The 144179-nt window shown below is 37.0% G+C and overlaps 6 protein-coding genes and 1 pseudogene across 13 annotated transcripts; 2 read left to right on the forward strand and 5 right to left on the reverse strand.

The window, feature by feature from the left end:
* The first annotated feature begins 250 nt into the window (after positions 1-250).
* LOC121323887 (G-protein coupled receptor 151-like) lies at positions 251-1694 on the forward strand. Its single transcript, XM_041265207.1, has one exon. The coding sequence runs from the start codon at positions 273-275 to the stop codon at positions 1536-1538; it is 1266 nt and encodes a 421-aa protein (XP_041121141.1). The 5' UTR covers positions 251-272; the 3' UTR covers positions 1539-1694.
* Positions 1695-2847: 1153 nt separating this feature from the next.
* On the reverse strand, positions 2848-19078 carry LOC121324413 (transcription elongation regulator 1-like). 2 transcript variants are annotated; one of them, XM_041266254.1, is made up of 21 exons: positions 18974-19078; positions 17690-17918; positions 17246-17398; positions 16792-17041; positions 15185-15469; positions 14135-14197; positions 12464-12664; positions 12220-12341; positions 11381-11469; positions 11041-11201; positions 10660-10729; positions 9903-10038; positions 8600-8689; positions 8397-8515; positions 8127-8277; positions 5576-5740; positions 5136-5318; positions 4444-4623; positions 4148-4231; positions 3768-3868; positions 2848-3521 (listed from the first exon to the last, which is right to left on the reverse strand). In XM_041266254.1, exons 1-21 carry the CDS (start codon positions 19021-19023, stop codon positions 3320-3322), a joined length of 3084 nt encoding a protein of 1027 aa, XP_041122188.1. In that variant the 5' UTR covers positions 19024-19078; the 3' UTR covers positions 2848-3319. The 2 variants fall into 2 exon arrangements, with proteins under 2 accessions (XP_041122188.1, XP_041122189.1); XM_041266255.1 differs by lacking the exon at positions 14135-14197.
* Positions 19079-20045: 967 nt separating this feature from the next.
* Positions 20046-49405, reverse strand: LOC121323963 (disintegrin and metalloproteinase domain-containing protein 19-like). Of its 2 annotated transcripts, XM_041265313.1 has the most exons (22): positions 49094-49405; positions 48075-48190; positions 47183-47253; positions 34839-34917; positions 34174-34250; positions 32543-32735; positions 31796-31861; positions 31564-31635; positions 31264-31430; positions 31048-31132; positions 30105-30244; positions 29562-29739; positions 28745-28834; positions 28096-28291; positions 27885-27993; positions 25424-25625; positions 25163-25240; positions 24394-24502; positions 24132-24270; positions 23671-23764; positions 22659-22901; positions 20046-21771 (listed from the first exon to the last, which is right to left on the reverse strand). In XM_041265313.1, exons 1-22 carry the CDS (start codon positions 49215-49217, stop codon positions 21763-21765), a joined length of 2637 nt encoding a protein of 878 aa, XP_041121247.1. In that variant the 5' UTR covers positions 49218-49405; the 3' UTR covers positions 20046-21762. The 2 variants fall into 2 exon arrangements, with proteins under 2 accessions (XP_041121247.1, XP_041121248.1); XM_041265314.1 differs by lacking the exon at positions 20046-21771 and having other exon boundaries at positions 22715-22896.
* Positions 49406-50715: 1310 nt separating this feature from the next.
* LOC121324867 (transcription factor SOX-30-like) lies at positions 50716-54906 on the reverse strand. The gene is made up of 5 exons (XM_041267075.1): positions 53887-54906; positions 53290-53529; positions 52357-52539; positions 51623-52124; positions 50716-51097 (listed from the first exon to the last, which is right to left on the reverse strand). The coding sequence occupies exons 1-5, from the start codon at positions 54662-54664 to the stop codon at positions 50716-50718; spliced, it is 2085 nt and encodes a 694-aa protein (XP_041123009.1). The 5' UTR covers positions 54665-54906.
* Positions 54907-55217: 311 nt separating this feature from the next.
* thg1l (tRNA-histidine guanylyltransferase 1-like) lies at positions 55218-59049 on the reverse strand. 5 transcript variants are annotated; one of them, XM_041265096.1, is made up of 7 exons: positions 58852-59049; positions 57873-58039; positions 57386-57562; positions 56954-57123; positions 56635-56723; positions 56126-56233; positions 55219-55881 (listed from the first exon to the last, which is right to left on the reverse strand). In XM_041265096.1, the coding sequence occupies exons 3-7, from the start codon at positions 57505-57507 to the stop codon at positions 55720-55722; spliced, it is 651 nt and encodes a 216-aa protein (XP_041121030.1). In that variant the 5' UTR covers positions 57508-57562; positions 57873-58039; positions 58852-59049; the 3' UTR covers positions 55219-55719. The 5 variants fall into 5 exon arrangements, with proteins under 5 accessions (XP_041121029.1, XP_041121030.1, XP_041121031.1 ...); XM_041265093.1 differs by having other exon boundaries at positions 55220-55881; positions 57808-58039; positions 58915-59049; XM_041265092.1 differs by having other exon boundaries at positions 55220-55881; positions 57808-58039.
* A 438-nt stretch (positions 59050-59487) lies between these two features.
* LOC121323829 lies at positions 59488-61564 on the forward strand (annotated as a pseudogene).
* Positions 61565-66874: 5310 nt separating this feature from the next.
* Positions 66875-93465, reverse strand: LOC121324119 (clathrin interactor 1-like). 2 transcript variants are annotated; one of them, XM_041265609.1, is made up of 12 exons: positions 93272-93465; positions 82228-82332; positions 81787-81883; positions 80089-80197; positions 79068-79232; positions 76032-76212; positions 75308-75533; positions 74916-75006; positions 74204-74281; positions 72782-73056; positions 71963-72158; positions 66875-69235 (listed from the first exon to the last, which is right to left on the reverse strand). In XM_041265609.1, the coding sequence occupies exons 1-12, from the start codon at positions 93310-93312 to the stop codon at positions 68859-68861; spliced, it is 1941 nt and encodes a 646-aa protein (XP_041121543.1). In that variant the 5' UTR covers positions 93313-93465; the 3' UTR covers positions 66875-68858. The 2 variants fall into 2 exon arrangements, with proteins under 2 accessions (XP_041121543.1, XP_041121544.1); XM_041265610.1 differs by lacking the exons at positions 80089-80197; positions 81787-81883; positions 82228-82332; positions 93272-93465 and adding an exon at positions 79868-79939.
* Positions 93466-144179: the final 50714 nt, after the last annotated feature.

Here is a 144179-nt window from a genome sequence, read left to right on the forward strand (position 1 = left end):
ATTTATTTATTACGCGCCCTCTTTTAATGTTTTAATTGGCCTCGCGAGGCAGCTGTGATAGTTGTTAATATTATATTTGCTAATGAAAGGCGACCAGCCTGCTGGATCAAATATCTGTCAATCAAATCCCTTTATAAATCCGACCTTAAACTGGGGTTGAAGAATAAATCAACTCGCCATTCCGATATGCCCAGGATTGCGAACAGGCTGAAGTCGAACTGTTAAGCCATTTTCAGTTTCTCATCTTTGGAAGAAACCCGTGCAGCGTGATCATGGAGAAGTTAGCCAGCAGAGTATTTAACTTCAGCACCACGAACAGCTCCGTTGACAAACAGCACTACATTGCAGGTGGGCATCAGCACCTCGATTCGAAGGAGTGGAAAGTTCTGTTACCAGCAATACTGACAGTTATCTGCGTTCTGGGTTCTGCTGGCAACCTCACAGTGATCGGCGTTTTGATCAGCAACGCACGAAAAAGCAAGCCTTCTCTGATCAATTCCTTAATATTAAATCTAAGTATGGCTGATCTTGTGATTCTGGCGTTTGCAGTTCCGTTGAAGGCTGCCGCGTACTCGAAGGCGAGCTGGACTCTTGGGTGGTTCGTATGTAAGACCAGTGACTGGTTCATCCAGTCTTGCATGGCAGCTAAAAGTTTCACCATTACAATCCTGGCTAAAGCCTGTTTCATGTATGTGAGTAACCCAACCAAACAAATCAATATAAAAAACAAAACGATCCTGGCGGTCCTGTTGACTTCGTGGATACTGGCTTGCATTTTACCTCTACCTGCTTTGCTTTTTGCAACACTAAAACACGAAGGAGGTGGATTTGTTTGTATCCAAGCCATTCGTTTATCAGCACAAGACTTCATGTGGGTTTACGTGAAGCTCTACCCTTTTGTTATCTTCTGGGCTCCCTTAAGCTTTGCATTTATTAATATCTGGCGTTCTTATGAAAGATGCCAGAGGAGAGGGACAAAAACACTAAACCTGAGAAATCAGATACGCTCCAGGAAGCTGACTGTAATGCTGTTGAGTACTGCGGTGACTTTTACTTTAATGTGGCTGCCCGAATGGGTGTCTTGGGTTTGGGTGAACCACATCATGGAGGATGGTCCTGCCCCACCGCTGTTTTTTGTAATTTCAGCCCAGGTAATCATGTTTGCCATCTCCTTGCTGAACCCGCTCATCATCTTGGCCATGTCTGAAGAGTTTAGAGAGGGATATAAAGGCTTGTGGACAAGGATGATCTTGAAGAAACAAAAGCCCGATTCGATACCACAGGAAACTCAAGTCGAAAACAGTCCAGCAGAGGCACCCCCCAACTCGGACCATTTCCAGGAACAGACCAAATTTAACCAAAATCAAGAACAAGAACCGTCCTCCAGCAAGGAAAACCCAGACAGTCCAATAAACAAGGACATTATCCTGCCTGATGTAGAGCAGTTTTGGCATGAGCGAGAAGCTGAATCCACAACTCAAGAAAACGACCCTATTCCATGGGAAAACCAAGACCCCAAGATACAACAGCCACAGTAGCAATTCACCTTTGAATCCTGACCTAAACATATGTATATTTTGTAAAATATTTAATGTTGAGTAACGTTTACATTCTATTGCCAGTTTTTTGATTGTAACATTACTGTTTTCTGTACTTTCCCTGGTCCTTAACTATATGTACCTGTGTGTGTGTAGAAAGACGTGCCGTTCGTGGCGGTTTTACATGATAAATGAAGTGTCTTCTCTGCTATTGTATTTTTCAATATATACTTGTATTAGTCTTTCTAGCAGCTTGGGTTTTTACTATCAGATGGAGAAGTTGGAGATTGGAGTAGTTTTGGCTTCTCTAAAATAAATAAATGTATGACAATTTATTTATAGTAACACAGTAAAGCAAAACCTTAATTAATAGATAAAAGCCTTGTACATTTGCAGCAGCTAAAGCTAAATCCTGTCTGGGGTTTTAAGGTACTTAAATCAATAATTCTGTTTTGTAACATAAATCCAAACACTATCACATTGTACCGTCTGGCAGCCCTCTGTAAATTCATGCAAAGGATTTATAATGTAATAATCTGCTTCATACGTTGGTAAATGCAGTGTTAATTAAAAGTGAAATGTTTGGCATTGGTTTAATTTTCCAGTTACAGCATCAATATAATGTTTTGCTTTATATACATTACTTAAAACAGCAGGTCATTGTATTTTGTATGTTAAGGCCATAACTCATGTATGGAATAAAATAAATTATGATTAAAATTGCTGATGGCAAAATTAATTGTAAATGCAAACTCAGTGGAACGGTTCCCAAAGGTGCCTCAGCCAATCATCAATGCAAGTACCACATTCCAGACAAAAATGTATGGAAAAGTAGAACCTTTTCATCCAGTTTCATCTCAATTTTGGTAAGTGGCTTTATAGCTAAAATGAGACACATTTATAAAACCCATTGGGGGAGGTGGTTTTTGAACAGGCATTGAATGCAACCCAAAATACAAGAATGTGTTAAAATATTGATCTCCACCACATACTCTGTTTTCATGCTGGGGTTTGTTAGAAGGCACAGGTATGCAGGTGGACTGGTTGACATTAAAAAGTAGTGTGCTAATTGGCACCATGGCTAAAGTGAAGTCCTGTTGCTAACAGTTAAAAACTACACAACACACTGAGGTTATCAGCTGTGACTATACTGCTGTGAATGCTATTCTTAACATCATTTCTCGCTGAAGTAAACCACCAATCTCGTTTAAAAGGAAAAGTTTGCATTTAAAATGTACAAACAACAATCTTACCACACTAGGGGAAGAGAGGGGGGGGGGAGAAAAAAAAAAAAAAAAAAAAAAAAAAAAAAAGAGGGGTTGCCTTTATTTGAGTAAACTCACCATGTACAGAAACATAGCAACATAACCAAATTAAATTGAACTGTAGAAACACTTAAACATTCAAACTGTATCCTGTATTCTACAATGATGCCCTTTTAAAAAGGCTGGTCACTTGTACAGCCATCCCAGTCATATGAATAACCACCAAATATATTTTCATTATCTAAAAATGTTACAAACAGATTGCAGAACCTTCTTTTTAACCACAGATGTAACAGCATTTGCACTTAATAGATCCCTTTTTAAAATAATCTTAAAAGCTCCACTTAACCCAGAAAGACACTCTATTGGTGATGATGACCACTTTTCTTAAATACAGGGATATTGCATGTTATAACACAACATACAGGTAATACTGTGCATTTAGACGTCTGCTAGAAGGCTCATGCATTGGTTTCCGGTAGATGTACTGTAGTAAGCCTTTGCGATGGCGATGGATTATTTTGTAGACCGCCGCGTGGGCTCTGAAGCAGTGGGAGGAGGTGGAGGACCTCTGCGATCCAGGTCCTCAATGTAAGCCATGATGAGCTTCCGTCTCTCTTCCGGGACGCAGTCCAGTACCAGGTAACGCTTGTCATTCTGAAGAATCTTTTCTACATCTTTCAGGTGCTGGTCAGACTCGTGTATCAATTTTCGGGATCTGTGAGCACATCCAAAAAAAAAAAAAGTATTTGCTGATAAACAAGTTTCTTTATAAACATTAAATAGTACATTTTTCCTTCAAAAGAAAAAAAAAAAGTTGTAAAATGGTGCATTTGCATTATGTACTTAATTTTATTCAGACCTCTAAATAAATGGCAATACAATACAGGTTTATTTAACCCTGTAAACACTATTACACATTTTAGCGATTTCAGCAAGACAAAAAAAATATATATATACAAACCTGTATGTAATAAACTTTGTTTCTTTGAGCAAAGTTCTGAAGTCTGCTTTTGCAGTTATGTATTTGTCTCGGATGTATTCTTCAAACTCCCTCTGCTTTTTCTAACAAAAACAGCAAAAAGAAACAAGTATTCATAAAGCTTAAATCGCATTGATTACTGCTTACAGTGTATATACATTTGAAAATTGTGTATTTATGCAACTCTGCTGTGGTACAAAAAAAAATAATAATAATAATTAAGCCAGCAGTCGCATACTCTTGCAAGTCAGCAAAACCAAGGACAACATATTAAGTAATTATAGTGCTCTGTACAAAAAAACCCCCCCAAAAAAACCAAAAAAAAAAAAAAAAACACATTGGCGTATTCTGCAGACACTGACCCGGTCACTTGATGAAAACTTGATACAACGAGGATCTTCCTTAATAATCTTTTTAACTTCTTTCCACGTCGTCGTTAGAGTAATCTAAAAATGAAAAAAATATATATTAAAATGATTCATGATGAATCAACCTTTCACCTTTTTCCAGCAAACTGAATAGATTTTCTTGACATCAAAAATGTTCAGTTGCTACCAAGTCCTTTCACATAAAGCACGTTCAATTATATGTCAAACGTAACAGCCTCTGGTGTCTCAGATCAGCATTGCACTGAAAGTTAAGGGAATGGCATGCTTACAGAAGACGTCTCATCTAGAAGCTGCCTAAAATGCTCTTTCTTCTTCTTGGTAAGTGCCTCAATGTGGTCATTAAAAAGTTTCTCCTTCTCTTCTCGCTCCAAGAGAGATGCAGATTCCCAGCGATGATCTTTGCGGAGTGTCCTTCTTGTATCTGACCACGAAACGTCAGAGGAACGGACCTGCAGAAAAATTCATTCCGAAATTATAATTGTAGGAAGACTTCTCCTAATACCCGCCATCATGTTAACTGCAGATATTGGAGAAAGCGCTTGAAAATTCACCCTTTACTGAAAAAAAAAAAAAAAAAAAAAAATTAACAAAAGTGTCTGAAGTATGCAAATGAATAGGTTTTTGCACCAACTAGGTAAAACAAATACTCATTAGCAGGGTTAAAATCTTGACACTCGGGGGACAAGAGTCACAGCAAAGCTGTTATGGATCATTTCCACTCCAGCAGCCACATAATGATAGAAATGCTTTAAAACAAAACAGTATTGAGCTACAGAAGCTTCGTCATAGAGCTAAGTGGCTTAATGGACCAATTTATAACCAGGCTGCCAGATGTATATATACACCGCACTTAATAAAACATATTCTACAATCTGTAATCACTGTATTCTAATACTGTCATCCCAATAATACTGGGCTGGTTGACAGGTTCCTTTTGCAAGTTAAAAATAACTGCATTCACCATGTCAGAGAGTAGAGCTTTAAAATGCTGCATCGCCTCCTCCCGCTTGTGCTGCTCCCTTTCCCTGTCGATTTCCTTGGTTTGCTCAGAGCGTGCTTTCTGCACTTCTCTCTCACGCTCACGGAGGCTTGCCTCTATACGGGCCTGCCTTTCAAGCTCCTTCTCCTTGTCCGAATCAAAATTCTAGAGGAAAAGGGGGGGGGGTTCAATTAGGGGTATGGTTAAAAATTCAATAATCATTTTCAAGGAATTTTAGAAGCACAGTAAAGACTAGCTTATATGTTGAATTAAAAATCTTTAAATCATGTAATTCCTAACCATCTTTCTCAGACTGACTCTACTTGTAGTCTGTGTTAAAGTTTCTAATTTAAAAAAATAAGTAAAATAGTTGATTTTTAGTAGAGAAACTAACCACTTTAAAGACTTATGCAAATACAAACCTTTGCCTGTTTGTCTATATACTGCTTGTACAGTTCTTCCCTTGTGGATGAGCCCTCCACAGCTTTGTAACGATGGTCACTTTCTATTTTATCTTTCACTTTGCTCCAGCGGGACTGACCATCAATATGATGGTCAGACAGCAACTCGTAAAAGTCATGTTTTACCTAAAGGTTGATACAGGGCAAGGAAATTGAGGGAGAAAACAAACAAAAAACACAAAGGACCTGTTAGTAACAAATAACACTGCAAGAGGTTTGCTGGAAAAGCAAAAAGCACTAAAATTTGCCTTACTGTAGAAGTGCTTTAAAAAGGGTATTTACAGTCTACTTTAACTAACAGGATCTACTCTTGTACTGTATAATTCAGATAGGAATATGTAAAACACGTCATTCACTACTTGTGGTTTTAAATACATAGACACATATATGTTAAGGCCTACAAGACTACGTAGCCTTAAGTTTGTAAAGCAAAAATGCACCCACAATTAGATTGGCATTGTTAAAAAAAATAGCTTTTGCAGCTGTTAATTCTATGAATATAAATTGTACCCATTGTATAAATTATGCCAAAAGCTACCTTACCTAATCTATACTCATACAATATGTAAATATCAGAATTACAGTAAAGGAAATTAACATGAAGGTAGTACAATTACTCATCTTTAAAGCTTTCTAAAGCATACAAGTATGTTTTCTAGAAACTTTACTTGAGAACCCAGACTAAAATCCACTAAAAGTACCATTTAAGTAATGTGCTTAAATGAAGTTTAATTGTGCAATTTAGATGGCCTGTAGCAAGGACTGGCAGTAAAGTAAAAGCTTGCTTGGGTGGCTCAGCACCACCCCGACATTCTGAAAGAATGAATCACTTTCCCTAAATCAGCTTACACAAAGCCTTCCAATGATGACTAATGACTTAGAGCTTCACATCGCATTTGTACCTTTTTTGTTTTGTTTTGTTTTAAATGCAATGTCCGAGACAGTGATTGCCAGTTAACCAACTAGGTTATCAGAATTTTCAAGATACATACATTTTACAATTTTTTGGGCACAACTCAAATCGCTTCACAATGAATAAATAAATAAATAAAATTATACCGGACCTGTGGGAGGCTAAAGTCACCACACAGATAGAGATACCAATTCTGTTCCTCAATAGGGAATCCCATAATACTTTGTATGTCAGTGATTGACAGCTGATAGTTTGAATAGATTGACAGGCGGCACAGCACAATACTGTAAAGTCTATCCACTTGTTATAAAACAGAATACATGAAATGGTTACAAAAGGGTAAAACATAACATTAGGATGGACAAAAATAAAACATACATGTCACACTCTTTACAAATTGAATTAATGCCACAAACTAAATCTTTTCTAAAAACGATATTGTATATACACTGATTTTGTTAGAGATGAAAGTGAGGGTTAGGGTTACACAGAGGTGCGCAGTGTGCACTTAGGAAAGGAGGGAAACAGTTTAGCAATAACACATTTACATACATCTGAAGTCTCTAATGAGTGGAACACATTCATTCCTGTAGTCTTAAGGTTATATTTAAATCTAAAAAAATAACTTTGTATACATTGTATTTATAAAATAATGCATCCTTGGTAAAGCTTTAGCACTTCGACAATGCATTTACACATGGGTATTATATTACATTAGAAATAAACTAAAGCATGGCGCACACATTAATACTACACTTGTGTATGCCTTTAGTTAGTTCAACTAGTTTTCCAATCAAATAAGTTTCAAACCTTTTGAAATTAGTATTATAATAGTTATACAAATGCCATGAATGATTATGTTTCTGGCCAGTTTTTCACCATTCTTGTTGCACAGGGACATGTGGAAGGATCACAGGCTCATCTCTCTGGTAATGAAGTCTGGATGAACTATCCTGCTAGCCCACTCTCCAGGAGGGAGCCCTTCCACATCATTTCCCATCTCCATCAGGCGACATTTAAAACTCATTAATCTTTAATATACGACCTTTCCTTCTGATGAGTACTCATTTTAAACATCAGAACTGTTTATTTAAAGATAAAAAACACAGGCTTAAATCTAGCCTTTACAGTGATAAAAGGTACTTTTTTATAAATATGTACCTTTTTTGTCGTTTAAAATAAAGAAAGGCAAGTAGCTTCCGTGATGGTTAAGAGTCGGGTTTATAACAAAAAGCTATTTGTGTTAACCTTTTTCTTGTCACTTTAAAATAAAAAAAGATAAACAAATCTATACAAAAAGAATAGAAAGCTATTTGCAAACATTTTGAATGCTGCAATATCTGGTTAGCTGTAGAGAGAAGAAAAAATATATATACTTTCAAAAGGTTGTACACAGGCATAAAAACAATTTAAAAAAACCCATCAAATTTAGAAGAAATCGTGACAGCTATATGTACTGTAAAATGCAATACAGCAGGTTTTATAAGAAACATGAACTATAACGCAAGTCTGTTCTGATTGACTTGGAAACACAGCCTTGACCTTGCCCCATTCCAGTCATGCTTCCACACTCTCTCGAAGCCCACTGAGACTCCTAACCTTTTCTCCCCGGTTCTTGGAGTCCTCCTTTTCCTTCTTGCGCAATGCAGTCATAAACTCTGTATACATGGCTTCTCTGTCCTTCATCTTCTCGATTAATTTAAAACGCAAGTCCTTAGCATGTTTGGATGCAAACTCACTGAAGGTGGTCCTGTGGAAAAACAAAAAAAGTTTCTCAGTACAAACAGAAGTTCCAAACAAACTACCACTGCATCAAATTCAAAGCCAGCCAAGCCTCTACCAATTCAGCAACAAAGAGCTATTCCCCACCTTGTATTTAATTTTGCCTCTTCCATCATTTTTCTGAAATCCTCCTTGGCTTGCATTGTTTTATTCTTTTTTTCCTTCCTCTCCTCTTCTGCCCTTGTCTTCACATATTGGTCGAAAACCTGAAGAGTTAATTTCAGTAGTTCAGTTCTATTGAAATTATTTACAGCAGTAGAATAAAACAAAAGTTATTTATTAGACTTTACCAGTTTGCGTTCCTTTGGATTAAGCAGTAGGTATCGAGGATCAAACACAATCTTATGAAGCTCTTTTTCCCATGTTGAAAAGGCAGAAACCTAAAGGGTAACAAAAAAACAAAACAAAAATAAAACCCAAAAGGATTAATTTTCCAAGTCAATTAAAAACAACTACTTTTTGCAGCAGGTAACCTCCTTTTACTTGTAGTCTGCGGGATACTAGAGTGAATTTATGTCATGTCTATTTCCCCAACTGAAGTTTCCATCTAATAAATGACAAGCAGTGGGAGGTGGAATGGTGAATTTCTCTGACTAATTAGTATGGACTGTTGCTACATAACTAAGCGATTTCTCCCTAATAACCTATCAAAATACCTGCCGCAGAGCGCCATTCAAAAAAGTAAGAAATAGTTGTCTACAAGAGGTTAAGCCTTGAAGCTTGGGCTTTTGATATTTTAAAAACCTTTTCCTTTTATTTGTTTAGAAAAATAACAGCCTTTTAAATATGAAGAGTTTAAGAGTGCATTGACTTCAAATCAAAAGACACCAACATTAAATCAAAGTCCTCCATAGCAGACTGCAAAGACAGCTCTGCCAATAATAATTCTGTTTAACACCACAAAGCCACAGCCTGTGTGGTTTGTGGACACAAAAACACAAAATAAAAACAAAAAAAAATTCATTAAAACAGGATAGATTACAGTTTAACTAACTTATAGAACTAATAACCATAAAGTATTATCCATTTTCAATTCTTGTAAAAATGTCTCTCATTTAGATTTTTATTTATTTATTATTTAAACAAGTCTAATTCTCTCTCAAGTATTTGACTAACACCTTACAAAAAACACCTTATACAATGTTTACATCTACCAAAACACTGAACAAGGTAAATGCTTATTTAAAAAACTAACCTTGGTAATTTAAAATGTGACATATCCTACAAAAGCTTCAGTAGTAAAATATTTTTTCTTCATTTTTACAAACTGAATAAGGGAAAACCAAGTATGGTTCTCAGCTTGTTTCAAATAATCTGTCTGTGTGCAGGACACATCTCTATTACGACTTAGAATCAAATTAGATAAAGCAGAATATTAATTGGACAGCATTTATAACACTTTCAAACCTTGAACTGAGATGTAAAATTGCAACTTGCACAAAAAAAAGAAAATAAATTCTGACAAGATTACAAAATACCAAAGGTTATAAATTGTAACTGAAGATTGTACCTTAAATGGCTTCCATTTAGTTTTATGTTTCTATAACATTACAGAGCTGGTTACACAATTGCGGTTGGATTGAAGTATTTTACCCCTCTCTCCAGCAGCATGTCCTTGAACTGTTTCATACGGGCTTCCAGAGGGACGATGGCCCTCTCCCGGGCAGCCCTGATCTCTGCCTCCATGGCTGCTTCTTTCTCAGAATCCACATCTTTCAAGTCGTCCTTCCTGCAACAAAGACACTTCAGGGCTTGCTTTAACAGTCACCACACCACCCTTTACACGCGATGACTTATAATAAGCTGTAGAGACTTTAATGTTCAAACTCAATCCTGCCTACTTTGAGGTTACCATGTCTTCAATGGTTTCCCTTTATTTAGATCTATAATAAAACATGTGTGGAACAGCACAAGTCCTTAAACATAATCTCAGAATGACAGTAAAAAGAAAACTAAAGCTGTTTTAATAAAAAAAAAAAAAAAAAAAATCTGCAAATATATGTATTATAATATATAAAACACTAAAAAGTCAGACAGATTCTTGTAACAAAAAAAAAAAAAACTAACTGTAGTACTTATCTGTCTTATGAATGAGTGTTTCATCGATAGGTTTACTACGACCAAGTACGACTTAACCTACACACAGGTGCATGGTTTAATGTTGCATTCTGATGTTTTACCTTAAAATCCTGTGGACGCTGAATCACAGAAGGCACATAATTAGAAAGCATCACTGTGTTCTTCATTAAATATATTGATTTTATTTAAAATCAAGTTATAATGCATTGTAGAACGAAATTAACCAAAATGAGTACCAAAGTAATTAAGGAAGACGGCTCTATTAACGTACTTTCTTTTCTTTGCCTTGATAGGTTCATCATCAATCGCATCTTCTGTTGATGTTTCCAGTTCTTCTTTGCCTATAGCGAATTAAAGTAAAACCATCTTAAGCATTCTGTCTGCACAAGAGAGAAAATAAGGGGGTAACTGAATAGCATTCAAAGATAAAAATGGAACTTATGGGGATGTCAGCCAAAGTACAAGTAACTGCCAGCTATCAGAATGCATATTACTTCTAAAATGTCAACAGCAGCCTTTGGAGACAGCCCAGAAGTACAGGTGAAACGGTATCCATCAGGTCTCTCCAGAGATGGGCAAGCTTCGTCTAAATTCAGTTGTTTCAGCATGGCAATGCATCATCTGAAAAATGAAAAAAGAAATATATTCTCACCCATTTTCTTCCCGTCCTCCGTGGCCTTCTTGTGAGGAGGCTCCTGGATGGTTTTGTCGACATCAGCTCTGCCAATCAGTTCTTCTGGGCGATCCCACATGGAAAGTCGAGTCGTGGGGTTATAAAAGAACACTCTGTCATCACCCGTCCACACCACACACCTGCAAACAAAACACACCTTTAACTGAAGACAAGATGAAGAATTTAACAGTTCTGTTTTAGGGTTTATTTAAGAGAGGTGGTTATTATAAGGGAAATAAGCTTAAGCAACCTTTTATGAATAGACTAAAAGTATGACTAGCCTGTGATTCAATAAAAAAAAAAATTATTATAATCATACCATGGAGTTCCTGGGATAGGGGATGTAGCCACAGGCTTCGCTTTTTGTGCAGCTTTTTCCTCTTCAGTCATTTCCTCCTCCTTCAGCTCCTAAAAAGACTGATCTGTCACATCATTCTGCATATTTTAAACTAAACTTGCAGTATTAGACACTTTTTTACTGCATTACATGAAGGTGTAAGTGTTTGAAGTTACCTAAAGTCATTCATAAAGGACTTACATTTTAAGTAGGACAGCAATAGAAGAATACTGTTATTTACTAACTAGGTGAACCACCTTAAATTGCCATTCTGATCTGACCGCACAATGCATTTAGGTCACACAATAAAAGAAAGAGGTAGACAGATCTGGCGTGTCATCATTTGTGCTTGTAACTGATTAATTTCAAGTTTGGTGAATTTATAAAACAGGAACAGCATTTATTCCTGGTCAGCAAAACTAGCATCCAACAAGCCAACTGGATGAAAGGGAATTTAAAAAACAGTTAGTTGTAGACAGCTATGAAGTAAGTAGTTATACATTAACTTGAATATATACACCTCACAAATACATAAATATAATGTACTAATCGTGTCTAGGTTCAGATTTGGTTGCACACAGGTTTTTCAATAAACAAACCTCATAATTAAGTTGTATGTACACTAAAACTACCACTATCAACCTTACCACAAAAAACCTAGGCAACTAAATATTCTACGCCTTTCTTATCGCAAGACTGGGTTACACACTGTCTAACAACAAGGTAATGGCTATGAAGAAAATTGAAATTAGTATCTTCAGGCTCCCAGTACTAACCCTTTACAGCTTAACCGAAAGGCAGCGTCAACAAGAGTGATTTACCTCTTTGATCTCCTTTGGTGGTTCCATTTTAGGCTCCTCCTCTTCCATTTCCATTGGCTCTGCCTCTTCAAAATTATCTTTGCTTGCCTCTTTAGGTTTTTCCATTTCCTTTAAAAACATATCTGTGCAAAAATATAGCATTAATACATTTATGTGCATTTTTTTTTACATTGGCCATGGGTCACGGGACCGGGCACTGTGAATGTATAACTTCTTCTGTGGTATAAATATTTATTTTCTTTACCTTTCTCCTTTAACTCGTACGGCTTCTCCCACGTGGACTCCAGTGTCCTGTTGTTATAGTAGTATGTCTTTCCATCCATAGTCTTGTACTCGGACCACTCTGAGAATGGCATTGCCCCTACTAGGGCAGCAGGGGAAGCTGCAATTGCAACCTGTGGGTGCATCATTGGCACAAGAGGAGGACCCATTCCTGACAGCATACCTGGGAAAGGTAAAATGTTCACAAGTGTTCCTATTACATAGCCTAAACCATCTAGTGTTCACTATGTATAGCATCTTCAAGTGCCCTCCCTCCCCTCTCTATCATTAGCAAGAATGGGAAATTACAACATTTACAAAATAAAAATAAAATACACCCTTCAGGCATTTTAATTGAAAGTTCTGAGATTTTTCCAAACTTCTAATCTGATTAATGATCTTAAGTCTCATATGCCCCCTAGTATAATGTTTTTTTTTTTTTTTATATCATGTCTTAAGGATTTAACTTGGATATAGCAGATTGATTTCTAGCCATTAGTGTTTAGTATATTTGGGTAGAATGAACTACTGCTGTGGCATTTGAGAAAGATTTTACTGTAATACTTTCATTCCAAAAGTCCAAAATGCAACGGCATCAGTTCTCTCTCCAAAACAAAGATAGTCCAAGTCAGGCTTTGATGACAGCTAACGTGACATGTAGTTAGTATTGCAAGCAAATTGACAGAGCAAGCTAAGAATGATAAATTACGGACAGTTTTATCTCTCTGTATGTGAATTAGATATTGACTAACATCTAACATTACAGCCTTTGGTTCTTTATTACATTTTTTTTTTGTAATTTAAAAAAGACAAGAAAGCTGAAACATGTTAACAAAAGTGTCAGTATCCATGCTAATAAAATGCCTCACAACACATGAATGATGCTACAGTTATTATTATAAACAAAAAAGCCAAATACTGCACTGCATGACACTTTAGACAAACATATTGCTCTGAAACACACGACAATAGTAAAATGAAATGAAAATAGCCAGTTCATTATAAATGATACAGACAAAAACTACCTGCCTTATAGCAATTAAAAAAAAAGCAAGAATTGGATCTAATCCCTCTAGCTGAAATGCTAACTTGTACATTTACAAAATAGCTGTAATAAATGAAGCTTAGAAATGGTGTAGGGAAACACTGAATTCTACATTAACTATATATGTATAGCGCAGTGCGTTTGGAATGTAAAGATTCAGGGCAATTTTAAAAAATGGTGAAATGTGTTTGTAACTGAACCTAAAGCAGACTGCTCTAAACAACTGGGGTTATGCATTTATCTGCTCTCAAACATATTTATTTTATTAATTACCTTGATACATCTGGCTAGACGTTTGCAGCGTTTAACTTCAGGCTACTAATTTATTAATGGAAACTTAAAATAAATGTTCATATTTGTCATTAAATACTGGGTAAGCTGTAATAATACCAAACACTAAAATATAAAGTACATATTTATTATAACCACAGCTCTGAGAACAGAAATGTTTTTGGTCAGATATGCAGCATGTTAAAGTATTTAAACAACAAAGACTGGATCGACTTAATACTTTAACTGAGGTATGGTGTTTTTCTAATCAGAGTTTACAACATTCACTAACATGCCAACTAACAAAGAATACTGACTTGATATTTGTTAAAGAATTACCGTTCTTGTTGGGAGCGATTGTCTTTATATACGGGCAGCTGACTATCTGCATCATTGCTACACCTGCAAGAACGGATAAGCAAGCATATTGGACACAGAAAAACGTCAGCTGCCAAAAACCAAGAACAAAAACACATCTATTTGGGAATCTCTTGATCTGGCTAATAAGCAGGCATGCAATCTGTGCGAAAGTTACACACAGCATCTCAGGGAAAAACATTTTAGTCGACTAACCACACGCGGGTTTGGTTTCACAGGGAATTGACAGCTGTATCAATTTGAAATAGAATTACGGTAAAAAAAACAAATTCGAATATAAAAGTTTTAACATCAAAAACTACAGCACAGAAAGTGAATATCAATATTGACATTGGCTTTTTAATATCAGCCAGGATAATATTTTAAACAATGACAACATCCCAGCTATTTTGGAACACACACAGAAAATGAAAAACAAAAAATACTGTTTATTGATAGCACTGTCCACTGGTTTTTAGGTTTTGGTCTTGAACACTGACAAAATGAACACAGGAGGAATTTTCAATGCGGATTTCTACTGTTACTAAACTCACATATGTTAGCTGCCACCTGCTGGTCACTTCAGATTCATCATCCTACCAAATCCTCAATAACATTTGGCTAAAATCAACTTAATTTCCTTTCCTTACAATATCGTGATTAACATTTTCCATAGTGATGGAAATTCCTTACTTAAGGTGAAAGCATTAACAAAAAGATTACTGCTATATCAAGCTGGCAATAAAGATTGCAAATGGTGAAATCTGTCACAAAATATTTATCTTATGTACTAACCAATCTAGTGTTCAGTCATAAAAGGAGTAAACTAGGAGAATCCTAAATTATCACATTTTGAAGATATGAAATGAAGGATGATGTGGCTAACTGGTGAAAGAATCTGGGAGCCACTGTTCTGATCAGTGCCTGTGGTTCTGAAGTGGATGGGGGTTTTAGAAAGAAAAGAACACTGAAATAAAGTGAACAGATGGACAGGTGAAACAGCAGACACCACTAATATTCAGACAAACCTACCAGGTAAAGGAATGGGCATGCCAGGCATGCCAGGCAAAGGCACTCGGAAAGGTGGCACCATAACCGAAGGGAAGGCAGGGATTGTGGCGGTAGGTTGGGGCACAGCGTGTGGTAACTGCTGCGGCACAGCGTGTGGCAACTGCTGTGGTACAGCTGCGGGCAGGCTCTGTGGTATGGGCTGTTGTACAGCCTGCACCGGGGTCACTGTCGCTGTGACCGTTGATGCACTGACTGACTGGGGGCTTGATGAGGTAACTGTTGACGTCAGGTCTTGATTGGAGGATGCTGGGAAGGGGGAAGAAGCTATAGGTTAACTTTTTTTTTTGAAACAGAAACTAATAAATGTCCCATTGACAGTTCAAATAATTATTGACTAAAGTAGGGTTGGGACAGTATTAAATACCTTTAATGATAACTGAAGGATTGGTGTTTGCACATTTAGATTCCACTGGCAATACAAATATAAAATACAGCAGTCCCTCGCTAAACCGAGGACAGGTTACCTGGGATAATTAAGTGTCTGGCTTAAAAAAAACAAAACAAAAAAAAACACACATGTACATTGATACTGCTCGATTTATTTTGAATGTATTTTCCTTTTTGCTAAAATACAATTTCTGTAATGTGTTCTTTGTACATATTACATTACGAATGAATGTACAGTATTTATATACAGCATACAAATAGTAAAATCAAATGAATATCCAGTGCACTTGTTTTACTTTAGCCTATAGGCTACTGTAAATAACAGTAATACACCCAATAAATCATGCCTTCTCTGTATACACTACTGTAGAAATTGGAATAAAATATGATTTTAAGTTGAAACTAAAGGAATTTAGAGCACTTTCTTTTTACCCAAATACTTAATACTACACAAAACAACAAAATAGTTCATGCTGCCACATTACAAGCTATGGCCAAGTACCTTACACATGCTGCACACAATAAAGAAATAAATCCATTCTTGGCTGCAAGAAAAACACAGTCCACCTGCTATTTTCTAAAATAGTCCACAATTGTTTTCTGTTGGTATGGTAACCATATGTGGCATATTTTGCAGACAGGGTACCTACACTTTCTCCAAGAATACCAAAATAGATACTGAGCTTGTAGCGTTTCTTTTTTGTTAAGCTGTTTTGAAAGAGTGCTCACTGCTACTTTCACTTGCTGCCTTTTCGCAACGAAATCTCACACAAGCCTCAACCACTGGGTCTTCGTTAGGGTGGTAGTGGCGGCTGCGTTAATACACTGCAAGACGTACTAATTAAATATTACTAGAACAGATGGAATAATTAGAATTACTTGTGGAATAATTAAACAAAAAATAGCAAAAGAAATTCATCTGTCATTAAAACTCACCATAATGAATACACTATTGTAAATTCCCGATAACTAATTATTTTTATAATGTAATCTTTTTATTGTGACTTCTGTTCGAAACAATATTACTGAGTTATCAGAATTCATCCTAACCTGAGACTAAAGTAAACCTGCAATGGGTCAAACTTTAATACAAGGGCAAAAGTTGAAAAATCTGAATATGCAATATAGAGCTTGTACAGACTGTTAGCGTTTTGCTTACTATAGCAAGCAGCATTACTTACAGGATACCGTCTGCGAGACGGCAGCAGCAGCTGTAAGCGTGGCCGTGGAAGAAGGGCTGGTCGAGTGTGCAGTAGAAGCTGCCTGCGTCGAGACTGGAGTAGCTGTCGTGCTGACCACAGGGGAGCTGGCAGAGGATACGGCTGCAGCCTGCGTCGCCATGACAGGGTTAAGCTCAGACTGCTGGATTACCTTCACCCCATCTGGTTTGGTCCAAGCAGACTCACGGGTTCGAGCATTGTAATAGTACACCTAATAGAAGAGCAACACAATCGAGTCACTAATAGATTCTGAGCATGAGGTTTACTTCTTGAAAGATATCTAACTACACAATGCAAACAAGTATGTAGAGTACATTCCTTACATACATTAAGTGAACATACCTCAACACCATGAAATAAATAAATCCAAGCCAAACTATATAAGCTACTAAAACAGTAATTGGAGAGAGCGTACTTTTCCTTCCGGGGTTTTGTTTTCCACCCAGATCTCCTCGTTGGGGGGCAATGTCGGTGTCCCAGGTGTCGGCACAGGAGGCATCCCCGGAGGAAACATCATTCCAGGAGGAGGGGGCATGCTCCCCATTGGTGGCGGCATAAAGGGTGGTCTCTAGGATATCAAAAGGGCAAACATCCTCAGAGAATTAGGTACCTAATGGTAGCAGACAAACTGTATGCTCAAACATTCTGCTAAATCTTACAGCAATGCTTACATATTCTTGCTGTCACCTGATATGACAGGATTGCTTGTCAGTCATATGCCTAAAGACTGGCCAGTCATCTTTTGGTAAATATCACACACCAGCTTCCAGGCAAATATGAGGATTCCGCAAACATAACTTAAGAGGAGTAAGACAGGAGATTCCTGCCCAAACACATTCCAGTTTGCTCCACTCCTTACCTGCATGTGCGGGGGGCCCATGGGTGGCGGCATTCCCCCAGGGGGAGGCATGGGTGGCATGCTGGGATCAAAAGGAGGGCGCCCAAAGGGTGGTCGTGGAGGAGGGGGAGGGCCCCTCATCATTCCAAAAGGTGGGGGAGGGGGCCTCATCAACGGCGGCGGGCCTCTCATGACAGGGTTGGGAGGTGGAGTCGGACCTCGAAAATGTAATGCTTGCTGTTGTGCCATCCTGGGATAAGAATGTTGCAAAATTATTTATTAGAGCTGGCTGAACGTGAGCTTACTTTTGGGTGATCAACACTGCAAAATATTTCCGTCAGAATACACAACTGAAGGAAAGCCATCCACACTTACAGAACAGTAGCTCAAAAGCGGTGGGACACATAATTCTAACCACATAGGGTCTCTGGCCTAATTGCTCTTGGGTCCCTGCCTAGCAGGATGAATGCCTTATTAAACCCCTCAGCAAACAATGTTTCACATTTTTACTCAGCATATGGGGGTTTGGTTATTCAAATGTTGGTTTATCCTGAGGCACAACTTTAATTTTGAAATCTAAATTAAAAATAAGACATACCGGACCCCAGGTCACAGCAGGCATCCGATGTGCAAAGTGCGGGGAGTAAATAGAACCAACGAAGATACACATTCTAAAGAAAGTTACCGCGACAGCAAGTTTCGTAGATGGCCAGGCAATAAAAAGTGTAATACTAATCCTGCTTCACCGATGACGACACGGTACTCTACCATTAATACATTTCAATGTAATGTATTACCGCAAATTACTTTGTACACCGGTAGTTTATTATTATACAAGCAGCTGAAATGCGATTTTACAGCGGTGTATAAAAATGCATTCTCTAGCTCTTTAAAAACCTGAACTTTTGTTTTCAGTGGCCAACAGAAAACGCACACACTACTGTGGACTGCGCATGTAAACAACGACTCATTCATTCGTCCATAGCGGCTCCCTTGGAAGCAACTATGGATCAAATATCACATATAACAATACATTGTAAACAATAACAACGAAAATATAATGCATGTAATGTATTTAGTTTTATCATCCCACTCCGACAACTGTGTAACAAAACGCTGTCTGCGTGCAGGCGATATGTGTTACATTCAAACATATCTGGGCTCACATTACTGACATTAAAAAGAAACCATAAAGTCAAAGGAACCTATTATGTTTGTTTTTTACACAGATAGACAGAACCCTTTCTTCTGCGCTGGGTATTTTTTCTGTCTAACAGCTGGTTCATTTGTTCGCCAGCCTCTCACCTGTTGTCGTTAAATCTCCCTATTTCTTCTGCCTCTCCGCGATCCGCCATTACAGGAACACAACACACTCTGGCCTGACCTTCCAGTGCACCGACTCAGCCTCTCGTTGATACAACACATTGGTTCTTTCATATGTCGATCAAGTGTATGGGCGGAATGAGGGTTTTCATTGGACAAAGCTTAGATCGTTCTTATCTGTAATTGGTGTAAGTACTTGTCTATCATGTTTCTACAGCGCTCTCTTTGAAAGAGGCGTTGACCTGAAAACAGGAAACAAAGCTCTAGAACGTCATGTGATTGTTTTTTCCAATAGCTTTATTGAAAACTGTTCGAGCAGCACAATGAATGCGGTTTTGTAATGCTGTGTACACGCGTGCTTAGCCTACAATACCTCTTAAATGTGGCACTATTTGTTTTGTCTCAAAATAGCTGTTTAAAGATTATTAAATTCATGTGTTATTCATTATCTCTCAAAACGTTTGAACCTAAATAATATATTATGCACACAAAGGATAATTCAGTTCAGCCACAAGGCCTTGCTTAACTTTATATCTCTAGTAATAGTTGTCTGTTTACAGTGCACTAAAATATAATTATGTGGCGTGTTTACCATATAATTGATATAACGAGAAAGCAGACCTTAATTCCAGACCAGATCCTTTTCCACATGGAGTACAGTAAGCTGCTCATTTAGGATTTGTGTTTAGGTCCAGAACTCCAAGACTTTCATGGCCGTGGATCTTTTTTTTTCCCCCCAATTTATAATCTAGCCTTGACCCATATGTATACCTACATTTGAGTCTTGCATTCATGGTTACAATTCTAAATAAACCTCACTGACCCAGTTGTAGGCCTTACTATTAGAGGAAAGGGCCACAATCCCACAAACCACTTGAGGCATCTTGTGGCGTATATGCAAAGCTGTCATTGAAGAGGGCGAGGTTGTGATCATTTGGCTGGTCAGTGTAAAATTGAATGTCAAGTGAGTAGCCAGGAAAGTAGGAAAACGGTGAAACAAAAAAACAAAACAAAACAAAACATTACGAAAATTGCATTTTATTTGGAAATAAACGGAAGGCACAATGCATTACACAGTTTGTATTTAGATAGTTAAAGAGAATTTGAATAAATCAATAATACCAAAAAATAATCTTCAAATACATGATCATAATGACAAAAATATATACAGTACATTTCCCTGAAGTGTTTTTTATTTGAAACACAAAAGTACAACATCGTGGTGAAATGACTGATGACTAACGTGTCAAGTATTCCATTTTTCTGATACACTTTTTAAAATATCCTCAGCTGCAGATGCCACAACACTTTACTAGTGCTGGATTTGAAAAATGTACCGTTGTGTGAGTTACGACTTTAGACTGCAGCATCTGATTAGGTTAAGATCAGAATGTTTTAAAACATTTAAAAGTTTTGGAACATCTACAGAAGCTCTTATTTGAGCTGTGCCTCAATTCTTTGTATAGAACAGTCCTACAATACTATCACACAGCAAGTTCAGCAGCACAGGTTAGCTAACCTGGCCACATATTACACATGAAGGTGAAAAAGGTGAAATACTTTTCATATTGATGCCAGTAATCACACTTTCTTTAAAAAAAACAAAAAAACAAAAATATAATAATATCATTTGTCTGACACGTGTGTTGACATGAGACCAAAAAAAAAAGAAAAAGTAAAATAGGAAAAAAGTTGGTATTGCAATAAACTTGATACAATTTGCTGTTGGGTAGGGATGGGCATCATTAAGCATTAAGCATGCAAGTAAAAAGATAAGGAACAGACTGATAAACAGTATATTTCTACCCATAACCTGACTGGGCAAGGGCATTTCTCCCTTGTTTGAACAATGAATGGGACTTCACAATATAAACAATTCTTAGGAACGCAGCAGTGCATTGTGAGATAATAAAGCAGCCCAACTTCAGAAATCTGGAAAGCTAACCCTAATTAAATATTTTAACCTGATACTCAGTTTCAAGATTTAAGTTTAGAGATCAAGTTCAGGTCTGACAAAACACTTCATACTATTAATAAAACACATTCCCAACTATCCTAAACAGTAAACAAAGCACTCTTAAATTAGCATTCCCTCCTTCTTTATGTATATTCATTTATGTTCTTCTTTACAGAAATTGAAACTATTAAAATTGTATTTGACTGCTGCACAAATGTACATGGTTTGTCAGACAACCCTGTAAGTCTGATAGAAATATTTAAAGGGTAATTAGCTTCAAACACAATTTAAAAAGTCAGATATTACCTTAAGAGTTTTCAATGGGTGATTTAAAGTTATGGATGTACAGTTATATGTTAATCAGTGCTAGCTTGGCCTTTCCATTCCTGGTCTTTTTTCCAACCCTATTTTAAACTGATAATTCAAGCAATGAAACCTTCATCCAGACCCTGAAGCAGTTCATTATCTAAGCTTACCTGTTAAACCTGGAGTGGAATTGCCCTCCAGGACCATGATTGGACACACCCCTGATTCCCACTCTATATTGCCAGCAATACAAAAGTAGGTCTCGATGTTTATTCGATGCCACAACCTGGCTGGTCTTTGCCACTGGAACTGAAGAATGGCTTCTGAACTCAGACGAATGCAATTTCAACACAGACAAAACTACTTGCAATAAGAAGGAAACATGAAAAATGGGAAGGGGGCAGTAACATAATCTTTCTATTGATTCAAAATATAACTTATTTCACGTCATTTCACAGAATCTTTCAAAGTCTTCCAAAGTATTTTTCCTCATCTTGTGTCAACTTCTTTATGAAATCTGTATTGCAAAAGAAAAAGGACTGTTACCATAAAACAACAAAAAAGTTACATTTCACTTTTTTTCTGTAAAAACAGCTGGTACAACATAGTGTAACTATTAACCAACCTCCTCTGCAACACTGCCTCCAGTGGATTGAGGAATACATCAGATAACAGTGATACCAGGTATCAATTTCATAGAGACGCTTAATTAACTTTTTAAAACTGGAATTATCACGTAATTTGTGTATTAGTGCATATTATTATGCTAAACTATAAGATTAACTTTTACTAGCGTCGATGTTCACAGCCTGCTTGGATGTTACTGGTATTCGCCTATGATTACCTGCTGTTCTGGATCTGACCAGCAGGTAGCATCAATCAATTAGACTTGTTTTCAGCTCTTGAACAGTTGCATATTTCGAGTTAGCTGTAACATTTGATAAGTAACTTGAACTAAATCTGTTCAAGAGCTGAAAACAAGTAAAAAGGTCTAATTAAGTAAATTATTAGTTCAACTAATGGTCTAGTTAAGCAATTGAGAGCTTGGTTGGAGTGAAAACCAGCAGCCACAGGGGGTCTCCAGGACGGAGTTTGAGAACCCTTGCTTTAAGATGATAAGAACTCTCTAGGATCACAGCACACCTATGTATCCCATGTATACAATAAGAAAATACAGTACTTAAAACCAATTTCAGAAACAACATCTGTGTCAATGCTCACATAAATGTGCCAGGTTACTGGATTTTGATATTGGGAGAGCACCCTAAGTGAAGATTAACCCTCAAGTGTTGTTTCTGAATTTCAGATGCTGATCGAATTATCTACCTAATAGTTCCAAAAGGATGTGGCTCAGAATTCAGCATGAGATTTGACCTCACTGTGCTTAGCTGCCACCTCTCTTACCTTGGGAGGTCTAACCACCGGACAGGGAGGCGGCAGTCTGCTGGGCGGAGCCTGTCTCTGTCTTGTGTCTGTCAGGGGCGGGGCTCTGGGAGGCATAAGTGGTTTGACTGCGGATTGCTGGGGCACTGGGTTCTTCAGAGCCGGCTTAGCTAATGAAGAAGGCACTTTTGGGGGACTGCAGGATGGCCTCGAAATGGGCAACCTCCCCTTTGGAGGGAAAGGAGAACTGTAGGGAAGGCTGCACTGTGAAGAATAAGAATAGGGTTTTAGCTTGCATGGGGAAGGACATAATGTCAACCACATGCACTGGTTGTGGAAACAGACTGGGCAGAGTGCCATATTGGAGTATTAAGAGATCTCAAACCAAAAGAAGGGCATGAGAAATCATTTTTCTCACTTGAAAACATTACGATGTAGGAATCACAATTACAACTGTTTAAAGTAAAACACATAGATAAATGGGAGGCAATAGGACATTTCTTTGCAACAGCTTTTATATATAATATCCAGTTTAAAAAAAATGAAACTGAGATTATATGAGGTTTAAAAAAGTGCATTTGTTAAGAACTGTGTCTCTGTGTCTCATTAGAATTCTAAGACTCTTGACTCTTCTGCTTGACAAAAGCACTCTGTACTGCTGGAATAAATGAGGCGGCTCCCATCTCCACTTCCTAAGGCTGACATGACCTATTTTACATGTGATCCTTCACCAACAACAGCTTGTACAGGCCATGTCCTTTCTACAACTTCAGACCACATATGAAAGGTAAAAGGCCAGTGCTTTTCGGACAGCCCGTTAATCAACTAGGCTACTCCACTCCCTCAGATCCGCTGTTCTTTTGAAAAGGATGGTGTTCATCACAGTTTGTGTCAGAGGTTATTTATTTAGGATTTTACTGCGTTATGAATTCTCATTTAGTTGTTGTATTTTTAACCCGCAGTAATAGCAATCGCTGCCCATGTCTACTCTGTGACTGACTGTAGAAGTTGAGTAACTAAGTGGCTTACTTACCCCCTTGTCATTGTCGTCTTGTGTTTTCAGTTTGAAAGTGGGGTTAGAGTGGCCAGTGACAACAGTTTTTGGATCAGACCTGGCAGCAGCATTGCTGGCGGAAGAAAGATAAGGTTTTTTAAGCCTACAACAGTATCGAATGCATTTCAATAACTGCAGTCTTTCACTCACACTTTAATTTGCCATTTAGTTAAAAAAACAGGGGTAGCTAAACCGCAGTAACATAATTACAGCTTAACTGCAGGAGACAGTAAAGCAACTTAGTAAGAGTGTAAAATATCACAGCACTGTATTCTTCCCTTTATGTATACTTTCATTCTTCTTGGGTTTACAAAGTCACCAGGGTGTGACGGTAAGTTTGATATTTCATATCCATAACAAGCTACTCTTCAATGCCATTTAAATGACACAGCATTATTTGCCTTTCTTTTTTTCTAGGATTACTGCTCTTCTTCAGTTACCTTAATTCCTTTGGTTTGGGTAGGGGAGTAGGGGATTTCTTCTGCAGGCTGTCCCTGTGTTTGTAGCAGCAGTACAGGCTGATCCCCAGCACACACAGGCACAGCAGCACAAGAGGTGTGAGTAACAGCAGCAAATCACCTGTGAAAATGAGGAGACAACGACAACAAGTTCCAAAGGCACTTCACTTCCCTGCCCTTTACTGTTAGTAGAATAACTAAATGCCCAGTTTCTATGGGTGAGATAATAGTAAAGAGTGCGTACTTTGTGAAGACATAGGGCCGCTGTCCACACTGCCGCCCAGCCCCGGTTTGTCACAGAACGGAGGGGACCAGTCTGCCTCACAGTGACAGTTGTGATTGTTGTTGCAAGACTAGAAAAATAAAAATAAAACAAGCAATTACCAAACTGCAAATGCACTGAGGTTTAAATACAGTGACATTCATCCCCAGCCTCAGGTAGAAATACAAAAAAAATGAGAGCTATCAGGATCATGGCAAATAGATTACGTAACCATGGGAATAGGTAGACAGAAAGGCATGTTCCTTAAAATGTCCCCTGTTCTAAGCTTGTAGTAAATAATGTCAGAAATTTTAACCCTAACTCACTCAGCTGTCAGTGTCGTGTGCAGCAACGCAACACAGACGCTCACCGTTACAATATCTTGTCTTTAACTCAGGATTTGCATATCACAGGAGAGTAAAAGTGAATAAACTATGTTTCCCTTATATGAGAAGTGGGTAAACGCTATATTGCCCAAATTAAGTGTGTCTAAATGCCGTTGATCTGTGTATACCCTCAAATACACCACTGGTGTTCTGAGAAATGCCGATATGGCGTACCGTAGTATACCGGCCCATTTCAACCACTGTATATATACATATATAAATGTAAGCAAAGACAGAAAAACAGATTCTAAAAAGTCAATAACTTGGTGATTCATTGGTGAAATAAAGTCAGATTTATAAGGATCTCAATGAAATAACAGTTTTGGCTCCAGCCACCAGCTGGGTGAAATAAAAAAACACAGTACCCCGTGCCCGCTGCACTTCTTGTCACATTCACCAGCTTTGAGAAAGGAGGAGTTACGGCATTCCCCTTCGAAGCATATCTGTGAAAAAGACAGGACACCTCTTTAACTGAGTGATTCACTTAGGTCTGTAGCTCAAGCAGAGATGCAACACCATCAGACCTGGCGGATCAAACTAATTATACAGTGTGACTTTGAATCCCTATGAGACAGAGCTATTTAAATTCCCACTTGGTTTAAACATAACTACTCATAAGGCCCTACCTTGTTTTCCCCACACTTTGTTCCAGTCATGACTAGCCCTGGGTCCAGCGTGTCTCCGTCCTGTTCTGATCGGTACACGTGGGTCCCTTTGCACTTGATTCTCTGTCCATTGAGGGTGACCGTGGTATCTATGGAAACGGCATTGGTTTCCACCGGCTTAGTAGCCGAGGTCTGGCACTGGATCTTCCCACATTTTGCATGCCTTAGAAGAGATAAACACATTTTCTTTTGAGTTTGAAGAAACAGACTTCTTCTCTGTTGTAGAGGTACAAAAGCCTGTCCAATGCAACACACAAGCAGTCTAAACATTTCCCCAGAAATTGGAATTATTAGTAAGAGAAGTTCAAATAGATTCTGAAAACCGTTTATACCGGGATGTTTTAAATTGTTTACTTTTGGTCAAATCTACGTTTAATGGAAGAGGGTGATCACACAAGTGTTATGATGTTGCAGCATCACCTGGTAAACCTTTCCATTGATCTAAATTTACTTTTACACACTTGGCTTCCATCCACATAACAGTAAATTATTATATGGTTCATGTAGCTTTATCCTGTATATATATATATATATATATATATATATATATATATATATATATATATATATATATATATATATATACAGCTCTGGAAAAAATTAAGAGACCACTGCAAAATTATCAGTTTCTCTGGTTTTACTATTTATAGGTATGTGTTTGGGTAAAATGAACATTTTTGTTTTATTCTATAAACTACTGACAACATTTCTCCCAAATTCCAAATAAAAATATTGTCATTTAGAGCATTTATTTGCAGAAAATGACAACTAGTCAAAATAACAAAAAAGATGCAGTATTGTCAAACCTCGAATAATGCAAAGAAAATAGGTTCATATTCATTTTTAAACAACACAATACTAATGTTTTAACTTAGGAAGAGTTCAGAAATCAATATTTGGTGGAATAACCCTGATTTTCAATCACAGCTTTCATGCGTCTTGGCATGCTCTCCACCAGTCTTTCACACCGATGTTGGGTGACTTTAAGCCACTCCTGGCACAAAAATTCAAGCAGCTTGGCTTTGTTTGATGGCTTGCGACCATCCATCTTCCTCTTGATCACATTCCAGAGGTTTTCAATGGGGTTCCAGTCTGGAGATTGGGCTGGCCATGACAGGGTCTTGATCTGGTGGTCCTCCATCCACACCTTGATTGACCTGGCTGTGTGGCATGGAGCATTGTCCTGCTGGAAAAACCAATCCTCAGAGTTGGGGAACATTGTCAGAGCAGAAGGAAGCAAGTTTTCTTCCAGGACAACCTTGTACTTGGCTTGATTCATGCGTCTTTCACAAAGACAAATCTGCCCGATTCCAGCCTTGCTGAAGCACCCCCAGATGAGTCCAATTTTCAGCTTTGCTCAACACCTGGTCGTCTATTGGTTAGACGGAGACCTGGAGAGGCCTACAAGCCACAGTGTCTCGCACCCACTGTGAAATGTGGTGGAGGATCGGTGATGATCTGGGGGTGCTTCAGCAAGGCTGGAATCGGACAGCTTTGGCATGAATCAAGCCAAGTACAAGGTTGTCCTGGAAGAAAACTTGCTTCCTTCTGCTCTGACAATGTTCCCCAACTCTGAGGATTGGTTTTTCCAGCAGGACAATGCTCCATGCCACACAGCCAGGTCAATCAATTACTCCACTCGCAGCCACAGAACTCTGTAGCTCCTTCAAAGTGATTGTTGGTCTCTCTGTGGCTTCTCTCACAAGTCTCCTTCTTGTTTGAGCGCTGAGTTTTGAGGGATGGCCTTTTCTTGGCAGTGCCTGGGTGGTGTGATGCAGCTTCCACTTCCTGATTATTGATCCAACTGTGCTCACTGGGATATCCAAACACTTGGATATTATTTTGTACCCTTTCCCTAATCTATGCATTTGTATTACTTTATCTCTAACTTCTGTAGAATGCTCTTTGGTCTTCATTTTCCTTCAGATTCACAGCCTTACCAATGATCCTTCAACAGTGGGGTTTTTATCTAGAAAATGTGACAGCAACTTTAATGGTTCACAGGTGGAGACCAATGGTAAGGTAATTGTGTCCTTGTTTGGGCAATTTCTTTCATCGGTGCAAACTGGGAGCTTCCGCAGCACAGGGGTTGAATACTTATGCAAACAAGATATTTCAGTTTTGTATTTTTCTTAAAAATATTTCCCAACATAAAACCAATGTCACCTTACAATAATTGATTCTGAGTTTCAGTGTTTAAAAATAAAATATCAAACAGAATGAAATTTAAATGTACCATTTGTTCAATTCAGTAATATAAGAGAATTGGTCAGGGGTCTGAATACTTTTGCAAGCCACTGTATATATATATATAATTTTTTATTTTACATATCTCTGTTGTGGTTCATATATTACAAGAGACTTAAACACAATTTCAAATCCCTGTTAGCTTTCCTTCCGAAAGACCTATTTGACCTCTCACCTTGTCTCACACTTCCTGTATTTGCCATACATGTCTTTCCCACAATTCCCGTAGGTGTCACCAGCCTCATTAACACGCTGAAAGCAGGCGTCCGGGGCGGGCTTAGCTCCTGAGTGACACAAAGTGTAAATATTAACACAACATGTCAGTCCAAATGGCAATGCATTGGACCCTTCCTATATGTAAAGAAACACAAGAGTCCTGTTCTTACCGTGGCCCCAGAGCGACAGGCACTGCTGCTCCAAAGTCAGACACATGCCGTTGTAGCAGTAAGCCCCGCCCCCCTGACAGGGATTGCCGTCCATGAGGTAGAAATTGGCAGGACAGGATTCTGACTTCCCATCACAATATTCTGGGAGGTCACATGACCCAGACGGCTTCCTGCACAAGTTTCCTGGGCTCTTCAGCTGAAGGGGCATAAATCAAACGCTACTGTAGCCTGCTATTAATTACAATGGAATTACACACCACAGTCACATAGCTACTTCACTGTAACGCCACACCTGCAACTACAAAAAAAAACATTCGGTTAAACCATCTCTTAATGCAGTAATTGCTTGTTATGGGAATCTGTGGGTTAATATACATTGATAATGATTATTTACATTGCCTGATTATTAGTAATTGTTAATATGTCTGAACACAATTTTTCAGTCTAAAAATGTTTTGCAATGCTTTTTCATTTTGGTCAGACAGTCCCCTTATCATTTTGTAAACATTTCATGGTGGTTTATTTAAACTTATTCTTTAACTATCACAGCGGAAATGTGCAGTGTCTAGTTAGTTATCCATGACCAACTGATTACTGGGTAATTCTTAAAAAGCTGCTGATTACACGGTTTAGGAAGAGAGCAGCACACCTTGCAGTTGTCACAGCATACTCCGTGAGCACACTCTGCTCCCACCTTCAGCGTACAGTTATTGGCATTGCAGCAGGGGCTGGAGCACTCCTGTGAGACAGAGAACACCATTACAATGGTTCAAAGGGAACAGATTCACTAGGAACATTCAACTATCTACAAAAAGCATTGGAATTAATTTCACTGGGCATGGCTTTCTTTTTTTTTTTTGTACCAGTGCAAACACTACTCAGAATGTGCAATCTACTTATTTGCTGGTGTGTTTCAAGACTCAAGTCTTACTGATCAATGTATAAGAATGAATGGATATGTTTTTAAAAGTGTTCTGGATACATATGTTGTGTATAGACTGGTGTACAACTGGTGCAAGAGAATGCTCTTAGGAAAAGCATGTAACAGTTCATGAATATTCAAAAATTGCTCTGTTCTTGAACTCGAGCTGAACTATGGAACTACAGCACTGGAATACCAGTATTTCCTTAGATATACAAGCTTGCTTGTTTCAGAACAGTTCAATACAGAACACATTTTCAAATCAAAATACAATTTCTCCAGGGTACTGTACATACACACTGATATTCCAATAACATTTTACTACTTACACTATAACAGGGAGAGTATTAAGGTCAGAAAGGTAACTAGAAATGTGACTTCTGGTAAGATAGCCTTCTATTTGGAAGTCATGTTAATGCCTTGTACACTCGCCAAGCACTGTGGTTAAACACAACCATTGGAATTATTGTCAAACTGTTTCATTTCATCCTCACTGCTGATGCTATATCTCAGTGCCATTATTCTGTTGAAACATCTCACACACGTTCACTTCTCCACAGTCACACTCCTCGCCCTCCTCCAGGTATCCGTTCCCACACCGCTGCCCTCCGTACATAGCCTTCGTGTCGGGCATGTCGAAGAGGCACTTCCCTCCTCCCGTTCCCAGGTACTTCTGCAGCTCCTTCTCATTGCACCTGTTAAAAACCTTTGGGAATGGATGGCTACAGGCGGAAACAAATACAGAGTTGGTTGGAGATACAATATCTCTGCCTGGGGAAGAAGTCTACAAGTATGTGTGGGTTGGTAGGGACTTGGAGGCAATTAAGAGCCCCCAGAGCGCACATCTGAAATGCTCTATGAAAGGTAAGTGATGAAAGCTGGCCTACTGCACAGGTTAATTCTCTGTGACTTAAAAGAAATGTGTATGGGTGGGGGTCAGTCTTTTACTATATCTTTATAGGATTGATTGTTAAAACCTCTGTTGAGTTTTACTTCCAAGTTTCTTTTTAGGACTACTGTTGACCGCTGTACCCCTGGGTTTTATAATGCTGTCGGACAGGTTCATGAAAGCTGGAAGATGTCTCACCCTATGGCTGCAGCCATGATACAGCCCCCATCCTCAGGGTTTGCTAAGCAGCAGCCGGTAGCATCATGGTTCATTCCGAAGTTGTGCCCCATCTCGTGGGCCATGGTGGCGGCGACTCCAATCGCATTGTCGGAGTGATCCTGGCCAGAAAGAAAACGAACAGGAAAAAAAAGAAAAACTGTTCATAAAAAAGTCTGGCTGTTATTTATAAATATCACGGGCCTGGGATTGTCTAAATTTGATCTAGGCATCAAAGAAGGGTTCTACTGCACTTGTGAATAACCTTGATATGACACTGTGGCAGTGCGATTGCCCTGCACAGTGGTAAATTAGTGTTGGTGTGGTTTATATGTGGGTGTGGTTTATTTATGGGTTTATTTTGTGTCGTTTTGGGACTTGATTAGTTTGATTGTATTATTGTTTACAGATGGGCGCTCGATTGAGACTTGCTGCCTGCTATGTTTGGTTGAGGGAAGGGCAGCAAGTGATTGGCTGTGCTGGTCCTCAATCAGCAAATGGGCAGGTCTCGACCGAGTGTCTGTCAGTTTAAAAGTATCCGCGGGAGATTGCTCGGGGCTGCTGCAAGGCCTGCCATTTTCATGGCACCTTTTGAGTTATAGTTTGGGGTATTGTGTTTTATTTTGCACTTTTTGTACAGTTTGCTGTATTTGTCCTCTGTGCGTTACCATCGCTGGTAATGTCACATGGCCGCCTTTATTTTACTTTCGTTTTATGTTTTTGTTAATAAATCCTGCGCGCCTGTGCCGGCGTTTCAACACCACGTCTGTCTCTCTGTATGCTTGAACAGCGGCGACCCACACGCGTGACTCAAGGAAGACCCTGTCACATACACATTCGAAGAACGCTGTAGCTCCATATTCCATTTGAACAGCTGTTATTAGCAGAAATATTTGTGTATGCTGTATGTATGAGAATGTCTTACTGAGTTGATGCCTCCAGACTGGTACTCTGAACACATGGCCATTAGAGGGGCCAGGCCAATGGTAGTGCCATGGAAAGCAACCCCACTGAAAAACAAACAGGAAGCCCATTAAAATGCCTAGTGACAAAGCCAAAACATTATTTTTTCAAAGTAAATACATTTTTAAACAGTTTCGTGAAAATCACCCTTCAGTATTAATAAATAACAGGCACTGACGTGATGAGCTGTGCATTGTCATTCTTCCTGTGGACGAGCTGCTTCCTTCTCCATGTCAGGAAGGACCCCAGTGTGCTGTAGGGGTTCTCAGAGATGCTGATCTGGTCTCTGTCCGTCCAGATCTCCAGGCCAATCAGGGCTATCCGGATATTGAGAGCTTTGTAAAACTAAATGGAAGAGAAATGGCCGCCGAATCATCTTCCTCATCAGATCATTTTAAACAAAGTGCCTCAGATGGAAGTTTGTGAAACATTCACGATAAAACCAGGAGCAACATGAAGCCCACTCTACTCCCCTCACCTTGTCTACATAGTTAGCAGCTTCCAGAATCTTCATCTTGGTCTTCTCATAATCAGAATTTAGCTTCTGATACTAAAGCAAAAAAAAAAAAAATATTCTGTGGATTTCAATCTCATCTATATATACTTGATAAAGTCATAGGTCTTCTTTCGTAGCTCCCAACTGAATTGATCTAATATGAAACCATTAGATACTATTATATTATTAATATACTTTTTTCTATTACTCTTACCTCAGCATTGTCCGCTACCACTAATAGCTCAACATATTTCATGTTCTTCATAACATCTCTCTTTTCCTGTTTAAAAAAAAAAAACAAAATTTGAAAAATAAAGGTGCAATTAAGATACTGTTGAGGAAAATTAAATATCAACAAAAGGACCTGTTTTGAATGTGAAGGCAAGAAAAAAAAAAACTGAAAATAATATCTTGTGATCTGCTTTACATTTTGAAATATGAAGATCCTGTTATCTTGGGATATTACATTATAATTATGCTGCAGCTTCCCTTCTATGCACTTTAAAGAAGTACCAAGGGACAAAACAAACAAAACACTGATAAAGATCATTTATATTTTTGACAACATTAGTAGTTTCAGTAAACATTACAGCACTTGACCCTATCTTTATCGCTGTGTTAGGTAATTACACTGTAGGCCTACTTCTCTAAATGCTCTGGCCACACAGATAGTGGCAGAATAATTAAGATGTAATTCCAATGACCGAGCCATGCTAATTTATTAATCCGAGAGAATTGTGAACTAACAAAAAAAATAAACAAACAACTTTAACTGATAACAGTGTCCCCTTGACACAGTGTATAGTGTTATCATTAAAGACTGACATCTGGCAAACTGTATTATCATAGCAGACATTTGAAATATAGAGACCTACAGAGATCTATCTTGTGATCTTGATGGACGAAAGGATTTAGTGTGAAAGGATTTAGTGTGCCTGGCAGTCCTGCTGCCTGAACCCACCCTGCGAGGCGAGGTCCTGCGTGTGAATCCAGTGATGTCCCGGGACGGGTCCCCCTCCTGCCCCTCATGCTTGTGTCCGCAGGTCCCCTTTCTCAAGTTCAGGTGCTCGGTGAGGTAGATCAGGTGCTGCTCCTCGCCCTCGTGAAGGGGCTCTATCAAGTAACTCAGGCTGCTGTTCACAGCTATCAGACCCCTGAAACAGCATCAGCAGCCACTGCACATCACCATAGGAGACTGTGGGGTCTATTCAATTGAACGGGTACAGATCAACTTTTAAATCAGTTTAAAACTTTCTAAAAACCTAAACCTCTCCAATACCTTGTTTCATTGTTTATTTCACACTCTGCTCGGATGTGCCAGTGGAAAAGGGGTATAAATGTGTGTGTGTGTCTTTTTTAGTGTCTTTAAAAACAAAATACCATGAGTGGTAATATTTTAGTGTTTAAATAGTGAGGCTATTTATATTCTCCACAGTTTAGATCAACTAAATAGACAGACCACAGTATGCTCGGAAACACTATGAGGGCAGTGTTTTGAACTGCAAACCACGCCAATGTGCGTCTGTAAATAAATGTTTCCATAGATCTATTAATAGCCGGTGTATATATATTTTTTGTGTTCGGGGCGAATGCTGTGTGAACACACAGGATGCTTTTAAAAGTTGGAAATGCTTTTTGTAATTAATCTTGTTGTTAATGGAACTGTCCTGATGATCATAAATACAGCATTTAATAAGTTAGCCATGCTAACTTATTGTACTGAGGGAATAGTGAACTGAAAAAAGATCTAATCAACTTATTGAATTATACTTTTATTTAACTGAAAACAGTGTCATCCCTAGTATAAAAAATAAAGATTGACATCTGACAAATTCAGTTGTCATAGTAGACACTGAAACACCAGTGCATTGCTACTGAAGTTTAACTGATGCTGCAGTCAGAATTTTATAATGTCCAAACCTGACAATGATTGGCTATAATCCCTATGCCAGAACACAGCTCAGAACTGTTTAGATAATTCAGCCAGGTTTTTTATTCTAGCATCTGAGGTAAATGTTTTCCACTATTGTACCAATGCAAACAAATGCTTTTTCTTTTATGTAATACAAGTTCTCCAGACTTTGTACAAATCAAATCCTCAAACACAGTTAACGGGCCCTTTCCTGCATATCTGAAGCATATTTTGAAGCGTTTGAGACCACAGATGTTACTTTTAAAGGTGCATTTTCATTTCCTGCTGTTGCGGCAGTGGACTTCTGGGTACTTAACAGGATAAACCTATATTCCAAACTCTATATGTTTATATTTCATAATTTCCAGTCTCCAGTGACCATACATTACAACATCATTCACAATATTGTCATTACATCTGGCTTTGCTGGCTATTAAGAGCATTTGGGTCCATTTACTAGACTCCAGCGCAAAGAAAGCAGCATGGAGGTAAGGGCTAGTAGGTATAGTAAGGTAATGCACTGCACATGCCTTAAATAAAAGCCACCACTCAGTTTGACCCAGACCACACTAGTACAGCTGAAAGGATATGCATCTGTACTAACATAAACAGTTCTACTGAAAACCATAACAGCAAGAGCTCATAAAAACCAACAGATACTGGGCTTAAATTAACCTTACCGTAAGCCCTTGCAGGTGCTCATTGCCACGCTGGAGTGCTCCATTCCCCTCACACTGCCGTGGTAAAAACAATGCTCCTGTAAAAAACAGAGGGTATTGCCATATAGGGGCTGTTAAAGCACGGCTTGATTCACATGTGGTGTTGCACAGTGAGCATTTTTATGAATGCAAGTTACAAAAAGTTGGAAGATCTATTTTTACTAAGCCCCTTAGTGAATGCTTTGTTGCCCCTTTCAATGTTAAACTTTCTAGATGATCCCAAATTAGCTTATCAACCATTTCTGGCCAAGAAGTCATGGATATTCAGGAGGTAAAATAAGCACAGTAGAGAAATCTGGGGAAACAAAAAAGGGTGCCACTGAACACAACAAACAAGTTGTGATCGCAGCCCTAGAATGCAAGGTGTCAACCAACCTGTCCTATTGTCCATCATCTACGGATTTGAATGCACTGGTCCCAGTATAAAGTATGAGTGCTTCCTGCTTGGAATTCCCAACCACCTCTTTAACAAGTGTCAGCAGCAGTAACAACAATACAGTGAATATGTAAACTACAGAGTAAGAAAGCAGGTTTCAGAGTAAAAACATCCATAAATAGTTTAGACAATATTTATGAACCACTTTGCCAGGAAACAGAACCACAGAATTAAGTGTATAAATACTTACTGTGTTTTGTGGGGAGGATGTTTGTGGTATTCCATTGGGGCTATATCGAGTCTCTGTATAAGCAGGTGCAAAAAGCTGCCTAAAAGAGAAAGAGAAAAAAATGATGACTGCTTTATTTAGAAAGACATAAGGGGAGTAGAGGGACACATAATGGCATGTGTTTGAAGAAAAAAAAAAAGCAAATATATTAAATGATTACTTTTCACAAGTTTTTACAAAGGAAGATACTGACAACATGCCCCACATGTCATCCAGTTCCTATCCAGTTTTAAATAACTTTAGCATAACTGAGTCAGAAGTGTTAAAGGGACTAGGAGCTCTTAAAATAAACAAATCCCCTGGGCCGGATGAGGTCCTCCCAGTAGTACTCAAAGAAATGAAAGAAGTAATTTACAAACCGCTAACCAAGATCATGCAGCAGTCTCTTGACACAGGGGTGGTACCGACAGACTGGAAAATTGAAAACGTAATACCGATCCACAAAAAGGGAAACAAAACTGAACCAGGTAACTACAGACCAGTAAGCCTGACTTCTATTATATGCAAACTTATGGAAACTATAATAAGATCCAAAATGGAAAACTACCTATATGGTAACAGGGTCCTGGGAGACAGTCAACATGGTTTTAGGAAAGGGAGATCGTGTCTAACTAACTTGCTTGATTTTTTTGAGGATGCAACATCGATAATGGATAATTGCAAAGCATATGACATGGTTTATTTAGATTTCCAGAAAGCTTCTGACAAAGTCCCGCACAAAAGATTAATTCTCAAACTGAACGCAGTTGGGATTCAAGGAAACACATGTACATGGATTAGGGAGTGGTTAACATGTAGAAAACAGAAAGTACTTATTAGAGGAAAAACCTCAGAATGGAGTGTGGTAACCAGCGGTGTACCACAGGGATCAGTATTAGGTCCTCTGCTATTCCTAATCTACATTAATGACTTAGATTCTGGTATAGTAAGCAAACTTGTTAAATTTGCAGACGACACAAAAATAGGAGGAGTGGCAAACACTGTTGCAGCAGCAAAGGTCATTCAAAATGATCTAGACAAGATTCAGAACTGGGCAGACACATGGCAAATGACATTTAATAGAGAAAAGTGTAAGGTACTGCACGCAGGAATAAAAATGTACATTACAAATATCATATGGGAGATACTGAAATTGGAGAAGGAATCTATGAAAAAGACCTAGGAGTTTTTGTTGACTCAGAAATGTCTTCATCTAGACAATGTGGGGAAGCTATAAAAAAGGCTAACAAGATGCTCGGATACATTGTGAAAAGTGTTGAATTTAAATCAAGGGAAGTAATGTTAAAACTGTACAATGCACTAGTAAGACCTCATCTTGAATATTTTGTGCAGTTCTGGTCACCTCGCTATAAAAAAGATATTGCTGCTCTAGAAAGAGTGCAAAGAAGAGCGACCAGAATTATTATATAAATTATATAAAAGAATTGAATCTGTTCAGTCTTGAACAAAGGAGACTACGTGGTGACCTAATTCAAGCATTCAAAATTCTAAAAGGTATTGACAGTGTCGACCCAAGGGACTTTTTCAGCCTGAAAAAAGAAACAAGGACCAGGGGTCACAAATGGAGATTAGACAAAGGGGCATTTAGAACAGAAAATAGGAGGCACTTTTTTACACAGAGAATTGATAGTAATGTTGTTGAAGCTGACACCCTGGGATCCTTCAAGAAGCTGCTTGATGAGATTTTGGGATCAATAAGCTACTAACAACCAAACGAGCAAGATGGGCCGAATGGCCTCCTCTCGTTTGTAAACTTTCTTATGTTCTTATGTTCTTATGTTCGACATCATAAAACTATTAGCAGCACGTGGAAAACTAATGTAGGGTACATCTCGTATAAATACTTACAGAGATACATTAAAGATGCAGATAAAATACAAGCCTTATGGCATTTTCTCCATGACTGTGCACTACAAAGTGTTTAGACATTGTGAGTCACTCGTCAGACTTAAACCTTAGATCTATAACAACCCTTATAAAAGTTTACTGTAGTAAAGTAGCAAAGTGTAATACAGCATAGTGAGATTATGGTAAACCATAGGTAAGCATAGTAAAGCCAGATAGGTTTGGTAAAGCATATTACAAAACAGTAAACCATGGTAAACAATTGTAAATGCATAGAATAACCATGGGCAAGGTGTGTTTCTGATGGAAATACAATGTATCTGTATAACATGAACCTCTGTCCTTTTTAATAGACATTTGTCTTCTTCGCTATTTTGTATGTGGACCCCATTTTTTTAACTGAAGGCATCTTGAATCTCTCTTTCCTAGAAGCCAATCGCTTTCTATGCAGGAGATCACATTCCCTCTAATGACCTAGCAGCAATCAAACAATGAAACGCACAGCACAGTAAGTATCTTGATAGAAATAAGCTGCAGTCTAAACATAACATCCTGCTCAGGTACATTTTCTGCACATCTTTTGTTAAACTGTACATGGCTTTTGCTTTGTTTTGAAAATCAATATAAGCAATTGATCATACAAAGAAAATCCTGGCCACACTTGCTTTGGTGATCATTAACCCCATTAAAGTGTGAGACTGCTGTGCCCTGCTCTTCCCAGAAAGTTAACTCTGGCTCTGCCACAGACCAGGTAAACTAGACAATACCCCATCTTTGACATGCTTTATCCAATTGAATTTGCTCCTTTTTATTTTGTGGCTGGAAGGACTGCGCAGAGAGTATAATTCCAGTGCAGCCTCATAAAGAGACCCAAGCAATGAAACATTGTGCACTGCTAGGGTTAATGGCACACAGCACTCCGTGCCATGTAGTTAGAGCTTGCTAGCATTTTTTTTCTAATGGGTTTTAACTGCATAAAATATTTATGGCGATACTACTCTGGGAGAGCTTTTACAGTCCTCAGAAGTATGGATCCTTAGCTGTGTGCCGAAGACTTCCATTTTGTTGCGAGTGTCTGTATACAACAGTGGTCCTCAAAGTTGTGCCAGCTGGAAGGGTTCATGATGGCAATACTATGAAAGTCCATACAATCTACTGCCCTGTGCTCTTAATCTATGCTATTCTGCCATTTCAAAAATCTGCATTTTAATTAATTAAATTAATTAAATTAATTTTTTTATACATTTTGGTACTGTATTTAAAGGTCAAGAGAGAAAAATTAATGCCTTCGACCTTATGAGAAAAGCATAAATGTGGCCAATGTGAGGACTACTGGTATATAGTATATGGAACAAGGGTTATGTTACACTGAAAATAGGATAGCAGTTCATGTTTTATATAGCCTTCTTTCAAAGCCTGGAAGTTTGACATGATTGATATGGTACATGTTCACCATGAGTATCCACATAACCATGCTCACCAGATCACTCCACAGCTTATGCTCTTTTTCAAACTGTAACAGTGGAACAACAATGTATTCCCCCCCCCCCCCCCCCCCCCCCCCGTAGTGATGACACAGCCCATAAGAACCATAACGGAATTAGACACAGGCCTGCCAGCTCTCAAAGGTATTGAGGGAGGCTCAATTTTTTCTGACTGCAAAGTGCTTAATACAACTCAATGTAAGTTTAATAATAAAGGCCTCCCATGCACCTGAATGGTGACTGTAACTGCCAGGCTTTCTCCGATTGTGTACAAAAACTCTTCGGTGATACGTTTATGGATCCACAAATCTAACTGGAGTCCTTAGTCTTTTAAAGAAAGTCGCTGTTTTGGTGTCCAGTGTTTAATAAATAGCCCTTAAGATGAACGGCAGTCTGGCATCACATACCAACTTCAGAACTGCAATAAAAATGATTCTCTGTTTCTTCAGTTTAACATATAGCTTTTAGTCTGAAAAGCATCATGTTTCTGTATATCATTTCTGAATGTTGTGTTCTGAAATTCAAAGAGGTATTGCTTAGTGTAGTAACATTATATTGTGATAACATCAATAATGGCTCCCTTTTGTTACGGTACTTTTTGATCCAAAGGAGGTGTCATACGAGAATGATGTGTGTCTGGATCTCAATACAACACCTGGCATTGCTAGAGATGTTTGAAGCTGAAGTCAGCTGTAACAATGTTATCAGTTAATGTTAAGGCTGTCTGTTTTTACCAGCAGCTTCCCCAGCAGTAAAGTATTTAACCAGGCAGGCTGTTTCATCCTCTTTAACCCCAGGGGCTGTGTTAAGCCAATCTGAGATCACTGCCAAACAAAGGAGAATGCCTGTCTGCCACAACAATCTCCTGGCACTATTAAAGACCCTGTCCAGCTAGTGACGTGCAGTGTCATCAAAATCTGGTCCCTGATTGCGGAACCTGTGAGGATGTGCCTAGGCAGCCTCAATCCATGTTAGATACGCCACTCGGATTTAGAAGAGGAATGTGATTTGTACTAAAGTAGCTGAGTTTAAGCCTCATCATGTATTAATTTAAACTTTCCACACTGGGAAATTTGAAACATCTTGTTTATAAAGTCAACCCAGGGGGCAGCAGGCAAGCAATCTATTTTAGAAAAGTAGATCTAATTAACAACTTTACCAGGACTCAATGGTAAAAAGAAAAACTAAAAGAAAACAGGCACTCAACTCAACACACTTCTCCTTTTAGATTCATAAAAAGATTTAAAAATGCCTCCAATTTCATTTGTGAAATGTTATAAAAGCATTGCACAGATGAATCTGCAGACTGTGCATCACACTCTTACAGAAACTGCCCTAGGATAACAATACATAGGTTTGGGAAATAATATTTTGAGTGAGGTTATCTTTCCAATACTTCTAGATGGTTCAGCAGTTATCATTTGGTAGACAGGTCTGAAGTGTAGATAGAGTTCAACAGTATCAGACCTTGTTCTGTTTTCTTTATTTCCAGATCATTTGAGAAGTCATCAATTAGTAGCATGTGTGAAAATTTACAAAAATACTACTTTTACATAGTACTGTACCATTGTGATGGGGAAACTATTCTGTTTTATGTAGGAAACATTACAAGATTCTCTCATCCTTCAGTGTCAGAGGCTCATTAAGTTGACAAAGACACTACAGGCAGGTGGCACAGTTCATAGAGAATATGCATTACAGCATTCTACTCATATTGCCAACCTTGACTACTGACTTTTCTACATCTGTGACGAGGATTTAAAGAGGTTTGGTTTCGGCTCTGCAGTGCAAACTGAGGGAGCATGTTGTTATTCTCCCCTTGGGCAATCCTGCAATTAGAAAAGGAAAGCAGCCAATCACAACGCATACACACTGTCACTGGAGAAAAAGAATGAAGCTAGAGACAAGGGTTCAGTTAAGCAGGAGAGTTATCCTAATGGTGTTAGTCACAGTATCCTTGGTTTCTCTGCTCTCGTCTCCCTTGAGGCAGTTTCCTGAAAAGCAAGACACCAGGTTCAGTAACAGTCAGAATCTGAGTTCTGTGCAAAAGTTTTAGGCAGGTGTGAAAAAATGCTGTAAAGTAAGAATGCTTTCAAAAATAGACATGTTAATAGATTATATTTATCAATTAGCAAAATGCAAAGTGAGTGAACAGAAGAAAAATCTACATCAAATCAATATTTGGTGTGACCACCCTTTGCCTTCAAAACAGCATCAATTCTTCTAGGTACACTTGGACACAGTTTTTGAAGGAACTTGGCAGGTAGGTTGGCCCAAACATCTTGGAGAACTAAGCACAGTTCTTCTGTGGATTTAGGCATCCTCAGTTGCTTCTCTCTCTTCATGTAATCCCAGACAGACTCGATGATGTTGAGATCAGGGCTCTGTGGGGGCCATACCATCACTTCCAGGACTTATTGTTCTTCTTTAAGCTGAAGATAGTTCTTAATGACTTTCGCTGTATGTTTGGGGTCGTTGTTATGCTGCAGAATATATTTGGGGTCAATCAGATGCCTCCCCCTGATGGTATTGCATGATGGATAAGTATCTTCCTGTACTTCTCAACAGGTTAATTCTGACCAAATCCCCAACTCCATTTGCAGAAATGCAGCCCCAAACTGGCAAGGAACCTCCACCATGCTTCACTGTTGCCTGCAGACACTCATTCGTGTACCGCTCTCCAGCCCTTCAGTGAACAAACTGCCTTCTGCTACAGCCAAATATTTCAAATTTTGACTCATCAGGCCAGAGCACCTGCTGCCATTTTTCTGCACCCCAGTTCCTGTGTTTTTGTGCATAGTTGAGTGGCTTGGCCTTGTTTCCACGTCGGAGGTATGGCTTTTTGGCCGCAAGTCTTCCATGAAGGCCACTTCTGACCAGACTTCTCCGGACAGTAGATGGGTGTACCAGCGTCCCACTGTTTTCTGCCAATTCTGAGCTGATGGCACTGCTGGACATCTTCCGATTGCGAAGGGAAGTAAGCATGATTTGTCTTTCATCTGCTGCAGTAAGTTTCCTTGGCCGATCACTGCGTCTACGGTCCTCAACGTTGCCCGTTTCTTTGTGCTTCTTCAAAAGAGCTTGGACAGCACATCTGGAAACCCCTGTCTGCCTTGAAATTTCTGCCTGGAAGAGACCTTCCTGATGCAGTATAACTACCTTGTGTCTAGTTGCTGTGCTCAGTCTTGCCATGGTGTATGACTTTTGACAGTAAACTGTCTTCAGCAACCTCACCTTGTTAGCTGAGTTTGGCTGTTCCTCACCCAGTTTTATTCCTCCTACACAGCTGTTTCTGTTTCAGTTAATGACTGTGTTTCAACCTACATATTGAATTGATGATCATTAGCACCTGTTTGGTATAATTGTTTAATCATACACCTGACTACATGCCTACAAAATCCCGGACTTTGTGCAAATGTACCTAGAAGAACTGATGCTGTTTTGAAGCCAAAGGGTGGTCACACCAAATATGGATTTGATTTAGATTTTTCTTCTGTTCACTCACTTTGCATTTTGTTAATTGATAAATATAATCTACTAACATGTCTATTTTTGAAAGCAATCTTACTTTACAACATTTTTTCACACCTGCTTAAAACTTTTGCACAGTACTGTGTGTATATATATATCTATATATATATATATATATATATATATATATATATTATAGCTATATATAGATATATATATATATCCCCGCTACCCAGAGAAATGAGGGTCGGGGAATAGGGGAAAAAGCATGAGCACTTATGCATGAGTATGTAACATTTTAACTCAAATATGTAACTCACAAGTCTAAAACTGAAATTAGACAGTATTCACCTGTGACAAATGCCCGCCCCATGTGTATTTTCTGTTATATGTTGCGTCTTCGGTGGGTGGAGAATGGGATTGGAGATGGAGGTAATAGTGATAAATTGTAAGAGTTAAAATATCTGCTCACCCTGTTTTGTGTAGTGTTAGTCAGTTTTTGTTTGTCTATTTATTTTGGCGAATGTGCTGTGTCCTGTGTCTTGTTTTTCTTTGCAACCTTTTATTTTCTGCTTGTATAAATGATTAAATGCTGAGCGAGACCATTCGTGCAGCTCCACCAAACTACACCTCTCTCTTTGTTGTTTATTTCCTGGCTCTGGTTTGATGCCACCCACTCTGGCTGTCTTTGTGACATCACCAAACAGAACTTCAGTCACAATAACTTTTACAGGGGCTCAGGTGGTAAATCTGTTCAGCTACAGGAACAGCAAGCATTCTCATCAGATGATTAGAATCATATACTCTTAGGAAACACAACTCCCAAGGAGGTCTGAACTTTCAAACATGCAATTAGCTTTCAGAAATCCCTACATGCACTTTATTTAAATATTATTTCTGGCTATAAGAAGTGGTAGTAGGCAAGTCTTTGGAATACTGAAGTGGCGGTACAGCACACTGGCAAGTACCGGCCCATTTCAAGAACTGCATGTAATGAAAGTTTAATATCAAACCAAGTGCACTAGAGCTAAGGATTACTATCTATAGACAAGGCATTTCACACTTTCTTTAATACGGTTGCTTGTTCTGGGGCACACAAGAGGGGACAAACTGAGATAAATGCCAGTCTATACATTTTATCCCTTTTCCTTTCCATTGTATCTTAATGTGTCTATAGATTAAAAGATGCAAGTCAAACACCTGCTGAGGTTTCGAAGCAAGGATGGCAAATCTCTCAATGAAGAAATCAATACTGGGCGTACTTGCAAAATAAGATTATATGAACCACTAGGCAGGCAAGACAGCTAGCTTTTGATTATATTTCATCCAATTAGGAGTGAGTCAGACCATGACCTGACCTCAATGGTGAATACACACCCTAGAGAGCTATTTAACTTCAAAGCTAGTAAAGTAGTAAAGGACCAAACCGGTCTTCTGGTTTCAATGCTTCCAATGAAGTGCTTCTGCTGAGATTAAACAGATGACCAATATACAGTATATGTCCCTGTGACAGCTTACTTCCCCATCCACATTTTCCATGTATTCCTCACCTGTTAAATATCCTATTATTTGTATTCTGTATCCATCTCTGTTGTTTTCTTCTTAGATTACAGTATTATTTGTCAAGCTCACTACTTATTCAAAAGTTGTTTCTCAAAACATTCAAGGCCAATATGCTTCCCCACCTTACCTCACAACCAGCCTTGCTTTAACAAGCAATTTTTGTTGGTATAGTTCATAAGAACAGCAAATAATGAGAAAGACCAACTTAAAAAACCATACAGAGCACAAATAATGAGAGTATTAAACAGGCAAGAAAATAAATATTAGAAAAATGTAGATTAATTCATATAGATTTTAGAAAAAACTGACAGACAAGATCAAAATCTGTTTACTTAGGTTAGTACTGCCAAATGATACGATAGTTACTTCTGCTTTTTTTCACTATCATACTTACATGCAATACTTTGTATACCACATTTTGGAAAGCTGCGGTATCATTTATCAGTTAGATATACTAGGGTTTGTTCACACACTGGCTTTGATTTAAAATGCAGGATTTGATTCGTAAATGTCTGGCTGTTCTGAAACAGAGGACCAGTTTAGTGAATGTGACACAAAGCAAAGGGAGCTAATGTATGGAGGTCAGTGGTTCACATTCTGTTAGAGTATTGAATTACTTAACATTTACAGGGAAGTGATGCATCATAATGCATGCGCAAGCCCATTTCCAAATCAGTTTTGTTCTTGTACCACTTTTAATGAAAGCAAATTCTTGTAAACTGGGTTTCAAAAGTACCATGAAACCACTTACATACAGTATGCACAGTAGCACTTAGGGGTCAATATAGGAGGCTGTGTGGTCCAGTGGTTAAAGAAACAGTCTTGTAATCAGAAAAGACACAGAAAATGTATCAGTTTGCTGCTATTTCATTTTGGAAGAAATGTCTATTGGTAGCACATTGGGATAATACTGTACCCCCTGGACCCAAAACTAAGCTGGTGCTTAATTGCTTAATCTATTAAGTTTGACCTTACTGAGTCAGCAAGAGCCCTTGATTTAAACTGATTAATCTGTAGTCGCCCCAGGCCATTTTCATTAGGATGAAAGCACCGGGAAAGGGGAGATCTATTATCAGAGTCTGCATATGAATGTGTGGAGCACTGGAAAGATGGCTAATGTACAGATGTCTTTGAATCTGCATTTCTGATCTAATAAAGATCTCAAAGAGATCAGAATAAATGTACTGTGCTGATGAATGACATCACTGTCCAAAATAAGGCAGCTGTTATTATTTTACCAGCAACCGCAGGAAAATGAAGAACTGCTCACAGCAGAAATCTCATAAAGTACGAAGATACAGGGCCTCTGTCTCACACCAATTCATCAAGAAATTAAACTTACTACATGCATTTAACCCCTCCTCCAGTGTGACCCAGATATAAACCAACTGGATTATTCAAGTCTGGCATGATTTGCAATTCAAGAAACAAGACTTAATGAAGTATGTTGTACATATTTAACAGGTAGATGTTTTTTTTTTTAACACCCAAAATGAAAGATAAAATGATTTGACACAGTAGGAATGGCACAGAAAATGGTTCACAACACTGCTTTACTACATGTAATATCTTTTGGAGTGGCTGGGGTTAATGCAGCTACATAAATATTTGAACAGTATAATCATACCAGTTCAACGGTATTTAGAATGCTCCCGCTGTAAAAGAAGCAGGTTTCAAGCACGCAAATGCTCCCCACTACCAAAAACGAATTCATAAATGCACAGGGTTTAAAATATCGAAGGAACAACAAAATAGAGCATGTTGACCCACAGGTAAAATAATCCTTGGGTTACAGACAAAACTCCTATGCTGTTAGAAACCCTGAAAAATATGACTATTTTAATATCAATTAAAAACAAGAGCCTTAAAAGAGATGTGTTTGATTTATCCAACACAATGCTTTACACTGCTGTGTTTTCCTGTGCACTTTCACATTGACTTCAATGTGATCACCTTTAAGGATGTTAGAAATGCAGGTACTGACCCCTGCACTCCACGCTGTTCGCTGAGATACTCAGACACCAGCCTTCTTGTTGTTCTTGTGGCTAGACAAGCAACATTGCTTGTCTGTCTAACGCACTCCTACTACTTTTTAGAATGTTCTACCCAAGAGATCTATCAAGCAGACGTTGTCATTACTGTTTTCTTTAGCTTTTAATTGATCGTGAACATGCTCTGCAGAAGACATGACCCTGCTATTTGATGGACAATGCCTTTTCCAATGACATATAAAAGATGCTGTTAGGGTTTGGGTTAGTGTTAGGCACATAAACAAAGCTGTGATGAATTGCTGCTAAAGGGGGGGGGTATTTGCCTGAAATCCTTTTTTTGCATTGGATTCTGGGCCAAGCCAACAGTAGTTTTCAAGTGGCTGAGTGCTAAGAATGCAGGCCCTACCTTACCATACTCCTGAAAAAGAGGACAAAGAGACAGAGCTTATTTTGAAACCATCAGATTGTTTGAGATGTAATTCCGTTAAAATTTACAAAAAAAAGGAAAAAGCAAGTAGAGCACAAAAGGACCAACAAATGTGTCTATTTAATGAATCACAAATCTCATTCCCTCTCATGAGAGACATGTCAGTAACTTCCACAGACACACTGAGAAGTGGACACATATGATTCACCAACAAGCTCCAACCTCCTCTGAAGCCCATAAAGACACACAATTAGGCGGTTGTTCCGGTGAGGCTGATGCTCATACATCAATGGATGGGACTACAACTATCATGCCATTTTAAGAACTTGAAAGAGCTTTTCAAAATCCAATATACCTGGATAAAACATACATTCATTTGTAATACAAATCACATGAAACAGATTATTTGTATGTGCCAGTTTTGCTTGTGTTATTCTGTTTGTTTGTTTTTTAATCTAGGAATAATATAGAGAACTTACAAATTACATATAGTTATGTTTTGCAACTTTATATTGAGGACAGGATGCCACCCACAGGAAATGAACAGCAAAGACAATGCTTGCTGCAATGTTGGCTTTCATAAGACTTACAAAGAACTTTACCTTACAAATGTATTGTAAAACAGGATGCCTGGGGTAAAAAAACAAACCAAAAAAACTGATAGGCAGTTTCCTATCCCATCCTCAATCTAAAATTCTCAGTAGTTGTCATATAAACCCATAGAGAATTGCAGATCATTAGGTAACTGCTAACACCCATTTAGAAGGCAGAGTATGACACTTTAATTCAGGGGTCACAATTTATTCAGAGAATCATTTAAAGGTCTGTAAAACTCAACATGCATTTTAATTTCACAGCTTGTCCAAGGAAGCGCCAGTCTATGGGGAGCAGTGATGGCTGATATTCATTGTCATTTGAACTGGATATGAGGAAAGCCAATCCCATTCTGTTATGACAATGTATAGACAGGGGTAATAGAAGCCTGAGGCTGCTGACCTTTTTACAAACTTTGACTTTTTTTAAAGAAGTACTATAATGCATTATTTCATCCTAAATTACACAGAGTAAGTCCACAATAGCACAAAATAAATAAATAAATAAATAAAATTGTCACTAAAATGCTACTAAATGATCTTAATGTAGTTGGAGTGCATAACATGTATGTATTGAAAAAGAAATACAATGAGATGCACAGTATAATGCTGGCTCTCACAAGCTGTAATTATAGGGGGAAGCTCCAGCAGGAAGACAACTGTAATGACATCACACTGTACATCAATCTGCACCTTACAATTCTGTCGATATCCCTTCCCACTGGCCTTTTCAGACACTGCCATCCGGGAGACATCAAAGCATTAACTCATGGCTCAGACCTCCTCATGTTCAGTGCCAAAAAATCAGTCCAATTGCTTTGCTTTCATATATGATTCCATGAGATTCCTGTATCACAATTAACAAAGGGACTATCTTGCAAGCCTAACACATAAACAATGGAAAACGCTGTTATATAAAGATTTTACTTACTCGTTCCTTTCGATCTGTAAAATCAGATCTTTTCCTTGGGCAGTTACTTTGATCTCTGCTGCAGAAGGATACTAATTTAAAAAAAAAAAGAAAAAAATACAATCTGGTTTAAGATGAAATTAAAATCTGTCCATTCCTGTTGAAATGTCTCAAAAATCATTTTAGAAGATTTTGTTTCAAATATGAAAATATGGTGGTGGATACCTTATATTTAACTTTTGTTTGGGGGACATTTAAATATCTAAAAACATTGATTATCCGAACCCTGCTTATCCAAACGCTGCTATTATGCAAATACTGCTATTATGCAAATACTGCTATTATGCAAATACTGCTATTCTCTGAACAGCCCCTTGTTAACCTGTCTGATTGTATGTTGTGCTCTTCTGCCCTGTTTGCAAAAAAAAAAGTGCCATTTAGCACTGATTTGCTGGAATTTACACAACAGTGCAGGCTATATAATTACAGGTAAAGGGGTGAGTTATATATTTTTAGGAGGTTTCTTGATTGGGAAAGTCATGTAAAAATGTCACTGTCATAATTCGATCACCAGAACAATTGAATTCTCCAAACACCAGCTGTTCCCAATTAGTTTGAGTAATAGCAGTGTTGCTGTACGTGTTCCTGAAGCAAAGCAGCAGTGAGGAAGACTTGTTTCTCCACAAAGTCTATTAAAAGTATATAACTGCTTTATATAAATGCTTCTCATTGGTTTTGATAACAAGGTTGATTCTCCTTTTCCACTGAGGGCAAACTGACCACATTTTACATCAATTCTAGAGAAGGCAATTTTCCTGTGATTTGCCCGCAGTGAAAGAAAGCAGCCCACAGACTCTACAAAGGAGTCCTACCTTATGTGTCTGACAATAAAAGTCAATTGAAATGAACAAACCTTATTTGTTAAGACTGATCTCCTTAAGCGTGCAGGAGTCAACCACTGAGGGATGATGGTTTCATATTGCGCTATATGGTCTAGCTTGTGTGTCTGATGGTCCAGCCATCCACTATCTACAAACAGAAATACAGAAACAGAGTTAAGGTTATGAGTAATGATGGACTAAAAAGCTGCCCAAAATGAAAGTGTGAGTTCCACACTGTAAAAGAGAATAGCTGAGTCCTAACTGCTATTCCAGGTGATTACATTTTTAGAAATCTGCTATACAGCTGGCATTTAGATCATTATAACACAACTTTGTTGAAAAGTGCATTAGTATTGTATGATAGATGCAAAGGAGGGCTAGTCAATCGATTTAATTAATTTAGAACCTAGCTTCAAACAATTTAGAACTTAGTTATAACAATGCTGTAGACTGGAAGGGCCAACCCTATGCCAGCCTTAATGCAGCTGATATTTAGAGCCACTAACATAAGTTGAAAAGACTCGGGACTTTAAAATAACAGATTCGCTTTTTAGTGAACACATGGTCCAACATTTTACAGGTATTGCTGTAAGCTCTCAGGTGCTCATTAGAGATGGCCCTAAAAGTGCCCATCCAAGCAAAATATAATCACAACAAGTAATAACGAAAAGATGATTTCATTATGCCTTGTGACTACTTTCACTACTTTCTGTGGAGGGATGGAGATAACTGTCTCTGCTTAATGACATTTTACAAGCCTACCATCTTCAAGTGAGTGCCTCACAGATTTTAATGAATTACAGTTTCAACTGATCTGACTGTATGTGACAGTACATAAAAAATGAAAAACTTGCTTTATTTGGCACAGAATTGGGTGGTTCCATGGATATACTATAATTACAAAACAAACATATTTTGAAGGGTCATTTTTAGCTTTTGGTTGGCAATGAAAATATAAAGACAACATGTGTATGGTATATAAATGTCTCAACAAACCAAAAAGAAAACAGTAGAGTTGTGCCTTTTGAACGGTAAATAAAAGTTTACTCACCTCTAATTGTGGCATACCCAGCTCCAGCATGAATCCAATCGGTGATAGAAATGAAATATATAAAATATTGCAATTTAAACGGCAGTGTATTAAACCAACTGCTTTGTTTTGCCCTTAGATCCATTTTATAAAGTGACACTAGTTCTAAAATAAACAATTACAGTACTGCATATGAATTACAAAAAATATATATTTTCAGCTATGTGAGCGACATGTTGCTTTAACAAAAAAAACGGTATAAAATAGCTCGGGAAAACACGAATGTCTGTGAATAAATTTACAGTATTAAGATCTACCTCCTGCAGCCGTTTAGCTGAAGCTGCACAATTGTGCATCCTACTGTTCTCTCTAGTTTTTTATAGCACCTCCCCCTTCTGACGATCAGAGCAAGAATATTATGGCCAACGTAATACTGACTGGGGGAGTATCTCAGCATCTCGAGAGACTAAAAATCGAGTTATATATTGTAATGGCCCGGGGATTACTCTATTAAATAGAAAAATTAACACACTTTTTAAATACAAGGATCAGTTATTGAGGATGTTATATTTTAACATTATTGTAGTCATCTTATCATGTTCTACACATACATTTATATATTTTTTGCAACTTGTCTTCTTCAAGATAGTTTAGTATAAAATAACTTTAAAGTATTTCCACTATACGTCCAAGATGTAATAGCTGAATTTACTGCCATCATGCCAATCTCAAGTTACTGTAATCATGTGCTTTACATATTTAGTTAAGGGCAGTCTGACTGGAAAATAGTCTTTTTTTTCAGAACTTCAGCATCTTCCTGGTAGAACACAAACACAGCCAGCACCCCCTTTCAACCAGTATATTGTAACTTTTACTGTATAAAAGATTCACATGTAAAATGGGCTTGTAGTTACCATCCCCACAGTATTGTATATCAGTGAGTTTGATCACCAACAATAGCTGCTGATGTGCGATTAAACAAAGCAAGTCACATAGTTCTCAGTAACACACACACTCTTTGAAGCTCGTTTATTAAACCTAATATATTGTTGAGTAAAAGGGTAAGGCAAGTACAAAAAAGGGGTTCTAAAAATGTGTACAAAAATATACCGAGCAACTAAAAAAAAAAAAAAAAACATATTTGTAAGAAAATAAGCAACAAATTCCTAAACAATGTGATGGTGTAACAAAAATAATACATACAGTTCATTTAGTAACAAAATGTTTAATATCACTTTTGAAAAGGTATGTATTAAAACTAAATCACCATTTAGAACTTTTTAAAAATACATATATATATATATATATATATATATATATATATATATATATATATATATATATATATATATATATATATCTGATACCAGATTATCAGTATCCACCTTGTTAAAGCTCCTAAAATAGATTTGGTTATATGATTTTAATGAATATGATATACAGTATTTACAATGGCTTTGGGTTAGAATTGGTGGGGAGCAACAACATGAAAGGGAGCTTTGAAAAGAGTGAATCTGATACATGTAAAATAAACAAAAAGTTTCATTCTTGTTCATTAAAACAACAGATTTTATTAATTTGCAGTAAAGCTATAGTCAATTTAGTTAATTTGTTTGTTTGTTTTTACTTCTTATTATTTTGCTTTATAAATTTCTCATAACTCTGTCTTCCTCCTCCTCCTCCTCCTCGTCAGTGTCAATCACATTGACTCTCTGCAGGCGAGTTGGAGCCATTACAGGCGCTGTGAAGACGTTCTCCAGGGCGCCCACATCCAGCAGCGGCACCTTCAGATACTCCTCTGCTGCGTGGCTGCCTTGGAAAGCCTGCTCATTCATGCCCTCTCTGCTATGAGACTCGTCATTGTGCAGGCCCCCATCTGCGCAGTCCCTGAACAAGTAGTCCCGGTTCAGGGCAGAAAACATAGCCTCGTGCTTCTGGTATCGGTCTTCGTAGTAACCAAGGTAGTCAGACATTGGGTTTGGATATTCGTTGTAGGCATATGGAGGACGACTATAAGGACACGGGCTGTAAAATGAAAAGGAACAAGTTTTAAGGATGCATTTTAAGATAGAAAACACTCAATATGTTGATTAAATGCAAATATAACAAGCATTTGCTTTTCTGTTTAGCATTTATGAGTTAGTAAAAATTTCCAAAAACCATTAAAATGTACCATATAAAGTGGTGTACGGATGTTACATTTATCTTATTATGCAGTTTTATGAACCATATTTTACAGGGGTACACTAATGGGGGTAATATGCTACTTTAAACAATAATATCCAAACAGAGTTCCATATACACATGTACCTCTAATGGGTGTGCAATCACTCCCATTAACCTCTATGTCAAAAGTAATGTATGCTTCAAAGGTTATGGCCAACAAGTTTTTATAAACTGCATGGCATTTTTGATTATTGTATACAGAAATAATCTGCAGTTTGCATCAAACTTCCAAGATAAGTACAACAAGTATGTGATGTACTTGCATTGATTAACTACATTTTTTGTATCTATGATTTAGTTCAAATCAAACAAATTATGTGTCACCTTGATTGGAAGTAGTGTGGTCCTGGTAGAAAATAGGGGGGAGGGAATGGAAATTGTGGTGTCGGTGCAAAGAGATTGGCTGGGTGAGTCATGCTGGGTGGGGGGTAAACATGTGAGTGGGGAAAGGGTGGTGGAGGAAGCTGTGGTCCTCTTGAACAGCTGGCTACACTGGACTGCATTTCCTTGGGTTTCAGCAGCTCAGAGGGGGTGCTGTAGCGGTACTGGGTAATGCCACTGCTCTCAAAGGTTCTGGGCATGGACTGCACTGGAGCACACTGAAATCTAGTCTCAGGGTGGCTTGGGAGTGAGGTTGGCATGGGGATACTGCGGTGCGCATCAGTCTTCACAGACATCACTGAACATGAGGCTGGCCCTGACTGACGAGCCGGCAGGTTGGCTGTTGTAACAATCATCTGGACTGGGCTGGATTGCTGATACATAGTTACCGGGAGTGACTGCTGGACAGTCCTGTTTGTGGCTTGAACAGGAGATTGACTGCTCCCTGTGAATGTGTAATAAAAAAAAAAAAAAAAAAAATACATTGAAATCAAAAAGGAACTTACAGTTGTATTATACAGGAAACTGTAAACATTGTAATACAAGTGTATATAAATATGCAAGTCCATACACCAGTCATTTTCTATGGTTTACTGTTTTTAAATATGACTAGATTTAAAGCTCTTCTGTGACTTATTGATTCAATCAGTTCTACTCTATCACACTTCTACACTCACCTGCAGCTGGAGAGCAGCAGCTACCTGTCTGTATATTAGGGATCACTACAGAATAGGTGGTGGGTCGCATGACTGGAGCTGGAGTTGTACTGAGGACACTTTGGGAAGCACCTGACATTAGAGATGATGAAATGCCTAGTGGGTAACGCTTTCTCTTTCCAGGCCTTGGCTGATATACCCAACCTATCAAAATTATTCATGGCAACAATTAAAGTCTTCTGTAACTTTAAACACTGAATTGTACATTCCGAGGTAAAACTTTAACTACTTTTAAGTTTCAGTGCAGCAAGTTTATATTATATTAGGCCTTTTTATTGCATTACAATGCTTTATAAATTTATCTTGCACTGCAATTTAGCTAGGCTAACCACCAACAATGTGATTTTATAGTTTCTCAGATAAAGTGTGGGTTGATATTTGGCCGTGCCAACATTGAATATAGTTAAATGCTTTTCTCCAGTTTATCCTTTTTTTTTTTTTTTTTTTTTTTTTTTTTAGTGCCCCCTGGTGGCCAAATTTAGCAATGACCTTTATCAGATTGCCAATAGTCTTAGACTTTGTGAAACAGCCTCACTGGTAATAATAATAATAATAATAATAATAATATTGTAAATAACATTGTATAGCTATGTGATCAGACATAATTGTAGTCTTTTTCAGCCAGATTCAAATTGTGAGAAAGATGCTACATGCTGTCTAGCTCCTATCATAAAACCCTCTAAATGCATAGTTGTATTTGAAACCATGTTCTAGTAGTTAATTAGTTTCCAATGTCTGTTCCACAAAATAATATAGATATTATAAAATGCCTTACAAATTATTGTATATATTCAGAAATGCTAGTTTCTGTTTTCAGCGTTACACTGAAAAAGTGAAGTGTCCAGCTTCTCATTGCAGTATGTGAGAATCTTGGTGACCTGTGCATGCTCTTACCAGGAAATTCTTCTCTGTGCTTTTCTTTAATCTTCTGAGCTGCATCATAATAAGGTTTCTTTTGTTCCTCGGAGAGCTTGTTCCATTCTATCCCAAGCTGCACACTTACATCTGCGTTGTTAGCAGCTGGGTTAGCCTTAGCAAGTGCTGGTCTATGGATTCTGGCCCAGACCATAAAAGCATTCATTGGACGTTTAATGTGCCCATTTCGGTCTTTACTCTGGGCTGTTTCAAATGCTCCTAATTAAAAGAAAAACGTTTACTGGATTGCCTTAGACACATTTATTTTCTCACTTGCTTTAATTTAACGGCCGACCAAGTCTTCCTGTTAACTTGCAAAATGAATTATTCACAGTGAAAGTGAATTAGTACAATACATTAGGTTATTAGTACATCTAATTATTATAATATAAAACATTTCCATGGCACCTGAACAAATAACAGTTAATTTCTCAGCTTTACGAACACACAAGATAAGCGTTAGCAGACCAACTTAACAATGTTTATGTTGCGCATAGGCTGGTTTTATATATTACCCTTTTGTTAATAGAGTATAAAACATTTTCGGTGTGTGCATTAACAGTTAAACGGTTTTACCTGGATCTGATGGTGGGACAGTGAGTGGCACGTCTTTAGTCTCAACTTTTACAGACGGCTCGACCATTGGCTGTAACTTGATATCAAACGGCACTTGTGTTAACCTGATTGCTTCAGGCGCAGCTGTTGGACCGTGAATATGGAAGTTTGTTTCTGGTGTAACATGGTGAAGAGTTATTGGGACACCTTGATTCTGAGCGCTAGGTCTGCTGGATTGTTGCAAAGGTATCACCTCTTTTTGCTGAGACTGTGTTACAGTGAAAGTAGTAATACAATGCACCGGTCTATTTTCCTCTTGTCTAACACCTGTATTTCCCGTGCTGTCGCCCTGTTCGGTAAAAAACATCCGGACGCTGTTCCCACTGTTTTCTTCAGCTGACCCATGGATGGTGTCTAGTTTACCTGCTTTATTATCTTTCTCGTTCGATAATAAGACAACTGCTCTTCTTTCACCCATTTCGTTTAAACTCTCGGCTTTTAAAACAATTTTCACGTCAGTGTGTCTTTTAGTATCCGCAATTGTTTCATTCTTTAGATCTCCAAGACGTATTTTCATAATTTTCGATTCCAGTAGTTGCTGCTTTTCATTGCCCAGTGATGACTTGTTATCGTTTTTAGACATATATTCTGTTTGTAAAACGTTACCGGATTTGTTGGTGATGCTTTCGCTGGTCCCTGACCTGTTTTGAATCGCCTCGTTTTTAACATCATTTTGATTCCCATCCGTTTTTTTCGGAAACGTTTCTGCGGTGAGGCTCTGTCTATGGCGCCTATCCATTGTTGGTAATGCGCAGATTATGATAGCGTTGAATTGAGTTTATTGTGATCTCAATACCATGTGTTAGCTTTGTTTCGGTTGATAACAAACAACTTCAGAACTTCCCGTTTCAAACTGACAACCTTAGGCGCGGGAAGCTTTATATAAATAACATCTTAACAACCACGTGCAATTGTGTCATAATAGAAACCGTGACAACCAAAACGTGATAAAGGTACATCATCACAAACACCAGTACCATGACAAAGTCTGTCACAGTCACAAACTTAAAACATTAATACCGTAATTTAAAAATAATAATAAAAAAAAAATAAAAAAAAAAAAAAAAAAAAAAAAAAAAAAAAAAAACGACTAAGCTCAATATTTAAATTGATAATGAAATAGTACTAATAATTGTTCAAGTAACTAAACTTACACAACTGATATGTCTACTTGTTTTTATTGGAATTGAAATTGTATACGTTTAAAAGTATGGTTAATTCTCAGAAAGCAGAAAATAAATACATAAAAGAACTTGCCAGCTGCAATAGCAAAATAATAAATTTAAAATGGAATATAACATTCACAATTTTTTTTTGTTTTTGTTTTTATTTATTTTAGTTTTTAATTATTATTAAAGTCTGCACCTATTGTCTATGGACATTTTCTTTCAGATAATGTCTAAATGCTTAGTTAGGAAAACTAAAATATTTATTGAATCAATTTCCCTTGTTTTGGTTGGTAAAAATTCCTTGTTAAGAGTTTTCAAAAATATTGCTTTTCTTCTACAACATGCCTCCTACATTTAAAAAAAATAAATGTTGATAAATAACAGCTTTGTCTCAAACCTCTACTCTAGGAATGACTCTTCAAGGGGTCAACAGGAATATGAATTCACAAATTACAGATAAGTCTTTTGAAAATGACTGCTAAAGCCTATTGTAAGCTCTCTGAATCCATGTGAACAGGTGGTTAGACCAATGCCTCCTCCCTTGTTGTCCCGCAAACCTAACATTACAGAGCTCTCTACTCAGCTCTCAACACTTTCAAATCTGCAGTGTCAGGTGTTTCATCAGCTAGCTGTCATCTTCCAGAATCTCTGAGTGCTCTTCCCAAAACTCCTCCCCGATGAGGTCACAATGCAGAGGAGTGACTTTTTTCCGGGTCCTTGTCACTACAATTTCTTTTTCTTTCTCTTCATTTGGAAGTTTTATTGTTTTCGTTGTGGTTTCATCAATCTTAAAAAACAAAACAAAACCAAAAAAAAAACACATTCAATTATGTTACACTGGTTTTAAGTAAAGTTGCTTGATTAAAAAAGTATTTAGTGACACCGTTTTTGTTTTGTGTATATAAGATAGTAAATATTTGCACCACTGCTATGACACCAATTGTACAGCAAATCTGGTCTGGCAAACGTCTAGCATTGTAGGGAAGGTTCAGCCTTAATAATGCCTTTGCTCTACAATACAACTGTGTTACCTTCTTCCAAACAAGAGCAGTGCCTTTCCTGTGGATCACAGGCTCGTTATTGTAGTTTATGTTGAACTCAGAAAACAAAATCTCATTTTTATCTCCTGAAAGAGTGCCCTGCAAAAGAAGAGTAAAGGAAATCAGTACAGATTAGACAGTATAATAAATGCATTAAGCAAAATGAGGGTTTTTTGTTATGTACATTGTTAGGAAAAAAAGAGACAGCCATTACCTGCACTGCAAACTTTCAGCTGAATGCACCTGTGGCACAGCAAAGACTGAGAAAAACCCTAATTAAAAGGGATTAGTGAGCTTACGCAATTACTACACTTAGCAGAAAAAAACAACACAGTCAAATACACTGCATGTCAGCATTCTGCTTTCTGTCACAATCACTGGGCTTGTCAAGTGTGTATATTGGTGAGCGAGTGCGTGTTCAACCCCTGTCTACAGAAACAGGTTTTATAGCATTTTCTAGTTGTTGTCTGTTGTAAAACTAAGATGAGAAACATGTTTACCCTCAATTTCTCTTCAGCCTGAGAAGTTGTCAGTCCACCTTTCTGCACCAAATTCCAAAACACTGTGTTGAAAAGGTTATTGATATGGCCTGGAAAGATAGGACAAGAATTACAAGAATGGGTTATTAACAAATTCTTAAAGACCATGTCATGGTATGTTTTCCAGACCATTAATTAAATAAACTAAATGCATGATTTAAATGATCTGCAGCAGGTTCAATTAAACAATTAAGACTCTGGAGTCTGCAACAGAACAGACCACAAGGTTTTTAACCCCGCCCTGGATAAAACTAAAGTGTGATCAATCAAGCACACTTACAATCAGCCTGCCTCCAGCTAAGGTAATCTCGCAAATTCTGATTGCTGGGGTACAGAATGACTCTCCCATCAAACCCTGGTGGGTACAGAAGAGTCTGGTCCTGAAAATAATCCTTCCAATAAAAGACGTAACTTGAAGCAAATTGGGAGGCCACATGTGTCATGAATTTGCTGTAAAACAACAAAGAAAGAAAGCTGCTTAACAGTGAACTTCCACTGAAATAGCTGGTACATAACACAGTGTTCACATAGATGTCAGTGTTAATCACTGCTTAACTGTTAATACACATAATTCTGAGATTAGTGGCTGTTTTGCAATTCTGAGAACTAGTTGGAAGAAAACAATTTGAATTTCATTATCACGTATTCCAACCATCTGACTGATGAACTTCTATTTATTCATCTTATTAAATCAACACATTCCGAATCCTACCTGGCTCTTCTTTTGAACCAGTTAGACTTCTTTTGGAAAACAAAACTGTACTCGTCACTCTGCCCGTAAGCGATCACTATATCCTCCAGCTCCTCCATCACAGCCTGGGCACACCTTGTCATCAGGTTCAATGCACGGTCATCGTTAGGCTTTGTAAAACTGTGCTGCTCTGCAAACCTACAAGAGGGTTAAAAAAATGATGGTCTGACAATTACAGATGCAGCCTAGTGTCCACACACAGTGTAACTTACAGCATGAAACTCGACCTTGCAATTCTTGGGATGACAAAGGCTACACTTCACCTGCTAGATATGACTTACAAATGCAAGGAAAACTATACCAGTAACTGATCACAGAGGAATGAAAATTAACCTGCCTCCGCCTAGACAGATGTTATTGTACTTCAAATATTTTCAACTAACTTGTGAAAATTCCTCCCATCCAATCTAACCACAATCCAGCAGTTTCTTAAGCAGGTGTCATCCACCTCAAAATTCCTGACGTATTCGAATTTGCTCTTTGCCATTGTCCTAAGGCTGATGAGGCAGACTGGTGAAGTCTTTGTAAAAACGGTGCTTCCTCTTAAAGGCTTCAGGAAATATGGCGCGAACGATTTGTAGAGGGGTCAGTCGCTTGCTGCCCAACACCAGCTTTCTGAGGCAAAGAAACAAAAAGAACAGACTATTACAATAAAATTAATAATTAAATCAGTGGCATAGCACTGCTGCCTTTTACCATTCATTACTACAAATAATGAAACATGTCTTTCAAAATAGTTTCAGCCCTTTTACTCTGCATGTACTAGTGTTGACATGTTATAATGCTGTAATGGCTGCAGACACCAGAATATAGTCCTCTTAAGTTTGACAAAGATTTTGCCAGAGTGTTTTGAAGGAATGCCCAGAAATAGACACTAAGCATCAGGTAGGTGCCTGAACATGCACAGGGGTGCCATCATTAATGGTCCGTATCGTGTATAACGCCATTACAAAATCTGCAGGGCATGGTCGGTGTTCTCCAGTAGAAGCCACAAAATTGATTCCACACCCTGGTTCATCCACGGATGAACTGCACTACCGACCGACATGCTTTCATGTGTAATGCTGCATTTGGTATCACACTGGCTTCAACTGGTTATGTGTCGATATAGTTGTTTTGGTTACTTTGTGGTTCAGACCAATATAGAGAATGTATTCTAAAATACTAAATGAAATGTACACACACTGTAGTGCATAGTCTCGCACACAATATGTTAAACCAATAAATGTGTTTATTCAAATTGCATTCAAATACCGTGCGAATATTTGGCCGTTTAGGTTGTTAGTTAGCTTAGCCTTATAATAAGGTATCACAAAATCACCACTAAACACTTGCAAGTGCCTAGCCAGAAAATAATGTGCGCAACAATATTATGTATTTCCTATTTCAATGTGACAGTCTGTTTACTTTCGCTTTCATTATATTACCTTCGTGGCATACCCAGCGGAATATACCAAATCACTTGGGGTACAAATCGGCAGTGTTCCTACCTTCAACTTTCTTGACGAAAGAAGAAATTAATCATAATGTAACTCGGTGTTACTAATACACTGGTAGATAATTATGCAATTAGTTTGTTTTCTTTTTACTTCTAATCATGCCGCGTTCTTTCTGCGTTTTTTTGTTTTTTTTTTTTTTAAAGTGGTGTTTCATGGTACCTGTCGTACCAGAAACAAAGCTAAATTATTTATTTATTTATTTATTTATTTTTTTGTCAGATTACATTAACATCCCGAAACGGCATGCTGCATCAATAACGGGGTGCAGTAATTTGAATTCTAAGCTTGTTCTCCTGCTTTTTATTTATTTATTTATTTATTAACAAGAATTCCAGGAAAAATATCAATAAAAAAAAATGACTGATTTTTTAAAATGCGAATGTGTTATAAAAAAAAAAAAAAAAGAGTATTTAAATAGGCATATTTACAGTATGTGCAAGTATAGATATAGTGAATGTTTTTTTCCTTATTTAAATAAAAAAAAAAAAAAAAAAAAAAAAACCTTCATAACCACGTCCACTAAAAACTATACACGTATTGAACTGTGCAGCCGTGTCAAACAACTTACTGTGCTTTGTAGCGCCTCCTGCTCGTAAGCAGTGCGTGGTACAACGGCCTGCCGCTTGAGAAGGTTCCCATGCTGCTCAGCAGCGGGTCTTTCAAACATGGAGGAGAGAGAAAGAGAAACAACAAGTAATAGGGAAGATCCCAAAGCAGAAACAAGCGGCGCTGCAACTGGAACGGGGAGACAAGAAGATTCGGAGGAAGAAACGGACAGTGATGCTGACAGTCAGAGGGCCAGATTGGATGTCATTTCTGATCAGTTTGACCCCCTGTTGGCGCTTTACTCCCCCGATATTCCTTTGCCGTACCCCAATGTGAAATGTTTTAATAACTTGGCAGAGTACGAGTTTTTTTAAAAGGCGGACGGGGGAGAGCTAAACCCGAGAATGTGGAGAAAAAAAAAAACTAAAAGTCGAAGAAGGGTGTCCCGGACCCAGAGAGGATTGAACGTTTGAAAAAGCTTATGGTTAATAATCCCGCGAATGAAGAAGAGGGAGGCAGCGGTAAGAGGAGGCTTCCTCGGAAGGCAAAGGCACCCAAAAATGTTCTCACCCGGATGCCGCGTAAGTAACACTATTACGGTTCTCTAGGGGTTATATTAGCTAAACACATGCACTCCTTTGTCCACATATGTGTGTTTACGAATTATGTATTTAAAAGCCCTCGTTTTAAATAGACACGGCCGCTACATATTTGAAGTGAGCTGGACAAGCTTGTTCATTTTCGTCCTTTCTTCTTCAGTTCATGCTGGTAGTCGCCTGGGAGAGCTGCATCGCTGCGTTAAAGAAAGGCTTAAGATCAAAGTGCACATTCGCTCGTTTAAAGGACTGCGCGGGGTGTGTTCAGGATTTCTGGTCTCATTTGAAAAGTTCTGGAACATGGTAAGATTAAAAACAAACAGTGGCAGCGTGTCTCCCTTTAACTCAAGTGTAAGAATCCCCAAACTAAAATCTTTGTTATCCCAATTCCTACCTACACAAACCTTTTTTTGATGCCTCCAGGGCAGTATGCATGTATAAAGAGTTCAGTAATTAGCATTTTATTAATATTGTTTGTGAGAGTAGTCTGTTTAAATGCTACCCACAGGTCCTTGTGGATGAGACTTACCATAAACCAGTGCTGGGGAAAGCTTTCTACCATGAACTGGCGCTCACCATCACAAGGGTAAGCACTGCACAGCCACCCTAAATCAGCATCTTATTGACTGCTGCATTTTAGGGCAGGATGCAGAACATTTTCAAATGTAAATAACCCAGTTTGCTTTTGTGAGGATGCTTGGTTTTACACCTGTTAATAATCTGGCACCCAACGCCCACTGCAGCCTGTATTCTTTAGTTTTGATTACCAGTTTGAGACTCTAATGATACTGGGTTTTGTTTGTCAGCTTTTGGACAGACTAAAACTGCAGGAATCTGAATCACCTGAATTTAAGAAGCCTGATAAGACCCTAACAAAGATGTCAGACACTTCACCAGGGATGAGGAAGGAAGATAAACCAGGGATGGAGCTGCGGAGATCGCCTAGAAAGTCTTCCTGTTACCCCAAAGGGCAAACCTACACAAAGCCTGCAGAGAAAGCGGCTGCTGAAGCTGGGGAGCAAAGGGAGACTCAGAAGGGAGCGAGCACAGAAAGTGACGCAAGAAAAGAAGAAAAGAAAGCAAAAGACAAGCTGACAATAGATTACCAGCAGGTACACAACTGACATGTGAACCAGCTCTTTATACGGGGAGAGAATGTGCTGCTTGTTAATTTAGTGGAGTAAACACTAAAGGCTATATACATATTATGTAACTGAGGGCGTGACAAGTCTGAACCTACCTTACCAGGTCTTTGTTCTTATTTGAGCAAATTAAAGCCCATTCCAGTTCTTGCAGCCTGGGATAAAATAGCCCTCCCGGATCGGAGTTGCTAATGGCTGATTTTGCTCTATCGACTGGCTCCTGGTACTGAAACGTGGAAACGTTTTTAGTTAGTAGCGCTCCAGATAAGGTTTTGGATTTGGGAATAACTTCCCCTCTAAAATACTGTACAATCATTAATGGTAATGGGGTAGGCATTAAAAAACAGCCTTCCTTTTTAACTGCAATGTTACTTTGAACTGCTGCACAACTACCCATGTGTTTTTTTTTTTTTTTTTAATGGCTTAGCAAGCTATCACACTAACTCTGCAAATTAATTGTTACTTAAATTTTAACACCTCCTGAACATATAAAGCCATACAGATAAATGATATATGGAAATGTATTAATAAGTTATAAAACGTTAGTTTAATGTTATAGGCACCTTTTATTAGCGGTTGCCTCTGACAATGGTTCCAGCTTGATTTGTAGCTGGACTGGGGTGCTTACGCTTCAACTTGTGTAGCTTTGAATTTTTATTCTTGTGATTAGATAATGTTTGTTGGGTTGGTTTTTCTTGCGTACTGTTTCCTAGTAACTGAAGACGTTGTATTTTGGGAGACGTAGTTGTTAGTTTAAGTTTTAGAGGAGGCAGACAAGCTGTGCAGTCCTTTAGTATATTCAACATTTTGTGCTAATACTTTAAGTAACATTGTAATGTGTTTGTTTCATACACACTGACCTTTAATTCTATGTTGACTGCTTTACAATGTAGAGCAATCTGTAATTAGCACAGTACAGATTATTTTCTCAAACTGAGAACGGTACTGTAAAAACGCCAGGGGCAAGGGAAAAGACCCGATCACATTATTCTGTGTTGGAATGTATGCTGCTACACAAAGCCCGACGGTTTGTAATAAAAGTGACGTTGATTTAAATCTGCTGTATATGAAATCTGATAGATATGATGTAAACTATGATATGATCAATGCAGATGCTTAAGGTTTCGAAACACTTTTTTATACTTTTTAAGCTTTTATTTCTGTTTGCAGTTTTTAGTTATCTACAGTAGATGGCATAAAAAAATGAATGTGTGGTAACTTTGAGTGATTTTGGTCTATAAACCGTACTTGATTCTCATTTTTTAATAGATTACTTAACCAAAATAAATATTTCCATATTAAATCTAATCAATGTCATTTTCATTTGGGTTTGGATCTGCAAACTGATTTTACACTGAAGAGATTTTATTTATGTAATTAAGATGAAGGAATTTAACACGTGATTGAGATTGAGTTTGAAGAACTAATTAATGGATTGGATGCAGCAGTTAAATACTTACAGTATTTAAAGTAGTATTTGTTAGGGGGAGAAAAAAGAAAAACAAAAAAATAACAAACCACTTTTCTTCTTGCCGTTGCTCACAGTCCCATTCTGAGCCCCTGGGAACAGTTTCCTGGGTGACTGAACAGAAGGTGTCATGGGATTGCCTCAGTTTTAACAGACAATATTTTTCTTTTTTCTTGTGGTTAGGGTATGTGACAGCCCAGTGGAATATGTGTCTGTGCCTTGGGCTGAAAACTTGTAGAAAATAATGCAATTATTTGAAATCAAGTGGCCTACATTTCTGGAGTTTTATCATTTTGAAAAATGGTCAAAGCGTGCATAATAGTTATTCTGACCAAAAGTTTTGGAGGGAGATTTTTTTAATTTTATTTAATGTGATTTCAAGGATTCCTTTTTAAGTCTTTGGAGCTTCACAATGTTACCACGATATGGCTAAAACAAAGCAATTATTTCTAAAGCTGCTTTTGGTAACGCAATATAGAAAGGGTCTCCAATCTCTTTTAGAGCTGCATGTGGCCCAAGTATGCGGTTTAGTAATGAAGCACATTGTGCTTAATCTGATTTTTTTAAAATGTACTTGCATAGGGGGATCTTACTGAAAATCTGCAAGACCAATAACATCCCAGATCCAAAATGTATAGGCTTTAGGTCACTCGGTATGGCATGACCTGCTTTTAAAACGCCAAACAAAATCAAAACCTCAAAAAAGAAGGAAAAAAATCTTCTCTTGATGTCAGTTTTTCCTCTTAGGATTTCATAAAATTGTCAATGTCATATTAATTATTCCGTTTGCAAATAAGCCGAAATGGCATTTGGGTACTGTTATTGTTTGTGACATTCTGGTTGTGATTATATTTTAATGCACACATTACCCCAAAACCACTTAAAAGCTTTTAAAATCCAACCAGCTTCATTGGAAACTTCCAGCTTTGTTTTTACTTTTGTTGTTTGTAATTCAAAGCCTTACCACAAAAGCATGGCATTTATTGATGGAAGGTTTTTGGTTTTTATTGTTCATGTGGGCAAGGGTTTAACAGTAACACTGCTGTTGAATAGGTGAAAGTATTTGTCCTGACTTTAAGCTTATTTTATAGATTGTTGATGATAAATTATATACAGGACATGTTTTCTTTTGCATGCAATGAAAAATAACTTACAAAATATCCTTGACCAATAATGTAATTAAAGCAAATTGGCACTTAATGCTACGACACTGACATTGATCATTTCCCATGGTGCACAGATGGTCTTGCGTAGCTCATATTTCATAATTAATGATAACTATAATAAAGCATTTTTATTCATAGGGAGTAAGAATTTGATGCTAATATGAGACACGTATGCAGATTTTAAGCAGATGTTTGCATTGTGTTAGAAAGCAAATCCACCCCCCCAAGTAACAGTAATTATAATTAGCATGTGCACATTTCACGTCTCTAAAGTGTATGTAGAAGTAAGGAGTGTGAGTGATTGCCATGCATCCTATTCACATGGGACCATTAGTTATTCTATAACAATGCAAATTAAAAAAAAAAGTGATGTATGATTTATAGCAGTAACAATCATCTAAAGGCTCTTCTACTTAAATCCATTGTGGCATTGCTTTAATATTCAATCACAAACTAATTGAGTCAAAAGCCCTACGTATACTGTTACAATACTATAATTATTAACAAATGACCCAAACCCTGGTAACATGTAGTCTGAAGCCAGGCATGGATTTTTATTTATTTATTTCTCAGCTGACCCCCTTATCCAGGGTTACTTACAAACTATCACATTATAAAATATCACAATACAGGTAAGTGCAGTTATAAGGTACAGTAAAATCAGTAGAAAATAAGATCTAATTCAAATAAAAGCAAAATAAAGAAAACAGTAAATAATTACATGTAAGAGCGGGTTTGAGTAAGAGCAGTTAACTTATAGTAAAAATATTTGCTTATATGTAAAATCCATTAAGCGCACATGGTAAGTACTGGAAGTGGATGAGAATGATTACAAACAAGAGCAATTACAAAAAACATGAGTACAGATACCTATAAGAGTAAAATCAAATACAAGATACAGGTAGTACTGCTGATGGTGGGGAAGCGGAGGGAACGAGAGGTCGAGACAACTACAGGCGAGTACAGGAGTTTTGAATTGGATGCGAGTAGCAATAGGGAGCCAGTGGAGGGAGCGTAGCAGCAGTGTAACATGGGAGAAACAGTGAAGGGAGAAGACAAGGCAAGCAGCAGAGTTTTGGATGAGCTGGAGTGGACAGATAGAAGAGGCAGTGAGGCCAGCTGTGAGGGAGTTGCAGTAGTCAAGGCTGTACAGTACCAGGGCCTGAACTAGGAGCTGTGTGGAATAGTTGGTGAGGAAGGGGCGAATTCTGCGTATGCAGCTGAGGAAGAAGTGACAGGAGCCTGCCACAGTAGAGATGTGCTGAGAGGGAGGGGTCAAGGGTGACACAGAGGTTCTTGGTGGATGAGGAGGGAGAGAGGGTGGTGGAGCACCTAGTGGACTTTGTTAGCTTTAATTTCATACCACTTAGAAGCTTGTTTCATGGTCTGTTTCAACTATTATGCTAGCATAGCCCTTTACATTAACTCTAGGTTTATTTTCTGCAAACATCCATACAAAGCGTGAATGGGTAACACCAAGTAGGCTTGGGTATAAAGGTACATATTTGCCAACGTTTCTCTACAATTATTTTAAGCATGGAAGTGTAAACAAAAGGCACTAGTTTGAACTGTCCACTGTTGATCTATACCCTGAATTCTTTGTGACAGTGGCACTTTACAGCTCATTGCCTCGAATCTTTGCTACTGCAGACTAAGATTGCTCCTGCTCGGAATCTGTTAGATTATTAATGAACTACAGTCTCTTAAGCAAATGCATAGTCATTAGATGACCAGCTATTAGGGGCTGCCAGATGTAAGACTAGTTTTGTCTTATACGTAGCTCAGGACCAAATACACACACACATGCTAAATGAAACTTTACAATTCCATATTTCAGAAAATGTACTAGAGTTTCACTTGTCTGGTGAAATAAAAAAAATAAAGATAGAAAATTAAATTCTGCATAATGAAATCTATTACTTTTCAAAATAAGTCTGCGAAATTCAGTGCTCACCCGGCATATTAACACTGCCTCTGCTCAAGAATGATTGGACAGCTGTCAGATCTTTCACTTTCCCATTGGCTACTTTCACCTTCAATTTGCATGAAGAATACAGTGAACGGCCTCTGCTTGCTTCTGACGGACAGCTGCATAAAACTTGGCATATATGACTCCCATTGGTTAAACTTAACGTCAGTCCCTCTAACTGAAACAGACACAGTTTATGTTCCACCCAGCTAACTTATGATTGGGCTACCGCAGATATTCAATTGGTTGATCATAATGCAGAAGACCTTCTAAAAAAAATAAATAAAATGTTGAGTACGTACAAGCAAAGCATAAGTGAGCAACACTGCCAACAGCCTGCTGTTGCCCTTTTGTTGGAAAACGTGTTTAAAGCTTTCTTTATTTTCCCGCACTATGACCTGCCAGAAATGTGTTCACGACCCATAATTTAAGAACAGCTGCCGCGGGCACCACTTTGAGGACCACTGTGCTAAATATATTGAGTTGCACTTCTGTGTGTCATGCAATCTGCTTGTTTGTATTTTAAGTCAAACCCTAAGTTCATGACAGGCCAGGTCACAAAGTAATTGTTCGTAACTTCTTACCTATCCGAAGTTTCACTAAATTCAGCGAAAACGTTCTAAATGTAAAACTTTAACCAAACAGATGATCTAAGGTTAATAACCTAAAGTATTGCCTTCCAAAATGACTTGTTGAAAGCATGGTGACAAAATCACCTTCCTAAAGCATACAAGCACCTTTTGTTTTGGAAATGAATCATGTCCATTAATTTTTTGTTTGATTATAGTTTAAGGCATAACAGCTAGTGCCTTCGACAGGACACAGATGTGGGAACTTGCTGAAACTTGTCTACACAAATTAATTGCTTATAAATGTTACCTTATATGAGTGTTTTGAATTTATGGATGATTCCAGTTTCATTATTTCCTTTTTAGATAAAATATTAAATTTAAACCCAGTGTTACAACTGTTAAAAATCGTATATACAAAGAAAGACATTTCATTATTTCTAAGTTTTAATAAAAAAAAAAAAAAAAAAAAAAAAAAAATTGTAAATGGTGAGAAAAAAACAAATGCACAAAGTGTGTCTTGTTGCACTTTAAATAAAATACAGGCAAACTATTGAGTATTAAACATGACATTAAAACAAGTTTTAATGGACTGTTTAATGTTACATAAAATCATAATGAGTACAATCAAAACAGACAATGGATTGAATAGAAAAGTAAATATTCAGCACTGGAAAGAAGCATGTTTTTGCATAACTAATACATAGTGTTATTTTTAGTAATGCTCCCATCCCAAAAGCATACACCATGGCTTTAATATTACAGAACGGTCATGATTTAAAGAAAACAGAAAAAAAAAAACAAATAAACTAGCTCCTCCATAATATTCTTAATATTAAAACCAAATATCCCTTGGTCAAAATCATTAAAGTATAAACCTCTGAAAAGTGAAGGCCATTTTTCTTCTTTTTACACCAACATAAATGCGTCCGTTATTATACAGCAAGATTTCTATACAGTTTGAACACAGTTCATAACACTGGTGCTATTGTATGTCCTTTGCAGAATGATTTATTTCAGTTACAGTAAGAATTTTAATATTTTCTAACTGGACACAGGAGATTAACATTTTCATATTCTGATTTTTGGGGTTATACACTTCACAGCTGGTCTATCTAGTGCAGGGGTCTCCAACCCTGGTCCTGGACAGCCCCTATCCAGCAAGTTTTATAGGTGTCTTTACATCATCAGTGGCTAAAGATCGGTAACACCTGTTAATCTTGAGTAATTAAGCCAATAATTGGTTTAACAAACTAACAGAGATTGGTTTGAACGAAAACCAGCAGCGACAGTAGCTCTCCAGGATCAGGGTTAGAGATCTCTAATCTAGTGGCTAGAACCAGGAAACCACATATCAAACTATATTATTTCTGTTTTAATTAAAGAGTTAAATAGATAATCCTACATTTGTCAAAATCATAATCTAATTTCTCAAATAAAATATATATTTGTGCGTATGTTGGCCTTTTCATAAATAGATAAACTTAATTTTATTTATTATTTTTTTTCATAAATACAAAAGGCAATAACCAAAGTATTCGGCAGTCTGAATTAGTTGAGGATCATAATGACGAGAGCCCTGGAATTAATCTGTCTAAAAACTACAAATATTTATCAGTTGGATGTAAAACTCATCATACTGATCATACTTTAAAAAAAATAAACCCATTAGAAAGGCCACAGAAATGTCCATAGTTAAAACAACCTTTCATTTTATTTGAAACATGTTAATGTTTTATTAAATAGCCCGCTTTAAATTGCTGAACTAAACTATAAATTATAAAGACCACATCAATTCAGTGTGGCAAAAGTGGAGGTTGATATTTTGCCATTTCCAATCAATGATCTTTCTTAAGAGAAGACACTTTAAAAGGATCCAATGAATTTTAATTTACCCATCAGTTTATCATACCTTCCAATAGGCTCCTTGAACACAATTTATTTATATGTTGCTCACCCAAAGAATATATTTACAAAGTTAACCATCACATTTAGAGAATCATTTATTTTAAGCTATGGACGTTGTGAGGTTGTATATGGAATGAGTAATTTGATAAGTTTTAATAACATTACAAGGGAAAAATAAATGAAGGGTCTGGAAAAAAAACCCAAAAAAAACACAGGTACAAAATTTAAACTTCATCAGCTTTGCTCCGTCAACTGCAGCCTCCTCAGCTAGGATACTGAGTAACACTAAAATCCCTCTGTTGTTCTTAAATGTGTTCAAAGTATTTGTGAAGGGACCGGTTTAAGATTTTTTTGTAAGAAAAAAAACACTGCGTACGTTCACACCATTAGAGCTTTCCAACAATAGATCTTGCCCCTATACAAAACTAGCTAGTACATTTCACAAAACTTGTTCTTGGTTCAATCAATACAAAAAAATAAAAAAAGGGGTGACGGCATACAATGTTTTCAAGTACTCTGAGTGCAGCTCTTAATCCTTCATTCAATTTTTAGACAGGATCGTCACAACTTTTCATTTGTTGAAGTTGCCAAAATTTGCGAAGGCATCTTGTTTGGGTTGAACTACTGTTGAGCTCGTGCCGGGGTTCATGCCCACAGTGGGCATACCCATTCCAAAGGGAACCCCCATGCCCATTCCAGTTGCTGGCACCCCCATGCCTATATTCATCCCAACCATTCCCTGATTAATCATGCTGTGTTGGCCCATAGGCATGCCCACGGGGTTCATGCCCAGTATGCCAGTGCCCATCACGTTGGGCATTCCCATGCTCATGCCCCCTCCTCCAGCCATTGGGTTTGTAAGTGGTCTGGCTGGCATTGAACCCGGCTGCATGTTGAGGTTCATGCCTGAAAAGCTTTGAGCCATCATGCTCATGGGCGATTGCACACCTGCAGAATAAGGAAAAAACAATGCAGAAGTCAGTGAAAAAATGAACAAGCATTTCTTCCCATTAAGATACACTGGCAAGTCAGAAATCATTCCAATATTTTTATCCAGTTATTGCTTGCTTAGTTCTAGGATTATCCAATTTCAGGCTTTATCATTAACACATGTGAAGTACAGTAGCTTCTTCTGTCAAACACAAACAGTTATTTTTTGTAAAATAAATAAATAGTTGGTAAATATTAATTTTCCCAGTGCTATTACATATTTTAAAACATTTTAAATAATCCAAAGAGATTCACAACATGATACTGTAACAAACTAATTTTAATTAAAAAAAAAAAAAAAAAAACTTTTATGAACACTTAATTAGGCAATTAAAGTGATTTTCCATTGCACTTTAACTGTTTGGTACTATTAGCAGGTACAGAAAACCACTAAGCACATACAGATTAGATCAATCTCCAGTACAAAATAAAACCAAAGCCATATTGTCCAAAATCTCTCCAAGAGCAAGGAGTAAAATCGTCCAAGAAGTCACAAAGAACCCAGGGATCTGCAGGCCTCTCTCGCCTCGGCTAAGGTGTTCATGACTCCATCATCAGAAAGACACTGGACACAAATGGGATTCATGGCAGAGCAGCAAGGCGGAAACCACTGTTCACTAAGAAGAACATGACTGCTTGTCTCAAGTTTGCCAAAAAGCACCTGATCCTCAAGAGTTCTGGAACAATGTTCTATGGACATATGAGTCAAAAGTGGAACTTTTTGGCCAACATGGGCCCCGTTATGTTGAAGAAAACCAAACACTGCATTCAACAGTAAGAACCTCATACCAACGGTCAAGCATGGAGGTGGTAGTGTCACGATTTGGGGATGCTTTGCTGCATCAGGACCTGAACGACTTGCCATCATTGAAGGAACCATGAATTCTGCTCTGTATCAGAGAATGTCAGGTCATCCGTCCAGAAGCTGAAGCGCAGCTGGGTCATGCACCAAAACAATGATCCGAAACACACAAGCAAGTCTACATCAGAATGGTTGAAAACAAGAAATTTAAAGTTTTGGAATGGCCTAGTCAAAGTCCAGACCTAAACCCCATTGAGATGTTGTGGCAGGACCTGAAACAATCAGTTTATGCTTGAAAACCCACAAATGTCACGGAGTTGAAGCAGTTCTGCATGGAGGAGTGAGCTAAAATTCCTCCATGACGCTGTGAGAGACTGATCAATAACTACAGGAAGCATTTGGTTGCAGTTATTGCTGCTAAAGGTGGGGTAACCAGTTAGAGTCTAAGGGGGGGGGATTAGTTTTTCACACAGGGGCATTGGGTGCTGCATAATTTTCTTTAACTAAATAAGTATGAAAATTGTTTTATTTGTTCACGCAGGGTCCCTTTTATCTAATATTAGATTTTGGTTGAAGATCTGATATAATTCAGTGTCAGAAATATGCAAAAATGAAGAAAATCAGACAGGGGGCAAATACTTTCATGAAACTGTATATATACAAACGATCCTCGACTTACGACGCACGGCACTTATGACTCCTATGCATTATTATCCTGCTTCGACTTTAAGACATCGATTCAGCATTTACGAGACCAGAACCATGCGTCACGTGCGCATGCTCTGTGTCTGAACTGCAGTATCTGTCGTGGTTGCCCCAAGTCTAGCGTTTTTTTCTTTTTTTTTATGCATGTAACTTTTTTTTGTCGTTAACAATGTCTGATAAGAAGAACTGAATCAAAACGAAACCTAAGCTGTGAACTGTGTCACATGATGAGGGGCTTAACTTCAGGCGATCGTAGTTCTGGCTAGGAGTACCACATACACACACTGAATACGTCTTTGGAAAGCCCAGAGTCTGTACTTTTAAACAAACCAGGGGGTGTCTGAGTAATATGCGCGTAATCACCGGGCTGAGTGTAAAGAGTTAAATAAATATTTGCATGAGTACAATATAACGGGTCATTTTTGTAAAACTACATTATCTGGCTGTGTCAGGAACGTAACCCCAATTTATAACATTATTCCTATGGGAAAACGTGCTTTGACTTACGGCGCTTCGACTTAAACGCGACTTTCAGGAACCAATTATGTTGTAAGTGCGAGGACTGCCTGTGTGTGTGTGTGTTTTTATATTATATATTTCTAAAAAGGAGATTAGGTGCATTGAGAAGATATGTACCACATTCCAGATGGCTTTTTTGGTCGAGGGTCCCTGAGAGATCAGGTTTCCTGCCTCAAACAATTTCCCTTATGGAATTTAGAGAAAAATCAAGAGCACCAAGGGACTAGCAAACGAAGATTCGCAATTAAAAATGACATTTTCTATTTAGAGATACAGCACACACTATACATTCATCAGATCACTGGATGTAATCGAGAATGCTGAAGTCTCCAGCGAACACAGACAAAAATCAAACCTTGGCCTCTCTAGCCTAAGTGCAGAGGCTTCTTGAAAAATGCTTGTTTGTATCTACAGGGGTCCACACTACACATCATCTATGTAGAGTATATGCAAACAAGATGTTGCTTATTTTAAATTCAGAGATCATGTAACTATGTATGGGAGAAGGACCCAACTAAAAGGAAAATTATTCTAGGAAAAAGGAGAAAATCAGAAAAAGCTGTATTGCAATTTGGTTTACATAAAAAGATGGAGATTAGATGTGGATAACACAGCAGACGTCATTTTTAAAACACTAGTGTCTGGAGTTTCACCCCTACCTTGCTGCTGCATCATTGTGTTGAGGGATGGTTGTGCAGTTTTGGGGGGTTGCATTCCCAGATAGTCCAGGCTGATATTGACACTAGGGTCAGACCAGGTTGAAGGCAGTGTGATCTTGTCACCCTTTTGGGCCTCTTGCATATGGAGAGCTGAAATTTGATTTTTTTGCACTGGTCCAGACAAATTTTGCAAAGGCTATTGGAGCAGAAAAGAAAGGTTTCATGTTACCACAAAATTAATTAATTACATTTGTTACACTATACAAAATGTTGAATTACAATTAAGTTTTTAAAAAATCTACTGTTTCTCCAAAATTTTACTGAAATTTAAAAACTAAGTCATGGTTGTTACATGCAAATGTCATACTTGTTGTATGTTTAGGTTACATTTTAATGCTTTCCGAATTAAACTTGTTCCGTCTCTTTCAGCCCAACCCGCTGACGAGCTTCCCAAAGAAAAGAACATTGTGCAACAAGAAATCATTTGGAAATATAAAAGTTGTATGGGTTCATTTTACTTCTAAGAAAATATTAAAACACTGCAACATGCTCAGGACCCAAAGCTTTGCATATTTCTTTCTCCTGCATTATTTAACTGAGACAATCCACATTTAAACATTTCTAGGGTATAGAGGATCCCCCGCCCCGCATAAATCAATGCTCAAAAGTCAGGATCTTTTGAGACACTTTTACCAATTTAAATCATTAACTCACAGAACTATTGCAAATTGAGCTAAAAGATTGATCCGAGAAGACCGTGGGCACCATGTCTTATTCCTTCTGCTCAATTTAGCAACATACGTAAAAAGGTTCTCGTACCTGTGACCTTGACATGGGCAAGTTTGTGGTCATGCCCACAGTGCTTGTACTGGACATAGCAAAGTTCATGCTTTGGGAGGCAGTCATGGTTGCTTGAGCCGAACCTAACAGGTCAAACAAGTCAGTGGATGGGGTAGCAGGGATGTGGGCTGGAGCAGGATGAATGCTGGCAAACAGGTCAGCACTGGATGACGCCACAGGAGGAGCAGCGGCAGTGTGGCCTGTACCAAAAGCATTCCACTCTCCAAAGTCGCCATTGCCACTTGTTACTGTACCTGGAAGGAGAAAGTTAGGGACTTGAAAGTGTTTGTAAAAAGGACAACATGACGTGAACCATAACTAACATAAGCTGACTTGTGTCCGTCGTGATTATCGTCTGCAGGTAGCAACTCCATCTGGACATCTTTCCTGCCTAATGAATATTTCATTAGATTTTCATAAGGTAGCAGTGAAAACAAATTAAGATATAAATGTTTCTCAGAAGAGTCAAAAACTAAATAAAAACCTCCCTGATTTTGTTGTTGGAGAAGTTCGAATGGTACAATTAAACCGAAGTACTCATGTTTGAATTGTTTGTTTTTTGTGGCCAAAACATATTTGAAGCCATAAACTATCAAATATCTGGCATCTTGTCATGACACAAAACACCATATACAAATTATATTATGTACATTATTACGTTACTATGTTACACACACACACATATATGTGTGTGTGTGTGTGTGTGTGTGTGTGTGTGTGTGTGTGTGTGTGTATATATATATATATATATATATATATATATATATATATATATTTTAATTTTAATTTTAGTTTAGAACTTATACTGAAAACAGAATCCCCATTGGCAAATGTTTCCAAAGATGATTAATCATTTCTGAAGCACAAGAGTCCCATTAGAAATCATTTTCAAACCCGATTAATCATTTTGCAACACTTGCAGTCTCTTGTGAAATAACTATCAATCCAGATTAATCACATTAGAATTAGCATACGAATGTAAATGTTGTAGCTTACACAAACAAACAAAATACCTCCACAATGGTAATGATTTAACACATACAGGTTTAAGCTTGGATTTTTATGTTAGGGTTATTGAGTGTATCTATGTGCAGAGTTTCACAGTTCACCATACATACTTTTGTTCCTAATGAATTTGTCCCTTGGCCAAACAGTTACTATCTGCAAGTCTTTCAAGAATGAATTTCAAGATTACATCTTGATCCCTCTGCTTTCTGGTCTGTGGCACAGTTGATCATTTCCAATCTTACAGCAGTAGGAGTTTGTATCATAATAAACTGTTGATTTCTAATATCTAAATGCAAAAATGCATACCCCAGGAGGGAAGCATATGTAATCAAAACAAATTAGGAGGTGGTCAGCCAAAGGTCTGAATAGTATTAGTAATTATTCACAACAGACCAGGTCCTGAAGGCAAACTTGCTGAAGCAGCTGGCGAAGAAAAGTCTGCAAATCCCCCAAAAAGATCAGCACTTCCACCTAGAAATACATGCAGATAATACAACACAATGACTACATGTCTCTTCATTTCTTAATTTCCAGCCCCATGTTAAATTGCCTATATTCTTGTTTCCTTTTTGGTTCTGAGTATAAATAACTATGCAAATATAACTGGTCTGCAGAACATGAAATAACAAAAAGTAGAAAAATCACTAAATGCAACCTTTAGATTATCTAACATTAAGAAAACGCAGGGATTAAAAAGTATGTTAACGAAGTACAGCTGATATTGGACATAGCCCAGCTGTTTAGCCTGCAGTGCCTAGGAATCGGCCAGGTAGGATAGCAACATCTGTGCAGCACTTCAGCTCCATCAGGGATAACTTGTCTTATTGTTGCAGACATTCAGTCCCATCTGTCCCATAGCACTTAGCTATGCTGTTTAAATGTATCCCCCCCCCCCCCCCACAGTCCAAGTTCATTTAAAAATACAGACCACCACAAGACAGCACATACTAACATGCATAGAGCTTTCAATATCCAAACATGGATAATTCCCCATGAAGTGTTTGGATTATAGGTTGCTTATAGTAACACCATTGCTATTTTGTATAGCACTGCTTCTGTGAGAAGGACTGCTGTGTTTGAGAAGACAAATCTGTAGAAATGTTACCTGCTGGTGCTGCATGACTAGATCCCACTCCAGAGTCTACCATAAACAGGTCTTCCAGGCCACTATTTGAGGATGTAATGCCAGCTTGAGTCTAAGAAAAACAAGACAAAAGTAAATGGATAGTGTGAGCTTTGTGCGTCAGAAAGCAAAATTACTAGAGATTCTTGTTTTGAAAGCAGATTTCACTTCAAAGTAGTCAGTGCTGTACAGCAGTCACCAGGGGGCAGGAGAGGACAATGTATGACTAGAAAAACTAAACACCAATATAAACACTCCATCAGGCATACCTCTTTCTTCCTAGACAATTGTTTAATATATTGAATAAAATAACATACAGATAAAATGACTAAGGCATAAAGTATTTAAGTGAAGGTGTCTGGCTGCCCCTTTACCTTGACTGCAGTCTGTCCCACAAGGTCAGGACTGCTGTTGCCCCCTGTGTAGTGTGCTGCTGCTCCAAGGTCCACGGTTTTGCTGGGAACGCCACGTTTCCGGGTTGTGGTGGTTTCTGTGGCCTGTGTGATGTGAACGCTTTTGGTTGTAACAGTCTCTTCCTCATCTTTAAATTCTGACTTTCCAGGTCTGCCATTTCTGGATGCTCGCTCTTCTTCATTGTCACTGTTAGCAGCAAGCATAATACAAGGTTGAACTTAAAATGACTTGTTCCGTTTCTAATTTTACTCAACCACTGTAGTGAAGGCATGCCTATTTCACAATGATGCGACTGAACTGGAATTAGAAAGAGCTTAGAATCTTTCATGGGAGACATACCTCAATACTTCTATTACAACTCAAGGCATGACTGGTTGAAAACAATCTGCAGACAAAAAGTAAATCTATCAATTATGTTACAGTATATTTATCATTTCATGCCGGGATACTGCGTCACAAAGTCTGTGCCTAAAGCATAAATTAAGAAGAAAAAAAACTGAAATCTCAATAGTAGAATTTAAGATTTAGAATATTATTATATAGCTACTACTACTACTTTGGGGATACATGCTTAACGTAGACCAAATTTTTACAACCGAGAGAAAAAAAAAAAAAAAGAGAAAAAAGTAATTCTAGATATTCTGCAGCACCAGTATATACAGAACAGCAGACATAGCCCTTTACCTGAGCCTCTCGGGTGACTCCTCTCTCTCTTTGTTACGGAACTTGTTGATCGTGTCATCAATTGTGCTTCCAATCTTGTCACCAATTTCACCTAGCTTTTCACTGAATGGGAATGTGCCTTTGTTGTTATCCCAATCCTCGTCCCATTTTGATTTGGGCTCAGAGTCATATCTGTCACCACCTTTCAGGTTGATAAAAAAAATAAATACAAAGCAATACAAAAGAAATTAGGTTCAAGAGACATCACTCTGTCCACAAACTCTTATTAGAACTGTTAGCTCAGTAGTTTTGAGGCAGGCTAAAAGCTCCTGAAATCTTGCTGACTCGAGGCACGACAGAGCAGATGATGGACTTCATTTAAAAAAAAAAAAAAGGCAGATAGAGTGGTTTTGTTAGACAACTGCACAGGTGCAGATAAAATCACCATACAAATCAGTTTGACGTTGTGACAACTGCACACACTTAATGAACATCAGGTTGTCTCCAGCAATATTTGGAACGACAACCTTGCGGAGCATAATAAGAGAACTACAAAAGACATTAAAAACACCGAAAAGTCGTAAATGAAGTGGCTTTTGCCAGCATTGTAAGGTCAACCGTGCCCGGTATGCCAGCCCTGCTGCAATCTGCCAGCACAATGTGGGAAGCTATTTATTATGTCTGTGAGGATAAACACACCAAGATTATAGGTTAATACAGACACAGCAGGCAAACTAAAAAATAGAAGTGAGGTTCGCGTATATTTTGTCTTTAATCGTCATCTTACCGAAAGTCGCATGTAAAACGACTTCAGCAGACATGCGTTTCAGTCAGATTGTTGCCCATTTAAATTTATCTACATATAACAAAGGGTAAACTTAAATTCCTATAACAAAAAGTTGGAAGGAGTAATTGTGATTAAGCATCACTTTTTTCTATAATGAAATTAAAGGTTTTATCTGACAACTGCTTGAAACGTTTACTTGAATTTCCTCAAAATAACTGACTGAAGGAGATTAATCTTTGAATTTACTCCAGTACTTCGGTACGAAATTTGTTTGTTTGGAATTACTACGCAGCATGTTTGCATGGTTTAAGCATGCACTAGACTACTAGTGGTCTGCTTGTAGTCTGACAAAGTACTCCATTAGTGCAATGAAGGAGCTTTATTTCAGCAGTGCTAAAAGCAAGGCAAGACCAGCAAGAAGAAAATCTGACTAAGCATCAAGGGCCCTGCAATATAAGACTGGCTGAAAATGTGTATGGAATTGGTGACCGCACCTTTAAATCGTGTACAATTGTAATATGGGAAACAGTATGCTGCAGCTCCCGTGCTCAGCATTAGTGAAGTCCTGATCTAACAGCATTTAACACAGACTGCTGTTATGATTACATGTTAAAATTTAGTTTTCAGTAAAAACAAGATTAAATTGCAGCGAGTTCATTCTGTTATCTGTGATATTAATTACACCACAGCAAGCACACTCATATTTTAGATGCTTTCATAGCACATTCTGCAAGCTACTGTTAGTGAATGGCAGTTTGTTTTAACTGCGATCAAGTAAGCTGCAGTGCATTTCAATTTAATTCCCTAAATGTTTAGTTTTTTTACTCAGCCGTACACTTCCAAATTACGATCGCAATTATTTCTATGCATTCTGCTTCCACCATAAAAATTGACAGTTTGAGAAATAAACTTTGTTTTCCCTGCAACAGCTGACTCGGCTTTATTTAACACAAAACTCACGCTACATACTGTCTCTCATTATGGTAATTTTTTAACATTATCGCGCCTGCTTCTTTGGCTGAAGAGAGAACATCAGCTGCTCATCTTCTAGGGAATCTGCTGCACAATTAATTCATCTGTAAACTCTTGAAGGTAAACAATGTAACCAAATCTATTTATTTACCTGGGATATTTGCGGCTGCTAAAGAAGATGCAACAGACTAAAGAAAGTTGGTTTATTGGCGTTCACAAAGAAAACTTTTTCCAGCTTGATACCTGTAGCCTTTTCACTCTCTTTTGTGTTTAATTATTGAGCTTTTTGCTGCAATATTTTGTTAATGGCATGTGTGTAACACAAACCTTAAGTGTATTTTTTATTTCTCCTTGTTCTTGTTCTAAATTTCTTGAATGCAACTGTTCACGTTAAGCTACATTTATACACAACAGTACCCACACAGGTTTGGTCACCATCACAACTGTTACATGAAACTGGGGTTACCGTTATTTTGCTGGTGTTAATATACAGCGCCTCTTTGCACTTGCAAACATTTGTATCTGAGAAGGTGGAAAAGGCAGTTCAGCATCAGATTGTCTTTCATAAATAAATAACCTTTGGCACGTTTCTCCAGAAACCTGAATAAAATGTTTACCAAACTTTCTTAAAACTAATTATGTAGATCTCAGTGCTCAAATTGATAATTAAATACTGTACCGAACTAACTTATGTTCAGCTTGTTTTCTGTTCACATAACACAATGTTAGATTCCCTCATTTCATTTGGAAATCTAAAATAATAAAATGATCATGCAAGCTAAGCTAAGCTGATTTACAAAGCTAATCAAAACTTCATATATTATAAATAGAAAGATATTTACTGTTTCACACTTCTTAAAAAGGTCTTCTTATATTCAGTAATTTAATGCACCAATAATGTAATCCAACAATTAGTTTGAAATAAGGTTAACTAGGCATTGCGTTTCAGTTAAACACAGCAATAGTTTACATGGTTTGACTTGAAAACGGCCCATTCCAAGTTGTGTGTTACTGCCTGGAGCACACCCACCTGCATTGTAATGTAGGCTGAAAACAAGTTACATAGTTATAAGTTATATAGCCAAAAGCTTTCAAAAAGAAAATATTCTTGATTACAATTTTTAAAAACTTATAAAAAGGGGTGGTTTCCCAGTCATTAAAGTTGCGTAACTTTGAATGGGCCAAACCGTACATCACTGTAGCAGTTCATCATCCTTACAGCACGACAAGCTAAAATCACCAAGGCTCCACATGCTTCATCTCCCCGATCTCCTTGACCCACAAACCACAGGACTCACTGTATCTGAATCCTCCGAGAGTGTCTGAGGACACCCCAATGTATTTGTCCTTGTTTTTCTTTGCCTTCTTCCTCTCTTCTCGTAAACGGTCATCATCCTGTACGAAATCCACCATCTCCTTCACTTTCTGCCGGACATTGATTCCCTGGTCCTTCCCATTCTCATCTGGAAAAATAAAACACATGATGGGGCCCTTGCACAGATTTCATCTCTTTCGGCATCCTTATGGCTTACATACTATTAGCCGGTGAGGGGCACTTAGACTTTATCCCATGTAAGAAAACTGAATTATAAGAAAACTGGCAAAACTGTTCTGGAGCTGTGGCGTAGCTGCATTAAACAAAGAGACTAGCCTGGAAAGCAGTGCAAGAATGTTTGTTGTATGAAATGGGAAAATATTGTTAGCCCCTGGCTCCAAACGTGTTTAAATTGTACTCCCATAGGACACTCAAAGAAATCAGAAAAATATAGTTATGATGTTTTTGGTATTGGATTAACACATCAGAGAGCTATCGGTTGAACTTGTGAAGTGACTAATGAATCAGTCTGAATATAATCTGTGTCCCAACAAAGCTTGCATCATCAGGTTGGAAATGATTAAATTTATCTGAAACCGATCATTTAAAATAAAATGTTTTTCTTCTTGGTACTGTATTACTACAAACACTTTCTACTTCAAAACATATCTGTTCTAGCTCAGACCTTTTCTTCCCAAGTAATTAAAGCAATTCCTTTATGGGTGACCTCAGGGGACCAGTCACAGGGATAGTTTTTTTAAATATATAAACACAAATGCTCACATTGAGCCAGTTCCATTTTTCACATCCGATCTGCAAGCTCTTGTCTTCACTAATTAATACTCTAGGGTCCACATCTTGGATTCCACGCACTTCACACAGCCGACAACAGTCACATTCTAATTAGAGTAGGGAAGCCTATCTTCAGAAAGCAGTTCAGGTGACTGACAACTCGAATGGTTGCTTTAATTTCCTCATAAATCCCCCACCCCTTTGATGCTTACCTACAAAATGATAATTTTCTATAGAGCGCAGATCATAGATGTGTTCTCTGGTGCTCGTCACAACTCTCTCTGACCCGTTTCTTATGAGGTATGCCAGAAGGAGCAAAGCCTAGGAAACAAATCATTTGTGAGAGTCAGAAAACAAACACTCCCTACAATCCTAATGCTTGTTTTTTTCTGCATAAATAAAGGGCTGCAAATGATAACAATTCTACAGGCACACTTCCACGCCCAATCAAAATTGACAGCTGCATTATTGGATTACCAGCTGAATATAATTACAGAACTATATCCTCTGATTAATAAGTTCTCTAATGAACAAAATAAACATTCTGAAAGGGTGAGGAAGCCGTCTGCACGGCCGCTGCTTGAGACTTGAGATTTGAATGAATATTTGATCCAATTACTTTTGGTTTAACACACCACTGAAAGCTTTTTAAGTGCATAGTGTGTGTTTCAATACAAGTTTGGGGTTGTTTACAATTAGCCCCAAGCAATACACCAGTAGATGGACCCCATGGCATAAGAACAGACTGTATTCACACAAAGTAAAATGCATACTGTAATTGCATAGGTAACTAACATGTAAAATTGATTAAGTATCCATTCAAGATAATTACTTAAGATATTCCCTGGTTATTACTGAATGACTATGTTAATAAAGTAAGTCAGCATTTGTTGACAAAAACAATTCACTCCAATGCCTGCAGCAAAGTTTAATGAACATGAAAAAAAAAAAAAAAAAACCTCACTCCAGTTTAAATTACTCAATTCTTTCAAAAACTGTCTTTTTTAAAAATAATTCCAAAATACGTTTTATAAAAAAAAAAAAAAAAAAAATTAAAAGCAAGCCAGATAGAATATATTGTTAGGTTTGTTCTTCATGGAAAGACTGAAACTTTGAATGTGTCTGAAGTGTTTATGAAAACAGGATGTCGCTTGCTTCTACAAATCTTTATAATCTGAAGAGTAAAACTTTAGTGGTTAACAACAATGTCACTAAGATGACCTATTTGCAATCACATGTTGACATGGCAAGATGTACTGAGTATAAAATAAAATATAGTATAAAAAAAAAGTAGCAGCTGTACTGTTCTTTTGGTATGTAATTACTTTCTTTTTTTCATTTGGGTAAAGAAACAATTAAAAAGCCACATTATCTTAACGGCAGAATGTTGTGGAAAAGCATTATGGGAAACAAAACTTGACTGGCTGATACTTGGTACCCAGCCCCCACTGAACCACATAGCGCTCACAAACTCTCAACAGCATACAAGATAATCTACGATTATCTTAAATCTTCTCTCTCAGAATGTGAATGTGTTGATACCGATGGATTTCAAAAGATGTTTTTACCCCAGAGTTATCAGACAGAAAGGTAACATTTGTTACATTTACTAAAATAAAAACAATAATAAAAAACTGTTTTAAAAATAACCAAATTCCCACTGGGCTTATTTTTTTTTTTGGACAGCCGCTATAAGACTATTAACTTTATTAAAAAAAGCACACAGATTAATCTACCTGTTAATCAACTAATGCTCATGAATTAAAAGAGCCATAATAATTACATATAAAGGAGTAAAAAGGATCTACTGTGAAGACTTGCCCCCATAACTTCACTAAGCTTTTGTTACTAATTTATTGCATATGAATTGTAGATGCAGCTACTGTATCAGTAAAGGCCTTATATCAAACCTTATAAACTCTTCTCCAGTTCTTTTTGTTGTCTTTTAACATGCGGGTCCAAAGCATGTTCATGACCTCTGGAAATTGTTCATACATGAAGGTAGACCTAGAAATCAATCAAAATACGGGGACATTAACACACACAGTATTGTGTTTTAATACATATTTTAGTTAATATGGTAAAAAAATTATTTAATATGAGTTTAACCAATTAAAATCTGGGTTTATTGGAAATGTAATCTCGGAATGCCACCAAAATACTCCAATTACTACCTAGAGAAATAACTATTATTGTCCCAGAATAAATGACCGCCACCAAAGAAAATATCTAGCATGAGCTGTCCATTTATTTTGACACAAATTCAACATACCTGGCCCAAAGGTTCTAGATGAGCAAACAAAGAGACTGAGTTTGCTGCTGCTTCTTAGTTTATTAGAAATACTACTTACTTTGCGATTTCCCCCATGAGTTGCCCTGAAGGTCCCCAAGGATCATCGTTAGTAGCTTCTCGCACCTGTGACTCAATTTCTGAATAATTCATTACCACGTTGGTGCTGGGAAGAGAAGCAAACCATACATTTCATATTAACATCAAAACACACAACCCCATGAAATCTTAAATTACCATACACTGCATGCTTTAATGAGATATCTCCACAGGGCATTATGAATTGTATGGTTTACTCCAAGGATCATTCACAACACATTTAAGTTGTCTTTAAGAAGTTGTTACTCTTGGATTACCCTTTGAGAATATCGAATAGTGACGGGATTGCATTAGACCTGGTGTGGCACTGTTGACCGCCAGCATTCCCTTAAAGCTTTTTAGATACCGAGAAACTTGCCGTTTTGACTGAAAAAAGGCAAATTAACAGTGAGAAACCATTGGCCATGCATTAACCCTTTTAATATATTATTTTTGTTGCTTTATACAATTTCTTAAAACATTCCAACACAATTATCTCAATACTTTTACAATTTGATTTAAATTTAAACGGTACATTTTATTGAGGCTCTGCCTCTGAATCATCCTCCAATTATATAAATATATAATTTTAATGATGCGTATATTTACCTTTATGAAGCCTGTCTGTGATCTTATCATAAATGTAGCCCTGTCAGTAGACTGCACATTGGTGGCCCGCATATAATTGCTTTATAGTACTGTATAACACACTGGCGTCTGCACTGCCTTCAATTGTAACCATCTTTAGGCCTACTGATTTTCCATTTTTGGGAATAGCAAATTCCGTTTTTCAGAAATGGTCAATGACGTTTTTTCGCTCCCCACTTTTTATCAATGTATTAAGAATTAAACATGGCATTTGAATGTAAATGTAAAATGTTGACAGTTAAAATAAGTAAATTAATAAATATTACCACAATTCTTTATTTTTATTAAAGCCAAGAGTTTTGTTTAATAAAGCTCTTGTTGCTGTAATATTAGGTAAAGCACCTGAAGACACTTCAGACCTGTCGTGTACAGACATAATTTCTCTCATTGCTGGCATTAATAAACAGGATAACTAAGAATTATAAAATAGTTCAGAAAACAAATGTCCAGCAATGTTGCAAGAATCATATTTACAGTCTTCCACTAACAATGTAGTTCAGTCTACAAATGATGGGGAAAATACCTGGTTTAATCTATTGCTGGCATTACAATAACAATAAAAAAATAAGAAACAGTTTAGTAGCAGTCAGCAATGTCATGTAAGGGTAATCCTATGTACAGTACTCACTCCACAAATTAAGATTAGCTTTTTACTGGCATTACAATAACCAGGATAAAATATGAAACACTGATAAAAATGTATAATTAATTATCCCAATTGTTTCTTTGCTAATTCTGCCTTATTTGCTAAATTTAATAAGAGGTGTACCTACAGACATGTCTTTATGAAACAAACTGTGTGTAGTGTAGTGACTACATCTTTACATAGCAAACCGACCAACTTCGTTTAAGTAATGTATAGCTAAAAGAATAGCTTTGAGCTTGTTTCTTCATCGTTAGATAATAATGTAATTAAGAAACGGCCATGGTTTAACATTGCTAATTATAACTTTACTAAAGGCAGGTAGCATGGAAAGAAATAAACTAAACAATAACCTAAAACATGCAATTAATTTGGCTTACTTAGGGAAAGCCCCGCCTGAGAGCAGTACAGTACCTTATTTTTCAGCATAGAAGAATGCAGTGCTTTGCCATTGCTGCCGTCTTATTTGCTTTCTTGTTCTCTACGTGTTCACAACTGGCAATATCATCTTTTAATGGTACTTACTCATACATGAATGGATGACAGCAAAACATATAGATAATCAGATTTGTTTTTAACTCGGTCTTACTAAGACTTTGCTTTTTTTTTCCTTATTGGTGCAGACGCCTTGTTGAGTTTCAGCAGAGAGACGTGAGTTAAGTCACATGATGAATACTCAACTTGCAAAAGAAAAATACACATGGTATCTTCTTCAATTACTATACTATACATTTAAAATATATTTTCGACTATTAATATTTTAATTTACACTTTTACCAGTTTCAAAACACTTAAGATGATACTCCGGAAATGGTTGTTTTTTTAAAAGGAAATAAAACAAAAAACTTATTGTGATTTTTATTTATGTTTACTGTAGTATTTATACTTTTAAATAATGCTGAAAGATTGTGCTTCACTGATTAGTACTCAATTATATAACAAGTTAAAAACTGCAAAGTTCATGAGCAGCCCTATCCATAAAGGCAGAATCGCCAGACGCCTGGTTCGCCCAACCAAAACTTACACAATTAAAAAAATCTTTAACCATACAGTATGTGCAAAAGGGTCAGTGTATGTTAGGATCCCAAGCTGAAATTACTTTTTCAGATAACTGAAATGGTGTCGTGTTCGGCTTGGGGTTGTCTTGCGAAAGATCCCCTCGAGGTGCAGAAGATTCATTTTACCCAAAGCATTTTCATCACTTCATGTAAAAGTGAGATAGAATTATTCTCCAGTGCAATAAATGTAATAAAAACCCTGTTATTGCTGTAAAAATTGCTGTGAGTGGAGCCGACTGCTGAATTAGAAGCACCGGAGCAGACTAGGGAAATAAAAGCCTTGGAACAAGCGGTTTCAAAAGAGGAAGAGGGTGAAGAGCAGCGTTCATGAGTGTTCCACTCCGCTCACATGCTCTGCCACCCTGTAGATTTGCTTGCGCCCGAAGCGAACTCTGTTCGAATGTGACGTGCATTTTTACAGAGGGAAATCAGAGATTCAGCTACAAGACACACACAAATATGCTTATGTTTATGCTTTGCAAGAATGCTCTCAAGTTTACTTTGAGATGCTGGAGTCTCGATTAATGTTGATATTTATAACAACTTGTGAAAGTTAGGAAACTGAGTGTGAAGGTTGTTGCCAGTTATTGCAAAAAATGTGCACATTTTAGACTTACAGGGAACGGTGTTGACCATGTGTCAAAAAATTAATAAACAAACAAACAAAAACAACAAAGTGAAGCACTGGTGTGTCCAGGCCTTAATTCTTTCTTCCACTCAATTTGTCTTCATTTACTTATTTCTTTTTTCAGAATTTGTTACATTATCATTATTGATTTCAACAATGTCCTTTTGGCTCATTGATGCAGTTGGTTGCTTAGATATAGAAAACCCCAAATTGTACAAATTTGCTGTGTCGAGGGAATGAGTCTTACCAAGAGCACTTCAGTAAGATTCTGACTGTACAACAAATACGACGCACGGTGGGAAAGTTCTGATTAGGTCAATAACGCCGTTATCGGGGGGCGTAGTTATGGGTTCATGAAACGGAAAGCATGTGCACGATAGAGCGATAGACACACGCAGTAGATGCCTGTTGTTAGCTACCCTGATAAAGACAACTTGTTATTAACAACATTTTCCCAGGAACCAATCCTGTCCCATAGACTTTAATGTTAATGGAATTCTAATATTAGCAACTGCATGCCGCTTATTGACAACTTTATTACTAGTTGCCAGTGCTACAGAGCGCACTTGCACGATTTAAGCAGATACATCATGCAGCTTTTATAACACACTGACTTCACAACTCTGTATTTCTGGCAGACAGAGGCAGAATCGTGGCTTTGAAACTAGCTAGGAAGCTGCATGCAAAATTGTGATGGATTTACAGCAGGAGGTGGTACATTGTAAAAAGCAGATAATGTTGGACAATTCCTTATTTTAAAATTGCGTTCTTTAGAACTGATTGTAAGTACAACACATTTTTTATGTTTGCTTTACTCATTGTAAGGACTGTAGTACATCGTGGTGTAGTACTATTTAAACCTACTCCCTTTTTTTGTTTTATACATGTGAAGTAAACGGTTCTATGTTTGGGTATTCCGTGTTTCTCATGTTCATTTTTTAATAGTAACACTTAAAACATGTATTAAAGACAGTTCAAAATGTATTTGGCCCAGTCGGGCCTATGGTGCATTTTAACTACAGGCCAAACTGATCTCTATCGGTCACAGGTCATGGTTAATGTCAAACCCCAACATGTAGACATGGTTGTCTGATTTATTAACAAATTAAAATGTTAGCTTGGCTTTCAACCAGGAAAGTCAAAACAGTTTAAAAAAAATAGGTGGCAATGTATATTTATTCTTCCTTTCCCATGTTTTACTCCACCAGAAAATAATTTCTCTCCACCACATGCGAAGAGAAAAATGACTGGTTTGATTGCAAAGCTTCCTGAGATTGATACAAATGTAATATTGAAGGATAGTTTGAGTCCAGAGGGAGCACTCTGGTTAGTTTATACTGTGATTCTTCTAGTTAATTATGTTTTATGTTTTGACACATCCTTCACCAAAAAGAACAAAGAAACAAAGTAAACTAGACCCACAATTGTCACAACACATACAGTATAGTATAATAGACAACCAAAAGCAAATGCTGGCTCTGTTTAAATCTACTCTATAATATTTTAAAGAAAGTGTCAAATTGTTTAACTGGATTAAAATTATAATATTTGAGTGTGCAGTGCTATGCACAAAACAAAAAAAAAGGATGACCTTACAGTACAGTCAGCCAAGGTACTGTTCTGTGTTGGGATACTTGCAATAAATAACTAATGAATATTTTCTGTACTGTAGTTTACTCAAGCCTTTACTCTACTGACAATTCACCTTTTCTTTATATTGCATGAGGGTCAGAACTACAGTACTGTATAATGTAAGTTGATCTGCTACTGTACAGTAGTGCCAGATGCCTCAAATTGTGCCACTGTATAGTTCTCAAAAATAAAACAGCAGGGCTCACATGAATTTTCTGAACTTGCATGCCAAGTTGCACTCAATGTTTCAAACTATAGATTTTTAATACTACAAAATAAAAAGAAATTACTGGCGCCTCAGAATTATTCTTACATGTATGGTATAGTGGTGTGAGCATTTTAATCTTTTAAAAGCTGTATTATTACCACCCAGAAGAGCAGGGCGTAACTCAACCACAGATCCCTCAGTGTATGACTCAAATGTTTTCTATACAGCAAAGTTTGTATTTATTCCCACTTCCTGTGCAGCAGCAAGAGCTCTATGGATTATTTAATTTGTGAAAGTTGCCCACTTTTGACCAGCTGTACTGTAAATGCAACAGGTAACATGTCTTGTCCAGAACCAACGCACTTTTTTAAAAAAGGCAAACAAATTCAGTAGCGGTAATGAACTTAGGTTTTCATCTAAAAACAAAACAAAAACCGATTAAAAAAAATAAAATTCCATGAACAAAATAAAACACTGTACAGTTGATAAAACATTAGCCAAAGTACCATTAATGGATATGGCCACCGTCACTACAGTAAAAGTAGTACAACATTCCCCTCCTACCGTACGCGCTCCCCAGAGGAAAATTAACCTAAAAAGAATGTCAGATTAAAGCACCAGTGATGTATCACTGCAAATACAATGCAGGCCTGTTTTTTGTGAAAAAAAAAAAACATCATGATCGTTTAATCTGCTTGTAGAATAAACCCGGGCATTGCGAAACACTGACGTAAACATTCTTTAACCTATATTTGCTAAATAATTGTGCAAATTAAATTAAACAATAATGTATTTTAAAATCATGATTAAAAAGGAAAACTAAACAGATTCACAAAAATGATTATTCTAAGAGAAGATGTATTTTTCTATTCATTACAGATTGAAGAAACAAACAAAAAAGTGTTAGGTAACACATCAACTGAATCTGTACCATATGATTAAATAACAGTGTACTTGCCACATAGAGGGAAAAAAAACAAAACAAAAAAAACAGTACAAAGTCACAGCACAAACAAAACTTTCAAAATAGGAGTTTTAAGGTATCCAAAACACAATGCTGACTTGAGAAGCTTTCAAATACTATGCATACAGGTTTTCTTGGTCCTATTAATGGGTACAGTACACAGATGGTCTTCTGGCTTAAATTGCTGTTGCACCCACCGTAGACAGTTCAGCCAATTAGAAAGCAAGGGTCAAGTGTCTTTAATCAACTAAATAGGCAAAACAATCCTTGCAGCTTTACTTGATATACTTATTTTATACTATAGTATGTTTATTAAATTATTATTCTTGGCCAGTTGTATTCTAGTGTTATAAAAGGGTCCCCAAACACAGGCACTTCTGAGACTGGCATTTACTCAGGTACATATTTGTTCCTAACACTGCTGTTTCCAACATGGAGTTCATTCATTCTTTTATTCTGAAGGAATCTCCATCTCTCCCATAGTTTAACACACTCCTTTGGCCAAAAGAAATCACAATGCAGGCAGAATCCATGCCGTCGTGAGGCACTGCAGTTCTATCTCTTGAATGTTATGCATTCAAAGGTTTTTGGCTTTCAGTCAGGTCTTAATCCAATGAGTAAAAAGTAGAACAGTCTTGTAATATAGTTACTTTACACTTTGCAACAGTCAGCCAAAGATAACATCCTGCTATCCACTGACGAGTTATAGCAATGCAGGGGAGGAAATGAGAAAGCTATTTCCTGGTTCATACTGAACTGCTCCCTCAGTTGTTAAAATCAAAATATAGAGATCGCAACCATTCATTTACAAACCTACCCAGAGCCAAAGTTCTCTAGAAAATGAAAATGTATTTACGTTATGGAACAGCTTTGAAGCAGGACAATAGAATAAAGCAAGTGTGCATTAACAGTTAGTGCTGTACTGAGGCTGTTCAATCAAGGGCCTACTGTATATAGAGCAGTATCCGGAAGACTATCCAAGCTATTACATGACAGAATGCCAATTCTACTGGACAGTTCATATTAAAAGCTCTCCAGTTACTGTACAAGGTTACACAGGTTAAATAAAATACACCTGGAATGGGGTAAACTGGTTTATTTAAACATTTCAGAACAGGGTTGGAATGATAAGCTGGACAAGGAAGGCCAACCCCTGCGACAGAGGCACCCATCTGACCCAAGGTGTGGAAGATAATTCATCCAAAACAAGAACCTACCTCCTGTCTGGACCAGGGCTCTCCAGAACTTTTTCCTGTTGAGGGTCCATGACACTCAACTAAAAACAAAAAACTGAAGGTTTTACCTACGAGCAAGATGGGCCAAGTGGCTTCCTCTCGTTTGTAAACTTTATGTTTTTATGTCCCAGAAGAAATTTTGGGTCTCCCATCGAAAAAATAATTCTCAATTCAACTGACAAATTTTCTCCTAAAAGACAATAAGAAAGAAAGAATAAAGCCCCTTAACCTAACCTACCAATGTCAACCAACCTGTCAACCAAATTACTGGGAGGTAATTCTATATAATAAATACAATATTCTGTTTGGAGAAAGTCAAGATGCTTTATATTGCTATAGTAAGGCGATCAATAGGAAATACAATATTATCGTGTGTTTATAAATATATAGTACGCAAGTAGGCCTATATTCCATCTGCAGCATTGGAAAATATGTTCTGTTTCTGTGGTTTTTTTGCTTCACAGCCATATTGTTCCTGGTCGATAAAGGAAATAAGAATAACTTTTTTATTTTTATTGCAAAGTCAAAAATGTTGTACATTAGTTCAAAGTAACATTACAGTTAAAATGTAAGGTTGTAGTTAATGCATAACTCATACATTAGCATTAAAGTATGGACAGCATTTATTGAAAATACTCTTCAAGGTAATATTACTTTTTACTCACAGTCACCCAAAACCTTATCTGGACTGGTGCCTACATCTCTCTGTATGGAAATATGTCAAACACCTACAACTACTCCACCTGGATTGAAGATGGATGTTTCAGTTCTCAAGGGCCAGTACGCTGTTGCATTGTGGAGAGAACATTGGCTGTTAAGTTGTGAAAGCAGCAAGTGAAAGAAACCACACCCATCTCCAGACAACTATTAACATGCTTCTGCACCAACCTAACAGATACAATAGCCTTTGAAGCAATGGAACTTACCCGCTTTCCCTCCCCCAAAAAAGAAGAAAAAAGGAAAGAAAACTGCAATACACAATTCAAAATGCTAGCATACTGTTGAGTGTGGAAGAAATGATAGTCTTTAGACCATTGATGGATCAGTACAGGGACGTTGTTCCAACCAGATGATTAAATATTAAATTCAGTAGTCCCGAGCCATGCTCCAGCCAGGTTTTGTTTAATTGAACAGAAGTGGGAGTTATTAAATTGCAAGTTTTTGAACCACTACATTAAACAGTTGTACACTACACACTTTTGTTCAGGTAATTGTTTTGGTTTGACCAAGTCAAATAATCAGATTATGACATTACTTCAATTTAAGACGAATCATTACATCTTGAGAAAGTTATTGTATTGACAAGGCACTTAAACTATTTAAATATCAAGGGTCAACATCTACGAACTCGAGTACTGTAAAAGACCACTCTGAATGCCAAGCTAAGAACGCTCAGTGCTGTCAACAGCCTCTTGTTATTGCACCTGACTAACATGTTTGTACAGAAATAGACAATCCAGATTCTGATTCTGTGCTGAAAGAATTTTCTAATATATTGCTAAAACTACTATATTTTAAATAATCAACAACAAAAGTAACAGACATGTCTGATGATAACATCCAAATGCCAAATACACGGCTGTTTACCAAAATAAAAATAATAATAAAAAATAAATAAACGGACTGAGACGAGTTAGTAGATTTACAAAATATGTCAATGCCATGTTCCAAAAGAAATGATGGCTACATTAACGGGTTAAACAGTTACCAGTCCGTGTTTCACTGTTCAACAGAAAAACTGAAAAATGAATACAATTGTAAATGTGTTAGGATAACAATGTTGTAACTTCCTCAGAAGGCGGCGATACTATTTGGTACAGCAAGTCCCTTTGTTTACAGTAGCTCATTCACTTTGCCACTGGGGGTAAAGCTCAAGGTTTTGGCCCATCTTTTAAATAAAAAACAATCAGATCATGCTATTACAGTACATGCTGTTGACAAGGTCATCAAAAAAGACCTTGAATAAAAAAAAAGGTGATAAATTGAAAAAAAAAAAAAAAAGAATAACTTCTCAAGGTGTGCTATTAACTGTTAAGGCCTAAGTCATCATACACACTATGGCGAAACACTTTTCAAAAGCAAGCTTGTGTGATTTGCACCTCTTTAAAACAAAACCTTTGTTATTGCCCAGCCTAATGTAACCCAAGAGCCGCCTTTCTGAGCGCTAATCTTGATTGCCCAATCAGCAGCACTGTTAAACAGGGAAAACTGGATTCTTTTTAAAATCTGGATTACAATTTTAGCAGAGAATTATAGCTCCCATTAACAGTTTAAACAGAATGTTGACATGTAGAAACAATTACAGAAGTTGTGAAATTCAAATCAGACATAAAGGTAAGCCAGCAGGATCAGTTTAAACAAAAACATTGCTTACTGCTCAATGGAATCTTCTAGAAACTGAATAACAATCCAGAAACAATGCTGTTCAGGGCAGGAAAGTTTAAAAGGAGATCATACTACTGGCAAGTCACAGACCTCTCTGAATAAGAATACAGTCACCACACAAATCTAGGCTTGTCGTTTATCTAATATCGACGACTTATCAGTGTAGAAAACATATTATTCCGACCAAATGTCTCAGCAGCACTCTCCATCCAATCTGGATTACAAAACCCATCATCAGAAGTAGTTGTCAGTTCTTTAGCAAAGCCCTCCTATATGCTTGGGAGCAGTGGCACAGTACTCCACAACACTGAAAAGAGAAACCTGGGAGATAACAGAATAATGTGCTTCTGCAGCCATTCTAATATAAAAGATTTAAAAAAAAAAAAAAAAAGGGGGGGGGGGGGGGGGGGGCTATTTGGCTGTCATAACATACATCTGCTTCATGGATAACTTAAAAAGCAACAGGAACCTAGTTTGTACCTAAATATATAAAAACAAACACATGCTTTGGATGTATCTATAGTAAACTTAACTGACATTTGCAGGTTTAAATAATAATAATAATAATAATAATAATAATAATAATAATAATAATAATAATAAATAAAGAATTACCTTTTAATAGACAGCCTCAAAGTCGACACTTTGTAGCTACAACATTGTTTATTTATTTAAGTATAATTGTGCAACAGTGCAGACACTTTGAAAGAACCAGTACTGGTAATGAAAATGTCAATGTGCCAGACATCTTTTGAATTGGGTTTCATATTGCTGGAAAGTTTTAAATCCTTTACCTAATTGATTACAATACCACATCTTGATGATATTAGTTTTTTGCAATACAGATTTCAGTGCTGTGTTATCCTATTTTTTAAAACAAAATATATTTATTTTCTAACTGTAACAGCATGTGACTTGTTAGTTTCCCCTACCATTCTCAATGTTTAATATTCTTGTAACACGTACATACATAATGAAAGTTATGTTAATCGTATTTACATTCTTATCAGTTAAACGAAGTAGAGATGTTAAGGCACGTTAACAACATCGGTGTCGTTTAACTGATAATAAAATATTGCAAGTAATCACATAAACACGCCTCCACGTTTAATGTCAACTGAACTTGGTAAGTGAAATATACATATTACAGGTATTTATTATATATTGGGCAATATTTCACTGCTATACGACATTAACTAAACACCACTTTAAGGCCTAGCGTTACAGTTTTTTTTTTTTTTTTTTTTTTGCAGTCGTTTCGTTTACAGACAGAACAGTGGCTATTTATTTATTCATAATGTTTAGAACAGATCTGCGAGTTCTGAAACTGAATGGGCGAATACAATGGTTAATACATTGTGAGTGTTTACGTTTGTTGTTCTTCGAATAGGGGGCTAATTGTGCATACATTCAAGTTTTAAGCAACTGGAGCGCAGAGACGGGAGACGTTACAGTATTTCCGTGCTTTTCTCTGAAAGTCTATCGGGGTAGCCATGATGGACCAGAATCAGCTGAGTCCACGGCGTGACGTCAGCGCCTGGTTACGTGTCTCTCTTGAACAGGTAGAACCAGGGGCCTCACAATAACAAGAACACATTTCGGCTTTGAAATTTCAAGAATACTCACGCTTTATCCACCAGCTCCCTCACTTTCCACATATTCAACATCTCGTCTCTCTAAAAGGGGCTTTCCTCAGTAACCCGCCGTCTAGTCCGTCAAAACCAGCCGATGGCCTTGGATTTCTCGTACCAACACTACCCAGAACTCCCCCGAAACTCTCCAGCTCATACAGCGGCAGTAGGGCAGGTCAGGTTACTACGAATACGTCTTTGAAACGTCATAGACGTTAGGGGGCGGAGGATGCGTATTAACATAAACTATAATACTACTGTGCATGCTGGGAATTGTAATTTTATATGCACAAAAAATCAAACGTCACTCTGACGTAAAGGTATGGTTAACAAGTTGAGAGGTGAGTAGCTTAGTTAAAATAATAAGTGTGAAGTGTTGACAATATATATATATATATATATATATATATATATATATATATATATATATATATATATATATATATATATATATTACCCCCGCTTACAAAGTGTACTTTTTTCAGAATGTTATGTTTTACTCCAGATAGAATATAACAAGCTTCCAGCAGATGATACACATATTTTCAGTAATTACAAATACATATTTAGTATATCAAAGTTGATTGATTTGTAAATAGTGTGAGGCACACCGTATGGTATTGGCCTTTATTGTTGTTACTTTCCTACAGCCCACCCCCCGTAACTAAAATATTCCTTATTACGTGTAGGAATGGAATGGCTTTGTGTGTTTCCTGTCTCTCTTTCCTCTGGTATCACAGCAGCCATATGGTCTTGTTGTAAAGTCCCTTTTGTATAATTAGCCTCATGAAAATATCTCACCACTGCTGCAGGTTTTATCAGAGTTTAAATTCACTCCTTGCTATGCACCTAACCTGTTCTACCTGCATCGTGACAGCATTCCAGTATAACACACCCATCCCAAAAAACACTTCACTGTACCTGTGTGTCCCTTTAGAATATACACTCTTTCTATAGCCACTTAAAATACATCTTCGATATGGCTTTCATATGAATGAGTACTTTGAAAAGTACCAAAGCTGACATGTGCATTTCTGTGTTGCTGATTTGGGATAAGCATTGTTTTCAATAACTTGATAATGCTTTGCAGATTCATAACTTTTTTAAAATTTTTCTTCTTGCTTGGTTCCAGACAAAGAAATGTGCCAAATTAGTAGAAGGAGAATGGCTAACATAATTCTATAATTGAAGATTAACAACATTGCTTGAATACATTAAGATGACAAAATGCCCCAAATGAAGGACCTGGTGCTTTTTGCAGACTTCCTTTTCTTTACAAATTCAACACCATAATGTACAAGGAGGAGTTCTCTGTTCAGCGTCATGCAATGCATTTACTATTGTAAGAACAAGGTTAGGCTTATTCCAGACAGCATGTTTTGGCTTGTATAGCATTTGTCAACAGAATTTAAGGTAGCTTTGAACACTGCGAAACCAACAGACATCATTGAGGAATGAGTGTGTCAATCCTAGTGAACAAATACACAGATCCTATGTTTAGAATTACTAAAAGAAGCTACATTTCATACATTTTGTTGAGGAGAGACACAGAACTTTATGTAGTGTGGACAGGCAACCTCTTAACAGCACTAGCAAAGCACCATGAAAACACACACACACACACACACACACACACACACACACACACACACACACACACATATATATATATATATATATATATATATATATATATATAATATATAAAACCATTAATGGTATTGACTTCCAATACCGTTGTTAACCTGGTGAGGCTCTAGTAATGAAAACATGAGACCAACGTGGAGGAGGCCTATTGAAGTAATAAAAAAAAACTTATGCTAATTGTATTCATTACAATCCTAACCTTAAAAAATAAACTGGGGAAATCTACAGGGTGCTTATAAAGGAACTCCGCCACTTGTAACTTATTTTTGGAGAATATATTTACCTTAATGAAACTTAGCAGATGGAGGTACAAAACAAAAGGTCACAACATGCTATGGACCATCAGGCTCCCATCATCAAGATAGCATTAAAACACTATGTGGCATTTCCACAGAGACACAGAACACTGCTTCACAGATGGCTTTCTTCAGTTTCGTTTCTGGTGTTTTTTTTTTTTTTCCACAGCAAACTGGTTCATAAAGGCCAGTGTTTGGTTATGTTTTTGTATTCCGCATCTTGAAAAATACACAGAAATATATCATAAATCCCTAAGATTGTGCAGTTCATTTCTGCTAAGTTTCACTTCAGTTACCGCGCAATCAACAAAAAGAAAGAAAATAAACCCAAAGATGTTATCATAGTGTGTTTGAACTTGTTCACGGTTTTTGAGTAAAAGTAATGCGACATGCTGTCTCCAATGACTGAGCTGACGCCACCAAGGTCATATCAATGGGTGTCTTAATGGCCTTTTGGAGCCTGTGATTAACACCATCTCTATCAGGAGGCAGAGCAGCAAATAACCAGGTCTCTGAGAGCGAGAGAGAAACTGCATTTTTATTCTAGAAATCCTCCGTGGCAGCAGATTCCTGGCTTGCATCAAAATATGTCCATAATAGCACAGTTTGTCATGGGGAATAAATCACAGCCATTTCAAAAGGGAGTGGAGCCATCAGCACTGGAACTCAAGACAAGCAGGTGCATGTCAGCTTTGATTCCTAGCCAACAAAGCTTATAGAAAATATGAGACTGATTTTTGGTAACGTTCAAATGTGGGCTCATATCAACTTGATGTGTCTCCCTCTGGAGAGCAGACAAAAACAAGCAAAAAAAAAATTGTGAGGGAAAATACAACGTGACAAGAGACAGCACTTAAAGTCACCGAATGTGCTTCACCCACGGGAGCCAACTCAATTACAGTGGCACATCTGATGAAACAACCCATGGATAAAGAGATTGCTGAAAGGGGGGGAACCATTTGGTAATCAGATCCTTCAAAAATGATTTCGCTTTTTGCCACTGAGTAATGGCAGTGATTGACATGCACTTCTCTACAAAACTGTTCCAGCTTTCAATAAAGTATTCAAAAGTGCTGAGACCACGAGAGGGTTTTTAAGTAGTTAATGCTGTCTTTCAAATACACTTAGTCAGCAGCCTGCTCAACACTGTCAGTAAAAGTCAGAAGCCTGGGTGTTTTTCAGGTGAAGGACATGCTTGCAGTTTGCATTGTCTGGTTAACTTTAAGAAGACTATCCCTTCTAAGATGTGCACGCTTTCACAAACATACCAGAGGAAAAAGCATTCAACCTCATAAAAACAACCAGACTATGTTTTTTACTCTGAAAAATGTCATGACATAGAACTTTTTGACCATCAGTGATCTCCAAAACCTGGTTAGACAAACTATTCCTGAAAGAAGAAACAAGCAAACAAACAATACAAATATAATTCTGTATTCTGTCAAACTGAATGTGTATGTTCTATCCAACAAGTGGATTGCGTCTCTCAGTGTTGTGGAAGGATGCACGCCTCGATTCAGTTCTGGAGCAGGTTTTTGTTTCCAGTTTGTTTTGTATTGTAGTCTGGTCGTGCACACAAACTAATTAGCATATCCAAGCTGAAGAGGCTGCAAGTGCTGTGTTGGATGTTCTTGAAAGAAATGCAGAATTTAAATAACTATTAAACTCTCTATTAAAAAATAAACCAGGACTGGCAGTGATCTCTAAGGACGGGAGTTGGGAAGCATTGCTCTTGAGTAGAAATGCATCTACAGGTTGATAAAAGAGTGAATAGTACAAGTGTTTAGTGATATTTGTAGGATTTCTGCATTCATTCTGACTGGTTGTAAGTGCCATATTCCCAGTAGTTTAATTAATATTTGATTCCATATTTGTAAGATGCCAAGAGCTGATTTCAAGGCTATATGCATAGTACTAACAGACAAATAATAAAGGAAATATCTATTACACACTGTGGAGTGGTTAGGCTGGTTCCCTGGTCTTGTTATAGCAGACCAGCACAAGGTAATGAACCTGGAGATAAAGCTTCAGTGACGACTTCCTATGCTCTGTTCCTCTGCATCACACAAACATCCTCTGTGTTTTCCCCCAGTCTTGATTTATGGACGCGATGGAAATACTGTGGAATGTATGAGCGTCACAAATGTTTCACCTGATGAGGCTGCTGTGATTAAAGTTTCCTTCAGGGATTTTTTCTATTGCTCATAAACCACTCAGAGTGACTGCAAAAAAATTGAAAAGACACAATAAAAGGGTATTTGAAACTATGTTGCTCAGTCCTAAAGATTCAATTTCTCAAGAAGGCGTATCTCAGCAGCAGGCGTTTTTTATTAAGTGATCTGGAATGTAGAAGGGGCAGGGCAGTGTTTTAGTTGCCTACAGTGGTTAAAGTGGAAATCTGTAATGAGAGTACAGCTTGAATTTTAAAAGAAGCTGCACAAATAAATTGAAATTTATGAAGGAACTACAATTCTATGCGCCATACTGGAGGGACTCAATTTGAAAGACCGAAATTAGGAAGACCCCATGTCAGTGGTACTCAATTCTGGCCCTCAAGATCCACACCAGTTCAGGTTTTTACTCCAAGCAGGTTCTAAAATAGTTAATTGAACCTGCTAACTGGCAATGAACTAATTAAGGATCTGATTCAGTTGTGAACATACAGCTAACTGAAAGCAGAGTTGAACAGTCATGTAAAGAAACAAGAATCAATGTTCAACTGCTGTAAGATTGTGATTTTTGCAGCACCATTATGCTTTGAGTCTCAGCTGTCATTTTACGACAGAGCTCAGGCCATTCATGGACCACAATGCCTATAAATGCGGTGTTATTAGCTTCTCCAACTAATTCATTTCAACCTCCCACACAGAGCTACTCACAGGCACTTTCAAATTAATTCAATTTCAGATCCTGCATGCATTCAATTCAAACAAAGGCAAATAGGCCCCAATTTGCATGTGCTTAGGGAGCACCCGGTGGTAGCTAATTTCGGGATCGCAGAGCCTTCTGTTTACCCTGGTCTGACATACAAGATAATCTTGCAGCCCTCCACAGTGCTGGTATTGTCTATGACCTCAGTCAACTTCCTTGCTTGACCACCTGTGGAAAAAGAAAAAAACAACACCTTTGTGGCCACAATCTGCCCACCCTGTTCACCCAGTCACAGACTACTCCAAGAGGAATGAGCCACAACCCTACAAGACACCTTCAGGCATCTGTCACATTACTGACTCCAGGCCGTCAATGGAGAAAAATGCTAGTCTCAGAGCCTGTCTAAAGATATAAAAATATATTTTCATTTTTCTTGAGACACGGACAGACAAAATATATAACTGTAATGTTAACTATCAAGAAAATGTAATATATAAGAACTCTTAAAGAAGTTCTTACATATTATATTAGGAGGCAGTGTGGTCCGGTGGTGAAAGTCCAGAGCTCATAATCAAAAGGTCATCAGTTCAAATCCCACCCTGCCACTCACTGACTCGCTGTGTGACCCTGAGCAAATCATTTAATCTCCTTGTGCTCCATCATGCAGATGAGATGTTAAATCAGTGTCCTATTGTAAATGACTCTGCATATAATGCACAGTTCACACCCTACCTCTGTAAAGCACTTTGTGATGGTGGTCCAATATGAAAGACACTATATATATAAAAAAAGTATTATTATTATTATTATTAAATGAATACACATAGCTATTTAAACATATCTACATCACTATGTACTGGGGTAAATAGTGAATATAGTAAAATGTATTTAGATTTGCAACGATAAAACAAGCTTAGTATTTTATATTAACCCATTGGTCTCATTAATAAATACATGTTTTAGTCTGGTTGTGACACAAACACGGCATTTATTGTGTGGTTTCTGGTAGACCAACCATATGTGTAAAAATGTATTGGTTTAAAAGCTTGTCCTAACTGTAGAGGATTAGAAACATAGGTGTGAATTGTGGTCAGGTTAAACAAGTGTTTAATACCAGTTTAACCTGACAGTCAACAGGTCAAGTGAGGCTTAACGGGGAAGAGTGGCCTTCTGTGTCCTCACAAAGCCCTGAAACTGAAAGCTGACTTTTGTTAGATGCCTGTATTTAGGTGACTTTTATTTGTTTATTATCTTCAGTTTATTTAATAAAATGGCACTTTCTTTAGTCATATGATTGCTGCTACCTGCCTTGACCATCGACTGCTGCCAGTCTGGATGCTTAAAATTTGTGGTCGCGGTCACATTTCTTCGTTCATCCCCCAAGATTTATGTTTAAATGTACAAATAAAACAAACAGTAGTAAAGTTAAAAAAAAAAAAAAAAAAATTAAATGGGCATTGACTTCAAAGCGCATTTATTGTCATAATCTCGGTCACAAAGAATGTGGCTGAGTTTCAAGCTTTTTGCTTTGATACACGAGATGGTGGAAATGTCCCTAAGAAAATAACATTCAAACCAACTGCAACATCATTACAATAACAGCTAGATTCTTATCAAACTGAAAGAAAGAAACACAATTCACAGCTCCTTTGTGCTCCTCAAGCTCTGTGTAACTGTATATGTAAAATAAAAGCTGAGCGGTACCACATTAGCAGTTCAAAGCATTAATGCTCAACACAGTGACCATTACCTGCAAATAGTTTATGACTCAGAACAGGGTGTTATCGCTATTATTAACAGAAACAATGACATCTTAAAAATGTGTTTTTATGGTATATTTTGGACTAGATCCCTTATGCCTCATTTCTACTGGGGGTCGTGGCTGGCACTGGCCAGTAAAAACATAATAGATTTGTTATTACAGGATACTGAACAGTACATACCTGGTTTGGTTGGATAATCACTGTACAGCACAGGGCATCATTACAAATAAAAAAAGAGAAATGCAATTATTTATTTATGTGTTCGTAGACTTAATATCATTCTTTCTTCATTCTTTATACTTCTAGAATTGTATTATAACTTGATATCAGTGAAGATGGTGTAACTGTTTGGCTATACAGTAATTATTATTGTAAATGTCATCATGACGCTTTCAGCATTACCTTTCAGAAAAGAGCAAAAATGTTTATTCAGATCACAGTAGATCTGCAGAATCAAACAATACAAACCAGAAAGGGTGCTTAAAATGCATTACATACTACTGTTAAAAAACACCCATACAGTTAAACTGCCATGGCCCTTTTTATTTAATTCAAACAGAAGAGTAACTTTCATTTTTTCATCTTTCACTCTGACAGTTTTTCCATTCAAGTTATTCCTGTTAAACAACACTGCGCAGGGTGTTATTGCAGCCTACATAGAGACGAGGGTTAAAACTCATTAGGATTCCAATAGGGGGAGCTGTAAGTCTGTGTAAGTATTGAAGTCTTTACAATCATTCTCATCATACACTATTACTTGGACAATAAAATACTTCTCTGCCTCTAACGCTATTCTTTTAAACGTCTAAATTGTACTGGTATTATTATTATTATTATTATTATTATTATTATTATTATTATTATTAAATAAAAGTAATAACAACAACAACAGTGTTGTTGTTGTTGTTGTTGGTAGTTTTCAAAATAATTATAATTATTATGGTGGTTCTTCCCCTAATCAGAATTAACTGAAGAGGTCTCCCAAATTTATTAAAACACGCACAGCACCCTATGCATGTTCATGTAGTGTTTTGTCGTTTTCAGTTTGTACAAGAGCAAAACACATGCATGCTATATATATATATATATATATATATATATATATATATATATATATATATATATATATATATAATATATATATTACACATGTATCATCATAACGTTGCAACTAGAATCTTTAATGCAAAACTAAAAAAGTAAGAGAAAGTGAGATGTCCTGCAGTCAGTGATCTGATGATGTATGACGTGGGTGGCTATCTCGCTTGGGAAAAAGACCTTAGGTCTGGTTATGGTCCATGCTGTAGCCAACAAAAACATCCTGAAATAAAACAGCAGAGAAAGGGAAAAATATGACTGGCTAATTGTTTGATAGGGGACCTGAGAACTTGGTCGTGGGCATCGAACTTTAATTTTGTAAAATTAGAGCTAATATCACGAACAAAGCACATTGTTTTCTAATAGCACTGTAAAAATAACTTCACAGTGTTTGGAAAAATTGGAAACACATGCCGAAATAGAATAATAGCTATTCTACATGTTTTTATTCTATAAAGAAAGTTGGATCATGTTACCAACCACAAATGATGATCTGACCACATTTGTCATGGGAAATTCATCTGGGTAAACAGCACCACTCCATTAAAAGGCTTGGAAATTGACAAATAGTCACTTTTCATCTAGGATCTCTCCTTTTTATATAAATACATGAATTTGATTGTAATTTTCCTACAGAACATTGCCAAGCATAAATATAAATACACAATGTACTCTCAATGGGAAACAGACATTTAGATGCAAGGGCTATACCATGAACTAGACTATAGATAATATACAGTACTGGTGAAACTCAATATATTAGGGATATACGTGCTGTCCTACTATTATTATTATTATTATTATTATTATTATTATTATTATTATTATTATTATTATTATTTATTATTTTTGTTGTTGTTGTTGTTGTTGTTGTTGTTGTTGTTGTGTTATAACATCCACCCTATTAGGCCATGTCCACGAAACTTGGACAAAACATTCCTTAATTCCTTGAAAGCCCATTTCGATTGATTAAATCACATTTGTAGTTTCTCAAAATTGTCTTATAGTATAATAAAATCCTGATAACAGTCCCTTTTTTCGGGAATCAGGGCCTATGTTACACAACGCAATGTGAAAGATGCTTTGTAACCTTTTAACAAACCAGAAATATTCCACATCCACAAATGCTAGAATATCGTTCTTAACAGTCTGCCTTATATGCGGAATGGGGTGGTGCACTTTCAAGGATAGGTTTAAGAAATAATCTAAAAAAAAAAAAAAAATGGTATTGTGCTTTGTCACTGTCGTTAGCCATCAAAGCATTCTCTAAAATGTCACTTGCAAAATATAGCAAATTATTGCAAGAATGTTTCAAGTGTTTCCAGAGATTTTGGGTTAGAAACCAAATCACCCTTTTTAATAAAAACCACAAAACCACAAAAAAAAAGGAGTGAGTGGAGAGTCAAATAATAACCTTGAGCTCAGTATGAAGCATGTTGTCACCACATTTTCACTGCCACAATTACACGTCAATCTGCACTTTGTTGGGACTATGGCATTCACTAAAACCTTCTTATTTTTTAATTAGACGGAAACATTTTTTGTATTTATCACAGAATTGACAAAGAGAACATTCCAAGACTGTAAAAAATTAATAAAAGGAAGATGCTGTTTTCTGTGGTTTGGTCTCCAGTGACAGGAAGGGTTGCATTTGAACACAAAACAGAAAGGATCGAAACAGGATTTGTTTTTGCACCACCACTATATATTATTGCAAACCTACTCCATCACTCTACTCTTTCAATGGTATTGTTTTATTGGGGCAGACTTTATTTATTTTTTGTTTATTAACTGTTCATGAGCCATTTCATGACATGTTAACAATTGTGTCATTTTTGTTAATAGTTAGTTCATATATAGTAACCTATTTAAAAAGTAATAATATTTCTACAATATTTTGAAGTTCTTTTAAACAGATGGGCCCAGTTCAATATGATTGACCTGATGTTTGTGAAATTTAGCTGACCTTTTTATTAAAAAGGTAGCTATAGATTACCTAATCATGAACAAACAATCTGTTGCTAGCTGTTAACTGTTCATTAACTAAAAAAGTGCGCCTTTTTAAACTTCAGGTATTTAGACTTGACAACTACTAAATAAATATACTGTGGCCAACTTAAAGGGAATGTAATGTTAGCCACGAAACTACTTTTTTTTATTAGCTATAACCAAACTAACCTGTGTTGTACGATGTGTTAAGTACCATTCCCTTTAAAAAAAACAGCAATTACAACATTCAGCTACTAGATGGCACTGTATCTTAAGTTATTATCCAATTAACAGTGAGAAAAGGCAAAACAAAAACTAATTGTAGCAATATTGTAATAGCACCCTCTCGTGAGATTTGATCAATATTAATTATATGAAAAATACAGACATATTTTTTTTGCACAGCTTTATATTAACTAGGGGCTAGGACACTTTATCTCATGAGTAGCATCTTTAATTTTACATGCCTCTCAAAATGTGGCTCTTGTTAAATTAGGGCTACTGGTGGGTATTTGTTTTGAGGTTATTTGGTTCTAGGGGACTATGGCAATTGCAATTCTAGTTTAATTTTGAAGGTCAATATATAAACCACATTGGGCTTTACTTCAGAAAATGTGCCAGCTGCATTGCTAGTGCATTCTGAATTGTATATGCCAGCCTAATATAGAAGGCAAAAGTTTACTTTCATAAATAAAAATTACATTTAATATATTTTCATACTAATTAAACAGCTTACAACCATAGCTTTCAATAGAACAAGCTTAGTTCCAAATAACCTCAACTTTTAGTTTCTGAGGGTTTGGAGAACCAAAAGCAGTGTGTCTTGTTAATGATTGCCCAGATGAACAGAGCCCAAACCTATCCATCAAGAAGAGGTGTGTGTAGTCATGTGCATTTAGCCTCATTGCAAAGCTCTAGGCCAGCTGAGACCGGCCAGCTTATTTCATTTATGACCTATGAAAATGTTTATAAATTGGAAATCAAAAGCATATTGTTTTTTATTTAAAAAAAAAAAAAGTGATGTAGCATAATACTCTATAGCAACATAAAGGGATACAAAATACTTCTCGGTTTCCCACAGCAAGAAATGAAATACTGTTGTCAGTTAATGGTTTTGGTTTCCTTTAGAATTTATCACAATGCCAGAAATTAATTTGTGGATAACAACAAACACAACATCATGTAAAGTTTCATGTGAAAAATGCAAGAATGCTCTAATTGCCCTGGCAAACAATGCATACAGAGCATGGCCAATATAACGATGTGGGTATTGCCAAAAGCTAAATCTGGAGATGGTTTTCTAATAATCTTCACAAAGAACAGAATTGTTAAAAGGGATCCTTATTTCATAACCATGTTGAGCAATGTTCACCATCTAAATAAAAATACATCTTTGTACATTTTCCTATAAGAATCTGGGGTTACAGTATAGATGTTCCCAATTTCCAGTCCTGTTTGAATCACACACAACCTAATAAGCACCTAGTTATAAAATCAGAAACCCTTGGCTCTTCTGGACAGTTATAATAGGTGGTGATAAATGCTGTCAGAAAGCATCTGGATAAAAGACTAAAGTCTGAGTTAATATCCATTAGACTATAAACTATTCCCACCAGCAGGTGAAAAAGGTTGTATGTCATGGTTAGTCAGTTTTAACACAAAAACCACTACTAAAACATACCTGAAGCATTTAAACATGAGTTTATTAAACAACACACTTGTGGAGCAAGCGTATCAGCCCTTTGGCATGTGCTATTATGTCAGTTCAATGAAAATAAAAACAAACACACTTTACAGCTGACCTTATCAGTACCAAACACAGTTTCTGAGCTTAACTGTGCTATTTAGATGATTGTTTAGTATGTATATTATTAATAGATCATTACATTCAAGATGATTAATAAATCAGTCGACCAGTTCACACACCTTTACCTATAGCCTGCCAAGTTTCATTGCATTACGCAGCATCATTTTACCAATAAACTGGTCAAGGGACTTTTACCTGTTGAGAAGAATTAGCAATATTCAATTTAATAGATCCTTGTGCAATGATAACATCGACATAAAACATAAAAATAAGGCCTGGTATATTTGAAACATGTAATATATAACCAAGGCCACTACCATCAGCGGCTAGAGATTAAGTGGGAGGGCATTTCAAGGAACTTTCTAGAAGATGTAAGTGAGGGAAATTATATTGAAGTATAGCCCAGCTGGGAAAATCAAGAGAGTTGGCAAAAAATCTCAAATTCTACTCTGGTGCCTCTCCCGTATGCTTGACTACAGATGTTGTTTGAAGCCACAGTATGAGCTAAATACAAATGACACAGAATGATGGAGGTTACATCAACATTGAAACACAAATGTGCTTAGGCCTTGAATTCATTTTTTATTTCAAAGTGTGTCATGAGCACAGAAAGTTTTCCGTTATTTCATTGCAGTGAAATGTTCCAGAAACGTGTCGTTTGTTTCAAGGTTTACAGCAGAAGAGAAGCAAGTATTTGCTCATGAATACAGTCCACATCCAGGCTAGAGTGCAAGTCAGGCTATGTTCACAAGCTTCATGGACTTAGTGGTCAATCGCCCACGTCACAAAAAACATCCACCCAACCGTAGGGCCACAACTGAATGGAGAGGTGTTCAAATCAAACTTGTGCAGCAATTGAATCAGTCAATTGGAAGCTCAGTCATGTGGGAGAATTTAGAATGTAACTTATTTTTATATTTTTATTAAATTTTTATATTATATTAAATTTATTTCCCCCCCACATGGCCTACAGTGGTGTCAGGTGTACATAAGTCACACTTCACAGTTATGTGTATATCTATAGAGACGCTTATCCTATTGTAAAGAAATGTGGTAAGGACATTCTTCAGCACAGGTTATGGACTGACAGTCGGTTACACTGTCTGTCTAGGGATAAATGTCAATGACATCCTTGTTTCGTTTTTGTATGCCCTGGGCAATTTTAACTAAATTTAATAATGGAAAAGTGGAAAATCAAGCCTCATATTGCAAGGTGTAGTCCTCACAGTCCTCACATTTTTTGTAAATCATTCTCAGTCCCACAGGTATACATGTATATCACTAATCTTTAATGCTCCATAAACATGGCAATTCCAAGGTAGCAGTTAACGTGTTAGTCTAAAATCTAAATGGAAATCAAAAAGAAAATATCCAGTCAAGTGCCAAAAAAAAAAGAGAGAGAGAGAGAGAAATGAATTTCAGCTGTTGATGGAAGGGCTGTGATGGTCCAAAAAATGTCTCTTTGAAATGTTTCAATGGAACATCTTAGTGATAAAGGCTCTGAGAACTGTGGAGGAGTGTTGGACTTAACTGGGGGAGACAGGATACTGACTGACAGCCTTGTTTAATGCATTGCATCTGTACAGAGAGAGAGAGAGAGACACAACACACTACTGTCCAGCACAGACTTTAACCCTTTAGAGGACTGGGAGGGAAATTTAGAAATGTTCATATTGTAAAATGCATATAGAATATCATTTTGGGTGCTGTATGATACCCAATGATTTCTACCCAAGCTCACAGTGGCTGCTTTTAAATGGCCTTGAGTGGGCTGTAAATCAGCTTGTATTTACAGCACCTTGTCCAATATTATACATGCATTGGTCATTATGAACCGTTCTAAGCGGCCCAGATGTAGTACATTAACTAAGACTGACAGTCAGCATCCTGCCTCCCCAGTTCCCACACTATACTTTAAAAAAAAAAAAAAATCTAATAGTTATACAATTTCAATCTGTCTGATACAAACATATTTCAGACGTCTGTATCCAATATCAAGATATTTTGATACTGAAAGGGTGGGGGTGTATTGAATCTTATAAAATCAACAATGAACAATTAATTCTGTAAGGATTGTTTTAAATACAGAATGCTATTGACAAAGCAAAAAGCGAACCGTTTGCACCCAAAGCAACAAAAACATTTATTCACAGATTGATGTTTTTGTCACCACTGCATTTAATAATGGCTTTTATACCAAGATTTAAGGTGGGTTTTCAAGACGATTTGTTTAATTATTGATGCTTGCTTCTACAGTAAGCTCACGTATCCTATAAATCAGCTTCACATTGACAAAAATTGACATTGTAGGTCTAGTTGCATTGTGTGTGCAGTGAGACCAACCCATTGTGCTTTCAGCCACATGTCTGTGAGAGAAACATGCCACTGGTGTCAATCACATACAATTAAAAAGATCCACTGACTGAGCAAACCAGAAACAAAACTTAGGTTTTGCAGTCCACTCTTTAGCCTACTGTTGACTCCCTCTAAACATGTGACACACATACAGGATATACAGGGCTTACTGAAAACCCTTTTTTCTTTCATACGTTACCACTTGCCAGCGGCTTTCACAATGGATTGCCACACAGAAATAAAGACAAGCAAACCTCAGCAATCAGCTTTAATTGAGACATTTCTTCATGTAAGCAAAACATGAGGATAGCAATACAATATTGTTATTTTAAACTTTACACCGTGTAAAGTTTCCACAGTGTAAAGTTTACAAGCTCACATTTGCTTTTTAATCAAGGTGTTTGGAGAGAAATACCATTTATGCCATTCAATTACAGTGGTAAGTAACATAATATTTGTCTCTCTACTAATCTCTCTGTATGCATGAAGCCAAATCCAAATTGCAAAACTATACCGAACAGGGATATTTGAAACTGTTTAGTCTGAATACTGAATATTAAGACAGTGGTGCTTAAAAAAAAGGAGCCTAAAAATAATCCTCCAGGTTGGTTCTGTGAGCCAATGAGCATGTATGGAAAACTTCCCACATTTCTTTTTTTTTTTCTCCTGATTTTCCCATAAGGAATTGTTAACACAAAATCAAAAGGGTTAAGAGATTACCTGACCTGAGATTGATATTCCATTAGCTGAAGAAGTAAGATGATCGTTCCTGCCACTAAAGTTACTAGTTTAGTAAACACTGCTTGATCTCCCTCAGGTCAATATCTCTAATAAAGTCTATAACAAAGTACTGTAGTGGTAATACTCAAATAGTAACCACAAAAACATGAATATAGTAGAGGAATGTCCTGGAATAATATACAATTTTTGCATAATATTTACTTTTCATAAATTCGTTTTTGTAACCTATGTACCTGTGTAACACATCTTTGGAATTACTCATACCTATGAAGTTTTCCAATGTGGTTACTGTGTGCTCCTACAGGGATTACTGAAACCTCACACAGTGATTGGATCATTTATCACTGAACGTTCATGTATTACTCTGCTGTGGTTGGTCAGCAGTGGGAATTGGCCATTTTTAGAAATCTTGACTCGCAGTGAGAACCCCAGTGGGAGGATAAGCAACAGCAACATCACTCAATTAAACTAACTACCACTAAGAGAGCTGAAGAGCTTCCACCATCTTAAAATGACAGTACTAGTTCAAACCACATTTGATGTGAAAGCAGAATTAAATAAACAATGGAGTTCTAATAAAAACAAATGCATTAAAAAAAGGATATCCCTTTTCATATAAGCTAAGGTGCCCAACTAATGCTGAAAATACTGTGATCTGAAACTTTTGGCAGCACACATTCAACTTGATCTTTTTTTAATTTCACCCCCTTCTTTAATCCTTCTTAAATAAGGCCCAAATGGGGCAGATATTTCCACTCGCTGCTCACAGACCTTGATTGCAAATGACATTGCTTTACCCTCTACACACAAACGTTGTCATGGCGGATAGGGAGCAGATGAAAATTGGATAATGCCTAGGGCCATGCATTAAAACCACTATCCTGGTTATTCACCTACCACATGGAATCAGTTATTCTGCATACTGCTGTGCACTGTTCTGCAATGGAGGAGCCCTGGTCTATAACCCAGAAAACACTGACAGAGGTTCTGAATTACAGCTCGTTGTTTGAACAGGTGTTCACGTGTGTCCGCTGGTCCTCGTGTCAGTTTTGCTGGTTTAAGCACCTATGCATTGCAGCTGCAAGTAATTGCGCTTTCTATAAATTATATAGAATCATTCCAATACTTTACTATGGCAACAATCATACTGTATTAAATAACAATGAGTGCTATTATTATTTTCCGATGGCTATTATTTTGTGATGGCTATTGTTTTCCGATGATGTATTAACAAGGTGCTTGTAATTACTTTTTGAATGAACTTCTCTCAGTAATTTGCTACTTTTGTTAATGCCTGTTTTGAACCTTTGAGTGTAGTTGTTTATTTGCAATCCATAAGCATATTGTGTTCTTTTCATCAGTCAGATATAATAATACTCTATTGTGTAAAAAAATGATATACCTTATGATTAAACTAATATATAGATATTATATATATATATATATATATATATATATATATATATATATATATATATATATATATATATATAGATATTATATATATATTGATCTTTTAATATTCTTTATTAATATTGTTGTTGTTCACTGAATAATTTGGAATTAAATTCCTCCAATGATTGAGTTATCCTATCATCCTAAAAAAAAAAAAAAAAAAAAAAAAGAATCATTGCAATGCATAATAATAATAATAATAATAATAATAATAATAATAATAATAATAATAATAATAATAATAATAATAATAATAATAATAATAGAAAGGTAAAACCTGTATCATTTGTATTCAGAAAAGTCATTGGGTTGATGAATGGTTGCATATGAGGCAAAGCTTCAAGCATCAAGAGAGTAGACTTGGAGGTGTGCAGGTTCCTTGTACCATATGTTTCAAAGACAATTGATTAAAATAGCAGAATTTTTACTTCCCAAATCTGAGTTACATATATGTTACATACATTATGTGACATACAGTATGCTACATACTTCTATATAATAATATGAGATAAACAAATAGCACTGATTGAAGCACCGCAGCTACGGAATTCTGCTGTTCTTTTCTTTTAGGCTTGTCTTTGTGCTTTCTTCTTCTGTGAGTGCTTCCTGGCAGAACAAAGAACGATATTTCAGTGTTTTACAAAAACTTTCTATAAGAAAGGCAAAGGAAAAAACAGAGCAGGGAAAAAAAAAAAAAAAAGCTCAATTTCCAAACTCCGAACCTGACACCGTCAGGCTTTTCATTAGATTTCAAGCTATGGAGTCTTGTTTGTCACCTACACAACCCAATGCATCTTTTATAACTCATTAGCATAACAAAAGCTGCACATATTACCAATCCTGTTAAACCTGCACCATCTTTTCGTATTGCAAGGAAATCTCCAGCTTATATGATTTCTCTGCAGAAGCTTGTAAACCACAGAGTGAAATGTCAGAAAAATACAAAGGTAATCATCAGTTTAAAGAAGAAAGTATCTATGTTAAAAAAAAAAAAAAAAAAACAATAAAGTGTGCACATGCAGGACTTTGTGCTGACATATCTATTTTGAAAAAAAAGGAAAGCACTGGCTTTAAAGTATTAAATAAACCTTCTGCTTGGCTGAGGTATTTAACAAGCTTTACACAGAAATTAAGAAAAGATATAAAAACCCAAACCACAGAACATTAATCTTTTATTCTGCATTTGCATCAGCTGTCACAATGAATCACCAGGGCTGGTATGATACAGCAGTGTTGGGCTAGCAGCTTTCCAGGGTTTCTTTTGCACACAAAGGTACCACTGTCACAGGGGAGGTGCCACTAGGAGCATCATCAACAATAATTACTGCTAATTATCAGAAGAAAACTATTATTGCAAATGTTCTCTGAAGCCTGCTGCACATACGTGTGTGCAGATGGGATCTTTTTTTTTCATAAAAAAAAGTTTGCCGAACTGATTAACAGCTTTAATGACAAAGATTACTGCTTATAATGCTCCCTTCAAATCAAAGAGCAATATTCACAGACAGCGGATATTCATGGTTTTCATAACAATTCATTACGGGCAGCACCGATGGAAGAAGGTTTTTATTTCCCTTGTGTTTATTCTTGCATACTTAGTTCCATTACACTTAATAAGGTAGCCTGAGAGCTAGGTAGTAACTGTTGTGGCGGCACGGATACCAACCCATGGAAATACTCAAAGTCTGGGGGGGGGGGGGGGGGGGGGGGGGGGGGGGGGGGGGGGGGGGGGGGGGGGGGTGGGGGGGGGGGGGGGGGGGGGGGGGTGGGGGGGGGGGTGTTGGGGGGGGGGGGGGGGGGGGGGGGGGGGGGCGGGGGGGGGGGGGGGGGGGGGGGGGGGGGGGGGGGGGGGGAGCCCTTGCGCTCTGCCCCCACCGGGGTGGCCTGCTTGTAAAGTTTTATAGACTGATAGTAGAGGAGAAAGGATACGGCGAGGTAACTAGTCCTCCGAGAGACCCTCTTTATGAAATCATGGTGATGAACTGAAATTAAGCCATACATTTTCCCATTTTCCTATCTGAATCATTGAAAGTGTTTCGGGATGTGCTTTCATTTCTAAACTTTTTTTAAAAATGTTTTATCAAGCTTTATAAGAGGTTAGTTTCTACTAATTTATTTGTAAGAATTACAGTTTAATCACTTCACTTCTAAACTGAATTGCCCGAGCTGACTTGCCCAAAGCTGAAAGAAAAATCCTGCTACTCATACAGCATTTCATCTTTCATTCTTTGAATGCACAGCTATGGCCAAACGTTTCACATTACTTAGAATTTTAGGATTGAGACTTAACAGTAATACAGTATTTCATGTTAGGTTTAAAAATGTCACATTTTTCATTTTCGTGTCAGTTTTTTGTTCAGTATATGGAAAACTGCAAAACGGTGTGTCATTCAATATGCTAACATAACATTATTTAGCAGGTTTCATGTGAGTTTATGAAGCAACATTTGTTAGTTCTATAGGGTGATGCAAAAGCTGTACAGTACTGTCATCTGACTTACAGACAGATGGCAGTGTCTGTGGAAATACATGCATCAGAAAAAGAATGAGCATTTTTCACTTGTTTTTTAAACGGCAGTTTAGTTCTCTAGCCACACAATTATGATATAGCCTCCACTGTAAAGGCCTCCCCACACCAGATGCAAAGCGATTTTTTAATTGCTGATGAGACACTTTCGCAGCGACATGACCACACACACACCAGACGGAGGCGATGTGACATGTTTGAAAACTGCCAGATCTGTGTACCAGTCTTGATCATAATTTTGTCAATAGCAATTTGTAATAGATGTATATCATTCAACAGTCATCCCATTACATTACTTTAACCATTTGATTGGCTCGTCCTATTACTTTAAAGTATGTATCAGCAGATTAATAAACAGAACACTAGATGGCTACTGACATTTATTTAACACTTACATCCTGGTGAATACGTATAAAAGGACTGAGCGGTTGAATAAAACATGGTTTTATTCTGCATTGATCAGGGTTGTAGCAGCTTGTTAATTTTTTAGAAACTTTATAGGAAGTATGAACACACTGTTTATAGTGGGATTTGCTGTGTAACTGTTGTGGCAGTGCTCGGTATGTGTTTTTGAATTCTGCAACTTTATTATACGTTTGATTAACTCTAACGTTGCAGTTTTCAAACCACTGTATAAGTTCTACTAGTTAAGGCCCGCATGGCTTTTCGCAGTCATCTTAAATAATAAATAATCATGTTGGATGGCCTTCGTCCATCCACTTATAAACGCAATATATTTATAAAACATAACAATAATAATAATAATAATAATAATAATAATAATAAATGAATACCTACATAAAAAATAAAATACACACAAGAGGCGAGCACCCCGTCACAAAGTGAAACAGTGCTTGATTTCAAATCACATGACATGAAGCTGTTCTCTGATTGGTCAATTTTTTTTTTCTTCATTGCTCGCGTTGGAATTTGTGTGGCGGCAACATTGCTTGTCGTGTTACCTTTGGTGTGAAGGGCGCTTTTGAAAAGCAGAGGTTTTATTGAATTTCTCGCGTCACTTTGTCATGTAGCTCATCACGTCGAGCCTGTTGTATAAGGGCCTTCAGCGTACAATCTCCCGAAGAAATGTTTTTGATTTTGTTGGTGCAAGCATTTTTTCTGAAACAGCAAGTCTCAAGGCAAGCTTTTTCTTTAAAAGCATCAATTGCCCCTCTTAATTATGTGGTATTTTCTAATTATGTAATGTGTTGATTCCTTAATTATTCTTTAGATTTCATTGGAGCGGCTACACGGACATCTGGAGGTTAAGGATAGAATTGCAGGTTAATTCTGTGATTTGAATCTTCCTGTGAGTGTCTCAGGGCCCTAGTCTTAAAGTATTGTTGATGGTAAAAATCTGTTGTCAGCTATTTGCAAAAAAAAAAAAAAAATGTATTGAATTATTTTATTATTATTACATGTTTTACTTTATTACCATCCGTTAACAAGATGCATTGAAAAAAGCTGTGCACTGTATTGGAGGGTCACTCTTCAAAAAGAACATGTGCACATAACTTTTTTTAAATAAATGTATTTATCACTGGAAGTAAATGTGTTATGTATTAATGTATTGATAAAGTATGGTACTAATTAGTACTAAAGTGACTAATACTTTTTGTAACAATTCCTAATTGTTAGACCATTTCAGCTTTTGGTAGGTTGGTTACACATTTACAAATAGAAATTTACAATATATGTAAGTATATATAAGCCTGTAATGTGCACACAAATGAGTGCTACAAATATCGAAACATGATTAAAAAAACTAAAAAAATAAATAAATAAAATCATTGATATAGTATTCATACTGAATATAGACTAGTATTATATCGATTCTAGAACTGGCGGTATTGCCTCCCTCTGATGTTTGGAAGAATGAATGAGCCAGGAAGTCATGTTTCTCAACAAGACCCTTAACTCACCAAAGAGCAAAGGACAGACATTCACATGCTTTGTTTACCATGTTGTCCCGTGCCATCGTTGAGTATTTGAGTATAGTATTTGTGTATAGTGCATTAAAGAGACGATGGTGGAGTCCCCAGTGTCTCGTGCCTTACGTGTTTGCTGCTGTGTTGTTTTTATAGAAGAGTCACAGTTGTTGAATACAGGGCTAATGAAGAGTTTTTTTTTTAGATTTGATTTAAAATGTTTAATGTTAATAATCATCAGAAGAAATGGCACTTAAGAGTTCATAGACTTTAATGGTCACTTAGCAGTCACAGCGCCGATATCATTTGTTTGTATCCCAAGCGTCAACCTTTCAATGGAGTGTCACTGTACAGTACCTGAGTCTTCAGGTATCTACTCCGAGTGTAAATACCTTGGGCCTTTACAACAGACTCTTACAACCCTCGCTAAAATGATGGAACTGTGTTCTACTGACAGTAGTTTTGTAGTTCTGGACAGTTTCATTTAAGGGACCATTAAACATGTTAAAAAGATCATGGTTATATACCGTGGTAGTTCTTTGCTGCCGTAGTGCTCTAGCAGAAACCATTCATTACATTGCCTGATCCTCACAGAATGAAGTGCTAACACACTTTGGGGTCTATGCAATTGATCTAAACGGTGAGGTATCTAAATATTGCTGTTGTATAAATCACTAAAATAAGCACTCTGCTATAGAGAAATATCTTTAACAGCATGTGTGAGTTTTGCATATATCATTTTTGTCTGTATAAGTGTAAAAGTAAAATAACAAGTTTCATCCCGATTTAGTATTTAAATAATGGTGTTATTAAGATCCACCACTGTTTAGAGCAGGTGTGGGCAATTCCGGTCCTTGAGGGCCGGTGTCCCTCCTGGCTTTTGTTCCAACTGTGTACTTAATTAGACCAATAATTGGTAATAATTGGTCCAATTAAGTGATTTAGAGCAAAGTTGGAACAAAAGCCAGGAGGGACACTGGCCCCTCAGGACCAGAATTGCCCACCCCTGGTTTAGATCAATTGAATAAACCTGCTAATAGTACAAGGCAGTTCATTTCTTAAAAATTAAAGTTATAAACTCATTTGTGTGTGTGTGTGTGTGTGTGTATATATATATATATATATATATATATATATATATATATATATATATATATATATATATATATATATATATATATAGTACAAGTCTGTTTCATTTTAAAATTTGTTTTAGTTTTATACAGTACTGTAAGAAGTTATAACACAGTAATTACGCATACTGGTATGGAGTTATCTTTTGTATAATCTGTCAGCGGGCCTTTAATCAGGGTATGTTATCTTCCATTTTGTGTTTAATTTCTGAAGCTGCCATTTGGCAACCCCAATTCTGATCAGCTAAAAGCGAATGATGGATTCTATATGTATACTATTCAATGGTACCTCACCTAGAAAGGGTTCAAATAAATATTGGATGGAACACTTAAATAAGCCCCTAATAGAAATAGAGCAAGGTGGGAGTATGTCTCCTGCCCCAGTGAGCAGCCCTGGTCATTTACCAAAGTACAGACACATAATGAAATTTAGACACAAATAAGAAAGACAGAACCTCTCTAATATCATTTTAAACCCCAGCTGACACATAAAGATGAACATCACCACAAGTGATTATATTCTAAACTGCATCTAGGGGAATTTCCAGACTAGTTTCATTTTACTAGACTTAATGAGGGACTAATGGGTCTGAAGGTGTCTGTTTATTGTTATCTCAAATAATCTCTAAGAGGAAAGTTTTAATGTGTCTTCCAATTTAAAAAGTCAGGCTAAGATGAGCCATAATACATTTGTAGTCTCGTATTTCCTTTAGTCTTACCCTGCATGTTAAATATATTCCCCCATTTGCATTGCTTAAGTAATGCTATACAGGGGATGATCATTAACAAGTCAGCCTTTGCCAGTTAATTACTCATAAGTAAAAAAAGAAAACTGACCTCCAAATGCACATGCGGAAATGGTTTGTGAATCAAAACTTAATATTGAAATAAACACTTTGCAAAAGAGACACCAGGGAATGGTGGGAAAATAGCATTCATGTAGTTAAACTGATGTTCCCCTACACTGCGTGCAAAGGGGTCTGATGCAGAGCACAGGGTGGGGGAGGACGGACGAACGTTGACTAAAAAATGACCACCTCTCAGTTTGTCGTATGTAGCTCCTGCTGGTGACGAGTGTCATGGAGTACACTTTTTGACTTCCAGGTCAAAACCTTATTATTGCTGTGTAAATGTGCAGTGAGATAGGCCTGGCAGTACATCTCAACTTTTGCAATTTAGAAGCTTAATAATAACCAATATGGTTTATTGACCCAATGGGCAAGATTTTACCATGACACTGTTCCATACCCCTTTCCCTTGATGAGTAGAATTCCATGCTTGTAACAGTACGGGTGTTGAGACAGTGTTAAAGAAAACATACATTTTTACTCTGCTTACGTGCAGTTTCTGTTTCTGGAGCACACATTCAGACACAGTAACCTAAAGCACCACTTTCAGTGTTTCCATTGTCATTGTTTCAGCTGTATTTTATTGTCTGACTGGCATGACAACTATTTAATTGCTTTGGGTAACCAATTGAATAATTCTTTGAAATGGGGTTTATGAAAGGTCTTAATAATGTCATAATAAATCCTGATAACTGTTAGACTTCTGCGTTATTTCTTCTAGAAAGCATTTGGTCTGGCAATAAGTTATTTTAAAGAGCAGGGCCTTCTCAAACGACACATTGTTTTAAAATAACAAGTAAAACAGGAAGTTTTCATTTTGAGTTCATTGTGCCAAGATACTATTTCGACCTGTGTTTCCAGAAAGCCTTTGATGATTGGCTTCCGTTGGTTGTCAAAATGTCTTAACAATTTAGCAGCATCACCATGGTGACACAAAAACAAACACACCTCTGGTATCACCCTAAACTTATCTCAGGTCACAGCTTTTAACGTGGTTCCAAGAATAGAAACATACATTGTCCAATTGTCAGCTGCAAGTGTCCTGAAACTTATGGTACTAAAAAATGGTTTTGTTTTGCGTGTGTGTGTGTGTGTGTGTGTGTGTGTGTGTGTGTGCGTGTGTGTGTGTGTGTGTGTTTTGTCCTAGATCTAAAATAACCAACCCCCTCCATTACCAGATGAAAGATTATTTCAAGGTTATGCAACTACTTCAAAAAAAGTGAAACTCTTTTGTTAACAAAAAAAAAGTGAAAACCATCTAACAACCTCAGTCTTCACTATGTTGCTTAGCATGATGAAATGTGATAAATATATGATTTTGAATTAGCCAGAAAACAAAAGTATAATTGGTACCATATTACAGTAAACATTTTGGAAGTAAAGCAACCCCATCTAATGATCTTATAAACAAAGCAACAAAGCACTCCTTTGTACAATAGAATAAGTCATTAATGCATTGTTTTGCACAATAGATTTTTTATAAATTATAAATAAATAAATAAACATGGTCACACAATACATTACCAGCTGTGTTTGTTTGAAGATTTGAATATTTGTCACAGCACTAGTGTTTATAGAAAAATATCTATCTATCTATCTATCTATCTATCCATCCATCCATCCATCTCTCTCTCTCTCTCTCTCTCTCTCTCTCTCTCTCTCTCTCTCTCTCTCTCTCTCTCTCTCTCTATATATATATATATATATATATATATATATATATATATATAGTTTTTGACATTAGACAGCATTTCCTTCAAATGTTCTGACTGTATTGTGGGAAAAATAGAAACATCTGGAATTTGGAATGTTGGTTCAGCTTTAAGCCAGGAAAGAGTTAAGGCCACACACACATATATAGTACAGAATTTTACTATACTCCCTCTATTAAATGTACATAGAGAAGCTAAATATATAAATGTAATGGCTACAACAACTCATTTGTAAAAAAGGAGAGGTTTTTCATCACTATTTACAATATCTATATTCACCTTCAATGGTGAAGGCCCAGTCAAGACAGGCAGGCAGGTAGAGGGCGGGACCAAACGTCTATTTATTATGTATGATGTCAAACATTTAGAGGAGTTGAAGAATCAAAAAATGTAATCAATAATAATAATAAAAAAAAAAAAAACATTATGTGAAATACCAGGCACAATAATTTCAGAGAAGATTATTGTGCTGATACCGTACATGCACTCTACTTGCTCAGAAACTTAATAACATACAAATAGGAGGACATGAGCGCCATGCAGCACATTGAGCAAGCTAATTTGTATCTAATGTGTGCGTCCCTCTACCTACCATCCATCTTCTTTAATAATCATTTTATCACTACTGATCCTTTCATTGCTCTCTTCTAAACACCTCCACCCCTCATTGCCTGACATCATTATTTGAATAAACGGGTCTATCGGCTCATTTTCCCTGATATAGCTAAAACACCTGTCAATCTCGACACAGCTTTCCTTAAACTGGAGACATTTAAATGTTCCCAGAGGCACAGCCATTTGTCCTTCAAGACGACTGCCATCCAATCCATTGCCCACAATTGCTGGGGAAAAAAAAGAGGCATGATTATTAATAAATGAATGTCGCTATTTGTTATATATTATTCAGACCTTCAGTACCAGGGGGCTTGAGTGAAACATGAAATATAGGCAACTAATTTATTTATTAGAGAAAATAATGATTTTTGCATTCTCTTGCCCCAGGTGACCTGAGACTACGGGGGCTTATGAAATACAAATTTGATGGCATGTCATTTGAGAGTCTTTCAGCACACTTTGAGTGACAACCTTTTTACATAAGTACACTGAACAAATAATTTATAGATTGGATCTGGTCACACTCCTTTAGGTGTTTTATTACCATTTCTCAATGCCATTTGGCTCTATCGATTTTAGTATTGTGATATTAAAGTGAATATAGAAAGTGAGTCTGCAATTAAGGCAGCGGTAGCAACAGCTATTGGATGTTAGAAGTGTATTGATACTTCTTATTGTTTGTATGTGGATATGGACAATAGCATTTTATGAAGAAATAGATTGAATCATCATAGAATGAATATGTGTGAATATATTTTGAAAAAGCACAGGGGAAACGAGTGGATGGGAGATACATAGGACCACACTTGTTACAAATCTTGTATCTTTTATAAGCGAAATGATGTACACCTTCTGACAAAAATAAGAGTCGGTGGAGTAGCTCGGAAAGGATTAACTGGGAGTCATAGCTAAATGTGAGGAGAACGGAGAATGAAAGAGAATTGTAAAGAAAAAAGATTGGGTTTTGTTATTGGGAAGTGGCTTAGCCCCTGGGACTCTATATATATATATATCTATATATATATATATATATATATATAATATATATATATATATATATATATATAATATATATATATATATATATATATATATATAGTACTGTGCAAAAGTTTTAGGCAGGTGTGAAAAAATGCTGTAAAGTAAGAATGCTTTCAAAAATAGACATGTTAATAGATTATATTTATCAATTAACAAAATGCAAAGTGAGTGAACAGAAGAAAAATCTACATCAAATCAATATTTGGTGTGACCACCCTTTGCCTTCAAAACAGCATCAATTCTTCTAGGTACACTTGCACACAGTTTTTGAAGGAACTCGGCAGGTAGGTTGGCCCAAACATCTTGGAGAACTAAACACAGTTCTTCTGTGGATTTAGGCATCCTCAGTTGCTTCTCTCTCTTCATGTAATCCCAGACAGACTCGATGATGTTGAGATCAGGGCTCTGTGGGGGCCATACCATCACTTCCAGAACTCCTTGTTCTTCTTTACGCTGAAGATAGTTCTTAATGACTTTCGCTGTATGTTTGTGGTCGTTGTCATGCTGCAGAATAAATTTGGGGCCAATAAGATGCCTCCCTGATGGTATTGCATGATGGATAAGTATCTGCCTGTACTTCTCAGCATTGAGGAGACCATTAATTCTGACCAAATCCCCAACTCCATTTGCAGAAATGCAGCCCCAAACTTGCAAGGAACCTCCACCATGCTTCACTGTTGCCTGCAGACACTCATTCGTGTACCGCTCTCCAGTCCTTCGGTGAACAAACTGCCTTCTGCTACAGCCAAATATTTAAAATTTTGACTCATCAGTCCAGAGCACCTGCTGCCAATTTTCTGCACACCAGTTCCTGTGTTTTTGTGCAAAGTTGCTTGGCCTTGTTTCCACGTTGTGTACCAGGGTCCCACTGTTTTCTGCCAATTCTGAGCTGATGGCATTGCTGGACATCTTCCGATTGTGAAGGGAAGTAAGCATGATTTGTCTTTCATCTGCTGCAGTAAGTTTCCTTGGCCGACCACTGCGTCTACGGTCCTCAATGTTGCCCGTTTCTTTGTGCTTCTTCAAAAGAGCTTGGACAGCACATCTGGAAACCCCTGATGCCTTTAAATTTCTGCCTGGGAGAGACCTTACTGATGCAGTATAACTACCTTGTATCTTGTTGCTGTGCTCAGTCTTGCCATGGTATATGACTTTTGACAGTGAAATGTCTTCAGCAACCTCACCTTGTTAGCTGAGTTTGGCTGTTACTCACCCAGTTTTTTTCCTCCTGAACAGCTGTTTCTGTTTCAGTTAATGATTGTGTTTCAACCTACATATTGAATTGATGATCATTAGCACCTGTTTGGTATAATTGTTTAATCATACACCTGACTATATGCCTACAAAATCCCTGACTTTGTGCAAGTGTACCTAGAAGAATTGGTGCTGTTTTGAAGACAAAGGGTGGTGCAACCAAACATGGATTTGATTTAGATTTTTCTTCTGTTCATTCACTTTGCATTTAGTTAATTGATAAATCTAATCTATTAACATGTCTATTTTTGAAAGCATTCTTACTTTACAGCATTTTTTCACACCTGCCTAAAACTTTTGCACAGTACTGTGTGTATGTGTATATATGCATATCCAAATGACCACAAGTGCTGTGTACAACCGATCACTGATTGTGATTCCCATCAATCCAAATCATTTTTTTGCTAATCATTCTGGTCTGTTCATACTAAAGGTAAGTTTTTTCTTCAAAGAATCAATATTTAAAATTGCCGCCATATATAAATATTATGCGCTTCATAGCTTAGGAGCATCGTGGAAGGATAATTCTTTTCATTTATGATATGAAAAGAATGTCTTGATGATACCTCAAGCAAGCTCAGAGATGAGAAAGTGCCATCTCAAATATAGAATCTTTAGTAATGGGTCATTCTGTGTAATATGGGGCCAAAAGCATGGCCGAATGTGACAGTAACAGTAGAAATGGGAATGAAAATAAAATAAAATATATTGATGGTTAAAAGAAAAAAAACAGTAAAATAAAGCAGATACAGTGGCTAAGATCCCTTTATTTATTCTTTAGAAATGCATGTTTTCCTAAACACACTTACTGTACTGTACTTCTGGAATCATTGGTGTTTCTGAGAGATTTTGCTAATATATTACCAGATGAACAATGTCATATGTCTAGGTTCAATAGATGGCTGGTTTAAATTACTCAGAGTCCTCAACCAGATCAATAAAGGGTGTAACATCATTGCTGACTCCCAGAACATCTGCAGTGCCATGAGGGTCAGTTGCAGGCCTTGCTTCTTCACGATGTATTATTAATTCTGCATCTATTTGTAATGAAGTCAGCGTGAAGCTATGTGTGCTAATGATATCTCTGTGCTCGTGTGAGCTGCTAACAGAGGATGTCTCTAACAACATGAGTCTTGTTTTTAATAAATAATACAGAGAACCAATATAGTTCAAGAGGGTTAAGCAGTACAATGCCAGTAGTCTCATGTTTTATCCTGATGGAGTTTTGTGATCTTACCCAATTGTAAGTTCTTTCTTTATTACATCTTATAAAGCCCTGGCCATCACCAGGACCGGTAGCAAGTACCTTACGGCTCAAATAAATTCAAAGGGACTTTCAAACACAGGTAGAATTGAACCGTGGTCAAAAATGTTTATCATGTCTTCATTAAATTGAAAATAGATGCTGTCATTACCCCATTTGATTGATGATTTCAAGGAAGTAATGTTTAGAAGGAACTTGTAAAATAGAATCACCAGTCGTTATCTTATATATTTTTAGATAAAGCTAATATCTATAAAAACAGGATTAAATAGATGATGTCATTACCCCGTTTGATTGAAGATGTCAAGGAAGTAATGTTCAGAAGGAACTTGTAAAATAGAATCACCAGTCGTTATCTTATATTTTTTTAGATAAAGCTAATATCTGTAAAAACAGAATTTGGAATGAGGTATTGACATTAGTGCAGTGTGCCCAATTCTAAATTCTGCTTCTTAAACCATGGCAAGAACACATCTGAAGGACTAGATGACTATTGTTCTGTGGCAGGCTGACTGCATGCTATTAACATGATGCAGATGTGACATGGTTGTTGTGGCTAGCAGCTGGTTCTGCTGCTCTCCCATCAGGGCTCCGCTGTAAACAAGATGCTGTTTCACAAAGGGGTTTCCCCAGTTTATTTATAATTAAATAACACCAATCTCTGATGTCTTTTCAAGAAGGTGTCCTTGTATACAAGGAGCCTCTGCAAATGAGAGACTCCCAACGAGTGGTTCTCTACGCTATTACAGTTTTGTAATAGCGTGTTTTGTAATAGCGTTTTTCTTAAACAATTAAAATCAAGTTTTCAAGGTAATTGGAGGCATACAATTTGTGTAAACTCATGGTTAATCCCAAGATCCCTGATCCCTAATCCTGATTCCCTTAGTTAGTTTCAGAGAGTTTTCCCTTCTGAATCCTAATTCCAGAGTCTCATTGCCCACAGCTTCCTTCGTCCTCCGCTGCATGATTCCCACAACACACATTGCCCTCTGTATCCCAATCACTGCCATACAGGCTGTGTTATGCAATGCCCTTGACTCCAACCATCCATTTTACAGGGTTTGTGGAGGTTCAGCCAATAATTCTGCTGCATTTGGGACCAAAGTTAATTAATGGCTTGCTGTTACATGAGGATTGGTTTTAATTGCTCTTGTTTAAGGATGTCAAAAAGGTTCCCTCCACAGTATTCTCCAGTATGTACTTTGCTAATGCACCATTGGGCACTTGTGCTTTAATAATGTATTTGTTTACAGCACAGAGAAGCTCCCTCTACCACCAGGGCATCTTAACTTACTTTTATTTACTGCAAGTTTCCTGTTAGTAGAACAGCAATATCTATTGAGAATATTTTTTGATGAAGACATAAAAGCACTACCTTTGGTAATACTTTTTGTTTACTCTTCTTTGCATTTTTTTTTATCTTATCCAGCAATAAATCATAAACTCATTATTAACTATTTCATTTTTGTAAGTGACACACGCTCCCTGCCACACTGAATCCTGCAATTAGGCTTTTACAAGCATAAGGAGTCTGTGCACTTGAATATATCTTTGCAGGTAACACTTTACATTAAGTGTCTCAATTACTGTGTATTTACATGGTAGTTACTTAGTAAATACATGTGTACTTACACATAATCCCAGTGTTATTATGCATAGTACTTAAAGTGTACATCTTTTTTTGCACAATATAACCCTAACCCTAACATTTTCTGATACAATTGTGTACTTACAGATATCATGCAAAAACATCCACACATTAAGTACATTGTAACTGTGCATACACACATTTTAATTATGTGTAAGTACACATACATTTATAAGTAACCACTATGTAGATGCACAGTAATTTGAGACACTTAATGTAAAGTACCTCTATATAATTGTAGCGAGGTTCTGCCGCTTCGAAATCTCCAGACAAGCCTGAAGCAAAATTCTAAAACAGGGAAAGGCAGATTAGACATTTGAAAGGTTTTCAATGTACAAAGTTTTGGATGCCTCGAAATATATAGAACTACAATGTGTTTACAGCCAGACTGATGCTCTGTGAATGCTGTAGGCCCTGGAGGCTTTAAAGAAAGACGTAATGTAATTTGATCAGAGATGCTAGGCTCCAGACTTGCTAATTGTTATTGCCACATAGAAAAGCAATATTAGAGGGAATTACTTGTTTTCTATTGTAGATTTGCCTGTGCAGCAATGTGCTTCTCTACTAATAGTATAATCTTTCCCCATGCTTACATTAGGAATGCAATTAGGTAGTTTAAAATATACAGCCAAGCAGGGGAGCACAGAAGAGCCAGTGTTTTAACGAGGGTGGTGACGTCATCCTAGAGCTCCCAGGACTGCGCTTAGTGAAGACTTCATATTATACAAGTGATGTTTTAATTGATTTTGTTAAAGGCCTGAGAAACGTTCAATGTTTTGTTATGGTGTCAAACAGGGATTTTGACATTAAAAGAAAATATGATTATTTCTTGAATTTTCCGCTTCTCAGAAGAATTTTTTTTGCTTCCTAATCCCTCTTTGCTCTTGAGATGCAATTTAAAGTCACTTATTACACAGTACAGTAATAGCTTTTGAATATAACTGGTGCCATTGAATATCAGCACCATTGTATATTGATGAGCATTGATTGCCAAAACTTCTGCCAGTGAAATAATTTAACAAAACATACAATATAGTAAAAACAAAGTTGTTTTAAGGTAGAACTGAATAATATTAAAACAAATTGAAGGCAGTAATTATATCTCTGCACAATGCTGAATGTATATTGTCAGCTACATATTCTGTATTACTGTAATCTCACTTAGTGTGAGCTATTCTAAGAAATATCTAAAATGCATATACATTTCAAAAGTTGGTTACTTGAGCAATTTCTGAAAAAAAAACACTGGCCTTAAACATACAATAATCGGTAATGGACACTCTTTAATCTTTCACTGTCTGGTCATGTTTTGTTTATTTGAATGTAATGCCTTCCCATACTTATGCATATGTGAATGAGGGGCACTGCATTGTTGGCAATAAATATGTACTTTTTTAACACCCAGAAATGGCATGATATTTATCCCAGGCCTCTAATTCAGGAAACAATTTATTTTTGCTTGCTAGATGGCGCCCTTTTCTAGGAAAACCAGATGAGTGACAGGCTTTCTCAATTAAGCAAAAAGAACTGTGTGTTCTTGAATGCACCAGCAGTGTTCCATTACCTTAAAGGGATACTGTCATCAATGTCCACATCATTAGATCATATTTCTGTAATTGTGTGTGCCTGTGTCAGGTGAAGGGAGGGTGTAGTGGAGATTAAAAAATAAATAAAATATATGACACATGTATTCATATATTTTAAATGAGTTCCGAGTTCAAAAAAAGTGACTTTCCTATCTGCTCAACAGTGAGTTTCAGTATCACTACGGGGGGGGGGGGGGGGGTTAACCTTCAGATGGTTGCCGTCAGGAATTCTTGGCTCAGGAAGTGCTGGTCAGCAAGGTTGTTCTTTGAGATCATGTTTCCTCACATCACTCCTTGCAGCTCCCGAGCGTGCTTTCAGAGCAGCCAGGACTCATATTTACAGCACACACGTTTGCATAAAAACGTAAGGCTGTGATGGTGAATGCGACATTTAGCAAGTTACCTTTTTTCTCTATTTCAGTACAGTATACAAAGGAAAAACCTATCAGTGCTGCTCAATTGTCTGCTTCAGTATTTCTTCAGCATGTGACAAATATTCCATCTTAAGTTATGTGCATTAAAAACTTTTGTTTCTATTAAACATTTGACTTTATGGGCCACTCTAGGGTTGTAAACTAATATGCTGAAATGCACATTTATATTTGTTTTTCAGTAAAACAAGCTATTGCATATGTTATGCTAGTTCAGCTTTTTCTGTGATGATACTGAAGTACTTTCAATGTGTTTGCTCAAGTCACAGGGCTGCACAGTATCACAGGTCTGTTTATTTCCTTTTCTAGTGTGCATTCAAGTGTTAAAAATAACTGCAGCCCCAGGCTCTACACAGTTGGGTCTCAGAAAGTCATACCCTGGCCAACCAGGTTTTGTTTGGCCAGCGTTACACAACCAGGTTCTATGTGGCCAACACGATTTGAAATACAATAAAATCATAATGCTGGAGCGGAAATAGAAGTGGTTTTTACTTACTCAGCTTTTGGACTCAGCTGCTGGACTCCTGGTTCTTTGTTCAGTCCGAGGTTTGCCATACAACAGTTGCTGCAGTTTGAAATTTTCTTGTATTAATTACATTTGACATTAAACTGTGCCAGGTCTGGGTTATATAAACATCTTGTTCATATTGCTATAGCTATAGCGCCATTGTTATTTTGATTTACTTCAGTACAGAGTAGGGTATTTTTAATGATCTCTAGACATTGGCAAATCTTTATACCACTAGACTACGCTATTTTGAAACCAGATGTCTGTCAGGCCACAAGTCTTCTACACTGTTATTGTCTGATAAGCAGTTAAAAAAGCATCCTTTTGAGAAATACTAGACCTTAGTAAATTTTAAAGTGACACCTAACCCACAAATATGTATGTCTACAGTACACCGTACATGGTTATTATTTGAAATACAAAGTATGTTTTCAATAATACTGATACTAAATGAAAGTAGCTACTAACCTCTACAGAATTCAAGTCATCTTAACATGTAAAAGCTGTGGAAAACCTAAACAAAATAAAAGGTATTTTAAGACTGAATCAAGGATTTTGAAGTATTTTTGGAAATACCCTCTCTATAGACAAAACCTTTTATATTTTAAGTTGAAGGTCCTAGAAAACTGTAAGATGGTTGTGTGCCCCTGGTATTTTTTTTTTTTTTTACATTTTCACAACACAAGCAGGTTCATTTTGTATTTTCAAAAGCGTTTCTGTTGAACTCCTACAAACACTTTTTTTTTCAGAAACTCAACAGGAAATGGGTACACTTTAATGTTAAATTCTCCTTTTGAAGGAGAGAGGTATTTCACAGTCAGGGTTTCAATCATTTTCTCTGGAGAACTGCCAGTCTCAAAATAGGCTGGATTTATTTTTTTACAGAATTCAGAGTTTTTGCTTTGGTTTATTTGTTTCTCGGAAACAGAGCTAATGCATTTTGAATTGAATATTATAAAATGCTGCTCATTTCCGTTTGTTTGTGTTTTACTCTGACAATGAATTGTATAGCTTATATAGTATAAGTATAGAGTTCAGTCTCTACCACTGCAGCTGTGTGTGAAAAACAACATGGAGAATACTGCATGGGGTAGTGTGTGATATGAGAATGTAATGCCTGCTCCCTGCTCCCAAGAGTGTCCATTCAATTCTCATTTATCACACACTATTCCATACAGTGTTTTTTAATAATCTCTGGTGAGCAATTTTTTTTTTCTGCCAGAGTTGTAAAGTTCTGTGTTGCTTGTTGTGGGGGGGCTAACTTTACTGTGTCAGGGAGTTATTAGCTCTGTTGCTGGTGTTATTGAGCGTGTGAACTGGATGAGCCCATTAAAAAAAAAAAAAAAAAAAAAACTGCTAACCAGTTATTATAATAGGATACTTTGCCATTATTAGTGGTCAGATCAGTCCATTTTAGGACAATTTTGCACACAAATTGATAACATTCTAACTGAATTTGATTAGCCTCCGACAATTAAAACTATAGTTAAAACTTTATTAAAATTAGATAAATTCCAGTACTTTTGCTTAAATTATATGATATGAAATCATAAAATATATATATATATATATATATATATATATATATATATATATATATATATATATATATATATAATATAACTTTTTTAATTAGATACTATATATAATTTTGTTTTAGTCTACTATTCAATATATAGAAAACTAAAAAAAAAAGTTACTCTGCAAGTTACAGGTCGACTACCGTAGTGACAAACACCCAAGTAAGACCTACTTCGGTGTTTTACTTCTTATAATTTTATAAATTTAACCTCGGACCTCTAGCATCTACGTTAAGGTTACACTGTGAAGAATCCTACAGTTAGGTTTACTTTGTGTCCATCAGACCTCCTTTTATACATTGTATTTTTCCTGAAATTCTATTATATGATTCCTATATATATATATATATATATATATATATATATATATATATATATATATATATATATATATATATATATATATATATATATATATATTTATCACACAATAATATATATATATGTCTTGAGTTAGTTTTGACACTACCTCAAAATGTTGATAGTTGCATCATATCTGGTAATAGCTATACAGTAAAGCTGCACAGCGCATTATCGTTCCTCTGGCTATTACAAATCAGAGTGCTGGGTTTGGTACCTAGAGAAATGGAGAATGATGAGTACAGGCTGCTCAGGAAGGAGTGGAGGAAATTTCCCTCAGGAGCACTCTTCAGATTACTTATTTATGAACTGATGAACTAGGAGACCGCCTAGAGAGCGTGCTGCAGAGCTGCTCACTGCTGCAGACTGTTAAAGAAGCTCGGGCTAATTACTCGTTACTGTTTTCTGTCCTAATTGCTCTTATCATATTGAAATCCTAGTATTAAACCAATTGCAGCATTTAAATTTTTAGCAAACAGTGAACACTGATTTGTTTTTAATATTGTTTGTGGGTTTTGTCATTTTTAACCAAGCCTGTCTATTTCATTTTAATGTGTTAAGATAATTATATGCTGTACTACCGTGTTTACTGTGGGGTGACAAATCAAGCTTTATTAATAAGCAATGAAGCATTAATTAACACTGCATAATGCATTAACAACATTTGATTTAACTAACAACATTTTTTATACCTTACAAGTTATACCTCATTGTTGAATTACAAAGTAATGTCCCTGCAGGTCTGTCTATTACCACATAATGTGCATTTAATGTGAACCCTTTCACAAAACGTATTTGTGAAATATACAACTTGTGCTTTATATACCAGAGGCATTGTAGACTCAGGTTATAGTATTCTACTGTGGTGTGGTACACAAGAGGTGCAAGTTATACAAGATATAAAAATAGTGACATACACTTTCAAAATTCAATGACAAATGTTTCAACTTGAAGACATTAAGCAAGACTTTCAGCCGAAACATTTATACACTGGGTGCATGTTATATTATATATCTTACGGTACTTGTTTGAATTTATTACATTATTCACTGGGTGCATGTTATATTATAAATGTTGCGGTACTCCTTCCATTAAAATATTTTCTAGTTTCTATTTAAATCTAAAAATCACCAATGAATGCCAGTACAGCCTGCAGCTGTGTGCTTCCCATTCCTCGTACAGTATAGTGGGTAGAAACATTTTGAAACACTGGAAATAAAATAAACGTTCAGCTTTGACACCCCATTCAACCTCCAAATGCCACGCAGAACTAACATCTGAAACCAGGCTCGCAATTCCCTCCCCTCCCCAGGTGAACCAATTATTCTGTACATTCAGCTGCCTCTTTCGAGGGAACCATCAAGACCGGTCAATCTGTCAAACAGACATGAGGAGCTCCTATTACTACATTCCCACAGAAGATATGCAGAAAAACATGAGGCTGTGCACTGGGCCTGGTTGGGATTTGTAAAGCTTAGTAATTTATGTTGAGTAGAACTTCCTGAATACAGTTGAAAAAAGATATAAGCACCAATAATGTGTTGCGTAGAAATGTACCATACTTAAATAACATAACCTAACTGCGAAAAGCTGAACACCCCATTCTGGCTGCACATCAGAGTAATGGCTTCATATAAAATACACATTTAAATGGAGAGCTGCTATTCCTATGGTGCACCACTTGAGTTCAGCATGAGTCCTTGACCAACGTATAACTAGCATGCAAAACTATTAAACAACAATTTAGAACTACTGAGAGAAACTGCAAGTGAGTTATGTGACAAACATTTCAACTAACAGTCTTTCTTAATGTCTTCAGCATTGATAGCATATCAATAAGCAGCCTTTGCTTAAAGTGTTACCAACTCCACTTAAAATTAGACTTGAAAACAGAATCAGTAATAAGCTAGAGCATCTGTTTTGATACTTGCTTAGTTCATAAATAAGACTTTTTTTGTCTTTAGGGAATAATATAAATAGATAAGTAAATAAATCAAACTTTTTTTTTTTTTTTTTTTTTTTTTTTTTTTTTTTTTTTTTTTTTTTTTTTTTTTTTTTTTTTTTTTTTTTTTTTTTTTTTTTTTTTTTTTTTACAAAAAATGGACTTCGTAGACCTGTCCAAAGCCATCTTATGAATTATTCAGTTTTACTCTCCCATTCACAGTTCAAATCAAGGTGAGTGTGCAGTTCAGGGTATGTTTGGAAATGGACAAGCACCTCCTTTTAATCCTTGCCTGCTCTTCAGTATGAATAAAACATGAGCCCAAGCTAGTACTAAAAGCCATCTGCACTGTGCAATTACAAGCGGAGAACTGGTGGTGCCTTGTAAATTACCCAAATTATTTACCCCGCTGCAGATTCAAAACAAACAGATCTTGAGCTGCCATGGCAGTGTTTGTTTGGAAGTCAGCTGTTGATGCAGCATTAATAGCTGGCGAGCATGTGTGTGCTACTTAGGAGCCAAACTCTTCACTTCAAGAGCCTCTCAAGAAAAAAGGAGTGTTAGCAATATTGTCTAATTGCAAAGCCCTCCTATATATTCGTGTCATGCTGCTGCAAGTGCAGCTGAGTGCTCAGAGCGGGTCTGGATCTGGCAGGCCTACTGGCTTCCCATTTGGTAACATAATAGGTTCTTCCCACATGGACGACTATTTTCGTGTTGAAAAGTGTGATGATTCCCTGGGCTGGGTATCTAGATCCACTGCATAACTACGGGACATTCCAGCTATAGTGCTTCCATTCGACCCCCTCGTGGTTCCTGTAATTTGCTTTCCTTTGTGCTTTCCTTTGTGTCCTACAGCACTGCTGGGAGTGAGGTGAAATTGGAATGGGGCATTGGGTAACATCATTTTTTATTTTTTTTTAAATATACATCACCTTATTGTATTCCCCTGTTCTATGGTCAACCAAACTTTCTGGCAGTGCTATATTCATGTGTACTTTTGTACTGAATTAAGGGCTTTTAGCACAAGGTTTTGACTTTTTTCCTAATGGAATGTTATGTTCTGGGAGGGTCCACCTTTGACCTGAAATTGGATTGAATAGCGCTATGAAACAGGGACAAAACACTGCTTACACAGCAGTGCAGTATTTTCATGATTGAATATAGTCCCAAGCATTGCAAATTTATGTGTCTACATCAGTCTATCACAGACAACCATATTTATTACCTATGTGCATTTAGTTAGCAAGCTAATGTTTTTATGGCCTGTTCAATTTTATAAAGCTTTTTTTTTTTTTATCATATTTCTATGTCACTGTATAATTCATTAGGGCAATCGTAACACATATTATAAGTTATCCCTTCCTATCCAGAAGCTGACTTCTAATGTTGCCCTGCATGCCTGACTTATTATTGATAGAAACTGAGTCATCCTGTGTCTGTGTGAGACTCTTCACTTGAAGCACAGGGAGCTGGGGTGAGACAGGAACAGTGTCTCATCCCTGCCAGCTGGGCCCTCTCATTGCTCTTTCTTTCTTATGAATGTTTTCTTTCTATATACTGGATTCATGGCACCTTGCTCAGTCTTGCTTATAGAAGATAAATAGACTGGAGACGTGCACAATGTTCAGGAGTTCTTTCAGTATGTTCTCATGATTAAGAACTCATATTACAGAATACTAAACAACAATAAAACATGATATATTATGCACATTTAGAAGGTAGAAGTATAACATAAGATTGAGCTACAATATCTGCATATTTAATACAATGCTTTCTCCATCTTCCTTCCATACTGGCAATTGAGCCAGCAAAGTCTTGCTACATTTCAGCTGCACTAACAACATATAGCTTCATTAAAAAAGCATTGATATTGATATTTATACAGGAGACCCCATTGAAATTAATATGGGTTCCAAGAAAAAAAAATGCTGGTTAAAAAAATGTACCAAACCACTCAACCTTTAAACAAGCACATGTTAAATTCACGCAGTAAATAAGGAACGAACTAGCTGAACTACCTTTGTTCAGTTGCTATCACCAGCATTTTAACTGTATCTTACTTGGAATTTAGTCGGGTTTGGAGTGTTTGAGTAATCGTCCAGTTAACTGGTTAATTGCCATGCTAACAAATCTCTATTGACTCCCTTAACAGTCAATGTTGCAACTACTGACCCTTAGTCTCCTACTGCATTTGGAAGAAACATAACCAAAATCATCTTGTGCTCTCCCTCTAGCCCCTGGTAGCTTGACTGACAGCTTTGCAATCTAATGGCACCTGTTCTAATCAATAGGTAATTTGTTTGGAAAACTTCATTAAAATGTTTCGTCCTATGGAAAGGACACATTTTTACAAACACAAAAAGATGGAACAAAAACATGAATAATGTATCTGGGAAACTGTTTTATTTAAAAGAAAAAAAAAGAAAGAATAAAAAAAAATGGTTCCAGCAAATCACAATTCATGGAAACTGAACATGCACTTTATTGGAATTCCTCTTTTTTTTCTGAAAAGTAAACTGGCAAGTATGTTGAAAGCATGTTATTAATATCAAGTGGTCATCAAAATAAATGGTGACAGCTCTCCAGATGGAAACATTTAACATTTGCCACTGTGGCCAAAACTGTATTCTAGAACATTCCGATATTATTAATAATATTATCACACATTCTGCTTTATTGCCTCTTACTCTTTGGACCTCTCAAGACACCTCCTCCAGTCCATAGCACTTTCCGAAGGATCATCTAGAGCATTAGAAACAGGTCTTAAGATACAGTTATATATATGTGCAGCCAACTTGAATTAATCCTCCTGTCACACCAGTTACCAGGCAGTTTTAGCTGTGAATACAGTACATGGTTCAGGAGAAACCAGATGATTTATGCTGTAATTACTAGTTCAAGGAGAGCACAGATGGTTTAAACAGTAAATACATAACCAAGAAAAAAACAAACAAGCTCAGCTACAGTGTCAGCAGGCGGAATGCTGTTACAGTAGTGTGAATGTAGCCTTAAGCATCTCTGTAGCCATCTGATGCACACTCAACCTTACTAATAAGGTTAGCACAAGCCAACCATATAACAGAGATCCACAGCAGTCAATGCATTTACATGCACTTAGTAATTCACATACTGGAGTGTCTACAGCATTTTGCATATCATAGTTACAGGGCATGGATTCCCCTGTGCTCTGCATGAAAGGGGCTTTCTCGTTTCCATGGAAAGTCAACTTGAGTCGACTCGAGTGCGCTCAATTTGTCCTGAATTCTCCCAGAACTCGAGTTGATGGGCAAGAAAGACTACTGATTTTCTCCAGAAATACTTGCAAGTTAAAGGTCAAGACATGAATTCATTGCAGACAGTATTAGTCAAATTGTCAGCAATTTAAAAGAGAAATCCATCTAGATAGTTTTGCGCATTTGTTTCACGCAGTTCATATATATATACAGTACATTGCTCTGTATCACTACAGAACTATCTATCTATACAGTATATATATATTATTGCATCTAACAAAGAGCCTTCTACTTATATTAGTTTCTTCAAATCATTTTATTCAGTAAAAGTATGGCTCTCTCACCTTACTTGTTTTTGGCCTTCACGCACCCAGATGTATAATTATGTTTCTGCCACCTACAAGATTTTGATTGACATTTAGTGATGTCATTTCCCCCCAGACCTGATTCAGACTTTAGAATTCAGGCCAGGTTGATTTAGCTATACTATTTGTTTCAGTAAGTTATTTTAGAACATTTAAAACATGTGTTACTGCACATGTTAATATTTTTAAAATTATTTTTATTGAGAAAAAAATCTTTAGGGCAGTCTTGCTTTTTCAAACCAGATTAACTTTCAACCAAAAGTGGGCGCCTACATCAGCTGGCAGTGATTTTCTTTTTATATATATTTCGACACACTCTACAGTTATAAGAAATTGTATCTGTTACAAATAGATCATATTTCAACTCTTTATATACATTTTAAACCATGTGGGACATGATTATCATAAGAAAGGGGACTTACATTATTAACAAGACATTTTGAATGAGGCACAAAGAGCTGTGCCTCATTGACAGACCCTAGAATCATGCATAGCATTAAATGAGGGCTGTTAATGTATATTTTTTGACATAAATCAAATTAAAATGTTAAAAAAGGACAAAGTCTGTGCTTTTCAAAACTAAAACGAAATTAATATTAAAAATCATCCATTAATCTTCGGTATTGATTATTCTGTATGCAAGGAATTAATCAAAAGCAGTAATAATTACATCCAAATATTTGAAAAGAACTGTTAAAAAATGACTAAGTAATTAAACACTTTCCGATCAAGGTCGATGGTACTGTAGTTACATATAAAATTGATTGTTTTAGCCACAGATCTCCATATTTTCCAAATCAATATTTTTAAATGGACATTATTGTATATTTTCTCCAGCATATTTCAGTGCACACACATACAGACACACCACCTGATTCACCAAGAACAAGGAACACAGACATGCAGATTCTTCTTCTTCTTCTTCTTCTTCTTCTTCTTCTTCTTCTTCTTCTTCTTCTTCTTCTTCCTTCTTTGTAGTAGTAGTAGTATGCATTGCTGTTCCACCTACTGATTTTTTTTCATTTTATTTTTGGTGCAGCATTTTCCTTCCCCCACCCTCTTCTGTGCAACATTTTGTCAAACCTTACTTTCATAAAGCATCGTTCTGTCTGACAGGTTTATGACATAGATGTGCTAACACCCTCTTCTGCATTCATTTTCTTTGAAATAATGACCAGAGTGTACTGTGTATTTCAGTGAGTATATACCATTATTTAATACATTTTAAGAGAATGCTATGTATGAGATGGGTGGTATATAAGGAGGGCAGTATACTCTGTTTATGCATTTGTTTTTCTAGGACAGTATGCAGGAAGCGTGTGTTATAAAGAGGGTGCATCCCAACATTGCTCTATCAGCTTTCCAAGTGTTTTACATGGGGTGACTGTTATGTTCACTATACATTTTTCAAATATTATGCATGATATAACCTTAACCCGACCTCTAAACCCCCTAGCCCTAATCCTTTTCTGATACTATCATGTACTTACATATAGGATGCAAAAAGATTTACACATTAAGTACAATGTAACTGTGCATAATAACATGGTAATTAAGTGTCAGTACACATGTATTTACTAAGTAACTGCAATGCAAATACACAGTTTAATGTAATGTTTGTTGTTTTGTTTTATAAGACTCCACACAGTGATGGAGCAGTGCATGTATTTATTTATTTATATTTATTTTATGGGGGAGGGGTGTTGTAGCCAGTTAATCAGCACAGCGGTCATGCAATTGATTGTTTCACAATAAACACCCAAAGACAAAAAAGGAATGTTGCTTTTTTTCCCTCAACTTTTTCTTTTTCTTGTGAAGGCTTGGGAGGACTTGCATCAACATTTCTGTGATTTAGTATGGGCACTTATCTTCTCACTGTGTGAACATCTAGCTGTTTTATAAAATCTCTCATAAGACATATTGTATTAAATAAAGCTGCTGTGAACCTGCATATAGACACCTCTTGGGATTGTATGTAACAAACTACCATGAAAAGGAAATCTTTCAGTGGGCTGCAGCTTTTTTTGAGAACTGCTTCAAATGCAATGCAGTGCTGTGCTATGGCAATAATAAATAATAATAATAATAATAATAAATAATTAATAATAATAATAATAATAATAATAATAATAATAATGCTTCTTAGATGATAGCAACCCAGATATGTCATTGTTAATTTAGTAGTGTTGAGCATGAAAAGAAAAATTTGTAGGAAAGATGTGCTCTTCTCATTAACCTACTTTTACAACCAGTGCATCCTAGTTAGCGTGAAATAGTTCACACCTACTAATTTATAAAAGTACATTTCCACTTCAAAAAAAAACAAAAACAAAAAAACAACAAACTGGTCATGAAGCAGGCCTATACGACATCCTCCCGCAAACTCTTGTAGTAAATTTGCACAGAAAATACTTTGTTTCCCAGGATTGTCAGTTTAAAGCTAGCTTAGTTCCATCTCAGTACCAACCAACTTACCCAGGAGGCTAGAATTTTCTGCCGTGTAAAGATTAAGGGGTGCTTGGTAGCTGACAGTGAATATTCACTGCACATTTAAGTCTAAAATATTTGTTGGGGTTGGGGGTTGGATTTGGGTTTGGGGTTTGGGTTGGGGGTTGGATTTGGGGTTTGGGTTGGGGGTTGGATTTGGGGTTTGGGTTGGCGGTTGGATTTGGGGTTTGGGTTGGGGGGGTTGGGTTTGGGTTGGGGGTTGGGTTTGGGGTTTGGGTTTGGGGTTGGATTTGGGGTTTGGGTTGGGGGTTGGATTTGGGGTTTGGGTTGGGGGTTGGATTTGGGGTTTGGGTTGGGGGTTGGAGTTGGGGTTTGGGTTGGGGGTTGGATTTGGGGTTTGGGTTGGGGGTTGGGGTTGAGGTTTGGGTTGGGGGTTGGGGTTGGGGTTTGGGTTGGGGGTTGGATTTGGGGTTTGGGTTGGGGGTTGGATTTGGGGTTTGGGTTGGGGGTTGGATTTGGGGTTTGGGTTGGGGGTTGGATTTGGAGTTTGGGTTGGGGGTTGGATTTGGGGTTTGGGTTGGCGGTTGGATTTGGGGTTTGGGTTGGGGTTGGGGTTGCGGTTAGGTTTAGGTTAGGGTTTGGTTTAGGGGGAACGCAGGGAGGATGAAAAGAATAATGAGTTCATTGCTTTCAGTAGTATTACAATAACTGCCCATGTAACTAGAAGTGTAAAAATAATTAATGGCACTTAAGATTACGGTTTTACTATTGAAAAAATGTAAATGGATAGCATTGACCAACACTTCTTGTGAACATATTTGCCTAAATCTCTATTTAGTACTTGTAATGGAGTGGATAAAGTTCAACAAAAAACAAAGCAACACACAAAGTGAAAGACACGCTTCCATTTGGTGCTTATTTTTCAGTTTACAGCAAAGTGTTGCAAAGGTCAAAACCAATGTAAAACAGAAGCAAGCTTTCCAGCGTTGTTTACTGGTAATTGAATGTGTCAGATATCATTCATCTCCAGTCTGGTGCTATAGACTGTCCAAACCTGTGTCTGGGGTGCTGACGATCTGTTGGCTTTCTCTCCAGTACATGTGCAGCAAAGGTAGCTGGGGTGGCTTTCACGCAGGGAGTTAGTGTAGTGCATCCTGCTGCAAACAGCCACTGTTGCGTGCAGTGTGTCAGGAACTCCAACACACACTGACATTGATGACCAAGCTCCCCAAACCTTCACCATCCAGAAGGAAAGTATGTGGCAAGAATGGGTAATACAAGGAGACGTGAAGAAAAATGTAAAAACTTTTACATAAGAAAACTCTAACAAACCAGTTGAAATAGAAATAAAGACTAGTCTATTATAATCAGTTGTGACGGTTTTATACTCATGATACAGGGATTCCACTGTGTATTCAAAGGAACAGAACTGGTTCAATTCAAGGTGTGCAGTAACAAGCAGTAGTGAGGAAGCCTTCACGTATTTTGTCAGTTCACAGGAATGAATTGGTTTACATGTTTTTACTACAGTATATTAGAGGCAATCACTGGATGTGTAATCAGGCTGTTATACTGAGACGTTATCATTTCATGGGTACTGCTTAAAACTGATTGAGTTATTCATTTTTTTTTTTTTTTACCCAATCTTGCAGGGAACTAATGGAGATCAATGTGGAAAAGTATAATTTTATAAGTCTCTGTGGAAAATACTAATTATGTGTCTCTTCAGATAGTGTCCTAGAGAATTAATTTGTATCAATTTCTACTTGTTGCTGCTCTGATCTCAGCTCAAGTAACAGTGTACCACATGACCTATGAAGTAGCTTTTGTGAATGGTTCGCAAATAGTAGGTTGACTTTAACAGGGACTAACAGCGCTTCTAATACATTTAAAAAAAAAAAAAAGAAGATAATTGTCTCGGTGGAAATGTCACTCTTGCCTCACTGCAATCTCATGTTTGAAAAAAAAGGGAAGTGTTAAGTGACAAAATGAATCAAAACTAATTTCTGTTTGCCATCCTTAACATACATGGTTGTGTCCTCAGTGTCAGGTAAAATAATGAACCTCACAGAGCCAGGCAAATTAACCTCTGTTTTAGCTACATGACATTGTCAAATGGAAACATCACTCTGGAAGGAATGAGAAAAGGCTTCATTAGTAACACCAATGCACACTCTACTGCTAGAAAAGAGCCTGAAAAACCCTTTCTCATAATGTAGCGTGGAATCACTTGCTTGTTATTTATGACAGCTGCCATAATCTTTAGAGATTACTTTCCGCAATGGTAATTAGCACAGAATGCATCAGGAACAATTACAGTACAACATCTTATCTTGACAGGTCTGCATAGTGCCTCTCCTTGCTGTGATCCATGGGAAATTCAATCAAGTTGGCATTCTTCAGGGAGTTTATTAACACTTAGCATCTGAAGAGGGGTTTAAAAGACAACTATGCTTGACTGACCGCCAAAAATGAATACTTAATGATATGAATATTTTACTGCACTAAAGTTAATTTCTTTAGAGAGCCACTTGCCACAGTATATGTGTGTGTTGCTCATAGTTTCCCCAAAAATGTAATAAATCTATAACTAAAATATGTTTTAGGGTTGCATAGTAGTACAGTGCTCTCACGCACCAAACTCTGCCTCTTGTGTCTGAGTCAAGCTCTGCAGAAACATTCTCCCTGACAGTTGCTGCGGGCTACAAATGTCAGATCTTTAGGACATGCTTTCTAAGTGTGTGAACTTATGTAAACCACATTTAAAGACTGCTAGTGGGGTCAGACAGTGCAATAAAAGCAATTTATTATGACACCCTTATTTTGACATCTGCATTGGGGACCCTGGTTGAAGGAGAACATTAATTTGGAAAGAGGCAGGTTCATTCAACATGTTAGCCACTGAAGATATGGAGGAGTCAGAATAGTTTACGCAATCTAATAAAACAGATTCATCCTTTATACTTCCTAACTGAGCTTCCTGTGGAAAACAAAATGATTGCATTATATATAATTTACAAAACAGATTAAATTGCACTAAATCTCACCGTTACAGTAAATGCTGATCCACACAGGATTCATCATTAACCCCAGAGGTATAGAGTGGATGGATAATTTCTGTTTTAATTTATGATTTGAAATGATTCCCCCCCCCCTTTTTCCCCCCACATGTCTTCACCATAAATACAATTTCATGTCTCACATTTTTAGATATTTTTAAAATTATTATTCTGTAAAGTAGGGTATATTTCAAGACCCGACAATATGTTTACTTTTAGTTTCCGGTGACAATTTGAAATCAAGTTAATTAAATAATTGCACCAGAGATGAATTATAACCTCAACCTCAAATAAATGTGCAGACATCTCCCATGACTTTTGATTGCTTGTGGAGTTCTTACATGTGTGAAAACCTGTGATAAATATACATAGAGACACCTGGACAGTATTCCCAGCAGGGGATTAAAATAACTTGATATTGTGGGGACTTTGAGAACAATAAAAACAATAGGCCTCTGTTTTACAAACAAGGTTAATTTATGCACCATACCACCTCAAAGGATATATTATATATATAATATATATATATATATATATATATATATATATATATATACACACACACACACACACACACACACACACACAACACACACACACACATATATATATATATATATATATATATATATATATATATATATATATATATATATTCTATATATATATATATATATTATGCCTCCATTAGGTAAGCAATAGTGTCAGTTGTTTCTTGAGGCCTCCAGTAAGGTATTTAAGGCAAAGTGATTTTGTTTTAGAGTGATAACCTCAATCACTTACAATCTACAATTACAGTGCTGGCTTTTTATGGTTGCATACAAAAACTCCAAAAATATGGATGGAAATGCCAATACAATATAAGAAAAAAAGAAGTTTTTTGTAAAATATACAAATTTAAATGAAAATGTATAATGTGGTTAATGCAGTCTAGTTCTGATGCTATTGTTATCACAGGGAAAACTTACAAGATGGCTGCCATGCAGCCATTTTGAATAGGAGGTCAAAGACAAGGCTGCCTGGTACACCCCCTGGGTGTGTGTGACAGCATACCAGCAATGTTTAAAGTTTGTGAAACAAATAGTTCCAGACATTTAAACACTTAATTGTGTGGCAACAGCGGCAGACAAAGAAATGGGTAATCCATATTAAACACTCACAAGGACTGCTTTTTTTTTTTTTAGTATTGTGGTTTACAAAACACAGCATCATTAATCCTACATAGCAGCTCTGCTGAGTGACATCCTGTTGTTTTGGGGAAAGGAACTCGGCTTGTTCCTAATCGTGTACTGTAGTGTAATTTGGCTATATTTCCAGTCTTTCGGAGACAGGCTGGCCAATATTGCAATTACAAGCTATAACATAATTCTTGGAATATTCAATACTAATTTATATCAATATTTCATGTAGGGTGCTGTCTGAAGCAATCAAAATGTCCATGATCCTTGTAAAACAGACAAAATGGGGCAACAATAACAATAAGAAACCTCTCCAATGACACAACACACCGCTCATAAAGACCACAAGCCGAGAAAAGCTATTTACATAATTCACTCTCCAGCCATATGGGCAGAGGACAGTATCCATTATTTAATTCTGTCCCCCCCCCCCCCCCCCCTCGCTCTTTATCACTAATAGCCGTAGAAAAAAAATCTGCTTAATAACAATTTGGTATTCAGCTGAGTATCTCCAACACTCACAGCTAATTCTGGTTTTGTCTTGCTTTATTAGCAGCACTGTTGATAATATACACGTGCAAAATAGGATTAACTCTGACTATTCTGCTCCTGAAATTTACCTAAAGCATTTCCTCTTGGGTGAGGTATCAGCTCCATAGTGCTGGCTGACTCACATAAGCAACTGTCAGTATTTTCAGCCTGGATGAAAGGAGCCCTGTCAAGCCTATTGTAACAGGGTTCAGACCTAACGTCTGCTGTACAGCTTGCTGTTCGATATCTTAGAGCAGTGAATAATGCAGGAGGGATAATCTCAGCAGTGAAAGTGTTGGCCTGGCAATCTTCTTCTTCTCTCTATAAGGACCACAGACATACAAGAGCCTTGTTACAGAGAGTCTAAAATGTATGTGCACAAGCGGTAGCAGACCGTCACCAATAGTATATCAAGGTTCGAAATATATTCAGTGTTGTTCTGGGCCCATGGAAAGATGGAAATAGAAACACAAGGTATTCATGCATGAGGCGTGTATAGTGTGTATAGGTCCAGCAACAGTATGTTCTCTATAATTGGCAACAGCAATAGGAGTGCTATAATTTAGAGGAACCCAGGCCATAACAAAATGAAACAAGCCTTTGGGAGTTCCATACTAAAACTTTTCTGGGTTGCTAACATCGTGTTTCTCAGTGTTCTTCCTATGCTATAATCCCATGCAAAACCAAGTACCTTGGAGTACCTTAAAATACAATATTAACCTCTTCCATTAACAGTTTTATTGAGTAGACATTCCTGAATGTATCCTGCATATTGTTTTGCATTCATGTCTAGGTTTGAGACACAAACACTGGTCACTGACCATCTCTTAGTCACAATAATTGTTTTATTACAGTAGCATAGTTTTTTTTCTTTCTTGCACTTAAACAGGAATATAGCAGAGCACACTTAATCTTATGTTACATTTACAGTAGCTTGTAACTATGTTCTTACTATATTTTTTTCCTGTGTTGCTAGCACTGTCACTTGGTTCTTTGTTTTTTCAGGAGTCATCTGTATCTTTTCTGTTATGAGTTTTTCTCTGAAGCAACTTTTAAGTGCAGCATTTTCTGTTTGTACACATCTCACATCTCACATCTCATACTCTCCTCGCTCTCAATCTGCCTGTTGTGCTTAAATTGAGTATATTTTATGTGCAAAAGAGTTGTAAAAAAAACTAAAAACCTTACAATTTAAAAGAATGTTCCTTTATATTATATATAAACTCCCACACCTGTAGAACCACATTCATCTGTGTGTTGGAAGTGTTTCTGGAAATGCGACAACATTTCGTTCTGAATCCATTCAGCATTCAAATGCACTAATACATACGTATTGAAGCATAATTAACATTAACAGTATGCCATGCTATTTAACACATTTATTCTTTTGTTTAGCCCTAGAATATTATATATGTGTCTATTAAAAAAAAAAAAAAAAAGAGCATTGTTTCTTTGCAAGGCCTAGTTATAGTTGCAGGTAAATTGTGTACCTTTACTGATTACCTTTGACCCTTGGTGGTAAGATGTTGGATGACCAAAAGAGGGCAGCACAGGTCTATTGATCAGGAAATTGTGACATCATAACATTGCCTTCCACCTAAATAAAAATAGTCAGTGTAAAAATCATTGAATAAATAATACAAAATTAAAAAAAAACAAGTAAGGCTAATTTATTTTTAAATGTGCTACACTGCCCATTAAAAAAACAAGAGATGATTAAAAGATGATTAAAAATAAGATTTTTGGCAGCAGTAGTGAGCATTATGCTCATTCCCTAAGGAAATATGTAGCCAGTAAATGCATTCTTAATGCACTAGACTACCCCCAGCATCTTTACATATGCATTTACTGTAACAAAAGGAAAAAAGCTATACTGTAGCAATAAGAGAATAGACAAGGATTGCCATGTCAATGTGCCCAACAGTGATGTGATGAGCAACATTCTTTTCAATTTTCCTCTTTTTTCCACTCTTTTCCAATATATTTTATGTTGATATTATTGAAAAATAAAGAATTTAACCCCCAAACAGATACAGGCATACTGATCTTTACAGCTGCACTGACCCTAGAAAGCAAAGTGTAGCAAAGCATAGTAAATGCAGAGGTAAGCATTGTACACAATAGCGAGTTATGGTAAAACATATTAATAAACATGGCAAACCACAGTAAACTATAGAAAATGTATAGTATCACCATGGGAAAAACATGGGAAAACTGCAAACATACTATGCAAAATACTGTGCTAAACTTTTCTAAGGAGAAGCTTTGTATTACCTGCTCCCTAACAGAACTCTTCCCACAATATTTAGTATTAGTAATTCTAATAAAGGGTTCAATACATCACCTACAGGATTAATATAATTATAGGGTAGAAAATGAAAACAGACTCTGCTTGTCCCATTCTCAAGTGATAACTTATTTATTGAATAAAACAGCGAGGCATGTTATGATTTCATATATGATTCTGGGCAACACTTTACAGGAAGTTTCTTTAATTACTGTGGAATAGCATAGTAGTTACATAATAAATTCATGTGTACTTACACTTAATTACAATGTTATGATGCATAGTTACAAGTTACATTTTCTTACAAGTTAATGACAATGTGTATAAGTGGGGATGACATGCATGGAATAACATGCTAACCTGGGTTAGTTTCAAATCTTATACTCCGATCCAGTGGTGTACTGCTGAAATTCAAACAACCAACTGTGTTTACTAGTAGTTTGTAAGGGAATGGGATGTGTATGGAATGGGTTACCAAGTCATGTTGTTGATGCTAAATCATTGGTGTCTTTTACATGAAATGCATTAATAGGCTGAATGGCCTCCTCTTATTTGCAAATTTTCTTCAGTTCTTATGTTTTTATGTAATGATGGGGCCCAAATCTCTACTATATATTGAGTTCATGACTGGATCAGAAAAGTCAGGAATGGTATACTGTAGATTATTTGGAGACCACCGCAAATAAACACAATACTGTACTAGGTGCAGGACATTATCCTGACACCATTTTATTGTGACCCCCATCCCCTCCTTTTTTAAGAGAAGAGTAAAGGTTAAAATAAAACATTACCCACTAGATTACTGGAGCAGGTTCTATTGTTTATATCTTCTGCGTATTGAATACTCTTACTCATATTCGCGTGCACAGAGCTGTCATGCAGTTTTAATGACTCACAAGCAACAGATCTATTTTTCTTCTTCTTGCAATTTAATGACTTAATATGCATGCATACGGCTTTCATTGAGAAACAGTACAATAACAAAAGACCCAATTGCAGGCATTTCAGTCAGTTGGCAGCGTCTTTTTCCGGGTTTTATAATAAAAGGACATCTTTTTCTAATGTGATTACACTGTCAGTTGTTTTCCAAACCCTACATATACAGTATCGGATAATGAACCTGCTCCTCTTCTGCTTTCTGTAAGAGCACCCCAATCCTGTGAAGTTAAATGCCTTCAAGCAGGTAAGTGGTAAGCACAGATGTCCCCTGTTGTCCTCACTGTGGCAGGAAAGGGCTTTATTATAAACGTTTGGTATTAAAGTAAAACACGCCCTGAATTAAGTTGGCAATACAAGGGCTGCAGATCCATAGTGTTTTAAGACAACTGGCTTCCTTTTAAGAGAGACCCATTTATTCTTTACTGGTACTGAATAGGTTTTTGCCTCATCCTCTCGTATTT

This window comes from Polyodon spathula, chromosome 12, assembly GCF_017654505.1.
Source record: "Polyodon spathula isolate WHYD16114869_AA chromosome 12, ASM1765450v1, whole genome shotgun sequence".
Lineage (NCBI taxonomy): Eukaryota > Metazoa > Chordata > Actinopteri > Acipenseriformes > Polyodontidae > Polyodon > Polyodon spathula.

Excerpts from the sequence above, each read along its gene's own strand:
- LOC121323887 (XM_041265207.1), top strand. The coding sequence starts at position 273 with ATGGAGAAGTTAGCCAGCAGAGTATTTAACTTCAGCACCACGAACAGC.
- LOC121324413 (XM_041266254.1), bottom strand. The coding sequence starts at position 19,023 with ATGGCGGATCGCGGAGAGGCAGAAGAAATAGGGAGATTTAACGACAAC. Across the intron at positions 11,470-12,219 it reads CACCAAAGGAGATCAAAGAG|GAGCTGAAGGAGGAGGAAAT; the intron begins GTAAATCACTCT and ends CAGTCTTTTTAG. Across the intron at positions 4,232-4,443 it reads TTCTAGATGAGACGTCTTCT|ATTACTCTAACGACGACGTG; the intron begins GTAAGCATGCCA and ends TTTCATTTTTAG.
- LOC121323963 (XM_041265313.1), bottom strand. The coding sequence starts at position 49,217 with ATGGATCTAAGGGCAAAACAAAGCAGTTGGTTTAATACACTGCCGTTT. Across the intron at positions 28,292-28,744 it reads TATGCTGTGACAACTGCAAG|CTGAAGAGCCCAGGAAACTT; the intron begins GTGTGCTGCTCT and ends ATGCCCCTTCAG. Across the intron at positions 23,765-24,131 it reads CCCAAACCAAAGGAATTAAG|CAATGCTGCTGCCAGGTCTG; the intron begins GTAACTGAAGAA and ends TTCTTCCGCCAG.
- LOC121324867 (XM_041267075.1), bottom strand. The coding sequence starts at position 54,664 with ATGGATAGGCGCCATAGACAGAGCCTCACCGCAGAAACGTTTCCGAAA. Across the intron at positions 52,540-53,289 it reads GCACAGAGAAGAATTTCCTG|GTTGGGTATATCAGCCAAGG; the intron begins GTAAGAGCATGC and ends TAATTTTGATAG. Across the intron at positions 52,125-52,356 it reads CTGCTGCTCTCCAGCTGCAG|GGAGCAGTCAATCTCCTGTT; the intron begins GTGAGTGTAGAA and ends ACACATTCACAG.
- thg1l (XM_041265093.1), bottom strand. The coding sequence starts at position 57,911 with ATGGCAAAGAGCAAATTCGAATACGTCAGGAATTTTGAGGTGGATGAC. Across the intron at positions 57,124-57,385 it reads TGGTTCAAAAGAAGAGCCAG|CAAATTCATGACACATGTGG; the intron begins GTAGGATTCGGA and ends GTTGTTTTACAG. Across the intron at positions 55,882-56,125 it reads CTGCTCTTGTTTGGAAGAAG|ATTGATGAAACCACAACGAA; the intron begins GTAACACAGTTG and ends TTGTTTTTTAAG.
- LOC121324119 (XM_041265609.1), bottom strand. The coding sequence starts at position 93,312 with ATGTTGAATATGTGGAAAGTGAGGGAGCTGGTGGATAAAGC. Across the intron at positions 79,233-80,088 it reads AGAAAATTATCATTTTGTAG|ATGAGAATGGGAAGGACCAG; the intron begins GTAAGCATCAAA and ends TTATTTTTCCAG. Across the intron at positions 76,213-79,067 it reads TCTCGGAGGATTCAGATACA|GTGGTGACAGATATGACTCT; the intron begins GTGAGTCCTGTG and ends TCAACCTGAAAG.